The sequence below is a fragment of the Telmatherina bonti genome (genome assembly GCF_933228915.1).
Source record: "Telmatherina bonti genome assembly, chromosome: 23".
NCBI classification, from domain to species: domain Eukaryota; kingdom Metazoa; phylum Chordata; class Actinopteri; order Atheriniformes; family Telmatherinidae; genus Telmatherina; species Telmatherina bonti.
Window position 1 is genome coordinate 20533590 of NC_136632.1, and position 144179 is coordinate 20677768.

Sequence of the window (144179 nt, forward strand, 5' to 3'; positions counted from 1 at the left end):
CCTGCCTGCAAGCCAAATATGAAGGGTTTGACTGAGTTGCGAGCAGCCTGAACGCTAACGCTAGCTGCAGCAGCAGCCCTTCAGTTAACATATAAACCAAGGAATTGGGAAAACATTTTCATTTGGTCTTTGACTTGGTAAACAATACCATTAACTTCTGTTGCATGTATATGTAACATGAAATGCATCCTTTTTATGAAGACATCTTGGCACATAATAAAATGAGATGTAAAATAATTGTTTTATAGACGTTGGTGCTATTCACACCATTTGTTTGTTCAGTGTAAAAATACTTTTGTCTGCTTCTTCCTTTCTGCTTGATTTCCAGTCATTATAAATTGCTTCAGAACCTGCCGGCACTGACGCAGGTAATAATAAACATGGCAAAGTTCTCAAGGTTCCCAATGCCCTTTCACACCAAGGACAAAAAGGCACTTTGTCAGTTTGGATTATTTACGTTCTGCTGAGAATTACAGTCTTGTTTTCTCTTCGTTGCAACCTTTGGTTAACAGAATTTGAAACAGACTGAGTTACAGACATTTCACAGTGTCTTACCATTTTCAGGGACAGTGAAACATAAATCTTGACAATCCTAGTAGTCTCCACAGGTCGACTGAGCTCCTCCATGGCAGCGTTTCTCAGTCCTGGTCCTCAGAGACCCCTCCCTTGCATGCTTTCAACATGTTTGTACTTTACCACACCAGATTTTTATAAATGGCAGGCTTTCAAATAACCTGGTGAGCAGTTCAAGTAGTCGACATCAGGCATATTGGGGTTGAAAATAACTTATACATGCAGGAAGTGGTCCCCGAGGAGCAGAATTGAGAAACACTGCTCTGAGGTCACAGCTGAGGCCTTCAGCTACACACTTCTTCTTTGGTAAGAAATTGCAGAGAATCTTCATCATCCAAACTTCTCCAATAAACTGTCGACTGATCACATGCCCATGTAGGAGAAGCTTCATCTGATCAAAAAGGTAGTTTGACTAGGACCACAGACATGGAAACCATAAGCCCAGCCATGGCTTGGTACAGTAGTACTGTTGTAAACGTTCTGTGGCTGACTTTAAGATTCTTAATAGATTTGTAAATCTCTTGAGAAGCAAGTTGATCAATGCCAAACTTTGCCAAAAATAAATGACTTTGTCAGTGGTTATCATGAAATCATTCACCGCTTTTGTAATATCAGCGTGAAGACTTGGTCCTGGCACGTGCAAAGGAAACACAGAATAATATATTCATATTAACATTGTTAACATTGGTAACATTGTTGAACTCCATCAATTGTAGACTCACCAAATATTCTGATATTTTAGAAGATGCCTGGCAGGGAAATTTACCAAGTGCATTCATGGTTTTTATGTTCAGCGCTACATGAACTTACTTAAGACAAGTAATAATGAGAATAGTTTTGAAATTTGCTGAACACAACAAGCTGTTCCCCACATCACCACCTTAGTGCACTTTATTGTTTCATCCCGGACCACAATGTAAAGTTTAGACGTGATACTGCATTATCTATGTGGTCAGCCATGGGAAATCTACTTAGAGAGGATATACATTTCCATTTGTGGAAAGAGCTGCACTAAAATGGGTCCCACTACTGGGCAAGACAACATCACACCACTGGTGAAATTTAATGGCCATGTCATGTTTCAAAGCTAGAGAAGACCCAATCTTGGTCCAAAGAAGTTGCAGATTTTCTATTTTAGAGAGTTAATAATCATAACTGTCATAGGCTTCAATATCAGTTTTGGCATCAGGCATGTCTGGTTGGCTGTGGTGAAATTTGTAAAGTACAGTCAATCACTAAATGGATTAACAGTAAGGTCAAAGTCAAGTTTACAATTTTAAATGAAAATAAGTTATGTGTGTTATAAAGTAGTTGCTAAAAACATATTTAAATGTGACGTATTAACATCAGACTAGCAACTATAGCTAGTAAGTTGTTCTGCTCTCATTATGGAAATCCTCGATGCCAGGATTGGCTAAGTGTTGCTTGTCTACTTATCTTGCTGGGAATTGATAAAAACAAGATGTCAGAACTACTTTCAAGAGTAAAGATGACTTGACAACATAGCAACAGAAGCAGCAGCACACTGAGGAGGCTCGAGGGCAGCTCAGAAACAACGTTCGGTCAGCGGACACACTGTGTAGCGGCAATGAAAGAGAGCTGAGGATTACCACCAACTCCTGCCTCATTATTCTCCTCCTGCTTTTATAATAGATTACTAGATACAGCTGACTTTGATGCACATAACCATGACCTGCTGCAACCACCGTCACTCATCTTCTGTTGCGCTCATGCTGCACCAACTAAAACCTAAGAAGGTAGAACACACTCACAATGCGAATGTAAACTGAACAATTCAACAATGTCAGTACTTTAATACACAGCGTGACAACAACTGAGAAACTTATAATTTGACGAGTATATTTGGGATTTCACATCTAAGCAGTTTGCTCCTCTGTTGGCATTGTGAGTTTCATTTTAGCTGGTATGAAGCCGATCCATTAGGGTGTTGTGCATAGACACCCCCAGTATCTGAATACAGCACTGCTCATTTTTCTATGACTTTGAGACCCAATTTTATGTACTTGGTGAGTTTTATTTTTTATTAATGTCTTAATGGTTAGTAGGACTGCTTGACTATAACAAAATTTATAATCATGATTATTTTGGCTAAAATTGAGATCTCAATTATTTAACACATTTATCCAGTATTTTTAAACAGCGTGTCGTGGTGTTCTCGATTCTGTGTCGCGTATTATAACCGTCTAATGCACGGTTCCGAGTTGTTTAATCTGCTTTTACCGCTTATATAGGAACTATTTTATGTTGGCCTCGATGTACGTTTTATGCCAAACAACCGCTGTCAATATGTGCCTTCAAGTCAGTCGCCAAAACACCAGAAAAGTCTCTAATAACTCCAGTAAAAGTTGCTAGATTTGTCGCTAGTTGATTTTAACAAAAAAGTCGCCGGATTTAGCGAGAAAGTCGCCAAGTTGGCAACAGTGTCTGAATGGAACCAAAGCGGCTGTGGGAGGAGTTTACAGCACAGCACTGCAATGCCAGAGACGCTCGATTAGCAACTGAAGACGGCAGGAGAGGAAACTGCAAAGAGAAAAATAATCGCGCCCTTTTATTTTTATGATCGTTGAAAACCCAGATCGTAATTGAGATTAAAATCCGATTAATCGCCCAGCCCTAGTGGTTAGTACATTTATTTGTCTCTTAGGCACCTTTAAATAAGGTGCATTTGCTTGCTAACTTAAGGTTACAATACTGATAACGCCTACAATTTCTCTAATAATTTAACAGAGAATAAGATTTAGCGAACAAATTCATGCTCCCATAATACACCATTTCTAATTTGGCTATTGAATAAACTCTTTTATCTCCACTCTCAAACCACAGGGTCACTTTCGATCTCACAATCTATCATAAAACGTTGCATCTTATTGTATTTACAGAGCTTATTTATGCTTCCTTTTTCAAACGGACACAAGAAGCCAGTGGCAGCCTTTATTGATGGAAGATAATGAAAACGTCCATACCCGACAGCGAGAACACGCTGACCTGAATGGTAAAGTACCACAAATGGTGATTTAACAGTTTGAGGAAGGACAGGCTTTCTGCTTTCAGCTTTATTACATGTCAGCTGTCTGCAAAAAATACCCAGCACTCCACAATTCTGCAAAGCTGCAAGAAGATAGAGTCACATCCATAGCCGTTGCTGTGGCTACCACAGTAAAGCTAGTGTAAGTCAGCTCTGCTTTTAAAGCAAAAATACATAACTGAGAGCATCAGTTTTATCAGCCGAGTTGCTTCGATGATATGCATAATGATGCTCTTTTACCACATGATCAGTTCTTGGGTTGTGCATGTTTTCCATTAAAGGGGTCCTATTATGGTATTTGGAGTTTTCTGAGCTTTCTACAGTGTTACAGTGTTGAATCCTCATCAGACATGTGAACGGCACTGTTTTTATCCTAAACACATGTTTGAGTTTGAGTTCCAGCACGCTCTCCGTTCGGTTTTCATGGCGATGAAAAACACGTCGTTTTAGAGAGTTTTTTCTACTTGGAAATCCTTGTGACGTCCCGGGGGATAAGGTTTGGTGATTGGTTACCTTCTACTGGTTAACAAGGGCATGTACAAATACATCAGGCAGGTGAAAAACGTGGGATAAAGTTATTTCCAACGATGGCTGGTGAGTTTACCAAAGAGAGACATCCTGCTGCATTCGTTGCTGTGGGTTGCTGTTTTCCACTTCGTTTTCAGGCTCTGATTCAGGTTCCAACTTGTAGGGCTGTATGCTATGTGTTGACATTGTAGTTTGTTTTTTTATTGAGTTCATATTAGCCTAATCCTTCTGTTTATGAGATGTTACAATGACGGCGAAAGCAGTTGCAGTACGCACTCCTGATGTAGTGCAGTGGCGGGAGGCGGGGCTTAATGCGGAAGAGTCTCAATCCACTCGTTTTGCCCACAGGCTGATCTGACAGCCTACGGAGAGGGTCGGTCTGAAGTAAATAAAGCAATTTGTGGCATAACTCCATCAATCCCAGCCTTTCTGGGCTCAGAAATAAAAAATAAATTAGCCTGAAATGTACATAATAGTTCCACTTTAAATAACACTGTCCCACATCTTGAATTCAACATCCTGAAAAACAGTCAACATCTGATGCAATATGACCCAAAGACAGCGAGCTCCACTGAGTTTAAAACTCAATAAGTTTAACTCCAATCTTAAACTGAAACAAGTGGTTTATTTTTGGTGAATAGCCAAACACCCAACTTGTTAAGCAGTTTGTCTCTAGTAAGTGCAGAACATTGCAGACTCTTGGGAACACAAGTGTTTACGGTATTATATTAAAAAGCCACAGGAGAGACTACTTTCAGAGGTACTAATATCAGGCAGAGAAGGTGAGTACACTCTAAAGCTAATCGCTCCGCATACTGATATTTGGCAGATACTTCCCTCATCTCTTCTCTGAGATAATACATCCTGTCAGATGGCTCATTTGGCCTTTCACGGGCTGCTCTCAGAGCCCATCTTCCCATGTCCATTTTCCATCCCTTAGGAAGCGCACAGTTTGCTGAAGAAATATTTGAGGAGTGTCCATTATCTAAGTTGTTATGAAAGTCTTTTAACTGCCAAGAAAGTTCAAGTCTGCTCCGGTTCAAGGGGGGGGGGGGGGGGGTCGGCGGCAGCCGGCCAGAGAGATGATGAGGTCACTTTGAATAGCAACTAGGGAGGTTTGGCCCGTCGCTGGAACTGGCAAAGCCCTGGATAAACAAAAGCCTGTGTCACTACTTTTTTTTCAGAAATGGAAGGTAAACATATTTCATAATCAAACTACGCATGGCGTCGGACAAACAGAGTTGGTTTCGTCACATGTCTCCATTTGTTTACAGCCGATTTAGCGGCAGATGAGGAGTGGCGATCCCCTCTGTTACTAAGAAAGTGATCGCTCATTAGTTTTTTTGTTCCTGACTCGCTCTTTAATCTGTCTGTGGTTTTCCTGCCCCTTCCCCTTTTTCTTTCTCTCTCTCTCTCTCTCTCTCTCTCTCTCTTTCTCTCTGCAGCAGTGTCTGTCTGTTCCTCTCACCCCTCCTCTGCCTCCTGCGTCACTTCCCCTCCTGATCGGCAGTCATGTAAACACAAGCACACCCTTGCTCACAGGCGTGCTCTGACATACAAGCTCAAACACACACACACACACACACACGCACACACACGCACACACACACACACACACACACACGCATATACCAAGTCACATGGGAGCTGCTAATTATGACCACATAAACCCAGCGGAAACACAACTTTCACAGCTGTCTGTTTGAGCTTTGCTACCACTCAGGCACATAATTCACACATAAAAAAAGGAGAAAATGAGACCATTTCCTTCAATTATTCAGCAAATGCACACCGGAAGAAAAAATAAAAAAGTAGCGTGCTCATTTGTCAGATTAGCCTTCAATGCTGAGGCTGCAAATAGCTGTTTAAAATGTGCTCAGGAGGGGAGAAGGAGTCAGAGCCCGAGACCGAGATTTAGCTGGAAAGATGGAGGGGAGGATGGTCGGGCTGCATGGACTGCTTTTCACCGTCAACCATTCACACCAGCTAGCGGGAGAAATGTAGAAAAACAGCACACGGCTCAGTTCTATCCGAATGAAACGGATCTATTTGTTGAAAGAAAGCAAGCCCAAACAGTTGACAAACGTCATGCACACTCTGTGACGCAGACTGGAAAGTCTGTCTTCAGTAAGCGCATGTACACACCCACAGAGACAGATAAACCAGAACACACACACACACACACACACACACGAAAATCTGCTGGCCAAGTTGTCACCTCTGGAGTCCAATAACACACCCCAGCCTTTTCCAGCATTTCACTACTCTGAGGTTCAAGCTAATTCTTTTCATGAAGGGTTTTCCAAATAATGCTCTCAGGAGAGGAAATGACAGCTTAGGGCTGCTAAAGTTTGCTTCAAAAGCGGGATGGATTTTTGGTTGACTAATAAGGCCAAACACAGCAGGATTAACTCCGCTTGAGGGTTAATGCTGGGGAATTATTGTAAATTTTGATATCATACAAGCTTCCGGTCAATCACAATGCAGTTTTTAGTCATCCAGGAACGATGCAAATTAGATGCAAAATTCATAGGTGACACAAATGATAAGTTTCCACTGCAGCAAGCAGAGGCTGCTGATAACATAACATATCTGCATTTTCAGTGCGGCGTTCACGGATCACTCAGTGTAATCACTTTCTGGACGCCATGCGTTCTGAGGAAATATGATGTCACAGCTTTGCTATTTCTTCACGCTGCATTATAGCGCTTCTGTTTTGCTGTTATGTAACATCTGTCCTGGATCTTAAAGCTCTGATCACATATTTCACAGCATGAAATGCTTTCAGTAAAATACAAGCATTAGAAGTAGTTGTGGAATGGAAGGCTGCAGACTTTTCACTGTAAATGAGAGTAAAAGAAACAAAAAAAAAAGAAAACCAAACATATCCTTCGTGTATGCAGCTTACAACTCATAGTTTGGTTTTGTTCTCAAGTGGCCTCTCATAAACAACAATATTTACTTTCCAGTGACGGCACATTGAAATAGTTGAGCTAATTACAAAACCGTTAAAGTACAAAGAAATTTGACGCCATTGGATGCCAGGTTTGTGGGGTAGGGAGGAGGTGGGGTGGACCGACGGGTCAGCAGAATGTATAGTTTTACCGTTAACCGTGTTTTTTTCTAAGTTCTTGGAAAAGCTGAATCAAACATGTATTTTATATACCTGAAGCAAATCAATCTTTTTTTTTTAAATTTAAAGTATGTTGTTTAGAAAGTAAAGAATTGATAATTACAACTAAACTAGCATTTGTTGTCAAACAAATTAAACTTGTTAAAGCAAACAGTTAATGACATTTATTTTATTAACAACTGTTCATTTATGATGATGATGATCTAATGAAGTCTCTAATGAAAAGAGATGTCAGTATTTATTCATCATCATTGGCTGTTAGGTTTCGTCACATCCGGAGGTTATATGACTAACATCCTCTTCAACGAAATGTAAACAGTTTGGACAAACTAATATTACGTACGTAGACACTTTGCACGTCATGCGGTATAAATATTGGATTATGATACATAATGGCAATGAAGAATATTGTAACATGTACAAATAACTTACATTATGCTTTTACTTGCATCTGAAATTTACAAAGATAAAGGTTAAATAAAATATTTGTTAGAAGACGGATGTTTGGAGGGGGGGTGGGCTCCAGGCTACCCCTCTGGCAACGCCCCTGCTTGTTGACACTTTAATGTTATAAAACTATTTTATTCGTATTTCAATACAGAATCATATTAATTCTATTGCCTGAGTTGACATTATTCTACATTAATCCGATTTGGAAAAGCATTTATATCAACTGGTGTTTATCCCAGTTGCCCACAGCGCATTGCCTCCCCTTACTGGTCGACACTGCGTCCAGATTTAGAGGATGTTTGAACTCTCTCTGTCACACACACGCACAGATGTGACTACCGCTGTTATGAATCAGCAAAATTTTGGCCGGTGTGTGTGTGTGTGTGTGTGTGTGTGTGTGTGTTTTTTTGTGCGTGCGTGTGTGTGTGTGTGTGTGTTTTTTTTGCGCAATAGCCCAAAAGCAGGCAGGTGGTTCTCTTGTTTTCCTCACTGCGCGTGTATTTAAATATTGACGCGCTGACGACACCTCGCAGGCACGTTTCCGGACATCCAGCAGGAAAACTGGAGGACTAAATGAAACAAACAAGGCCGCTTGCTTAAAAGCTGCACAGCTGGAAGAGCGCCACAGGCAAGCTGAACATGTTTACAGAGTTAAAAAGGCGCAATTCCTCACTGCCTACCAAGTTGGAAAACTGTGAACTAATTAAGAATAATATTATTAAAGTTCTATAAATGGTGGAGATTAATAAAAACAAAATGACATGTCTGCCAGATGAGTCACTAGACTTGCCGTAAATATGATCTAATATTCAGACAACTTAATGAGTTGTTGGCATCTTGACGCAAAGCTTCAGTTTGGGCATGTATAGATGAAGGAGGTGGGATGTTTCCAGTCCAGCCTGAAGCGAGATGTAGTGAACACTTACACGAAAACGCAGTTCTGAGCTTCCCAGTCCAACCCCTTATATCTAGTTGTTTACTTCAACTTCAATTTCTATGTGCGCAACACCACCTGGAATGCGGACACTGGCGACCGTGGAGGGAGGGAGGGGGAGAACACACACATGGCCCATGATCAAGAATCTCACCCCCCGGAGGTTTACTGCGCTCTCTCCAGCAAACACACTTCCCCCCCCCCCCCCCCCCCCCCCCCCCCCCCCCCCCCCCCCCCCCCCCCCCCCCCCCCCCCCCCCCCCCCCCCCCCAGAGCCTGGAGAGATGCGGGTCCTCAGTAGAATATACAACAGGCTCGGCACAAGCGCGCAAACGCACCTGCGGCGGCAACACGCAGCCGACACACACATCAGCCCGGCGATGGGAAATAACTTCACTCACGCTTTAAGGCTGCTCCTCCTCCTCCTCCTCCTCCGCTGCTCTCAGATATGTGCTCCCACAGGCGACATTTTCCTCCTCTTTTTTAAAAATTGCGTGTCAGAGCTGGCAGGTGCAACTGCGAACACAGATGTCCCGTCCGATGAGGCGCAGTGAGTCCGGCTCGGCCCGCCCCGGTCAGGATCGGCCGAGCTCGGCATCCAGTCTCTCTCTCTCTCTCTCTCTCTCTCTCTCTCTCTCTCTCTCTCTCTCTCTTGACAGCAAAACGACTGCGTACATTTTCTTCTCCTTTCTCCATCAGCAAAGAACTCTGTGTACTCTGGCTCCGTGTTCCTGCCTTTTCATTATATCATGTCCATGTGACACGCAAAGGCCTCAGTCAATGGAAACTTAAAGGGACCTCCCATGTGATGGCGCTCCGTGCGCGCTCATAGGCGGCGCGCGCGCGCGTCGGGCACGAAATAAGATGCTGCGGCGCAGCAGCCGAAATACCCCAAGTTTTTACTGGAATGATGACGAGAGATGATGATCAAAGTGAAGCAAACTTAACACACTCTGGTAATGGTGATGAGAATGAAAGTTATTAGAAATGTATCGTTTTTGAATTTTGAATTATCTTATTGAATTATTTGAATTATAATATGACATAACTGTTGTTTATGTGTTAATGTGTTACAAATTAAGGTGCTAATTTAACAGACTTTTCTCTGCTTTAATCGTTTATTTTGACAGCCCTGATTAAAAAAAAACCAAAAAAACCAACAAAACATTCCAAAATGTCTTTGATAAATATTTTTTTATAATTATGTGGCGACTGCCTGACATGGTCTCATGACTCCCATGGGGGTCCCGACCCCCAGTTTGAGAACCATTGTCTTTGAGGATGTGATATTGGTGCTGATGATAGAGATAATCTTGGTAGTTCTTTCTTTCTTTTTCATTCTTTCTTTCTTGTTTTCTTTCTTTCTTTCTGTCTTTCTTTCTGTTGCGATGAGGTCATGCTGCATGTGACATCATTGCATGGTGACTAAGAACATGGGGGGAAATGCAGATGATCTCATATGAGGAACAGATCAACAAAACACATCATGTTTAATCTCCATTATCTTGCAGCAATTTATGTGTGTGTAATTCCTGTGCACACTGAATTTCTTCTCTAATGGTATTTACAATAAGAGTGCAGACCCAGCTCAGCTCTGCACCATTTCCATTTAAGACCCATCTGTTGCATCAGCATCGGTTCTGGTAGCAAGAACCTCCAGGGGCAGAGCAAAGGGGTGGCCAGCACTCACTTAACCCAAATGAAAATAAATAAAGAAACCCATGTCCCACAGTTTTGTCCCTGTATTTTATTTGTTTATTGTTATTTTCTCCATGTATTTATTGCAAAGTGACATTGAGTGACCTGAAAGGTGCTTTTTTTTCTTTTAAATAAAATTTATTATTATTATTATAATTATTGAGAATGAAAACTAGCTTAAATCTATTGATTAATAGACGTTAATAAACTCTTAACCCTAACTAAACTTATGTGGAGCAATGTCTGCCGTAATATAATGCAGCTTATTCAGAAAGTTTCTGATGTAATTTTATTAGTTCTGTATTATATGACATATTAACATAGCAGTCATTTCGGTGTATGTGACACAAACATAAAAAGTAATAGCAATTTTCTCCCAGTTTCTATCCCATCTGACAGCTTTGATGAACCATCAGATTTAGATATCATTGTGATTCTCCTCATGTGTTTATGTTTTGTGTTGTGGTTCATATGTTACTGCTCCCCTCATTAATTTAACTTTGAATCATATTCTTACTGCAACGTGCAGTCAGAATACCTGAAGACATCAACTAAGAATTTTAAAACCCCAGGTTAAAATGTTCATTATTTAACACAATAACAGTCACCAGTGTTGCATAACAATAAAACCATTTTCACTTGTATTTCCGTGTGTGAATGCACATCAAAAGGAAAGCTGACCGTGCTCTTTAATTTACAGGAAAAGGAAACAAAGCTGTGCCAAGTGCTGGACTTGCACTGAAAGGAAATGCCATTATCCTTCGCTTCACGTCATCAAGGCCGAAAGGAGTTTACTCACAGACAGTTCATCACAACTTGACACTTTCAGTAAAATTTTCCAAAAAATGATCAAGCCCAAAGCATTATTTGGTCATTCTGGGCAACGATTTAAGGCTGCTGGGAACTTTTACCGACATTAATAAGTTATTAAGTACTCCATTATATTGTAAAGCCCTTGTTCTTGTAAAGCCCTTGTTCTTGAGACATTTTACACATTATACATATATATATATATATATATATATATATATATATATATATATATATATATATATATATATATATATATATATATATACATATATATATATGTGTATATATACATATATATATATATATATGTGTATATATACATATATATATATATATATATATACATATATATATATACATATATATATATATATATATATGTATATATATATATATATATATATATGTATATATATATATATATATATATATATATATATATATATATATATATGTATATATATATATATATATATATATATATATATATATATATATATATATATATATATATATATATATATATATATATATATACATACTTTATTCATTGCCATTATTAATTCCTGAGCTTATTATTAAATGCATGCATTAAAAAACACTTTTGGTTTGGATAAAAAAGTTAAGATAGTTAAAAATTATAGTTAAAACCTTCTTTTTAATTGATACATAAAAGCAATAAAATGTCAACGTACCCAAAGAAGGTGTGGTCGGAGGGTCTCTGAGCCTGTAAGATCCCCCATTGTTTGACTTAGAGCCAAAACAAAAGATCATCCGTGTCTCTTTCCGCCTACTTTTTTTTGTGGTGAACACTCCTCTGCAAAATGGACTCGGCCAGCTAAAAGTGTCTCACTTTGATTGCAGCTAAATGAATACAGAAAATCCAAGACAGGCTTTCGGCGACTGCTTGCACCTTGCACATAATTTCCAACTGTGTGCAAAGTGCAGAACTCTGCTTTATTTATGGTAATTCACTGAGCCAAAATATGCCAAATATTAGAGATGTGCACCTGATTATTAGCCGATATACACACAAATTACACTACATTTTGTTAAAACAGAGGGCTTACTATTATTTTATGTTATCATTTCTGCTATAATTTTACTAAGTCTGCTTATATGTCATACTTACAATCACTGAACACATGAAACCTAAAGAAAAAACAAATTATTGTGCCAGCATGAAAACTGCATAAAAAAGTAATTTTTTCTCTCACATGGTCATATTTGACTCCAACTTGGACTGTGATGCACCACTAACTATAGTGCTACAGTAAAGTACTCAGAACGATAAGAAAAAAAAGAGCTATTACCTATTTAGATTTATGTATAAGACTAACCCTTCAGCTTTTTTCTGAGTAGCTTTTAGCTTTAGTTTACCTGTCAGTATACATTCCTTTTCTCCAAATTGAGAACTCTGACAATTGATAAACTATTCACAAGTGCCTATTATACCAACAGTTAAAAAAAATAGGGAAAGAAATGTATATGTAAAATATAAGCAACAAATAAAATAGCTGAATATCCTTTCAGTTGTCAGGAACAAAGCCCTGTTTACATTACTCACTAGATGATTCATCCACCCTGTAAGCACCTGATGACTCGATGTGAAGTGAAACACTGAGATCATCCTTAAAGGTGCTCTTGGAAACAGTACATAGTGGTGGTAAAACGCTGATTTCAGACAGAAAACCTAAAAGAGAAAATAGTCAACAGTATTTTAATAACAAAACAAGAGAGTGAAGTAAGATGAGCCCAAGGGTAATATTATCCAGCCCTTAAAAGTTGGCAAGCATTCACTTTTATTGTAATGTGAAAGACCTTGGAGAGTAAAGCCCAAAAATTTGGAGACATTAGAAGTCGCTCCTGTGGAAGAACACGCTTGATAATGAAGAGCAGAGATAGAAGAGAATGAGGGGTACAAGAGCATTAGAGATTGTTTTTCATTCATTTTCCTAACCACTTCATCCAATTCAGGGTTGCGGGGAAGCTGGAGCCTATCCCAGCAGTCTCTGGGTGAAAGGCAGGGTACACCCTGGACAGCTTGCAAGTCCATCACAGGGCCACACAGAGACAAACAAACACTCATGCTACTCATTTTTAGAGTACACAATTAATCTAACATGCATGTCTTTGGATGGTGGGAGGAAGCTGGAGTACCTGGAGAGAACCCATGCATACACAGGGAGAACATACAAACTCCACACAGAAAGGCCGCTGACCAAACCTTACCCCAGCCAAGGATTGAGCCAACAACCTTCTTGCTGTGAGGCCACAGTGCTAACCACCATCCAGCCCCTGAAGCAGTTTTGACTTAATAGTCTGATAAGATCTTTTCAGTGTATTTTAACCTCACCCATATTAATATATTTTCAGTTATTTGTATGCCAATAAATAAATAAATAAATAAAGTGAGCAACAAAAGTTTTCATAATCACAGATGATGAAAAATATGTGTAACAGTTCTTGTTCCGTTTTACGTCAGGAACAAATGAAAAAACATGTGTACTGTCTCTTTAAGGCTCCTCACTGCCCGCCCCTTGTTAGCCTCCTGCTACCTGTTATTTCTGCAACAAGATGGCTGTCGTTCCTGAGAGCAGAGTCCTCACTTTCAGCGTTTTTAAATGGAGCTCTTACTCCTCCACGTATTTACCTGAGTGAGTTTAATGCACATCTGTCGCTTTAATGTATGCACAAGTGTCAGTGGCTAGAAGTGATGTCTTTTAGCCTCAGTGTTGCATCCAGCCTGCCCGACTGGCCTAGCTCGTCTGCGATCGACCCGGCTAATGCTAGCTTTTTATTAGCACCAGTAGGAAGGTTTGCTTTGGATATGTGTCCATCTGAACGTGATTTTTATAGCATATTGAATGTGACATAGTTGAGCAACATCAGCGTTTAGTTACTTTTATAGCTCTTGTCCTAATCTTCCGCTGGCATTTAGTTAACTATGTGTAGATACATTAGTTAGAGCATTACCCTGTAACGAGAACAAAACATAACACAAGTTGTTTTCTTCTGAAAATAAAATATATTTATTCAGTTACCCCACTAAACATAGTCAGTTATGTTCTTTGCAACATTAAACTAACAATAGGCCCAAAGTATTGTTGTTTTTTCGTTTTTTTGTTTTTTTATAGTATGATTCAACTCGGCAGTGTGCACCCCGGTACCCTAGCATGTGAAAAACGAGCGTCCACGTTAACTCTAATCTCTCTGAGATAATGTTGGAAACTGCTGTTATCTTTTATGAGAAATGTACCTTTTCACACAGCTCTCTACCACTAATAGTGTCACTTTGTTTATACTTGTCTGTTTGTATCCTGACTTGTAGTACAATCTTTAATAGTTAAATAAATCATTAAAAAAAGAAAATGACTGACTCCCAGCAAACAGGGTCTGAAAGATAAAATTAGCAGAGATGCGTTTTCATTTCAAGCTCATATCTGCATTACTTGACTCATAAATAAAAGTAATAATGGATAAAAAAAAAAAAAACCCAAACAAACAAACAAAAAAAAACTGCTGTTATCTAACCAAATAGCTAAGCTTTAGCAGCTATGCTAATATGCTTTTCTATCTGCCACCAGACTGATGTTATACAGCGTTGCTCACTTAAACACTTTTACCATGTGTGACATGTTATGGCGTGTTATTATGAAGTCTCATATTCTTTGAAAGCATTTGCTTATTGTTATTTTAGAACTCCAAAATAGTTTAGCCACTGGCTAATAACAACATCAGTATGCTAGCTGCAACTAGCAGGCAGTAGTATGCTAATTGGAAGCATCTAGTAAAATGTTTTTCAACCTTTTTCAATCCAAGGTACATTATTTTTTCACAGGGCACACCACAAACCAACAATGTTTTTTTTTTTTTAAAAAGTCTGTATGAATAATAGGAGCGGTAAAATCAAATAAAAAAAATTGGAAATCAGGATTTTTTTTTCCTTTACAATTTTTAAATTTTTTGTTTTAAAAAAAAAAAAATCGAATCGGCACCCAAAAAAATCGGAATCGAATCGGGACAAAAGCAAATCATCACACCCCTAATAAATTATATAAAGTCCATCTTGTCAAGGTGTCTTGAATAAAAATCAGATAAACAAAAGAGAAAGAAATTTTATGATCTTTCAAAGGCCTGGGTGTGTTTGGGTGGACACAGAGGTTTGTTGTTTTTTTTTTTAGACAAATCTAGTGAAATTGGATCATTTTCATGGCACACCTGATGATCTCTCGGCACAGTGGTTGAAAAAACACGGATCCAGTACATTCCAATGTTAATTATTTGTGTTACATTGGTCTTTAGGGTTAATGATTAGATTATGTGTCTATGTAATCACACCAAAATATATGTTTTGTCTAACTTGTCTGTTTTTGTTGCCTCTATGATGGGCTAAGATTCTCAATAATTTCCACTCCTTCTGCTCCCTGTTTAGGAATATCTTGGTGGATAAACCTAATGACCAGTCTTCCAGGTGGTCTTCTGAGAGCAACTACCCTCCACAGGTACACTTTGCTCTTATTCACACAAATGAGTTAAAGTAGCTATTTTCTAAGATTAATACCTGCTTATCAATTTATATTAGCAATGCACAATATGGATTCTAGGTAATTGGATGATGATCATGGCAAAGTTTTGAATAGTTAAACCTACAATATTGTTTATTTCTCTAATAAACTTTTAATGACTTGATCTGTAAGATCTGAAATGCAATTTCCCAAAATTTAAAAATAAATATTCAGATTACCTGCTTTAAATAATCCAGCATCTATAATCTAAATCAGGGGTCACCAACTCCAGTCCTCGAGGGCTACCATCCTGCAGGTTTTAGTGTTTCCCTTGTACAACACATTTGATCAAAGTCAAAAGGTTCTCCAAGAACTTGTTGTCATCTTCTGCACCTGCCTGTTAATGAGCCATTGGTTTGGGTCAGGTGTGTTGTACCTGGAAAACACTAAAACCTGCAGGATGGTCGCCCTTCAGGACCGGAGTTGGTGACCCCTGATCTAAATAAAAACAGTGGTTTGTTTATAGCAAATATAAACTTTATATCAGCAGTTATGAAGTTTTATCTTGTGGTTTAACATCTGTGTGTGGTTGAAAAAAAAATCTCAAAATTGTACCTTTAGCTATCAATAAATCAAATGGATCTTTTTTTTGTTCAACTAATTGGAAAATTGTCACTTTGCATCTGGAGAGGATAATGAAGTTGAAAGGGACCCATGAGTTGATTTGGTAAAGAGCCAGGAAGAAGTACAACCCAATTGTTACTTTTCAGTTGCTGATGTGCATGAAGGGAAAAGAGTGCTGATCCAACATTTATTAAAAGAAAGAATTTGAAACTCACTGTAAACTTGTAAAACTTTCTGTTGAAGGAATTTGTCAAGTGGTGCTTTAATTTTTTTTTGTAAATGCTGGAAAACATTACAGCAAATGGAAAAGAGAGAGATCAAGCTTTTAATATTAATATCAACTGTCACTGTTGTTTAGGTTTTTGGGGTGCTCGCTGCTGTTTTATGAGAAGATTTGCTTTGTCAACGCTTAAGAATAGAAAGAAGTTGAAGTTGTTTATTTATTTTCACTGGCTCTTATTCTCTCTATATGCAAGATGCTTCCAATATCTCGTCAATCTTTTTCCAGTGCCGCCAAGTTAAGCACAGTGTCTGAGCTGTTTACCTTCGAAGAATGGAAAAAAACTACCTTTTTTCCTTGAACTCATTGACCGACTGCAGAAACACTGTGGTAAACGGCTCCAGTTTGAGGTTAAATCTGAAAGTTTGCATTGTACTGCGAGAGGAAACGAAACATTGCAAAACAATGGTTAACCACTTACCAGCTGGATCAAATGCAGCCGTCTCAAAATGTCAAGATGTTCGTGTTTAGTTGAGCAAGCAGGCAATGTAGAACGTAAGAGCTTTTGTATCATTATGCATACTTTTGGGTTATGCTTCTTTTTATACAGTGCAAACAGAAGACTTTAGTTCTTCTCTGGGTAACTGAATCTACTATAAACAACATATTCTGTTGGTTCTTGCTTCAAAATATCAAAAAAGATTTGAAACGTATTCGCTTTTAGCCAGTTTGTTACCTTGACCAACAAACTGAATTCTAAGGTGAACGAAAGTAAACACAGTCATTAAAAAAAAACACTTATATGTATCACTGTTTATAGGAAACGGTACATTATGAGGTTGGAACAAAGTCAGTAAATAGTGCAGACTACACAGATTTGTAGTTACATAATGGACACTTGTCTAGTATTGTGTAAGCCCTCATAGTTTTTTTGAGAAAGTCAACCAGGATCAGTCAGGATGTAGAAGAAGAACATATGAGGGAGTATGCATGTAAAACAGGTGCAGTGCAACTAATTTCCTACCACTCAAAAGAGCTGCTAACTTGCAGTGTTCCATTAAAAAAAACCCAAAAAAACTTTACTGTAAAATGTGATAATTAAAAACAGGGCTGGGTACAATGATACATTATTGGTTTTATGTATCAATTAATTGATTAATTAATTAAATGCCGACAGGTATTTGATCATGTATTAACACAGTTTAAAAAAAAAAAAAAAAAAAAAGTTGATCCCTGTCTGAAAACAAAAACAAACCAGGGATGAGTGGAAAGGGTTATTGGCTGGGAGTGGCCGTCCTCTCGTGTCTCGGACATGGAGATGATTTGTAGCTGAACTGCTGTAGAGACCACCTGACCAGGAGTCTGTTGATGCCCCCGCACAAGGAAGCAAGCATGCACTCATGAAGAAGCATCTGATCTCTATATTCATGTAGAGGTAGTTGTTATCTAAAAACCAGTTTTGAAATATCACAAAATTTTGTGCACAACATTGTCAGTCGTGATGTAAAATTTGCAATCCTTCCTCAGTGTTAATTAAAAAAACCAAACCAGACTAAAGTAACAAAAAAAAAAAACAAAACCACATCACTACAACATAGTTTATGCCATTGTCAGTGACAACTGGCTGTATTATTTTTGTGTAAACACACTAATATCCTTCTGTTACAGGGTGTTACCATAGCAACGCGTTAATCAGCTGGTTCAAATCAGCTGTCTTTTAACAGGTGAATAAGAGAAACTCGCTGTAGTCTGACAGCGGTTGTTTGGCATGAAACGTACATCGAGGCCAACGTAAAATAGTTCCTATATAAGCTGTAAAAGCGGATTAAACAACTTAGACGGTTATAATGCGCGACACGGAGTCGAGAACACCACGCACAGCGTTGTTTAAAAATACTGTTAAATAATCAAGATCTCACTTTCAGTCAAAATAATCGTGATTAGAAATTTTGTCATGATCGAGCAGCTCTATGTGTCAGACATGGTTGAACATTAAAACTATGCAAAAAATTTTTTTTTTCTCATCCATGTAATGTAGCGTTCAGGGAATTCTGTTTAATTTTTCATTTTTGGCTGCAAGGCTAACCTAAGTAGAGCACAATGACCTTAAATATTTTGATACGATTATTGTTGTTTGACCTTGTTACTGTGCATTTATTTACAGCTGCTTTAACAGGTTTCTTTGCAGCCTTTGATGACATTATGCCTCATCCACAATGACTCTTAAGGATTTTTGTTTTGCTATAAACAATGAAATCAGACACGGATGACTTTATCCTTTTGTTAAAGGGGTGCTATTATGGTATTTGGAGTTTTCTGAGCACTGTTTTTTTATCACCTAAACACGTGTTTGAGTTTGAGTTCCAGCACGCTCTCCGTTTGGTTTCCATGGCGATGAAAAACGCGTCGTTTTAGAGAGTTTTTTCTACTTGGAAATCCTTGTGACATCCCGGGGGATAAGGTTCGGTGATTGGTTACCTTCTACTGGTTAACAAGGGCATGTACAAATACATCAGTCGGGTGGAAAATGTGGGATAAAGTTATTTCGAACGATGGCTGGTGAGTTTACCAAAGAGAGACATCCTGCTGCATTCGTTGCTGTGGGTTGCTGTTTTCCACTTCGTTTTCAGGGTCTGATTCAGGTTCCAACATGTAGGGCTGTATGCTATGTGTTGACTTTGTATTTTTTTTTTTTTTTTATTGAGTTCATATTAGCCTAATCCCTCTGTTTATGTGACGTTACAATGACGGCGAAAGCAGTTGCGGTGCGCGCTCCCGATGTAGTGCAGTGGCAGCTGACCAATCAGTGGCAACTTATATCTGGTGGGAGGCGGGGCTTAATGCAGAAGAGTCTCAATCCACTCGTTTTGCCCACAGGCTGATCTGACAGCGTACGGAGAGGGTCGGTCTGAAGTAAATAAAGCGGTTTGTGACAATAACTCGATCAATCCTAGCCCTTCTGGTCTCAGAAATAAAAATAAATTAGCCTGAAAAGCACATAATAGTTCCACTTTAACTATTTGTCTGTCTACTCCAGCATGCCGCTTCTGCAACTCTCATGGAACAAAACAAAGCAACACAAGCAGCAACACACAAATTGTGTTTAACTTTGTTTTCATGGCATTAGGGGTGGAAAAATTAAATCTAAAAGTCAGAATTTTTTGCTTTATGATTTTAAAATAGTTTTTTTTTTGTTTTAAAAAAAAAAGGAGATTTTTTTCAAAATAAATAAAAATAATCCATTATAAAATTTGTTTGTCATTCTTTTTGTTTTTATTGTTATTTACTTGTCTTCTTGGGCATCATAGCAGCAAAATGATAGTTTTGCTACTGTGTTGTTTTTTCCTAATTGTAATCAAGAAAAATGACGAGCAAAAAAAATGTTTTATGCTTTTTTTTTAATCTACAAAAATCAGCAATATCAAAGAATTGTGAGAATTGCGATTTAAATCGAATTGACACCCAAAAAATCAGAATCAAATTGGGACAAAAGCGTATCGCCACAGCCATACATGCCATGCATGAGTCTTACTGATGTGGTTCAGACATAACTCCTGCATAAAAAGTGATGACATTAAAGAATCCTTATAATTTATTAGCTGCGGCATTTAGGATCCCAACGAATTTCAACACCTATATGGAGAGTGTAGCGAGTGTGAATGGGACAACCATGTGAATGTCTGGCTGCAGGTTTTCCCAGTAGAACATGGCACTGTACCAATAAATGTATTACTCACATTACCTGTCAGGGTTTTTTTTTTTTTATCATTATGACTCATTCATATAGTTGGTGCTCTTCTCATCAACCAGTACTGCAAAGCGTGGTCCAGATTACCAGCAGGGGATCTGTAAATTATGTCCTTGAACTCGTAAGTCCTGAAAAAGGCTTTGAAGGGAGGAGCAAGCCGTTTTATTACACGTTGTCTCATTACAGCAAGAATCAATGCCTGACAGAGTCAAAGGTCAAATTTAATATCAATATTGACATTCTTTCAGCACATGAATTGATGGAATATTCACATGTTCTACCAGTGGATGAGAAGATGGCGGTCTCTGGGGTTTAAGTGCTGGCTTTCCAGTGGCACATTAATCAATCCACAGGCCTGTGGCCTCCACTCACTCAGACATAATGGCTGCAGGTGATTTGTCATCTGTTGTCCTGGTTTGCTAAAGCATTAGTGACATGCAGACGCTGGTTATAGATTCTATGTAACACCACTCACATAATGCCGTAGTTTGACCCTGCCGTGGTCATTAAAATAACAAGCAGAGGCTTTATCGGATGTTCTGCAATAAAGACAGGCAATTTTCTTTAGTCCCTCCAAACACACTAAATAGACCACAGCCTTACTTACCTTACCTGCTTGACGTCTCCTTTCCTTTTTCTTTTTCACTAGTTTTTAATCTTGAAGTTGGAAAGGCCGGCGATCGTTCAGAGCATGACCTTTGGGAAGTATGAGAAGACTCATGTCTGCAACCTGAAGAAGTTCAAAGTGTTTGGTGGGATGAGTGAAGAGAACATGACAGAGCTTTTGTCCAGGTGAGAGATCCCTTTTCTTTTGTCTTTTTACACAAAACTTGGGCTTGTTTGAATCCTGATGATGCTCAGCATGGCAGTGGACTTTCTGTGGACATGCAGTCCACAGAAAGTCCAGTATCTAGAAGGGAAGGTTGATTATTGATGCGTTAACCTGCTGAACTGATGTAATAAATCTGTTTCTAAGTCAAGCCAATCTTTAATGATGTCTATGCAATTGTAGTTGTCGCATTTTTCCCCCTCAAGCGCCGAACTACCCGACAACTCCTGAGTCCCTGTAGGATGTTTGCTGTTGGTTTTGCCTTGTTTTTCCGTAAATCAGCACACAGGCAGCACTGGGAAATGGCGCGGGTCAATTGATTTTCTTTCATGGCTTAACTGACGTTGTAAGTAATTCAACGGAATAACGGAAACTGTCAGAAAAGGTCAACTGAAAAGGTCAAAGAAAAAAATATCCAAACTTTGGGTCCTTATCCCATTTGTAAATGGTTGCATCCTTATTTCTTCTCACGAGGAAGCAGAAGCAAGGAGACAGTTGTCAAGGTAACGATCTCAAACCAGTATTAAGTATGATGTATGAAACACTTACATCATTTTTTGCTGCGGTCTACTGCTGCATTTAGTTATTTGTCAAACAATCAAGTGTGACTGGTGTGAATATATATCATATATTTACTTTATAATCAGTTTATAATGTAAGTAGGTAAGTTAGATATGTAATGGCACCTTTAGATGTCCAGGAGATATTACTTAAAATCCTTTTTTAAAGTTTTAACCAGGCATTACCTTTCCTGCATCCTTACTTTAGGTTTGTTATGGTAAAGCAGCTTTACACCTTCATTTGTATTAGTTACAGGAGGCACCACTTGGTTTTGTCTTTGAATTCTTCAGCTGAGCCTGTAATAACTCAATGCTACGGTAGCGCACAGAGATCCTTCCCGTCAGAGATCAATCCTTCTTAGACAACATTACAATGAACATCAGTTGTGTTCGTAGGAGCCCAGTTTCAGGCTTGTTCAAGGTTAAACTGGGGGGTTGTTTCAGAAGGATATATGCAAAATAAAACAAGAATCCAGAATACCAATGGGAGTATTATATCTATAAAGCTCCCCTTTGCAAAGTAAATTTGCTCATCAGAATACAGCATCCAGATAATCATTCTGCTTGCTTAAATGCTGGACAAGACCAAAAAAAAAGGCTATCTGTCAAATTGTCCAGGCGATGAACTCGCCAGAGCTCGCTGCATTACAGACTTGCTCTTTTTTTACTTTATTAGCTTGTTTAGGCGCATCAATATTACTGTCATCCATGTTTAGAGAGATTCCTTCCCTCTTATGGGCCTGTCTGAATGTGGTCTGACTAACATCCACAGTTGGATTACTAACCAAAATATACCAGTTTATTGGTTCAATTCAATTCAGCTTTATTTATATAGCGTCAAATCACGGCAATACCATCTCAAGACGCTTTACAGACAGAGAAGAAAACATCATGAAAGCCAATTCATAATAGCCTACATAAGGAAACCAACAGATTGAGTTGGAGGGTCCAATTCAATCTCCCATCCACTGGCGACAGTGGGAAGGAAAAAACTCCCTTCAGTTTTCAGTTGGGGTCTTACATTCATGGTTTTATAGTAAATCACTGTTTCTCAAATAGGGGTAACGTGTACCCCTGGGGGTACTTCAAGGCATTCCAGTGGGTACTTGGAATTATTTGGAAACATCTTTTATGTTTTCTTTAAAACATCCTTAAATAAAATAATATAAATATAATATTATATAAATATTTAGTATATTTCAATGTCAATGTAAATTTACATTTATAAACTGAATTTACATTTAGATTTACACCATTTCATTCCTCCTAAAATCCCACATTCTGACTTGAATTGAACCCTAGCTGTTATGAGCCAAATCATGTCCGTCAGTCACTGTCGCCATGACAATGCAATCAATAGTTTGATGAACCAAACACAAATGACAAAGTGCTGTATTTCATGTGTTTTCTTAACTAGAAATACTTTGCAGTGGTTAGGGGGGGTTACGTGGCTGAAAAAATATTTTCCAAGGGGTTCTGTGTTGCAAAAAGGTTGAGAACCGCTGGTCTAAATGATCCTTCTTTTCATCCAACAGTGGCCTTAAGAATGACTACAACAAGGAGACGTTCACGTTAAAGCACAAGATCGACGAGCAGATGTTTCCCTGCAGATTTGTTAAAATAGGTAAAAAGCTGTCCATGTTTTCACTGTTGTCTCTCTGATTTGTTTACAGCTGTGATTTATCGATCCGTCCTCCGTTTTTCTTTCTTTTCTCACTTTTTTTTGCTTTATAGTGCCTCTGATGTCTTGGGGTCCAAGTTTTAACTTCAGCATCTGGTACGTTGAACTGCATGGTATTGAAGACCCCGATGTGGTGCAGCCCTGCCTTAACTGGTACAGCAAGGTAAGAACTGCGTCCTGGAGAGACGAATCTGCAGAAAGGACCATCTGAGATGTCAGCAAGAGCGACTAAAGAGCCAGTTCTGCTTCTAGATGCTTCACTTCTTTTACTTTATCAGGAAAAACATTGGATTTGATAATTTTTTTTTTTTTTTTTAATTGTAGCTTATTTACAGCCTTTTTAAAAAAAAAAAAAAAAAAAAAAAAAAAGTTTAAGTAGGAGAATGTTTGTTTATTGTTTTTGCTGACTGTTAATAACAGAAAGCTTTGCATTAAAGGTGGAGTATGTAAGAGTTTCAATATTTTCTAAATAAATTAACTAAAAAAATAACTACAATCATAATTAGTTTTTTTTTTAAACATGTAGGTTCCAGTATATCCATATTTGATGTGTTATTAAATTACAAGTTTAATTAATGACAAAGACCCTTCTTAAATGTTTGCCTACCAGTAAAAACAGTGCTTTTTTTTGTCATTTGTCATTAATTAAACTTGTAATTTAATAGCGCATCAAATATGGACAGACTGGAACCTACATGTTCAAAAAACTATCTAATTATGATTGTAGTTATTTTATTAATTTATTTTGAAAATATTGAAAATCTTACATACTCCACCTTTAAAGAATAAACAGCAAATATTTTTCCATGTGCATGTCTGCATGGAGTTCAGCATAATTCTTAGTTTAAGTTTAAAGAAACATCAGCCACAGGTTTATTTAAAAATGTCAACAAATGACTGTTGTTGTGGACTTATGACTAAAATAAGTTCTAAACAAAGGTTGTAAGGGATCATCTACACCTGGAGGCTTAAGCCCTCCACCTGTGGTATGGATGAGCTGACATGCTTTGGTCAAAATAATAGAAAGAGAGCATGCAAAAAAGATAGAATGGGTCATATTCAAGCATGATATGACTGATTACTCCACTCTGCCCTACTTTTCTGTGGTGTATGCCTCTTTTGGATCATGTATTAATGGTATGGAAATGCGGTATATTATGTGAGAGCTCAGACAGCGACATTGACTGGCAGCTTCATTCTCACTCGCTTACATTTGGCTGATCTGCAGCTGCACCAGTGGGTGGGCGACACATCTCTCTTTTAACTACAGTTTCATAGCAAGTTGTGTGTTGAACTGGTTCAAGATGTTAAAATCCACATCGCAGACCATAACAGCTGTTAGCTGGTTAATAACACCACTGGGAGTTTGTTGTAATCTTGCTTTCACATAGCGGTTCCATAAACTCTTTATTTCTTTTCCCTCCATTACTCTATTTTATTCAGGTCTTTAGTGGCTAACATTAAGGTTGTTATGTGACCAGTATTTCACTGATATTTGTTGTTTGTAGCTCTATTTGGTGCTAAATGATTCATAAGGAAGCGAGAACTTTAAATGTGCGCCAGAAGTCATATTTCTTTTTAGGGATATTCAACATTAAGCGAAGTAAAGCCTTGTTAGCTCATTTAGCTCTTTAGTTAGGTGAACTAAGCAGCTGCATTTAAGGTGGAACGAATGCAGCATCATCGGAAGTAAAAGTTGGGCAGAAATATGGAGGCAGGCGGCGGGAATACTTTGCCCTGTAAATCTGATTTAAGATTCTTTATAGTCATTTTTATCTTAAGCCATAAAAACAATACAAAGCTTATGTATTTTTTAAGACAGTTTAAAAAAGTGCAGCTTAGAAAACAGAACAAAACTTGAATGTAATTAAAATAAACCCAAAGTTGCATTTAATTACACTATTATAATAAGACATGAATATGTGAATATATGAATATAATGAATATGATGAATATAAGTAACCAAAGTGGCCGAAGCTGGGGCTTGTTGTCCATGTAGCAATCTGATCGCGGCTGGGATGAATCTATTTCTTGAATGATCCTGTCCTTCTATCTTAAGTCCACCAGAGAGAAGAGACTGTAAGGAGGACGAGGACATAGCGTCCTCTGCATATGTATCTGCAGTTGTAGATGTCCAGCAATGAAGACGACAGGACACCAATTATCTATACTGCTGTTCTGATGAGTCTAAATCACTGAATCTCACTGAACTAGTAATTTCAGACACTCATTCACAGAGATGGGTTAAAAATAAAAACTATCTATTTAAATGGAATGAATCCATTGATTCATAAAAAGGCAGAGATGGACTTTTCTTCTGATAAGTTTCTTTTTCCTGTGACAAAATTGGCTCCTGCTGCTGAGATAACTCAAAATGTAAGGCTGGGAAATGATCAGAAACATCGTAAATAAGACGTATCGATCATCTTCACAGCTGTAACAAGACACTTCTCTGTCCAAAATCAGTCTGTTTCGCCAAGTTCAGATTTTTCCCATCAACCTTTTGATTACCTACACCTGTAAAGTATTAAGGAGCTTATGAGCTCGGACTTTAGCTGCTATCGCTGAGACTGCAGTGGAATGACCACACACGTACTTACTCCAAATAAATCCGATAATGGACTGATAAATGTAGGCGACCTTTCTAATATTAGATTTCAGAAGTGCATGTTGACATGTCATATAGATTATCACAGTAATCTAATTACGCCCAGATATCTGATTTTGCTGGTGATGTAAACAGACTTGGTGTTTTATATAAATAGTTATGAGATTTTTTTTTTTTTTTTTTAATGTTCCAGAAAAATTGGCGACGTTAGATAAGTATCTGTAATTACGACCAGATTTGGGGTGATACCCAGCCCTACTCTGGTACACGATGTGTCTCTTTGTCTATATGTGTCTATATGACAGAGTAGCATAAAAAAAAAAAAAAAAAAGACGTTGCAGAAGTTTGGAAACTTGATCATTTGCTTTTTTTTTTTCTTTTTTAGAGTTTCTTTGCTGTGCTATTGGCTATGTGATTTGATACGGAGCTACAGAAAACACAGATACTTACATGTAATATCACCCAGGCTCGAAATAGAAGTTTCGACTGACAAATTGTGTTTCTGTGAAAAGATTTGACGCTCATCGATTTCCGTCTCCACTGTGTCATATCAGTACAGAGAACAGGAGGCCATCCGCCTCTGCCTCAAGCACTTCCGGCAACACAACTACACAGAGGCCTTCGAGTCGCTGCAGAAGAAGACTCGGATAGCGCTGGAGCACCCCATGCTCACCCACCTTCACGACCGGCTGGTGCTGCAGGGAGACTTCGACGCCTGTGAGGAGCTCATTGACAAAGCTGTGAGAGGTATCACTCGGCTTCATCCTGAGTGTTTTCCTTCTCTTTGCAGATGAATACATGATTTTTCATTGCTCCTTCATTTCCCTCTTCCCTTTGCTAGATGGTTTGTTTAACCAGTATATCAGCCAGCAGGAGTACAAGCCCAGGTGGAGTCAGATCATCCCGAAATGCAACAAAGGTACAAGCAGCCAAGAAATCAGCCGAGAGGACACAAACAGTGAGACGATCTATTTAAATGGGAGATCTTCCCAATATTATCACTAAAGAAAAACCATCTGTACACTGCAAGCTTTTTGGACGTGAATCTAAAGCAGCGCTGTCTTTCCTTCCCACCCTCCTTGTGTTTTTATTTAATCCACTCCCTCATTTTCCTTCCCGTCATCCCCCTTCCATTCCATGCTCATACGCCACCCCTCTCTGCTCCCTTCTCTCCTCTTCCCAGGTGACGGCGATGACAACAGGCCGGGGATGAGGGGAGGACATCAAATGGTCATTGACGTCCAGACTGGTGAGAGCTGCGCAGACAGTGTCATGACTTTGCTATGACTCACTTCCTCCTCCACAATCTGAAAATGCAAAGCTCTGATGCGGTTTAATCAAATGAACCCTCCCTCCTCGCTCTGCTCCACCTCCAGCTTTTCTCCTTCAAAATCATTTTGAGGTCATTTTCATTTAAAAAAAAAAAAAAAACGAACCACAAACTAAATCTGCTGTTTGGGTGAAAACTTTGTTTTTTTTTCTCCTAGATTTTAATTCAGCTTGTTTGTTTACTTCCCTATTGGCTGTGTGTGACACAAAAGCAGCGTTGTGTGTGTGTGTGTGTGTGTGTGTGTGTGTGTGTGTGTGTGTGTGTGTGTGTGTGTGTGTGTGTGTGTGTGTGTGTGTGTGTGTGTGTGTGTGTGTGTGTGTGTGTGTGTGTGTGTGTGTGTGTGTGTGTGTGTGTGTGTGTGTGTGTGTGTGTGTGTGTTGAAGTGAGAGTGATGCAGTGTGTGCAGCTTAGAGCTGAGGGAAAGCTTTGCATCCCTCTGGTCTGCGTTTCAGACTGCACACTGACCGCTCTGTGTCGTTGGTGTAGTCAATAGAAGAAGTCGATACGGGACATCCCAAATGATTCATTTGTCACGGACCAACCATGTTCTGCATTGTTTCTTCTCTCAAAATGCTTTGCTTTATTTGGATTTTTAGGAATTTTTTTTTATTTTTATCGTTGTTTCATTTTTAATTTGTGTGTCTAAACCAGTGTTTGTCAAATCCGGTCCTCAGGCCCCCTGCCCTGCCTGTTCCAGACATGATCCTCCTCCAAAGCACCTGAGTCAGATTATTGAACTTCTTTGCAGCCTGTTAACGAGCCTTTATTTCATTCATGTGTGTTAAAGAAGGGTTGCCTATAAAACATGCAGCGCAGGGGGTCTTAAGGACCAGAATTGAGAAACACTGGTCTAAACCAAGCGGCGGTAAAAGGTGAAGCCTTTGCGCAAGTCCATAAAACTGCAGTTCCCCCTTCATCCACTAGGGGCTGGCTGCAAAACAGAGCGAATCCCCATAGGATGTTAAAAAGGCACGACTGCTTGAATCACCTGAAAACTAAAGAAAACAGGCCGTAATCACATAAATGGACTTATTTGCTGAAGATTGACAGACTTGTAAAAGATCCAGGTCAGAGCTGCAAACTGTGCTCTAAGATTCGTAGATGTTACAGTTTTAGATCTTCATCAGGCAACATAGCAGCTTGCAGCTGTGCCAGATGTTGCACAATACCACTTGCCAGAATTCCACCCAGCTTGTGTCCAGCTAGAGTGGAAAAAAATCCAGTCAATCAAACAAGTCGTGTACAGTGACCACAGACCCGCTTCCTTCCGAACCAAAAGGAGGTCAGTGGATTGTTCTCGTCACCATTGTGACTCCAAAGACTCAAGACTGATTCAAAAACACCCCAAACAGCTTCCTTGGCTTTTAGTGGCACTCTGCTGTTATCCAGTACAGACAAAGAGGTTAACATAAGGCCTGAACTTCCTGGAACTAGACTTCCTACCAGGAACCTACCTACCAGGACAGCTCAGTCTAGTTTCAACATGAAGTCTCAGGGTACGACATAGTTAATAACCTACCAGCTCATCCTTTGACCCTCTTTTGGTTCCATTTCAATACTCTAACAGTGGACAGAATGCAGAATTTAATGTTTGCAACCTTCAGCTAAACAAATGTAATTCTGAGATATTTTCCTAATCCAGTCTTTTCCGACTCTTTTTGACTCCTACTTGGAAACTGTAAGGCTGTTTTGCCGTCATGCTTGTATTTATGACACTCATAGACATGAAACATATAGAAGAATCTCCTCTGAAGAGATAATAGTGTCGTAACCAGTTGCTGATAATTAGTGATAATCTCCCAACACCATCCTATTGGCCTGCACTGTTTTGAAGTTGTGGCATAACTTCATTTCTGTTTGACACAATCGCAGCATGTCAGTTCTGCAGGAGCTGCAGGGGCCTGTATCTGGATCTTACAATCCCCCCCCCTTTTTTTTTAAAATTTTTTATAAGTGATTAAATATACTGTACATCACGTCTTGTTTGTGTTGCTGCTGGCCTACAGTGCTTTCCCAAAAACCTAACCTGAACAAGTCCTGAAGGTTTTTTTATTATTATTATTATTGTTGTTGTAAGTTGTCATATAATAGAAAAGTTTTTTTCCCCCCATTTAAATCTTCTGCTTTTTTAAAAAAAAAAAGCATAAACCAACTACAATTGAATCTTCGTTTTTGGGCTGTTGTTGGTCCACTTCCTCCTTTATTTACAGAGATACTTGGTTTTTCTCTTTGTACTCAGCATGTATTCCTGTTGTCTGCTTATAGAGCATGCAGTTTTATATATATTATGAAATCTATGTGTGTTTATGTTTAATCTCAGTTAAGGCTTTTCCTGCTTTCTGCAACCTAAAGGTTCCAATGAAGAGTCACAACATGCAAAACATGCACATGGCTATGCAGGGCACCCTGGATAATTTCAGTATTTTGTCACACAACAAGCAGTGAACGTGGCTTCATCCATGTTCGACATCTATTGTCTGATCTAAGTTCCAAACATGGACTCCCACATCCTCACCAGCACTTTTTTCCCCCTCTTGTTCAGGATTCAAGCAGGCAGAAAGATTTTGTGGATGCTGTGTTCTGCTGGACAAATTTACTTTGCCAAGAGACACAATGCTCCCCTTGATATTCTGGATTCTTACTTTATTTTTCTATTTATTTTGCATCATTGTTTGTATTACAACGTTTGTACTGCTGGACCGGAGAGGACAGAAAGAGAATCGAGAAGAAGAGAAAACAGAAATAGACCTTGTAGAGAGAAAAAGAGAGAAGAAGGAGAAAAGGCAAAAAAGAGAGAATGAGAAAGAGAACAACCTACAAACATATGCATGTACATAAGCACACATACACACAGGCCTATATATACACACACATACATACGCCTCTACTCACCGGCACTTTCTATCCTTCCTGCCTTACCTTCCAGCATTTTGTACCTCTGACAGGGTGTTGAGATTTACCGTATTTATTGATAATATCGACTGTTAGTGTAACATGGTGGCGTAGCAGTTAACATTGCAGCCTCATAGCAAGAAGGTCGATGGTTCGAGCCTCGGCTGGAGGAGAATCTGGGGAATTTTGAGAAGTTATTTGGTTTAGTTTGTGTTCAGACTGCTGCTTTGGTATCATCCAATAATTCAAACAGTTGCTGGGTGAAATTCCCACAAATAGTTTATCAAGTTAAAATGACACATTAGGCCAGTGGTTCCCAGTGGGGACCCAGAGTTGTCACAGGGGGGGTGCGGCAAGGCTAAATAAAACTTGGGAGTTTTTACACTGGATGAATTTGTAAAAGTACTCATCAGAAAAGATGACAAATCAACAAGAGAGACTTCAAGTAGTAAAAAAAAAAAGAGAACAAACTAAGATGGAACATATCTGTCCCTGCTTGACCAGTAATAATAATGATGATCAGTGGTGGGCAATAATGAGAATGCATTCTTTTGCATGTACCAAAATATTATCATCTCATATAATGAAGTATGAAGCCAAACAAGTTACAACACCACTTGGGTACATTTCATCCTGAACACAAAGAAAAGCCTGCAGGTTACTTTAGAAATAAACTATCATTTATAGAAAAGATGTTTTACTAAAGCAGCATTGCCTCATAATAAACTTCACTCACCTAAAGTCGTTTGTAGAGATTCCTGGTTTAAAGTGTTTTATACTTACGCAGAAGAATGGATAATAGTACTGACACGATTTTAATTATAGATACCTACAATACAGCCACTAAAACTAAAGAGGCGTTTCTTAGTATGTATCTGTGGTCCATGTGATGGGTGGGGGGGGCTCGACATTATTGTCGTTGATGAAAAGGGGGCCCTGCAGAAAAAGTTTGGGAACCACTGCATTAGGCAAATATTTCTGTATGTATTGCTGGTCATGGACTGTTTTGTAAAATATCTCCTTATTTTTTTTTTTTTTTTTTGCTAATTTTTGTGGACATGATTATTTATTTATTTATTTATTTATTTATTTATTTATTTATTTATTTATTTATTTATTTATTTTTTAAATAAACTGATAGATGCCGAGATCACCTGCAGGAGTATTTCCAAACTTTGTACTTCTTCCAGGGACAGGTCTCCTGAAAAAACAAACAAACAAACAAACAAAAAAAAAAAAAAATATATATATATATATATAAATATATATCTTAAGATCAAATTCAGCTTAAAATAAAGCTTTACATAGACTGTATTTGCTGTTGTTGTTTTTCCTTTTTTTTAAAAAATTTATTGTAAATAAAAATGACAGAACAACATGAATCACATTAGATATAAGAGCAAATAAATAAAAGTAACATAATGAAGGTGATAATGGGAGGATTTACATCAGGGGTCACCAACTCTGGTCCTGAAGGGCGACCATCCTGCAGGTTTTAGTGTTTTCCAGGTACAACACACCTGACCCAAACCAATGGCTCATTAACTGGCAGGTGCAGAAGATGACAACAAGTTCTTGGAGAACCTTTTGACTTGGATCAAATGTGTTGTACAAGGGAAACACTAAAACCTGCAGGATGGTAGCCCTCGAGGACTGGAGTTGGCGACCCCTGATTTACATGTACATAATGTGTAAACGAGATTCGAACCCACACAAGACTCTGGTCCTGGAGTTGAACTATCTGAACTAATGCCGCTGGTTTTGCTTTTTCCTCCAACCCAAACAATAATCTGCGTCACATCTTTCCCTTTCTTGATGCCTTATAGCAGTTGGTAGGCGTCCCTTTCTGTTAGGTCTCTGGATAGTCTATGCACAAGCGAACCGAGACCCCCAGCTTTCACATGGTGAGAGTTGGCTTCTTTGGTCTGGTTGGTGTTCGTACTGTGCCAAACGAATCAGACTGTGCTGAGTGAGATACCATAGAAGAGGTGGATCTACCATATAAGAGGTCTTATCAAGCCTGCTACTTGGATACATAGAAGCAAAACAAAGTGTGTTCCTCAATGTGTTCATGAGGAGGTGTGGGAACGGTTTGCAGACATGCTGACAGCTTCATTTGCCCTGCAGAGACTGTGTATCTGTTTGGGGGCTGGGACGGCACGCAGGATCTGGCGGACTTCTGGGCGTACAGCGTCCAGGAGAACCAGTGGGCCTGCATCTCCAGAGACACAGAGAAAGAGGTGAGAGTGGGCTTTAAGAGTAGAAATCGTAAATAAAAACAAAAATGTGAGCAAAGTTGGTTTCATATTGGCTGTTAATACGTGTGCCAAGCAGAGCGGGCCGAGTGCCCGATCGTGCCACAAGATGTGCATCGACTCGCAGCGACGGCAGATCTACACGCTGGGCCGTTACCTGGACTCCAGCGTGAGGAACAGCAAGTCTCTGAAAAGCGACTTCTACCGGTATGATATTGACGCCAACACCTGGACGCTACTCAGCGAAGACACGTCGGCTGATGGAGGACCAAAGTTGGTGTTCGACCACCAGGTAGTTGCAGCGCCGGCTCCTGCTGCGCGGGAGCAGGATTTTACATCTGCATGGGGGAAAAATCAGTCCTGTACTTTCCTCGCACTCTTATTGACCTTTTCTCACTTCCTGTTTTCCCTTTTCCTGGCTCTTCCTGCAGATGTGCATGGACTCAGAAAAGCACATGATCTACACGTTTGGCGGTCGCATCCTGACATGTAACGGCAGCGTGGAGGACAGCCGGACGTCTGAACCACAGTTCAGTGGTCTGTACGCGTACCACTGCCAAGCAGGGACGTGGAGCCTCCTGCGGGAGGATTCGTGCAACGCCGGACCGGAGGATGTTCAGTCCCGGATCGGACATTGCATGCTGTTCCACACCGTGAGTCCGGCTGCAGATGTTGGTGTTGTTTATTAGGCTGAGGGTAATTTAATCTTTCTAATTTCTTTATTTTGTTTTCCACCATCAGAGAAACCGCTGTCTGTACGTGTTTGGGGGTCAGAGGTCAAAAACGTATCTCAACGATTTCTTCAGTTATGATGTGGATGGAGACCACGTAGAGATCATATCTGACGGCACCAAGAAGGACTCCGGGATGGGTGAGAATGAGCACTGAAAAACTTACACATGTCCAAGTCTCGTCTAGGTGTGTCCATTTATCACGCCAGCACACAACACGGAGATGCTGGGAAATTTCCTTTTCAGGAAAATTTTTCTTGTTTTGTTAGTTTTTCCACAACAATTTAAATTATTGTGGCAACATTTAAGATCTTAAGACATGCTAAATTATTCAAATTTATTATAATGATAATGCCAAAAATAATTATTGGCAAAGTTACTTTGGTTTTAATTTAATTTAATTTAATTTAATTTTTTTTCATTTTATTTTATTTTGTTTTATTTTGTTTAATTTGATTTTATTTTATTCACAAGCCTTAACAAGTGGAAACTAGTATGATTTTAATTTAAAATGTTTTAATTGCACTAGGCAATTTATTTTTTTGTTTTGTTTTTAGTAACCATTTAGCTCATTTTCTGTTTTCTGGATGTTTATGTATATTTCAGTATTTACTACTTGTCAATGTTTAAAAACAAGCTGTTTTTGTTGTTTGTTCTCCTGCATTGTCAAACACTCTTATTTTTATGGCATCACATGACCTTTTTTTTTAAAGTTAGGTTTGTTTGGGTTTTTGTTCTGTAGCCTCTTCAGTGTTATTTTACTTAACCATTAGTTTATGAAGCAGTGGAAATAATTCATAATCTCTCCTTCTAAATGCTGAGGCTTGCGCGCGTTTCTTGGCTTTTTAATAAATGAGAGCGGACGAATTGTCTGATTTAAGAGCTTCAGCAGCAGTCAGCCACTTCCTGCCAGATTGAGTGAATGAAATCGCTGCTGCAGTCTCGGCCCTATTTCACCCTCACTGTTCTGTAAATATACTTTGATCCGCTCTCCGCTTCGTCTTCCCCCTGCCAGAACCAGACAGGAGGGTGAGAGAGTCTGGACACAGTTATAATACAGGGATGAGAAACTGAAAGAAACAAATTGGTGTGGATGTAAAACAGCTAGAAAGAACAAAATGTGTTTTGATAACGAGGAAGTTCGAACAGTTCTCTCCTCTCGGCTTCTTAATCAGTTCCAGGTGTAGATATGTGCTGAGGTGCAGAGTTCATCACTGTGGTAGCAGCCCCTCCGGCTGGTGCTGATGTGCTGACCGAGGACCTGGTCTGCACTTTGACTGCCTGGTTTTTACCAAACGTTTTAAAGCATAAGCATCTTCCTAACAAGAGAGGGTAGCATCAGATACATGCACTACATCCTTACACGTGCTAGGAAGCAGCAAACACAACCGGTAGCAGCCCAAAATGACGAGGAAACCTTCAGCTAAACGACTTTAGAAAGCCTTGCTGCCTGAACAAAATGCAACCCAAACCTCCAAGCCATTAAATGGGGATGTAAGAAAAACATGTCGTCTTTTCCACGTCTGTTCATTGCTCCACTTGCAGATCATATGAATAAGGTGTCATAAGGAAGCAGAGACAGCTGATTTCAGCAATGTGTCTGATTACAGTGTCTGATCACTGAGGGACAAAAAAGCTACGTGCCAGAATCAAATATTTGTCTTACGTTTGTAGTTTTGTGGTCAAGAGTTTCATTCCAGCTAAGGCTGCAATAATCGACGGGAAATGTCATTGTCGATGCGTCGCATTATAAACGATCGTAACAGCTTTGCTAATAAAACGCTGCGTCAGGGACATAGACTGCATATAGAGAGATGGACGGAGCCTCCGTGACGTCACCCATAGGTTTCTAAAGAGCTGAATTGAAGCTCGGTGTGCGGTTCCTACCATCACCATCTTGGCAGGGGCATGCATGTCGTCTCTCCCAGAAAATACAAATATGGGTAAAGAGGGGGGCTGTGAGCGTCATGGTGGATGATTGACATTGAGCTAACTCCAAGATGCCTGTAGCTAAGAGCTAACCAAGCTAACCCAGAGCTAACAGGAGCTAACCAGCTAATGGAGGTCAGCAGGCTAAAGCTAAGTCCTGTTGTTAACTGGCTAAAAACCATGGTTGTTCCATGTTCTTATTTGAAGCGAGAGATCAGTACCTGTCAATCAAAAGGACACGCCCCTAAATATGCCGAACTTCGAGATTAAATCACTTTTAAACAGACGAGTTAGGAAAAAAAATTCACTCCCCCCACAGTTGTCATGAAGGTAAACCTGACCTATTAAACTAAAAATGGATTTTTGAACCAGGCTGTAAACATGTTTATTTCTGCTGTGAAGTTGGTCTTTTTAACATGGGAGTCTATGGAGATTTGCTCTGTTTTGCAGCCCCTGGTGGATGAAGGGGGAACTGCAGTTTTATGCACTTCTGCATAGGCTTCACTTTTGACTGCCGGAGGTTGCCGCTTGGTCAGGCAACTTAACGCCATTTACCAACCACGGCTTTTCAGACAGTATAAGAACTCTAAGCACCAAATGATGCAAAGCACCACAGGAAGTGCTGGAGGCAGTGTTGTCATTTTGTGCAGCGTCTTTGTTTAAACAACGAAGAACAAACTGACTTATTACAACCCTAACCCTCAAACTGATTAAGCTTTAAAATAATGTTTTCAATGCAGTTTTAACTTGAAGTATTGTGACAACCCCATGAGAGTTGGACCTCAAACACACTAACAATGGCTTTTTTTTTGCAGCAGTGGCTGCTACATCTGCACCTCTGCCAATACAAAGTCAGAACCAGTTCTCTGATGTCTGTCTCTCTTCAGTAAAAGTGGGATGAAAAGTGACATTGGGTCACTTTGAAAAAGATCAGATCCTTATCTGATTTAATATTACGTGTGAAAGTGGCCTGGCTTTGAACCGGGCTGTTCAGACTGTCAGAAGATCAGATCAGATCAGATATGATTCACCTTATCAAACCAGTCAGATTTGACTCACTTGTGTTTGCAGTGAACAGAACCAAAGGTGAATTTAGGGGGACTATCCATTGATTCACCTGACTGACCATTCATTCAGCTAATGGCTTCTTGACATTTACTGGTTTACATATAATGCTATTTGTTATATATTATCGTCACTAATTTAAGAGTTTTTTTTAATCTGCCTGAACCGAATGAAGCATAAAAGCTGGATTAGAAGTGAAGGTGTTTTGTCATCCTGTCTGTCCTACATCACCTACACTGACCAGGAGCAAGTCTCCTCCAGAGGTCCAGCGATGGCTTGGTTTATTTTTTTAAAAAAAAAAGGCTTCCAACACTACGCAGCTCTAGAGAATCTGAAAGAGCCGGATCTGTTTCTGGTGAAGCATTGGAGGGAGAACATACAGGCAGCCTCCATGAAAGTCGCCGTGTGTTTGAGCTGCATCCGGAGGCGTCTCTGAGATGATTTGTAGAAAATAAATCAGCTTATCATTGTAATTGACAAAACTAATAATATGAGCGGCAAAGAAAAACAAAATGGAGAAAACAGAATATATGCGTCTATATAATAAAGCCAAAGTAGATCATTATTGGGAGAAAGGATAAATGTAAATTAGCCAGAAGCTTCTCAACCTCAGGAGTCGTTTCACTTTGAAACCTTCAGCTACATTCAGCACGGTGAAGCCGCCTCTTTAAATGTGTTTTTTTTTTTTTACTAGTCTGTCACAATAACTTAAATAAAGATTAATGTGTGTTTAATAATCAAAAGACAGTCTTTAAAATTGATTTAAATGAACTGCTGAATAAGTATCTAGAAATGTGGGTCTGCCCCAGTTTGCTGCTGGAGCACCTGAATGGAAAAGCTGCAGGCATCAGTCTGGAGCTCTGCTCAAACCTGCACAAACTGGGCTGCTTCTTGTCAAGCCTTCCTTGTCTTGTTGCTATTGTAGTAGTGAAAATAAACTTAATTTATTTTGGATACGTTCATTCAGATAGAAGGCAAAAAAAAAAAAACTATTTATGTTGTTTTAAAACTTGTTTGTGGTCTTATTTTTTCTTTTCTTGTTGCTATGGTGTCCTGTTACTATGCTATCTAGTAGGTTTTTTTTTTTTTTGTTTTTTTTTGTTTTACAGCTTTCAGTTCTGGTTCTCACTGTTTCCTGCTTTACTTCTTTCCATCACTTCCTAATTCTTTGAATGCAAACACAGTTTCAGCTCCAACATTGAAATAATGTCAATCAATGCTGGAAATAAAACTGATTCCCATCTGTGATCTAACTTCCCTGTTTTGTTTTGTTACTCTTGCTGGCACAGTTCCAATGACGGGCTTCACCCAGAGAGCCACCATCGACCCTGAGCTCAACGAGATCCACGTCCTGTCGGGCCTCAGCAAAGACAAGGACAAGCGCGAGGAGAACGTGCGAAACTCCTTCTGGATCTACGACATCGCCCGCAATAACTGGTAGGACTCCAACGTAAACACTTCTTTGTACTTTTTGAGATGTTCCTGTGATCATAACCACAGCTACAGTCACAGGAAGTACTCTCACAAACACACACACACACACACACACACACACACCAGCGCTTTGTGGCCAAGATCTTTTCCACAACAAATAACATGCGAGCAGCACTCTTCACACTGCCTGTTTATACAAATGTCAGCACTGCAAAGAATCACTTGACATGGCATTCCACGAGCTCGCCACACACAGCAGGTAATCCCTGATCGCTTCAGCAGGGAACTGCATGTTCAGTGTGTGTGTGTGTGCGTGTGCGTGTGTGTGTGCGTGTGCGTGTGCATGTGTGTGTGTGTGTGTGTGTGTGTGTGTGTGTGCGTGTGTGCGTGCGTGTGCGCGTGTGTGTGTTTGGATGGGTTTAAAAGAACAAGCTGCCAGGCTGCAGACCTCCCTGTTCCAGCACACGGATTGCAGGAAGTGTTCTCGTACTGCGTGTCCACTGTTACACATGAGTGATGGCACGATTTTATTACTTCAGAATCCAGTCCGACCCATTTTTGCCCAAACTGGTCCCAGTTCTGGTTGGGAAGATGAATCTTGGTTGTGTTTTCTCAGGTCATGTGTTTATAAGAACGACCAGGCTGTGAAAGAAAACCCGAGCAAGACTCTGCAGGAGGAGGAGCCATGTCCACGCTTCGCACACCAACTGGTCTATGACGAGATGCACAAAGTAACACGCGCGCACACACACACACACACACACACACACACACACCTTCTGTACTCCATACTCCGACATGTCACACAGTTTTCATGTCATACAGAAGCGTTTCAGAGTGACACCATTTATTTTTTTGTTGGGTTTTCTCAGATTTTCCTTCATGTTAACCCATCTCATACACACACACACACACACACACGCCTGTTTAGCACTTACAATACATGCGGCCCCTCATCTCTCTGGTAGGATCAGAGGAATATCAGTGTTGGGTTAACATCTCTGGGCTTATTAGCGCTTCCGCACAAAATAAAGACACTTTATTGATCAGTATTTACAATCATAAATACCTTTTATGTACAATATGAAGCTGCACATGGGGACGTAATATTAATGATACATTTCTGTTGGATGTTACCAGGTGCATTACCTGTTTGGTGGAAACCCCGGGAAGTCGTGTTCTCCTAAGATGCGACTCGATGACTTCTGGTCCCTCAAACTGTGCCGACCCTCCAAGGAGTACCTGCTGCGTCACTGCAGATACCTCATCAGGAAATACAGGTACGCTGCTTGTGATTGGTGCGGCTGCTTCCCACACTTTGTCATCCACTGGCGACTGAATGACTTCATGCTGTAGATGAGGGATCCTCAGTCCTGGAAAACCTGCAGGACACCAGCCCTCGGGGACCCGGATTGTGGATCCCAGCTGTAGATTTATAATGATGAAATGATTTAATGTCTCCAACTGATATTTTACTGTTGCATATTTATTTAATCAATATTCAGGTAATTTACTGGTGAAACTACTAGAAGGTAAATGCATATTAAGTGGATCGGACTATAATGGAGGTTTTTTTTTTTTTTTGGTTTTTTTTTAAATATTACAATATTTGGATATTCTGTAGCATTTCAATAGAAAAGTGTCAACTTTGCTTGCATAAAACGTGTGTGTGCTTGTGTGTGTGATCCAGTGGCAGTGCTGCACCCTAGAGTCTGTTCTCGTAACAAAACGGGCTGATTTAAAGCAGCAAACTGAAGCAGGAAGAAAGGAAGACACCAGACTTAGCTGGCGATATGTCTGAGTGCAACGACACATAAACAACGGTTTCCATATAATACAAACTAAACTGGCCGTGAAACATCAAAGTGTGTTAACGGACGGTAAAACAGGAAAAGGTTGCAGTGGTTCAGTCTCAAAGGGTGAAACAGCCATCTGAACTTCACTTTAGTCTTTGTCTAGACATTTAATAATAGCAACACTGGTTAAAGAATCCGAGGAGCTCCTATGATTTTTATTTTCGTCTCCCTGAGGAGAAAGTTTGAACTGCTTACGATGTTTGCGCCAAGTTTATGCTGCATTATGCGAATCTTCATGCAGCCTTCTGCTTCAGAGGACCAAACGAAGGATTCGACTGTTTTTCGAGGTTTAAGCTGCGATAAAATTCACACAAGTTGAACTTTATAACGTGGCACATTTAACAGAACCTGAAGCCGCCGCCGGCAGGAATCGTGTCAACATCTCGCAGCTTTTCAGCATATTTGGTTCATAATTATTTTGTTGTGACTTTATAGTGTAATTCTGAACTGTCGATATGATGGATTCATGAAAGATGTGTTATTGAAGCGTGCGGATGTTGAGATATTTTTTAGGGGTGGGAAAATCGAATAAAAAAAAATCAAATATCGGGATTTTTTTTGCTCTAAAATTTTAAAATAGATTTTTTTGTTAATCTTTTTATTTTCAATGAATAAAAATAATCCATTATAAAAAATGTTTTTGTTTTGATCTTTTTACATGTCTTCTTGAGCATTAGCGCAGCAGAATTAGTCTGGCTACTGTGTTGTTTTTTCCTAATTGAAATCAAGAAGGAAAAAAACAAGCAAAAAAAGTTTTGTACATTTTTCTTTTTTTGTTTTTAATCTACAAAAATCATCAATATCAAAGAACTGGGAAAATCCCAATTTAAATCCAGTCAGCACCCAAAAAATCGGAATCGAATCGGGGCGAAAGCATATCATCACAGCCATAGGATTTTCTCTCATCATCAAGGCAGCAATGACCTTATGATGCTGTTTTATTGTGGCTTTGACTTGACACATCAGCTGAGCAGAACTTTTATTTTAATCCCCCTGTAGTGTGTGTGGACTATTTTCTTGTCAGCCAGAAATCTGAAGTGGGTATGATTATCTGGAAAAGTGTGAGGAAGCCCTGAAACTGTATATCAAATCAAACTTTACTATATAGCACTATATTATAAAGCACTTTTTCTACAATAAAATGCAACACAAAGTGCTTTACATAATATAAAAACACAACAAAGAAAATTCATCAGCCCCTTCCTTCTCACATTCAGACGCATACACACTCATACACACACCCAAACAGTGTATATGAAACTAGAAAAGCACTCCGAGTGCAAACCTCCATAAAGCACAATGTGAAAGAATCCTTTAAGAAAATCCTAGATTCCAAACGGTGATCCGGATCGCCACTAAAATGAAATCAGTTCTTCCTTTTCACATTTCCAACAAGTCCTGAAAAGTTCATGAAAATCATTCGTAAACTTTTTGAATGATAAACACAAACAGATAAACGCAGATAAAAACATATCTCCTTGGCGGCGGTGAAAACCTTTTACATGTATATGAACACCACCCTGGAGAAATCCCTGACTCGGCACATATCGGGCTCCGTGTGAAGTATGAAATGACTGGGCCAAAACAAACTTCGTTCCTGTTCTTGCCACCTGGAGAACAAGGAAAACCTCCTTTCTTGTGGAAAGTTTTAGGATGTAATTCGACAGAGCTGCAGCCACATTTCAAGTTGCACGTCCTGATTCGCACCACGGAGAGTGTGTGAGAGGCTGCTGCTGTGTTTTACACCGTGGCTGTGTTTGAGACTCGCAGGACATCAGTCCTTTGAAGTTGGAAGGGTTTCCATCTCTCTGGCGACTGGTAAAGTTAACTGGTTTATCGTCTCTGATCAGGAGCTCAGCTCTGCCAAACGAAGCGAGGCGGTGCTTTCTGTCCGGTCGCTGTGCTCATGTTGCAGTCGGTTGTTTGTTGTCTTTATTTAATTTGCTTTTGTGCATTCTCATTCTCAGTTTTTTTTCTTTATTTTTGTAAGAAACGACTGAAATTTTTGCTTGAGTCGTTTCAACGCCATGAAAGCCAGTTAACAGGAAGTCAGGGTGTGCTCATTCAGGAGGCGGTGTCTGCTTGTCATTGCCTCGCTTTAGTCGCCACCTAGTGGTTATTTATTATAACAGCAGTGTTTTTGTGTGTGTGTGTGTGTGTGTGTGTGTGTGTGTGTGTGTGTGTGTGTGTGTGTTCTTGCATTCTTATTTTCAGGTTCGAGGAGAAAGCCCAGTCCGAGCCACTGAGTGCACTGAAGTACCTGCAGAACGACCTGTCTCTTACTGTGGACCACACAGACCCCGATGAGACCAAAGAGGTACTGGTTTCCTCTCAAAATAGCTGAAATATATTTACATTCAATTACTGATCCAAAGAATAAAATAGGAGAAGCAGAGAGAGGGATTTAGAAGTGACAAGAGCAGTGAATTATAAGTCAGTGAGTCGGAGAAGACTGCCGTGAATGCTGAAAAATGGTGAGTTGGTGAATAATGTATTAGTTCTTATTACGTTAGAGCAGCGGCTGTAGTTGGTAATTTCCATCCGTCCAGACGGATGTGTGGTGAGAGATGGATACGGTCCTCATCTGTATTCAGAAGCGGGAGCTTCATCCGTCTGGGTCGTGTGTTTGCTCTGTGCTGTTGAATGTTGCAGTGACTCAGATGCTTTTGCTGTGTTTCAGTTCCAGCTGCTGCCGTCGGCGCTCTTTAAGTCCAGCTCTGACTTCATCCCTCTGGGTAAGAACCTGCTCTCTGTCGGCCGTTTAGGCCGGATCAATGTTTCACTGTGCCTACATGTATGACTTCTACATGTTAATTACATGTTTATATGTAAGCTGCTTGTCAGGCAGTGTTTTTTTTCATCAGTTTTTAAGATGCAAGTCTCTGCTGAGGAGTTTAATTACGTATAAAAATACTTCATAATAATCTGCAAACACAGAAGTTTACCTTCTAAATTTGGCGCTGAAAGTTTTACCGTAAGTTTTCGTCTGCTGGTTTTACTGATGGTGAGAAATGAGAACAGAGTAAAGAAAGAAATGCAACTCTTTACAGTCAAAGTGACTCATTAGACTTTCAGTTCTTGTGATTATTTCTTTTGGCCTATTTGGGGCCAAGATTTGCCCCCCTTTCACAACCTTTTAACCCACCACTGCGCCAGCTTGTGAGGTGAGGTCAGAGGAGAAGCAGAAAGCCTAATTTAGGTTCTCAAATTATGTTTTTGTTCTTTTTTCCAAAGCAATCAGTGGAAGTCAAAATATTTTAACTGTCAAAAAATTATAGTCTTATTGGTTTATTGAACAAAATTAAAAATTTTTTGGCAGTCACTCAAACTCCGGTGATTTCACATTATTCTGCAAGTCTGAAAACATGAAATTGCTCGTAAAGAAGTAAAACAGCCGATTTGTTTATATTTAGATTATTTTTCCTCATAAAATTTTTACATAGGTGAAGGGACCCTCACCTATGGTCATGAGCTGTGGGTCAAAACCTGAAAGAAGGAGATCTCGTATACAGGCTGCTGAATTGAGTTTCCTCCGCAGGGTGGTCGGGTTCTCCCTTAGAGATAGGGTGAGGAGCTCGGTCATCCAGGAGGGGCTCAGAGTAGAGCTGCTGCTCCTTCACATCGAGAGGAACCAGTTGAGGTGGCTCGGGCATCTGGTCAGGATGCCTCCTGGACGGCTCCCTGGTGAGGTGTTACAGGCATGTCCCTCTGGGAGGAGACCCCGGGGAAGACCCAGGACACCCTGGAGGGATTATATCTCTCGGCTGGCCTGGGAACGCCTTGGGATCCCCCCCGCAGAGTTGGCAAATGTGGCTGGGGAGAGGGAAGTCTGGGCTTCCCTGCTTAGGCTGCTGCCCCCGCGACCCGACCTCAGAAAAGCAGCTAAAGATGGATGGATAAAGCATTTACCATCTCACTCTTCATTGTATCAATCCTACACATAACTTCACTGACTCCTTGCTGACTTCTAAGTCTTAATGTGACGTGATGACCATCCACAACTCCATCCATCTGGACCATCCGTTGTAGCGGAGTCCTCATCAGTGAATGAGTCTTGCACATATCAGAACCCGCTGCAAGTGTTTCTTTATAAGAACATTAGGTTAGGGTAGCTGGAATACAGCTTAATGCACAAATGCAAACCTCCGGAGCATCTTGCATGACCTCCACACCAGAAGCAGTGCCTGCACAGTCTGCAGGTTGTTACCATGGTGATTACGCTTGTTTGGATCAGAGGAGGTCCTGCTCTGCAGCCCTGTGGCTGTGATGTGGATGTTGCCTTGTCCTATTCTGGGCGGTTCTTTTCACGTGGTTAACACATGTATGAAACAGACTAGAATTAGGTGTGTGTTCTACAATTATGTTATATACTTTGCATGTGTGTGTAGGATTGTTTTATGGTTTTGTTTTTATTGTGTAAAGCACTTTGTGTTGCTTTTTTGTGAAAAGAACTTTGTAAGTAATAATTTATTTGAACTCTGGGAAAACACTGATGTAAACAGGCCAGAAAAACAACACAAGCAAAAATGTTTAATGGGCTGCAGTCCCACATGGATGATCATGTGGAACGAAGTGCAGCAGTGTGACGTGATGTCTGCAACAGCCATGTTGCTGTTTTTAATCAATCGGCACTGAATCATACATACAACCACACAATGAGTCTAAATATTTTAACACGGTGAGGTCATGGTTCCTCCGGTCCCACAACGACTTAATGGTTCATGAAAAGACACACTGGTGTGGTGTACGGTTGGCCTGATTGGTTGAAGCGTGAGTGGACCATCGTTGCTGTTGGATGCCTGTCCGTATGAAGTCATTGTGAAGGTCTGCTCCGAGATGTTCAGCTGATGGACTTCAGCTTGTTCTGGTGATCCAGAAGGATAAAGAAGCCATTAGTCAGTCTGAACTCTTATAAATCCCCCCTAACAGAGTCAGGTTGGTGATAAAATGCAGCTGTTTATTTATTTATTAACAGATTAGGGGACTCAATATATATTTTTTTATACTTATTTGTCCCCATTGTGGCAAACCGTGCTTGGTTTTGCTCAGACGTCCGTCTGTTAAGCTGATTCTAGTTTTTATGAGTCCTGCTGTGGAAAAGAGTCGCTCTTCCGGGACGAATAAAGTTGTCTGAATCCCAACAATAACAACATCATACAGCGTCTGCATGCAGACAACAGCAGCTAACAGCTGCGTCATTAATGTGCTCTTGTGGTTTGGTGTATAAAAACAGAAAACCTAGAAGTGCATTTTGAGCAACAAAAGATGTTTTGCATCAAATGTTCAAATGAAATTTTAACCTTCATGGTTGAACTGGAGGAAATGCTCATCGGCTTCATTCTCAACACTAAACATTTCTGTTTGGTTTCAGCTTTTCTGTTTTTATTTGTTTAAACGTTGTGAAATAGAAGTTAATGTTTTCTTTGAATTCACGGATATCTTGTCTTTGCTGTGTCGTGTGTGTGTGTGGTTTCCTGCGGTAGAAGTACTGCTGTGGTGTAGTTTGAAAGTTGAACATGAATATTAGACCTCAGGTGGCAGAGACCGAAGCTAAAAACTGATCAGAAATGATCTGTTAGCTCCACCATGAAGTACTTCCTCACTACGAGGAACATTTTGGGGGGTTTACTTTTCTGCTTTGTCAACATGTGTAACCATGGTTACAGTGGTGTGGAAGCAGAGCCCGGAGTTGCCAGAATGACACATCAGTGGCTTCACTGTAGCAGATCTCATCATAAATATGTCAGAAATGAAGTTTAAATTAATAGAAAAACCAACGTTTCTCCCCAAAAACTCCCAAAGATAAAAGTAGTTACTGGTTTTACACAAACAGTATTTACAGGACAACTTCCTGGTTCTGTCCCTTCTTTCAGGCTTTTTTTTTTTATGTGATTGTTACAACCTAATATATTTTATTTTTGCAGGAGCTTTTGTAGAAATTTATTTTATTTGAAGTATTTATAATCTTCAAACATTGCTAGAAATAATCACATTAAAAGAGTTCATGTGAAAAACGGCAACATATTGTTTAAACAAGAAACTGGACAATAATATGATCCGTATACTAATTTTTCCCTAAAACGCATCATGTTTTAGGAAAAAATACAATTTTGTATTAAATGTTCTCTTCTCAGATGTTCCATGATTTACAGCATATTTTCTGTTTTACACCATGCATTCATACATATGTTGTAGGAAACCGTTTACTTCTACTTCCAAAGTTGACACTGGGAATGTAGTTTATACCGTTTGGGGTGTTTATAAGAAAGTGAGTTTTAGCTGGAGGTTAAGGGTGTAGATGCAGCATACACCATTATAGGACTGGAACCTGGACAGGCCGCTGGTAGAAGCTGTAGTCTCTGTATGTGAAGTAGCCATTCAGCCAGTTAAACTCTGAACTCTCGGGGAGGTTTTTTGTGGGGATTTTAGACGGCAGTGGACGGACCAGCTGCTGCTTTAAAAAGCTTTTTACCTTCTTCAAGCTTTTAGGACCCAAACTTTGCTGTTTACTGCGGTTTGTCTATAGTAGGGCTGTCCAGCTCTGGTCCTTGAGGGCCACAATCCTGCAGGTTTTCCATGTATACCTGCTCCAACACACCTGACTCAAACTAAGCAGACATTGTGCAGAACTTTATTGGCTGTTGGATCCATTTAATGAAAGCCAGATGTGTTGGAACCATAGACTATCTAAAAAGATGGACGGAGCCTCCGTGATGTCACCCATAGGTTTGAAATATACAAATATGGGTAAAGAGGTGGAGCTGAGAGGGGGGCTGTGAGCGTCATGGTGGATGATTGACGTGCGAACTCTGAGCTGCCTGTAGCTAAGAGCTAACCCGGAGATAACGGGAACTAACCAGCTAACGGAGGTAAGCGGGCTAAAGCTAAGTCACGTTGTTAACCGGCTAAAAACTGCGGTTGTTCTACGTTCTTCTTACTTGAAGCGGGAGATCGGGTGCCTGTCAATCAAAAGGACACGCCCCTAAATATGTCGAACTTCGAGATTAAATTAATTTTAAATGGGCGAGTTAGAAAAAAATTCACTCCCCCCACAGTTGTCATGAAGGTAAACCTGACCTATTAAACCTAAAATGGATTTTTGAACCAGGTTGTAAACATGTTTATTTCTGCTGTGAAGTTGGTCTTTTTAACATGGGAGTCTATGGAGATTCACTCTGTTTTGCAGCCCCTAGTGGAAGAAGGGGGGAACTGCAGTTTTATGCACTTCCGCATAGGCTTCACTTTTAACCGCAGGCTGCTCCGTTCATCTTTCATATACGGTCTATGGTTGGAACAGGGATACATGGAAAAACTCCAGGACCGACTTGGGGCTTCCCTGATCTCTAGCCCTGTTCTGCTACCGCTGAATAGTGGCAGCTGTTGTCCACGATGTGTCCACCACCAGGCAGCCGACGATGCAGGTGGGCTGAAATATTAACCGTCCTTTCTGTGCTCCTTCGGCAGGTTTCTCTGATGTCGACCAGACGTACGCTCAGCGGACGCAGCTCTTCGACACACTCGTCAACTTCTTCCCGGACAACATGACCCCGCCCAAGGGCAACTTGGTAGACCTCATCACCCTCTAGCCCCTCCACCCACAGACACCTCGCCCCCCTCCTGGGCTGGTTGAACACCCACCTTGCACACACAATGTGAGACAGAGACCAGCTAATTTTCTAATCTTAAATCCCGCTTGTTGGATTACGACTTCACCCACCTCCACCACACTGACCCACCCATTGCTGGCTATGTCACCGTGGCGTTCGAGGGTCACGTGGAAAAAGCAGCGCTGTTTGAGATGGACACAAAATCACTCTTGCTCCTGATTTGTCAGCACATAAACCCTTCCCCACTAAACTCTGCCAAAAATAGCTTGTTTTTCATCTGAACTTGATTTTTCTTCTCTGAAAAGTCGAAGCCAAAAAAAAAAAGAGGATGTTGCACTTTTTTTTTCCCTTTGACCTCTACGGTGTTTTTTTAAAGAAGTGTTGGATTTTTGCACAGAGTTTATGACAGGCATCTATCTGCATGCTTATGAGCCGATCAGCTGAGTTTACTAATGTTGAGGCCAGTTGTTGACAGTTCAGATTTATTTATTTATTTGAAGACGTTTGTCCAGCTCTTCTTCCTTTTCTTTCAAGGCAACCCAACAGAAAGCTCACTGGACATTTCCAGCTCTTCCTTTTGTTTTTTTTGTTGTGATGATTTGGTTCGCTTGCTACTCTGCAACACGCACACCCTGTTGGCGGTCTTGACGGCTGCACAGATGCAAAAGAGAGAGAAAAAAAAAAAGAAGAAATCTAAAATTTTAGTAGTACTAGAGAGTGATATGAGACAAAGTTTAATATATCTACAGATAAATTTGTACTTGTTTTAGTTCGTATCCCTGTTGGACTGGCGACTACAAGGTGAAGTTAAATTTTCCTCAGTAATTATTGGACTGTACTTCAATTCTAAGTGATTAAATTGTGTACAGATTATGTAAATATACATATAGGAATTTTTTCCCCCCTAAGTTTCCTGGATTGATGGCGTTCTGTGCTGGAACGGGCTCTTTCCCATCCTGCTTTTATAAAAACTTCCTGACTACACACATCCATTGTGAAGATGAATTTAAATCAGTCGTGTTGGTCCGTCAGCGGCTCGTGCAGTGCGATGAATTACGCTACGATGTCTTTAATTCTCCTCAAAATACCCACCTGGATACCTTGTGAATTAGGCAGCAACTCCGAAGATTCACACTTTTTATCACTACCAACAAAATCGTCAATTTAGAAAGGAGGCTGCTTCTAAATGCGGCTTTTATTTTTAAATCTCACTTTCCTAAATTTGAATATGTTTAACTAGGGCAAAAACTACAAATATATCATTTGAAACACTCTGTCACACAGTCTCAGTCTGCTCCTAAATATCTTTCCAAAGGCAAAATTTCTCAACTTGTTGGAAGATTTTTCCTTCAAACAGCTGCAAACTTGTAAACACAAGTTTTTGCTTCATATCTAAGAGTTTTATGAAATAACCATCTTATTTTCTGTTACCTGACTCTGTTCCGGTTGAATTCTGGGTCATTTTTGCCGTTCTTTAGGACATTGACAGAACATGAAATAATTGCCCATATAGCTGGATTAATTCCACTTAACTAACCTCTGAAGAGATGTAACAACTGCAAATCCTGCGGCAGCCACATTTATTCTGTCCGATTAGTTAGAACTCATTTCCACATCTGTGTTTGTGAGACCTGTTGCTTTACTGTTGTCGCTGATAGACATGCTAAACTCTTCACGAGTTCAGTTTTCCCACAACGAATTAGCCCCCAGTACGTTGAAATCCAACATTTTAGCAGTAGATTTCCCAGAGAGGCCACACTTTGCACCATAAAGCGAATATCATGTCGGCCTGACTGGTATCGAGCTAGCCGCAGCTTTTGAGCACATTGCAGTCAGGACTTGAGTTGGGTTTTGCCATCACAGTCGTTGCGACACAGAAGCTGCATGACTGATACTATATGCTTATACACCTTTGTTTTAACCTCTTTGACAGTATTTTAGGTATAAACAGAGATTTAAACAGAAGTTTGATCTGTGTTGAACTCTAGGGGGCATAGGTTGTGTTTATGGACCAAACACACAAGTGGAAATGAGATGTTCTAGTAAAACTACAGCTTCAGGCTCATCAGGATGAAACTGTTGTCAAGCATCATGGTTTAAATCCACTTGGCGGAAATGGCTAGCTCAGTAAGTACAAGTACATGCTATCAGTTGTGAGTTCGTCATAGTGTAAGAAAATCATTTGCACATCTCAGCACTATAGCCCACAAACAGGAAGCCAGATCACTGTCTGTGTTTGCATATTGGATCACTTTGGCTTCTCCTCCTGGAGAATCAGCTGGTTGAAATCCAAAATATTCAAGTTGAAATCATCATCAAGTTAAAATAATGATGGCTAACCAGTCTGGAGGATGTTAATTGGTCTGGTTTGGCTGCTTGACTGACTCCATTCTTACATTTTGAGTTCTTCTTTTTTAATTTAAAGCTTTCAGGCAATATGTTTTACCCCAGTCCTCACCAAATCATGAGACCATTCAAACCCTCTCTAAATCCCACACTGAAGGCTTTTGTATCGTCTCCGTTCTGTCAGGATCAACCTGATGCTCTTACATGGTATCATTGGCTTTACCTTTTAATTTTCACCCCATTGTGATTTGACTTTATAGATTTTTATTATAGGTTTTTATTAATTATTAATACCATTTCTACCCAAAGGGATTAATGAATTTGACAAGAACAGAGAGAGAAATAGCCTTGTTAATTGTGTGACTTGTTTTAAAAATTGCGTCCCTGATATTAAGTACTCTGACTAGGTTGGCTTTATAGACATTTAATTACTAGTAGTCCATTTTAAATGCAGGGTTAAATTGGTGTTGGAGCTTTAAACCATGAAAATGGCCTCTACATCCATCAAACTGAAAGCAAGGTCTAACTTTTAACCATCTAAGACACAAACCTTGTTCGTGTTTTTATCTGTTTATTCAGCCCTTTGTTTTCAAATATGACTACGCATTTGACAAGAATATTCAAATTAGCTGATGTATTCGTCTTCATTCATAAGTTTGAGCCTGCTCTTTTATCTGCTACCATTGTGGTATTACTTATCAGCATGATTGGAATTTTTCCAGCAGATCTGGACATAAACACCGAAGGATAAATGTAGAAGAAAAGCACGATGAAAGGAGCCGAGACCAAACAGATTCACATACATAACAAGAGTCCGTCGCGTCGTTATGCAACCGCTTTAATAATGTCTTGCTAAAGTTTGTGTCGTTTGCAGATTGTTGGAAGAATTTTCAAAATGCTGTGAAATCATAAGACGACTTGTTTTCTATGAAAAGTAACCTGGAGATTAAACAGGATCCATGTAGCACTAACAATGTGTTTAGACTGAGACTGAACTGGTTCAGCTTGGCTAGCATTAGCCGTCCTTAGCTACTGAGCAAAAAGCAGGGTTCCTAAAACGACCACCAACTGTTGATATTGTCAATGTTTTCTGTGGAACTCAGTTTTTTTGCTTGAGTTTTGCTGAGAAAGTCGACGCCACACGCTGAAAGTTTACCACTAGCAGGTTGTCAGTGAGGACTAGCTAGCTTAGCTTAGCCTAGCCTAGCCCAGAGGGAACAAAATCCAACTAGTTGCATGAGTAAACTAGCTACTCGTTGAAAGCTCAAGCGCTTGCCTGCCTGGTGCAGTTGGTCATCACTTCCTTTGGTGTTTGCACATGAGCCTTTTAGAAGAGGCTCCCCGCGATCCCCCACAATCCAATTCTTCATATGTAGCAGACAAAGGACATCACATGGTTTGTAGCAAATAGGCTGAAATGAGCAAAACAAGACAAAACCAAACAGAATCTGGATCTGATAAATTCAGCCTCCCCTTCAGGAAAATGATTAGATTTAATTTCCATTTACTGCGCAGGTGCGTGAAATGTAACACTCTTTCAGAATGTTTTACTGTGAAGACTTTAAAGAGTAGAATCCATCACTATGTTCATAAATATTACCGAAAGATGAGGCCAGAGCAAAGGTGCTTCCAGACATTTAATTCCATAAAGTTTTTCTTTGGTCATTGTGTTGGAAGATGGCGGCAGCATGTATCTGTTTATATACAAACACACACCCCATATTTCTCTAATAATTATTAAATATAAATTAAAATAAAAAATCACTCAAAAAAAGTTTCATGGCAATCTGATGTTTATAACTTGCCACATTTGCCAGAGAAGAAGAAAACTGTTGGAAGATTTCCAAGCACCTTTTGTAGAAATCTAATAAAAAATAATAATAAAAAAGAAAGGGGGGGGGGGGGGGGGGGGGGGAATAGACACACAATGCCAAATACTACTTTTCTTTTCATGATATTAGAGCAAACATTCTCCACATGCCGTTTGCTGTGTGGCAAGTTATTTCTCTGTCTCTTTATTTTCATCTCGACCTTCTCTCAAGTCCCTGTGTGGGTCTCAGGAGTTTTAAAGGCTGGTACTCTCAGATCAATGAGCACTACTCTGGATACAGTGAATGTGTAGAAAGCCTTGTAGTATTGCATTGTATGTAATGTACATAATGAATAAAGATTGTATTTTGTTCAAGTTTTCCTAACTCTTGTGTGTTTCTGACCCCTAGTGGCCACATAGATGTATTACAACAGAGCCAATGGAATAAAAATACTGATTGTTGTATGACTAAGGAATTGATCTGATGGATCATTCCTTTAATATATACTTATGTTATATATATATATATATATATATATATATATATATATATATATATATATATATATATATATATATATATATATATATATAAAATCTTTGGGTTATTTCTAGGTTTTATTTACATATATTGTATGTCTGTTTATTCACATTTATTTATTTTGTTGGTCACTTGGTGTGATGGCACACAAATAATGTAAGTTCTTTGTAAATGTGTCTGAATAATCACAGAAGGGTGTTGGACAGCCAGACATGAAAATACAAATATTCATTTAGTCAAAAAAAAAAAAAAAAAATCATTCATTCCTTTATTTGCAAAATTGAGGAGTTACAATAATACAGACCACATTTGTCAACAATTTACAGCTTCCAGTGTGTCAGACCCCTGTTGTTTGCCTTTTAAACTGCAAACAAACCATAAATACATAAAATACTGCTAACATACTTTGGTGAAAATGGCACAACTATAATATAAGTGAAAATTTATACACACACATAAAATGCAAGAGGAAAAATGAAACAAATTTAGAATTGAAGTGCTCAAGGTGAGGATTTCGGTTTATATTTGTAGAAGTGAAAGTAAGTATTAAACTGTTAACTGGTTTAACTGGAAGGAATTCACTTAAAGCGAAGTTTTTTCAGTTCCATCCTGAATATTTACGTCGAGCGTCTCACAATGGCAAAATAAACATTATTTTTAACAGTAAAAACAAATAAGTTGTTTTTTTGTGTTTTTTTGTTTTAACAAGTTGGCATGTAATAACTGGTAATATTCATAAGCCCAGTGTTATTCCAGTCACAAACTGGTTTCAGGAAATAATTCCAGCGCTTCAGGCTGTTTATTGGTTCTGATGGTGACCTCATGCGACCAACGGAGGTAAAACAAACACTACTCACATCACGGTGGGGATATTTAAACATAAAATCAATTGTAACTTTTTATAAGTGAACCTAATTTAACCCTTTCTAAACTTTACATGCTCTTACTATCCGTATTGTCTATAAGCTGCTCTCTGACAAGACCAGTAACCTTTAAAAAAAAAAAAAAAGTCTAAAACAATTTCCTTAACTTATTGCAAGTAGTTTAAGTTCGCTGTTAATAAGCAGATGGCTGTTAATAACTTCCATCACAATGTCATGTAACTACACTAAATCTGCAGCTTAAACCTTTTTTTCCAACAACATTGAGTCAATTGTTTTAAAGCCAGGTTCTTTATCGTTTGTACAACAATAACTGGGACTTTGAGGCGTTCACACAATGAATCATTAAAATTCCCTTTATTTCCTTTTCGCTGCACTGAAGCGTATCAGGTCTCCAGCTAGTTACTAGTTTACATAATCTGTCATTTATTTCTCAAATGAATAAACTATTAAAGTAAAAGTTTAATTCTAAAACATTCCTAGTCTTGTACAGTGTTTAAAACCAACACGTTTTATCTGATATCTGCTCATTTAAAAGGATGAACAGTACAGATGCATCAGTTTATCATGGCTGCCACTGGGATTAAATTCACCATGTGAGCTGCACGTGCTCCAGCGTTGTCCAGATGATGGTTTTGTTGCGCGCTACCACAACATCTGGCTTGCATCCTAACATTATGGCATGCTAGCCACTCTCTACAGTTTCTGTCCTGGTGGTCTCTTGTAATATTGCTGCAGAGAATCAGTCAAACTACTAGCAGAACACCTGTGGCTGAAACTATGCAGTGACTTCATGGTGGCCGTGAAACCGCTGGTCAATTTACAAGAGTAGCTTTTATCTCCGTAATGTCTTCAGGGTGACTTAACGTAAGCGGTGCCCCAGATAGGCAGATTGTCCAGTGCAGCTGTTACTGTTTGGTTTTTCATTCTTTCTTTTTATGTAGGATTTTTATGTTGCTTTGTCCTTTATTTTAAGAATTTCTCTTGACTTTAACCACTTCAAGCTAACTTTTAATCAACAAATCGGTGCCTTGTAAATGCTAAAAACATAACAAAAGGATGCAAAACTGTACAGAGGATCACTTTTTGGCTACTGCACCGAGTGGAGCGGTTGTCATTTAAAGGCTTTCAAAAATAACCACTGGACAACCTGACAGAGCAAAACCACATTTTGCCCTCAGCTTTCAGGCTGCTTAAATTCAATCTAAAAATAGTGCAAGTAGAGGAGAAATTTGTGCCAGCTAAGCAGCTCTATGCTTACAAACACTATGTGAGGAATGGGTCTGAATTTAACTTGAACATGAAACATGATGCATACTTTTCTGTACACCGTGATCCTGTAAAGTGTAGTATTGTTAGCAATTTTAGCTTTTGATTTGCTAATAACCTGTTGGTTCTGTTGGACTTTGATTTGAAAAGAGCCAATCGATAACAAACCCCAATTATCCTTTAATATATAGATATATATATAAAAGATCTAAAAGAAAAAGGAAACTGGATCTTCCAAAAAGTTGTGGTCCATTTGTGTTTTAAGAGTAAAGTTGGTCGTTCTTGTCTGCGTGGGCCAAAGATGCCAGAAAAACCCTTCTAGATGAATGCTAACATATAAAGCATCAGATGGACTCTAAACATGTTTAAAAGAGCATGAAAAATGTGCCAGTTTGGATAAAGTGTTGTATGACTCTGAACCTGCCAGTCAGTGGTAAGTGCCCAGTTGTCTCAATGCAGCTGCTCTTAAATCACCAGGATCCTTTAAAGTATCCTGAAGTCCGCCTGTCTAAATGAGTCATTTCCAAGGCAAACTAGTGATGCAAAAGGATCATTTTGCAAGATTACCTTGTTCCTCCTTTAAATGCACTTGGAATAACACATATAAACACTATTTACATGCAACTCTGTTGTGAAATCTAAAAGATTCGAACAAATAGGTGCACACGTCTTTTCGCACTTTTTTTTAAGAATTATTAGGTGCCTCGAAGAAAAATCATGAGAGAATCAAATGTCTGTATAAAAACTGCAGCATAAACACATCAGTAAGTGACTTGGTGGTTTATATCTGAACATGTGTTTGATCGTATCCCGCGACAACAGAAATAAATCAAACGCATGCCGTCATAAATTTGGCAGCTTGTCTGTTTTTATGTCTTGTATTTTTTTTGTCTGATAAAGTCTTGTGTGTTTGAAGGGACACGAGTCAGGAACACGAGGTGATTGTGGAGATTCTTTCGTTGGTTTTGGTCGGCGCGATCCCATTGGGCGGTCCCGTTTCCTCCTCACAGGTGGGTGTCCTCCTCGTCTGGGATGTCTTCTTTGATCAGGTTGTCGATGGGGACGATCCAGTTGTCGTTAAACTCGCCATTCAGCGCCACCTTCTTTTCCTGCATCTCCGGCTGCACCTCCATCACCTCCAGAGTAGGGTTGTCATGGTAACCGTTCTCCACTGTGTTTAGCTCTTCTGTCAGGTGTTGCTGTGGAAATCAAGATGTTGTAAAACAATAAGCTCCAACTCTGGCACCAAAGCTTTGACCATTCATTTGACAAAAAGACAAATTGTTCTGATATTCATGTCCATAATGGATGTGCACATTTTATTTCAGGAGATGTTTTTATGAAATGCAGCTTAAACGGACATCTCTGATTAGTTTAGTTTGACCCAATGTTAGGAACTGAGGATACTGACCTGCAGTTTTTTTTTTTTTTTTTTTTTTTTTGGAGGAATCTGGGTCCAGTAGAAGATTTTAGCCACCTTAAGTTTGGACTTTATTACATTTAATAGTCAGGAAACTGACATATAATGCAGGTTTAAGTAAGGATTAAACAACGAGGAGTCGTGCATTAAATGGTTATAAAGCATGACGTGAAGCATTTGCTTTTCTTTTAGACTGACCCTTTTATACCCATATTATGGAAACTGCCACATTTTACCACTTTTCTTTTTATAACGGTGTCTCTGAATGGACAAACAACTCTGTGTGTGAAGGAAAAACCCTATGAGCTTTAAACTGTAGTGCTGACAGTGTTTTACAAGTCTTAGAGCCGTGGTTCCTCGCCTATTGTCTCTAAGGACCCCCTTCCCACTCTGTTTTATAATCATGCTTCGTTTTATGCATTTATTAGCTTCATGCCACAAATGATTCTTTAGATAAACCAAAGTTAGGATTATCACTAACATATAGTTTTACTTTTTTCTTTATTTTTCCCAAAAAAGGACAAATTTGCATTAATGTTCCTCATGAACAGTGGTGTAGTCCAGGGTATACGCAGGTATACGGAGTATACCCACTTCTTTTTTAATCAGGATTGAGTATACCCACTTCTAAACCCCCTCTGATGCTGCTTTTACAATTACAAAGGTCTCTATACATGTACCTACATTGCTCAGCTAAGGTTTCCTAGATGCTACACTGGTTAGCCATGAGCTGCGTTAGCTTTAGCCTGAACATAGTCCTTTCATAACTGTTCCTCCCTAAAACAAAAGAAATAATGTGACAAATATGCAGATATACAGAAAAATTGAGAGTATACCCACTTATCGAGGGACCACTACATCACTACTCCTGAACATAAAGTATGAACAATACCAAACACTGTACTGTCTTATAGTTGCAATACCTCTTTGCTGCTAACCACTACGATCAACTTTTTATCTTTTACTGCAACTGTTTAAAAAAAAAAAAGAAACTGCTGCAAACTCACAGAGGTAGAAGGTCCACATTACATCCAGCCATTAAACCCATTGTTCTGTATTTATACACACTTAGAAACATAAGGTGAAATCAGTACATTCCCAAAATAAATATCCCTTGTAGGGAAACATTTGCAGTTTGTTTCAGTAGGAAACAAACATTTTCGTACCTGGTTCTCATTGTATGGTTTGCGATGATGGGAGGCGCAGACGGCGAGGATGACGATCATGATGAGGAGGGCTCCACAGGAGGCCAGGATGGCTATCAGGGTTTTGTTATCTGTTGGTTCCTTCACACAGACAAAACAAGAGAATGATTCTCAGCTCTGAGGCATGAACCAGAACAATGTTTATAAGCTGTGGTAATCCTCACCTTGATGGACTCTTCATAATACTTGTCCGCAACATCGTTCCTCACTGTCAGTTAAAATAGAATAAATGAGTATTTTAATCCCAGACATGCCAGCGTTATAATGGTGGCGGCTGCTTTATGTACCTGTTCCCGATATCTTCACACTCTCAAACTTTATTCTGTTGTGCTCTGAGTACCTCAGGGTGCAGGTTCCACTCTCCCAGTTTAACATTAGCCACTTGCACAGATCCACCAAGTGTTTGTCTTTCTTCGGCTGAAGGCAAAATGACACATCTGTAAACCTTTTTGTTCAAAATGATTTGTTTTCATGAGCCAACAAGGTTCCCAAAGCGAGGACGGAGAGGAACTGAGCTGGGGGGTTTATTTTTAAGGTAATATGAAAGGGAACAGCAGTGTAGGCAGTCATCGGGGGAGAGTTTATTTAGAGAAAAAAAAAGGTGTGGGAACAAAGGAAACTAGTGAAAGGCAGGAAAAGATCCTACTAAGACAGTTTTCCACCCTGTGACTGGAGTCCTTGATTGTTTTATTATTTAATTATTATTATAACAGGCTTCTTTACTTCCTGTCTTAATGGAAAGTCCAAAAAGATCAGCGTCCAGTGGAGGGAACTGTCACTTTAAGACTTTATGCTCCAAGTTGACTATACAGGACTGTGCAGAAGTGTTGATGCACCATTGGTTACTTAACATTTTGTTCTCATGCAGCCAGTGGGTTTGGTAATCTTTTAAAACTAAACAATGGTTCTAAAACTTTTCTGAAGGTCTGTAAAGTTGAGTTCTTATGCTTGACCGCTGTGGCTGCTTCCGCCCCTTGTCTTGTATAAAAGGGACCTTACTTAGGAGACGAAACGTGGCCGAGAACTGATTTTAAAATGTATCTATGATCAGTTTACATGCTATTTCTTCAGTTGCATTTACACGACAAAGATGAAGCAGGTTGACTGATACCTATAGAGCTAATAGTTGGAAAAATAAGTTGTTGGCCTTAAAAAACTTCTTTGCAGTAGATGAGAAATATCTGAAAGTGATGTCCGTAGGAAATAGGAAAAAAATGATCGTGACACAGGGATCCTAAGGGATGATCCATCCACTGTTTACCGAAGAAGCATCAGAAAGGGTCTCCATGGTAACTATCAATAAGTCATGCTTTGGAAGGGAAACGGTGAGGAAAAGGCTGAGACATGTCAAATGTCGCAAAACTGGACTGGAAACAAGTTAAACAGCTCTTATGGTGTGACGTACCCTCCCCAACATTAAGTAGCGATAGAAGACCATTGATAGAGAATGCAACAGAAGTCGGCCAACATCCATTGAAGAGCTTTGCAAATTCCATCAAGAAGCCTGGAGAACTATTCCTAAAGAAAACTTTTAAATTACAATAAAAGTTTGTACTGGGACTGTGAGGAAGAACAAAGGGACTCCTGGCATATTCTGACTTTCAAGCTTGTTTGAGTTGTGCAAAGGTCTTTTTTTTTTATTTTCAATACTACATTTATGCAGCATTTTTCCAAAGGTTATCGCATCTGTTTCCTGTTTTTCTTCCAATGAATAAAGAAATGAGATGCTGGTATGAGACTTTGCACAGTTCTGTATGTGAGGGCAGTAATACCTTGTGACTGACACTAAAATACCTGATGAGTGCGCCCAGTTTCGCTTCATTCAAATGCAACACATCCAGTTTCAATGCCGCAGTATTGGCTGTAATGGTAATGTAACATACTTAAATACTATTTCCCTCTTCAGATGTTGTTTCCTTCTTGTTCTCTCTGAACAATATTGCTTAATTCCAGCATGAAAATACTCAGCGTCTGGCGAAAGTTGCAAATGAATGTACAAAGCGTCACTGTAAAAAAGGTGGGGGCAGGGATTTCTTTGGTGAGACAAACAGAAGCTTGATGGGTGTTAGAACAAGCTTTGTGTTTATTGTTGCTTATCTTTTACCTCATTGTGTGTGTAAATGAAAAGCATGTACAGGAGAAATATGTAAAGATAAAACACTCATAATGAGATGAACTCTTACCGTATCTTCTGCTTCGTTCTGTAAAGAATACTGCAAAAGAAAACAAAGCATGTCAGTTGTAGTTTTCGCTCATTGTTCCTGCAAAGTAAGGCCAGCAAATTTTCTGTTCGAGTATCGCTTACGGTGAAGTCTTTTAGCTTAGCTGATGGGGTGGTGGTTATGGCGGTGGTGGCTGGCAGGTGAGGGTTTCCAACATCAGCATCTGTGGTGGTCAATACTGCAGTGACCTGGCTGGGAGTGGGTTGGGTGACCCCTGGGGTTTCAGATGTCCTTCTGTCTTGAGATTGTGTTGGCACATGGGCTGTTGTGGAAACTATTACGCTACCTTAAACAAAAATGACAGTTATTTGTTTATACAGTGTAAATTACTCTGCCATCTAGAGGTGAAAAGGGGAACTACAACTTGTATGATTATACCTATAACAGAAAGCAAAGCTTCCTTTAACAACAAAATCCTCATAAGGGGGTCGTAGAGACAGCTGGATGACAACAGCTTGCATTGCCATGCAATAGCTATTCCTTAGGATGTGATTTGACTGGTTGCCACAGCCTATTATGATAAATTGACTTTTAGTTGGGCTTAGCCTAAAACTTCACTTGCTTAAGGTTGGAAATGAAAGCTACTTAGTCAGCGTTACCAGTCATGCTGATAGAAAATATATGAATCTATAGCAACAAATTCTTAAAACGGGGCGGTTAAGTCATGGCCGTGTGCTAGTTAAGCATTGGAAACAGTGGCCGCAGCATTATGGGTGAGCTTCCTTATGGCTACAGCACGTATCATTTTGATTTGGGATGAATAATCTAAAGTCATAAGACACTGATTAATCACAAAGAAGAGACATTTATTTTGGGTGCACAGGGCACATGGTCTAAAACAAAAGTAATACATGAACATTGGGTAGATTTCTAACTGATGACCGGAATAACATTTTTTCTTCTATGTCAACAAACAATCCATAGAAATTAATGATCAGAACTGGAGTAGATCCCATTTTTGCCTCCGTTGTTACCTTTGTGGATACCATTTTTACAGTTTACCTGAAGTTGCGTTTATGACCACTACAGGTCACATTTAAAAAAAACGTCAAAACCATTTTGACCTGCATAAACAAATGTCGCGTGGCGACTCATTTAAGACGTATTTAAACGTATTTTAAAATGTCATTCATTTACACATCCTTCTGTGCCAATTGACCCTACATGGACCATCGCTTCACTTCTTTACATGTTTGGATATTTGCATTATTAATCAGTCAGCAAGAACATTTTTCAATTAAACTCAAGAACATGAACCCTTTCATGCATAGTGGCCCTGTAGTTGACACTTATTTACAAGCTTTTTTCTTGCATATTGATAAAGGAGGATGGTATTTTTTGTAAATAAAGCACTTCAGTGGATGTTAGTCAGTCATCCAATACGTTTTCACTCACTGGAGAATAAATAAATATGATATAATTGAACATAATGTAATTACACAAGCTTGCCTTTGTGATAAATTAAAAAAGAAAATGATACAGCTATATTTTATTGAAGATTTACATATTATAACTATATATTTTTATCTTAATATTTTCTATAATACATTAAAATAAATATTAAATCATGATATATTCTAAATATAACAAACAAAAAGTATCATTGCATATGTCTGTAGAGGTAAAATACTAAAAAAAAATTGCATTGTTTTTTATTAATTCATGTATGAAAAGATTATGGTTGTGCTCAACTAAAATTGTAGACATTAGAATGCGGACCAGTTCACCATTTTCTATTTAATGCAGCAAAAACTGTAAGCAAAGCGCTATGCAATCCAACATTTTAGTTCCGCAAGTCCTCCCACTTTGGTTTCAGTTAAACTGGAGTGAACATAAGCTAGTTCACCAAAAAGCACCATAATTCTGAGACCTCAGTACGGAGCCAAAGCCAAAACCAGAACAGCGTCTACCTGGAAGCTCTATAAGACTGGCAACCCAGTGATAGCTTGAAAATGTTGTATGTAGTTCCCATGTTGGAAGCAAAAGCATTTTCCACAGACTTTACCGTTCCTGCTGCAGTCTGAACCCTCGAGAACCACTTTTTATGACGTAAAATACATCATCATCATCATCTTCTGCCGCTTATCCGGGGTCGGATCGCGGGGGCAGCAGCCTAAGCAGGGAAGCCCAGACTTCCCTCTCCCCAGCCACATTTGCCAACTCTGCGGGGGGGATCCCGAGGCATTCCCAGGACAGCCGAGAGATATAATCCCTCCAGCGTGTCCTGGGTCTTCCCCGGGGTCTCCTGACCAGATGCCCGAGCCACCTCAACTGGTTCCTCTCGATGCGGAGGAGCAGTGGCTCTACTCTGAGCCCTTCCTGGATGACCGAGTTCCTCACCCTATCTCTAAGGGTGAGCCCGGCCACCCTGCGGGTTTACGAGATCTCGTTCTTTCGGTCATGACCCACAGCTCATGACCGTAGGTGAGGGTAGGAACGTAGATCGACTGGTAAATCGAGAGCTTCGCCTTCTGGCTCAGCTCCTTCTTCACCACGACAGACCGGCGCAGAGTCCGCATTACTGCAGACGCCGCACCGATCCGACTGTCGATCTCGCGCTCCATCCTTCCCTCACTCTTGAACAAGACCCCAAGATATTTAAACTCCTCCACTTGAGGCAGGACCTCACTCCCGACCCGGAGAGGGCAATCCACCCTATTACGGCTGAGGACCATGGTCTCAGATTTGGAGGTGCTGATTCTCATCCCAGCCGCTTCACACTCGGCCGCGAATCGCTCAAGCGAGAGCTGGAGATCACGACCAGATGAAGCCAACAGGACCACGTCATCTGCAAAAAGCAGGGACCCAATCCTGAGGCCACCAAGTCGGATCCCCTCAACACCTCGACTGCGCCTAGAAATTCTGTCCATATAAGTTATGAACAGAATCGGTGATAAAGGGCAGCCTTGGCGGAGTCCAACCCTCACCGGAAACGAATCCGACTTACTACCGGCAATGCGGACCAAGCTCTGACACCTGTCGTACAGGGACCGGACAGCTCGTACAAGGGGGTCCGGTACCCCATACTCCCGGAGTACCCCCCACAGGAGTCCCCGGGGGACACGGTCGAATGCCTTCTCCAGGTCCACAAAGCACATGTAGACTGGTTGGGCAAACTCCCATGTCCCCTCCAGGACCCCAGAGAGGGTATAGAGCTGGTCCACTGTTCCACGACCAGGACGAAAACCACACTGCTCCTCCTCAATCCGGGATTATGAGCCGTACTTGGTCTGGTCCCTCCCCTAGACACCTGTTTGCCATGGGTGACCATACCAGGGGCATAAAGCCCCAGACAACATAGCTGCTAGGATCTTTGTGATGTAAAATACATGGAAAACAATTGCGTATGTTTTTTTTTTTTCTTCAAATTCAAGTTATCAAACTTATAATGAAACCTCTGTTATTCAGTTCACCTGACAGTTATCAGAGTGTCCAAATTTCCATTGCAACAAAATGAAATAAAATGGATTAAAAACCAGCCTTTACCTTTGTTGCTGCCCTCTTGGCTTGTCACGGCAGCGGTGGAAGTGAGACTCGTTGAAGTTTGCTCTAAGGGTGCTGGAGTCATGGTGGTGTTGTGGTGCCCTGCACCTCCTGGCGGGTTAACAGGCCCGTCAGTGATTTTACTGGCTACAGAGGTACTAAGCATCCGTACTGTGGCATCCCTGATGGCTACTGGGGTGGTTTTGGCACCAGTGGTTGCAGCTTGGGCTGTGATTGTGGATATACTGGTGATAGAAGCAACAGTAGTAGGACCTGGGGGGTTAGGACTCTTTGTGGGGTTATTCTTGTCAGTGACTACTTGCAGTGTGGTTGGTTCTGGTTTAGTGGTCGCAGCTCTTGTAGATGGTGGAGCAGTGCTGGTGGCGGCAGTAGTTGGCTTTGTTGGTGCCTGTGTAGGCTTGGTTGGCACAGTTACAGCAGGTGGTGCCACAGTTGTGCCACTGGTTGCTTTGGCTGGACTGGGAGTAGTTATTGTACTGGCAATAGTTGCCACAACAGTTGGTGCACTTGAAGGTAGACCAGTTGGTATTTTCGTTGTCACTGTGGGACCAGTGGAATAGATGCTGGGAGACAGGCAGCCTAAAGAAAAAGACAAAAACAAATACAATCAGGATATTGCTGCAATTTTATTCAACTAAATATACAAGAACATGTTTCTTAACACTAAAATATTGTTGGATTGAACCTGCCAAAATAAAAAAGGTAATTACAGAATTATTAACAAACTATATAAAAAATTATACAAAAGAAAAAAAACAGTTTCCCATGAAGAAACCTATTAAATGTAACATGAATGTATATTTTCTGCTGTCATTTTCAACTGTTTTCATTTGACTTTTATTAAAACTCCTTTATTTTATACCAGTATTTGTTTCTGTATTTTTTTTCCCCCTTGATTCATGATTTATTCATATTTATGACCAATGATTTATTTCTGTATTTTATTTTCATCTGAAAATTTATTCATTCATTCATTTATTGACACTTTTTCATTCAGTCATATTTACATCCTTTTTATTTCCAGTCTTGCATTTTCTTCCTCTCTTTATTTCTCCAAGTGAGATTATTTCTGTGTTTCCTTTTCACATTTCTGAATGCATTTCTGCCTCATTATGTGAATGTGGGGGAGGGGAGGGGGGGTCTTCCAAGGCACATCTTGGGAGCAGATCCTCACCTGCTGGTCAAACAACACGTCGACGATGGAGATGGAGGCTTAGAGTGGGTGAACCTCTGCAGAAATGTCTGACATCCAGCATCAAAAGGTCTTTGGTATGTTGCTCTTTTAGCTGATATTTACTCAGTTACTGATAACCGTTTGGTGTGTATGCAGTGACTGAGATGATGTTTCAGCTGTAGAAAGGGTTAAATTTGGGCATTGTGGGTACTGAGTGGGGATCGACTTGAACTGGGCAAACTTTGCATGTCCCATGTGGTTTCAGTTACATGGACCCCATATGTGAAGCCCATAGGCTGGCTGGAAGAGTCCCATAAGGGATGTAGGTTGGTTAACTGGGTATCGGGAGTCCATGTTGGGCCCCAGTCAGAAACCCATCTGGGCATAGACAGGTGAGGGGAGCAGACCTGCAGATTGTAGATCTTATCCGGTCCGTTTTTAATTTTTTTCTAATTCAAGGTTTCCTCTATTAAAAGGACGAATATATAGGAAATATAAATAAATTTAATGGCTTAGTGGGTATTTTATCTGACCAATCAATTCTCACTGCCAAGCACCAGTTGTCACAACACGGCTGACTGACCAAATTCAGTGATCATTTTCTGGTGGAGTGGGTTCTTCGGAGACCTTGTCCACTATATGGGTGCTTGCTTTATCACATCCAATTAAATGAATTAAAATTAATTATTAAAAAAAAAACATCACAGGGTGTGTTGCATGGCTCTGTAATGCAGGCAATGTCCATGAAAAAGTTGTAAAATCGCCCTTTATACATCTTTAAAGTTGTGTAGTACTTAGTGTAGTACATGTAACCTGAATCCTTGTATTTTGCAGGTGTTCAAGTGATTTTTACAGAGACGCCTCCAGATTCTCTCCAGGGGTTTTATGCACTATAGATGAGACACTCCAGGTTTTTACTACTGTACAATAAAAAACTATATTCTAAAATAGCTATTTCTTCTTGTAGTTGTGAAAAATGTGTCCGTCTTCACTGCTTAAAGAGACTCTGCCTCTCTAAGGTGTTCTTTAATTATCATACCTCCAACTTTTCTACTCCTGCTACCCTCAATTTCAAGAAGAGCCAATATTTTTCACAAAGTAGTAAATGTTTTTCATGTTTTTAATATTTTAATGTCTATTGTGAATAAAATATTGCTTTTAAAGTTTGAAGAACTTTGCAAATTTTACACGACATGCTATTTCTTTTGGAGCAGTGTTGTATTTCATGCGCCACAGGAATTCCTATGCAGCCTCTGCACCTGGATTTCCTGCTGTTTGGCCATGTGTAAGCCCAACTCCCAACTCTCCATCTTCTGCTGTTTTTCTATTTATAACAAGCAGGACAGGATGCTGCACACAATATACTTGGAGGCACCACACCCATGACCAAGGTCTGTTTTGAGTGCACCATGAACAATCCTCGCCAAACGGCACAGCCTGAAAACAATAGCCTCACTGCCCCCCCCACACGTACAGCATATCCACTGAAAACCTATGCATTTTCAGGCTCCTGTACATGTGTGGTGATGCATCACACACACACACAGACCAACACCCAGTCATCCTGAATGCCTTTTTTTATTATGTAACGCTTCCGCATGAGCAGTTCTCCCATCTCCACTATTTCCCTGAATAATGATTGATTTATTAGTTGTCTGAGTGTATCACACATCATAACATTCCAGTCTATTCTTACCCATCTATTGTCTATGATTACATATACATGGGGTGCACATATGGTGCATGTGGTGATGGTTTTAGTCTTTGAGGGATTTGCTCTCTAACTAAACCTAATCTACTTTTTCAGACATTCGATTCATAAACACCCACATAAAAATCCTCTCATCAGGACTATTTTCCAACTACCCTGAGTCTACTTGGAGGAATCCCTGCAGTGTCAGAGCAGAGGCTGTCAGATTTCTACTTCACTCTGCATGTGAACGCATCACCAGCAGATAAGATTTCTGTTCTGGTCAAGTGGAGGCTGGTGGAGCCATGCCTGCGCTATCTCTGGTTAGTACAGACTTCACTTATCAGCTGCTAACCTGCTGTCCCAACAACATTACCACGAGAGGAAGAGTGTCAAAGTTCTTCACTCAGAAAAGCCCCTTTGATAAAGCAAAGTGTCCAAATGCCTCCGGCTGTTCTGAAGCTCAACGAAGGCAGATGTTCTTATAGCCGTTTGTCCATCCAGCGAGCACTATGGTTGCTATTTGCACAATAAGTATTTATCCAGACCTAACAACAAGGCGACAGTTTTTTTTTTTTTGGTTTTCTGTGAATGCTGCATGTCAGTAATCAGATTTTTAAGCTTGTTTTTTTCAGTGATAAATGCATCTTAAATCAATATTTCTGCTTCTATGTTCACTTATTCACACACGGCTTGAAGAATCTCGTTCTGCAAGGTGTGCCGTCTTGTTTGACGTGACCTCCGCTGACCCGAGCTGTCACTGATGTATCTGTTTCATAGCGGTGGACAGCACCCGCTGATCCTGCTGCTATCAGCACTTAGCTGTTTTTACCTCGCCCCCGCATTCCTCACCACACAGCTTCCAGAAAAACAGACAAAAGAAACACACACGTACTACCTGTTGTGTTAAATCCACTCATAGTACACCATGTTCTTATACTCATATACTATATACTTGAAGATGATTATTATTGATATATATATGTATATTTTCCTTGAACAATCGGACTGCAGTACAGAATAAATGATTTCACCACTATAGACACACCCACATGAAGTTGTCTCGTCGACTCTGCATCCATCATGTGGCTGAACTGATTAAGCTTCCATCTCTTGTTGGAGTTTTACAGTTTTAGATAATTTCTAAGCCCTTTATGAATCCTGCCGGTAGAGCAGCTGCTGTCACAAAGAAACGGTAAAAGAAAGGATGAATTCTTCTGTCTCTGCCAACCCAACGTGTAAGAACAGACACAAGACTCAGGGCTTGTATGAGTTTGGATCAATACGTCTTTCAGTGGGATTGATGTCAGTATTTACGTTAGTTTTCTTTAACAACCGGATGCTCAAATGACGACTTTGACAGTCTGGTGATCTGAATTAGCTCAGCTTTAAAGCATTTTATAATCAGGTCAATGTGAACAAGTTTCATAGTTTGCAGGACTGCAACACTGCTCCACCATCAGAGAGATGGATTGACGGTAAAAGAGCAATACAACAGATTTTTTTAAATTTTTTTATAAGAGAGGTCCAAGGTCACATTTAGAGGATATTGAAACACCAAATAAGTTATGTGGAGTTTAAAGTATCCTGGTGCCACAACCAGAAATCTGTCAGAATAAGAGAGATAATAATAACTTGATGTGTGTGTTAATGGTTGCTATGGTTACATTGAGTTAATCTACGCAGCTTTGCTTTCAATTAAATACATTACTAACCCATCAGATGCTGAACGGGGGTTTGGAAAATGCTTGGCTGAGAGATGGATCAATGCAGAGCTGCTTGCATGACGTTGATGAATATCTGGAAACGTGGGTTATGGTAGGGCGGAGGGTAAGTGTGTGAAGCCGGGTTTTTATTGGTTATTTACACCACAAATTTTTCAACACACTCACCGCCCACTGGTGGAATTGTGCTCGCCACTACAGCACAATGACTTTAATTCATTCAAACACACATTCACACATGGATAACAGTAGGCTGGTATTCAGATTGCTGGTGGGATCATTTACATTTCAGTCGAACTAAAGAAACTCGGACAGAACTCAATGTGCTTCACAAGCCATGACTGCAAAAGCTTGCTTTTATTTGAGCTAAAATTGAATAAATGTATTTTTATGTTTGTATAAAAGCAGGTTATCCTCGCTGAACTCATGTTTTACTGCTTAAAATGAGATGTTTTCACGTGGGAAGACATGATTGTCAAGTCTATTAGCGAGTCACAAAGTCCCCATCAAGACGAAATGAGGGGTTGGCTGGAAGGTGCAGCATCAATGTCAGGCATCAATGTCATCACTGAGGTAGAAACATTGTATGTAACGCGACAGAAGCTGCATCACATAAGACTGAGAAAGAAATCTCAAAGCATTTAAGGTGAAATTTCTACACATTTCTTTTTTATAAACCAAAATACAAATTTTACTATCTGGCAGGAGATTGATTTGATGTATTATTAAAACTCTTTTCAACTCCTTTCTGATGTCTAGGGTCAGCCTTTTCATGCCATGGTTACATGTAAACAAATAAAGTTAAGTTATTTCCAACTGGAATTTAAACATCTTTGGGGTTAAAAAAAAAAAATCCTCATATTAAAGTTTTAAGTTAAAATAAATTCATATGGACCCAATTTTTTTTAACTTTTGACATGCAGTTATTCTCTGCCAACCAGAGGCTGTTTGAAAATGCTTATTGCATATACCTGCATGTACACATGCCACATTTTATAGAGGAAAACTGTCTCAACAGAGCAGAAATAAATTAAATTGCTACTTCATTAATGATAAATAAAAAAGTTCTAATATAGTGTAAAATTATGACAACAGCAAATAACATGAAGAAATAAGAAGAGAATGAAAGAATCTTCTAATCCAAGCACAAAAGACCCACCAGAAGAATCCCAACTTGTCTGAGAAACATATTAAAGCAGAACCAGTTTCACTAACAGAATTTCCAGTATAAGGTGTTATGTGCATCTCAAAATCAAAACCAGTGCCTCTGTGTGTGTAAATATTTCCTGTTTTGTGAGAACGTCTTGGCTTAATCTTCAGCTGCCTGAACTCTCTGACCTCAGTCTGCTTTCTGAGTCCTGCAGTCTGAATATGTGTGTCTCATTCCTGCATGTCACAGCTGAGCGTGGACACTGTGACGCTCCAGTATACTCCGGCTGCAGAGGACGTGAGAACCAGCTGGCTGTCCTTTCCCTGGCTCCTCTTCTTACCTCTTGGATTCAGAGACAGGAAACAGCTCAGTTGATTAAGGGGTTTGTATGACTTCTAACTTTGATCAACTGTAAAAATTTCAGGCGGAGACGAAAGCAAACAAACCAGAACTCACTGGAGCAACAAATGCTGCATTTTATGTCGATCGCCCAACACGCACGGGACGATTTTCTTTCTTTGAATTCATCAGTTAATCTTTTTTTTTTTACCTCTCTGTTTTCATTTTATGAGAAAAAAAAAAGATTTATCATTTTGTTCCAGCACATAAACATGTATTTGAGCATTTAATGCTGAAAAACACTCCAGATGACGTAAATACAACATAAATATCAGCTCTTCCGTCGTTTGTCCCAAAGCAATCAGACATGTGCAAACACATTACTTCCTGTGCAAAAGAAGTTTTCCCTGAGAACAAATGCAGACTTCACAATGTGCTTCTCATCCAGACACACACTCATTCAACACTTCTGACACCACACATGGAGTACTTTCTCTGTCTTACATGCAACATGACTCAGATGGACAAATCATGTGGGTTTTAGCGTGTTATTAAACCCATCGTGGTTTAATGGCAGGAAAATCTGTGTAAAAAGGGGACATAATTGTCATTGGAAAGGCATTAACCTACCTATAATGCTTTTTTTTTTGGCTGAAAATGGATAAGGAAGGAGTGGGAGTGCGGCCTTTGTGATGGTTTAGGTGGGACTAATCACCCCTTACAGAGCAGAGCTCACAGCATTAATGCAGAACGGACCGTTTCACTTTCACTAAAGAGACAAAAAAAATCCCTCAGAAGAGACCTGATCTGACTTTGAAGTTGGTCCTTAAGGGAGCCTGTGAAGTGTGATGGAGTTAAGAATTAATCTACTGACACTAAATGAAGCGCTGGAGGGGGTCAGGCGGTGTGCTCAGTCTTCCGGCTCTACCTGTAGGGGTCCCACTGTCTGAGCAGTCAGCGTATTCATGTCGGTTCTGAGAGCCACAAATCAACAGCGGTGCTGCCAGAGAGTGGAGACGGCTCGGATTGTCCTCCCTGTGTCTGCTGCGCTGAGGAACATGTTCCCACAAAGAGGAAGATGGAGAAGGGAGGGGAAAAGGTGAAGCAGTGGCTGTGTTTTTAACATTTTCTGGTTGAGTTTTGTGATTTTCCTTCATTTTTCTTTGTCTGGTTTTATTTTGTGCACTAATTTCTTGTCTCATTTTGCTTCCTGTCCTCCTGCATCAGCCCCTCCCTCGTCCCAATGTGCTCCACCCGTTCCTCATTGCCTTCCCGTTATACGTGTATGTATATATACAGTTGTGCTCATATGTATTCATACCCTTTCATTAAAGAAGGAAAAAACAGTTGCCTGTAAAATAAGCTGAAATTGACTAAAGTAATAATAAATAAAAAATTTATGAAAATCATGACATTATTTTCTAATTCTGCTTCAATAGAATTTTTTTTTTTTTACAAAAGCAAACAAATAAGATAATTTATTACATATTACATCGCTCATAAAATAATCCTTTAATGTTTCTGCTCCAGTCAGGTGTTTTCTGTTCCTCTCAGTCAGACTTCTGCACCTGTTGACAGGTATTTTGTCCCACTGTTCAACAGAAAAGTGCTCTAATTTGTCCAGGACCAATTTCTTTGTTTGTTTTTTTTTTTCTTTCTTCAACTCAATTAAATAAAAAAAACAGTGTCTTATATTACTAAATTATATTTTTGCAAATTTTTAGTTATTGTTCCTTTTTTTAAAGTCTCCAGTTATTTGAGTGACTGTTGTAAATTCTGCCTTTTCTTTTATGAAAGGGGATGAATACATATGAGCACATCTGTACTTCCTCACGTGTCCAATGCCCCAGCATTTTTCCTCCTGTTGGTCTGGTATTATATCCGTAAAGGAATGTCTGACTGAGGCTTTTTTGTGACACTTGACTCACAGTTTAATAAGTTATTTTAAGGCATCAATGCTTGAGTCGGACGTCTAGTGGTGTGACTGAGAAGTGTTTTTCTTCAGTCAACTCCCAGCTATTTTTATATTACAGCATCCTTATTTGGCATGTCAGATTGTAAACTTCACCTAAATTTTGTGTTATGACATTTAAATGGTGCTGTATAAAAACAGACTACTACTCTGTCCATGATGCACTCATTCATTCCTATAAGGTAAAAAACAAACAAAGAAAACAAAACTTGTTTAGTCAGGCAGGGTCATCTGCTTCAGGCGTCAGTCAGCGGTTTCACACATCAGTGGTCACATGACCAGACCGCGCTGCAGTAGACTGGTTTGACATGTTTCCTTTGTGAGTTATGGTGCATACATGCTTCATGTTATTTGCCATTAAAACACATTATATTTAATGGTCTTTAGGTCAGGACTCTGGTGAGGTCATTCCTATTTTTTATGCAGGTTGTTAACAAAAACAATTAGATCTGGTGGAACTTTTTTTTCTTTAGACTGGCTCCCTGTTACAGCTCACTGTACTGAAGGTCAAACACCTAGGATGCCAAATAATGAAGGAACTCACAACTGATCTGAGTCTCATTTCAGCTGTTTTATTGGGTTTTATTTCCATCATCTTGTTTTTTCTTTTTTATCATTTTCTTAAAGGGGACATATTGTGTAAAATTTTCCACAAGCTGAAACATTTTAATTCACGTCTGCTGGAATGAAATGTTGGAGACAGCTTTGGTCTTAGCGGCTCTACTGTATGTACAGTAGCGGCTCTCTGAAACAGACCTCTGGAGATCAGATCGTTTCAGGAGGCAGAGATGTGTCTGAGCAGCTGATTTCTTTGCTTGTTAATCCACTCCTCCTTCACAGAGGTGGGTATTTCCTCCAGACTGGTGGCAGGACTTTGTGCTCCCATTGTAACTGCTAACAATGGAAAAGAAAAAATCCCACCTGTAGCTTTGGAACCATATATGTCTGACCTGGAGTCAGATTCCAACCAAAACAACAGTCCTTGTGTAAATTATTAACCATCAATTTCTTGCTTCTTTGTGCACATTTTAGACCTCTTGAAACTAATCTGCCTTTCATGCTAAAGATGCTCAACATGTTTTATTGAACATGTGAGGTTACAGCGTTAAGAAGCTTTTTTTTGTTAAAAATAACTTGCAGAAATAAATACTTTTTCAATTCAATTCAATTCAACTTTATTTTTATAGCGTCAAATCACAGCACTGCCATCTCAAGATGCTTTACAGACAGAGAAAAACCAAAACATAATGAAAGCCAAGTCATAGTAGCCTACATAAGGAAACCAACAGATTGAGTTGAAGGTCCAACTCAATCCTCCATCCTGAGCAAGCACACTGGCGACAGTGGGAAGGAAAAAACTCCCAACAGGAAGGAAACAGCAATAGAAATGATATGATTATATACTTTCCCTTCAGTGCTCTGGGACTGACAAACCACATTTCACATCTTTGTGTTCATGCCTGGAGCATCATGTGACAGCTGTGTTTGGCTTGATGTAACCACGTCACATGCCAGCAACTGGATATCAACACACTGGCTGTTTCAGATGGCTGCGAAACAGTGTCAGAGGAGGTGAGGAACAGACAGAGAGGAAGTGAGAAAGCAAGAGACAAAACACGAGTCAAAGTTGGGTCGACTATTTCTGGCTGGAAAGAACTCAGAAAAGAGACAGGATGCAAAACGGATGATGTAAAAATGTGTCACCTATAGGGGGCGCCAAATAACAAAAATCTGTCAAAAGCAGCAGTGCTGCTTTAAAAGCATGTAAATGTACCAGCCGCAATCCTTATAGATGAGGCGTAACTACAGTCATAGCTGTTTTAGTAATATGATAATTATTATTTATGACTTTTCCTAAACTCCTGGAGTAATCAGCAATATCTGTTGCAAATACATATTGTCAAATACATCCATGATGTCATTTAAGGACATCATGGATGTGTGGTTGTCCTAGTTATCCAGCTCAACTGAAACCCTGAATTGATGCACATCAGAACATGAGCGTGCACTCTGCGTGCCAAATGGAGGAGAGTAAATAAATAAATGTAGCTGCCACATTGCACTGTTGGAACAAAGCTGCCCAGTTAGCTTGGTGTCAATCCACACAAAGGCATCTCTGGTCCCACGTGTGGCCATGCAAGGATGCGCCACCCCTTCAATGTAGACCCCCACAGTAGCTGGGGCCTTTTGAGGGGTTCAGCTGCCTCCAAGTCTCTTTCAGAGAGAGGTATTTCATCTCTCTGTGGTGGGCTGCTGGGGGTGGGTGGCTGAGGAAGGGAAGGGACGCGGCTTTGCTTTACAATCAGTGAAGGGAGGTGAGGAGCTGTGAATGTAAAAACACTCAGCTGAAATAAAAGCAAGGCAAGTGAAAGGGAGGAGATTGCGGGACGGAGGGGGGTGGAAAGTGAAGAGGGGTTTGAGATGCTGTAAATCTAACGGCCACATGGAAATGACTGACCTCACACACACACACCAAGACATTATCTACAAACAACACACTCCCTGTCCTTGGAAACCAGCCTGGTATGTATGTTTAAACATGCTGTAAGTCACCCTGATGGTAAAAGTTCAATGTTAAAGCACCGTCAACCCCGATCCCACACCTAACCCATCAGTTTGCAGCGATACGTAAGTAAGGATAAAGCAAGCAGGCCGTTCTCTGAATTAAAAGTGCACTTATCAGTTATCAGTTTCAGGACATAAATCCACATAATTCAGTGAAACCTGCTCTTGAAAGTTGAAGACAACATTTGAGACAAGCCACTTGTCTCTGAGTTATTAGAGACAGGTTGGCAGAGATCTTTGCACGCTGAAATTTTGAATTTAGCAAACCACTCCATAACTATAATGAGATGGGCTCACAGTTGATTTATGGTCTTATATGCTGCTAAATAAGCCAAGGAAAATGATTTAACAGATAGTACGTAAGAGTATGAGTTGTCTGCATTTATCACAGTTCTACACTCATTCCTCAAAAGACAACTCCAAGACAACAGCGAGAGTTTTTAAAGATGACTTAACCAAATAGGTGTGTAAAATCAAGAGTTTTCAGTTGTTTGTGAACAGAGTCAAACTCCAGTCCACCAGGGCCAGTATCCTGCTGGTTTTTGTGGTCTCCATGCTCCAACACACCTGACCGAAACAAATCAATAGGATCCAATGGATCCAGATCATTTTGAATCAGATGTGTTAGTGAAGGGAAACCACTAATACCTGCTGGATGCCGGCCCTTGAGGACTAACCCTAACCCTAAAAGCATAAATATGTCATTGTAAAATATGATTTAAAGAAAGCACTCGGAGAGCGCAAACCTCCGCCTTTAAAAGGTTCCTGAATCCAAGTGGTGATCTGGATCCCACCTAAATTAAATTAGTTCTTCCTTTTCACATTTCCAACAAGTCTATGAGTTATCTTGAACACAAAAAAACAGAAAAACAGATAAATGCCGGTGAAAACATAACCTCCTTGGCAGAGACAATAACTTCCAAAGAAACAAACAACTGTGAGGGGCAGTGATGGTGCAAAAAATGTGAAAAGTTCAACACTTCATCTCCTTTTCTAATATCTTAAAACTTAAAATAACTGTATAAACATAAAGAATACACCAATGATGTCTAATGTGTAGCAGTAGCAATAATGTGAAAAACACAAGAACTCCTGCTGTCATATCTTAATAACTAATCATTTCTATATAAACATAAAACACAAAAAGTCAACATGAGAGCATCTGTGGTCATACATGCAAAACTAAAACCTTCTAAATAAACGTTACAAAAAAGAACACTGGAACTCCTGTGGCCACATCTTAATCTATATAATAACCATTAATAATCATTTCAAAATAAACAGATATAAAACACACAAACCTGTGGCCACACCTTGAGAACTCATTTCTAAATAAACAAAACAAACTCACTAGAAATATCAATGTGTAGCAGTAGCAATGAGCAATATGAAGTACTGAACATCCTGTTACAATATCCTAATAATAAACAGCGGTAGTAAAGAATATACACCACTCGGCCGGTACGCGCAACAGCGACAACACTTTCTCAGGAACCACACAACACAACTTAATGGGGAGGATTGCTATCACAAGCACACTCTTTGGGTGATCTATCGTGAGCTTGGGACTATTCTAGTCGTTCAAGAAGGTTTTCAATCCAGCTGTTAAGTACAGCGGTTTTTTTTTCCCGTAAACTTCGTATGTGAATTCCACCGCGTTACGTTCATGTTTTATTACATTTTGTGATTAAAAACGTGTAAATTACGTTAGAGGAGTTCCATATTGAAGTGTGTTGTAAACAGTGATGACTTCCTGTTGGTGTCTTGACCAATAAGATGCTGACATCCAATCCCAGCAGCTGAAGGTCAACGTGAGTTAAAATAGTTATCTTCCAGTATCCAAAACAAAGTAATAAAAAAAAGTGATACAAAAACAGAATCACCACCAAAATTAAACCAGTTCTTCATGTTCACATTTCCAATGACTCCTGGAAGTTTCATGAAAGTCCGTCCATAACTTTTTGAGTTATCTTGAACACAAACAGATAAATGGTAGGTAAAACACAGGTAAAAATATACAAAAACTTCCAAAGAAAAAGTCCCACTAATATCTGTCATGGCAGTGAGAATCGCCTCTAAAGAACATAAAGGAAACCAAGTCTATTGATGAGGGTTGCAGAGTATCTTCAGGAAACCAGATCATTGTCTGTTTAGAGGATTTAACACATGGTTTAGTTGCTGCGATGGACTGGTGACCTGTCCAGTGGAGACCCTACCTCTGGCCCAATGATTACTGGGAGAGGCTCCCAGTTTCCTGTGGACCCTTAACTGGACTAAGCAGTTAAGAAAATGGATGAAACGGGATGATTTAGATGGGAGGAGGGTAGAGAACAAGTTGTTACAACTGGTTTAAATAGAAATACCATATTTATATACTTTTACGAGTATATTAACTGAGTTTTGTTTGCAGAGAGTTTTTGAGCTGCCAATGATAAAACTGGAAAAGTATTTGAAGAGGCATGTTATGACCCCAGTGGTGTCTAGGGGAAAAAGGGGGTTGCAACACAAAAAAAAGAGTGGCAACTAAAAGTTCCAATAAAAGGGTGGGATTTTATTTACAATGATTCAAACCAAGGAAACTAAAGGGTACAACTTAAAACATCCTGTGACAGGAGCAAAACCCACTATTTAACAAAACTCCAAAAGGGATAACTCAAAACTTCCCAATACGAAAGAGATAACTTAATACAATAACACAAAACCCAAACAACTCTGTAATCACAGACAAAAATACTACAAGTTCTGTAACTCTACAGCAAGTCAAAAGTCCCAGAAGGCAAAATCTCAGCAAAACCCACAAACAGTACAACAGTGGCAAACTGTGTCACACTCAAACACAGCTGCCCTGAATGAGGCTGATGATGTCCCTTAAATAGGAGAGTGGCGGAGGAGGTAGCCAATGAGCCTTGGTCCTGAAAAGTCCTCCACCAATCCTAAAGCACCAAGGGTAGAGGCTGAGATGCAGAAGGCTGGCCAATCCTAGTCTTGTGCGGGTGTTGGGACATCTTCCTCCACATTCCAGCAGGCTTGGGCCGTAACAGGCAGACCTCTGCCAAGAAACTCATTTTCATCATTATTATTGTGAAGAAACTTTTAAAAGGTTCCTGCCCACAATTCCTTCCCGAATCTTCCCAAAATTTCCCACAAAAATCCTGTAGGCTTTGCAAAAATTTACTAACAAACAGATGAATGTGAGCAAAAACACAATGCGCTATCCTGATCTTATAGGCAAGGACTACATTGCAGCAAAGTTGGTTTTTACTTACAAATTGACGAGCAATGTAACTAAACTGAATGTAACTCAGTAGAACGCAGATGAAAATGACATTAGCTGAGTCCAGGGGGGCCAGATGTCACGCTTTGTGTGGGATCGTCCCGCATTTCTATTACTTTTCACACGTCCCACAGAACAGGGCCGCTGTCCCGCATTGTGACAACCAGTCTTCACTTTTGTGAAGGAAAAAAAAACCCAAAACAAAACTGGATTTCATTAATTGTGTGTTGCAAAATATTTGACTGCTGTCACATCACACCGCCTGCTGATTTGAGTTACACTCATGTCAGTCAAACTAGGAGGCGGGACTTAATGCACATCTAGGATGCACCCACTAACGAAAATAGATAAATAAATACACTGATCGATCATGGAGGACATGGAGGCGACTGCAGCAAAGAAGAAAAGAAAGTGTTACAACAACGACTGGGAAAGCAGATATTCCTGGGTTAAACCTGTTCGAGGAGACTGTGAGGGTTTGTCGAAGTCATTTTTCTGTGTCACACGGCGGAGAATATGTCGTAAAGTCACCAAAAACGCGCTGCTCAGAGGAAGTCTTTATAATAACAGATTTGTTATGTTTGGTTTGTCATTTTATTACCAAAGAGCAGAATAGAAAGTTTATTTTTTCTAAAACTTTGTCATGGCAGAGTGGAACTGTCCAACATTGTCCCACATTTTCAGTCTTTGTCCCACATTTGGTGAGAGAAGATCTGGTCACCCTAGCTGAGTCCTGCAGACAGCAGGCCATCCAGCTTATCAGTGCTCACCCCCATGGCATGAGTTTGTAGCAGAAGAGTCCAGATGCTGGACTGACCCAAGTGAAAACACTCGACACATCGTGAAACACTAAATATGACTGTTTAGCAACAATATTCAAGAACAGGACAATATTCTGCTCCCATTTAATCCAGCAAACCAGTTACCTTAGTTTCAACATGTTGACAGGAAGCAGTTAAAAGAAGAGGATGTGCCAACACCAACCTGCCGTGTGTTTTTAAGATTTTTAGCTTCGATTTATTTCCTATATTTATACCGGATGTCCTAAACGTTGCTGGAAACTATTTTCATCTGTTTTACAAACAACTGAAGCAAATATTGACCGTCTGTGTTCATGTGTGTGTTGCATACCTTTAAAGGAGGATGTGTTTTTGTGTCTTTAGATGAGCACAAACACACACACACACACACACACGCAGCAGTTTTGTGTTTTTCCTAAAAGCTGAGAAGTGAGTGGGCAGATGAACGGAGTGCTGAGACAGGAGGAAAAGTTGAGGCAAAGAAGGGGTGGGGGGTGGGGGGGGGGGGGGGGTGGGGGGGGGGGAGTGTTTGTCCATGACGGTACCAGCCACAGGGCTGATTAACACACCTGGGTGTGTTACATGGCATGCCGGGGGGAGTACGGGGTTACAGCAGAGGTGAAGGCAAGTGGCTCCATCTGGACAAAGATGGAGGAGGGAGCTTTACGGATAGCAGAGGTTCCTCCCTGAAGGAATGTCGTGTCTCTGTGCCAACCAGGCATAACTTTTAAAGACATGATGCATCTTAACAGTAAACACAAGGTGTGTCTCAGATCTTTAAGTCATGAAAGGGGGGGTGGAATAAACATTCTGCTCTCTAATCCCCCAAGTCTTTGTATAAATAACTCAAAACAACATCTGTAGCTCTTCTTCAGGCCGATCGTGTTATTTTTAACAAATAAATTTAAAACAAACAGGTTTAAAAACTGCTAAATTACCCAGCAGGTTATTCTAACTTTACTGGAGACTAAATATTTCAATTTAAAATGATTTAAGATTCCCAAAAACACAACCATCCAAACTGAACAGTAACACAGACAAAAAAACACCCTATAGGGAAAAATCCTAGAAAATGATGCAGTTCAGAACTGGGTCTTTACTACACTGATACACTCATCATTATGTGACTTTGTAATGCAAATAGCTAATCAGCCAATCACATGGCAGCAGCTATATGGATTTAGACATATTGGTAGGGTCAAGACGACCTGCTGAAGATCAAACTGAATATCAGAATGAGGAAGAAATGAAGGATTATTGGTCTCAGCATTTCAGAAACAACTTGATCTGCTGGGATTTTCACACACAACCACCTGTAGGGTTTACAGAGGGTTTAGTTTAGTTTAGTTTACTAAGGATCCCCATTAGCTGTAGCAAGCTACAGCTATTCTTCCTGGGGTCCGGCACAATTATAATATCAAAACAAAAACTTATCAATATTTCAGTTCAATCCTGAAATTCAAGGTATTTACATCTTCAAAATCTTCTCTTTACATCCATTTTTACATAAGTAAATGCATGCACGAAATGTTCATTCATATTACATCCTATCATGTAAACTATTCATTTACAAAAAATACGCTTACTTATAATTGGATATCAACCTATATATTTAATTATCTGTAATACAAATCTTCTAGTACACCTCTATCCACATTATCAATTAGTTTACTCTATTACACATTCATTTGTATTTATTATACTTATCAACAATCCCCTTATAATTATGATTTATATAGATACATGTACTTTTGAAAAATAGTCTTTTAATAATATTTAAAAGTTTGTAAGGTCAGTGGTTAACTTAATGTTCTTCGGTAGAGAATTCCATATTTTCATGGCTCTGTACATAACTGTTCTTTTTATGGCATCTGATTTTGCTTTAGGCAAGCTACAATTTCCATCTTTTGCATGTCTTGTGGTGGTCTGAAAATAAAAAAAATACCCAGTGAGCCACACTTATGGTGAAAAAAAAAAAACAAAAACCTAGCTAACAGTCACTGCAGTAACCATTTGCTACCGTCTCTGAGCATAAAATACATGGAAGCATGAAGCAGATGTAGCAGACAGTCGTAGGAAACCACACCGGGCGATTCAGCTGCGACATTCAGATGATGAGGTGGGAATTAGGTGTGAACAGCATGACAGCTTGGGCTAATGGAGGTGAAATGGTCAGAGGGGTTACTCCTCACACTTTAGACACCTTAGTACTAACTGCACATCATCTAAGCGCCTCAGCCTATCCGAGTATCGCTGCTATCTCTTTATGACCACAATGCAGCATCTTCTGATGGAAAATTTCCAGCAGGATGATGCACCATGTCACAACAAATCACCTCCAACTGCTTTCATGAACATGACGATGAGTTCACTGCTCCAACGGCCTCCACAGTCACCAGGTCTCCGCTTTGGGATGTGGTGGAACGGGAGATTCTCATCATGGATGTGCAGCAAATGTGTGATGCTTCATGTCGATATGGAGCAAAATCCCTCAGGAATGTTTCCAACACCTTGCTGAAGTCAGTTCTGAAGTCTAAACGGGGTAAAAATCTCCTTCATTCTGGCTGATGAGTGTAAAAACCTTCTTGTACTTTGTCCTTTTCATCGTGGGAAGGTAGCATATGTCAGCGGCGTTATCAAAAATAGCAAACCGTATTGTCAACACTTTGTGAGTGAAAAGAGGAAACTGGTTACAGAATTTTCTCACTAGCTAATGACTCAGCTAAAGTCTGTAGATCATCAGGACGTCGGGGCTCAGCTTCAGCTGCGCAGTGAGACTAACTGAAGATGCGAAGTCATGACAGTATCTGCGTTTCATCATGTTGGATCCCCATCAGAATGGTTTGGAAATCACAGTCCACAGCAGCCTGCGTCTAAAATAAAATAATGAATATGGAGGGGGGGGGGGGGACTCAAGGCCGTCTCCTACCGCCACACCCTGGTTGGGAGCCAGGATGTTGATAAAGTCTTTTTTCTTTTCCCCTCCTCTATTGTTTCTCCTTTCTCTTTCATGCGGAGGCCGGTGCAGGCGTGGTGTGCGCCAAGCAGCGTCTCCTCCAGCCGCCGATGTTCGGACAGGACAGGAACCCCAACTGCCTGTTATCTTGTAGGAAACGGACAGGCTGTGAACCAGCAGGCAAGTAAGAAAGACGGGGTGTGTGCAGGGGTTAGGAAGTCCTGGAGGGTACTGATAAGTGATGACACTGCCTCCTTCCTAAACCCCAGCCGCATCTGATTTATTTAAAGCAGTGACGTCTCCGTCGTCACTTTGCGCCTTTGATTTAAGAAGGTCGTTTTGACCTCTTTAAATCCGAGACTGTCATCTTAATTCTTTTCTCATTTGCCTACGTCCTGATTTGAGAAAGCTAGCTGAAGAAAATGAGACTGAATTTGTGCACTTTGTGTAACTTTCCTTGTTTAGTCTAACTCAGAGGTTTCCAAAGTTTTTCTGCAGGCTCTCTTTTTATCAGCGACAATAATGTCGAGCCCCCCCTCCCGTCTCATGAACCAAAGAAACACACGAAGAAATGTGTCTTTAGTTTTAGTGGCTGGATTGTAGGTGACTATAACTGAAATGCTGTCAGTATTATTATTCATTCTTCTGCTTCAGAGTGAAACATTTGAAACCAGGAATCTCTGCAAACTACTTTAGGCGAGTTTTCTATGAGGCGATGCTGCTTTAGTAAAACAACTTTGCTATATCTGATAGTTGGATAGTTTATTTCTAAAGTAACCTGCAGGCTTTTTTATGTGTTCAGGATAAAAAGTCCCGACGTGGTGGTGTAACTTGTTTGGTTTTATACTTCATTATATTAGATAATATTTTGGTTCATGCGTTCTCATTCTTACCCACCACTGATTACTACTATAACTGGTCAAGCAGAGACCGATATGCTCCATCATGGTTTGTTCTCTTTTTATATTAAAGTCTCTTTTGTTGATTTATCATCATTTCCTATGAGTACTTTTATAAATTTATCCAGTGCCAAAATTCCCAAGTTTTATTTAGCCTTGCTGTGCCCCGCCCCTGTGATAACTCTGGGGCCCCCCTGGGGGTCCCGCCCCCCGGTTTGGGAACCACTGGTCTAACTAAACAAAACAAGAAGAAATGCCATAATCCTGTCATACTTTGAGCTTTGATAGGAGCTCTTACAAATAATAAATCCTCTCACTGCACCCTCCTGATCTGTGGAAAGGAAAAACAATCCTAAACTGAATCCTTCATTTATTCAGCTCATCCTTCCAAAGCAACTTACAAGTGAATCGACACCTTTTAAGCCTCCGTTCAGTCACACACCCAGATCTATAGCTTGATTGCTAAATCAATGTAAAATCCGACAAGTGCATTAGTTCAAGTCAGGAGTGTGTTAGTTGTGTGTGGGGATGAGGTGTTCTCTCCACAGATGAGACTTTTGTCGCTCTACCAGCAGCAGATAAAACTCCTGAGAGAAACAAACTGGTTTGAATGAAGCATAAATCTGGCAGAAACTGAACTGTGTGCAGAACTGCATGATGTCTTTGTAGTTCAACGATGAAATGTTTTGTTTGCTGGTTGAAGAGCAAAGCCTTTACCTGAACTGGTGATATACTGAGACACATGTCCTGGTTATTTCCTTGTTGTAGAGTTAAATTCAATACAACAGAGATTATTGTGTATTGTGTTAAATGGATTGATTAATAAATAGATTCAATTAGGAGCAATGTAGGGTTCAGACAGCAAGTAAATTGGCATTTTGATTGCAGGGTGGCTACTCATGTTATTCCCTTGGTTTAACTCCAAACAAGATTTCCTCAAATGTTCAACCGATAAAACATATCTTGTTTTCCACGATTTAATAGCTCAAAACTCTTATTCAGTTATTTGCTTTTAGCTGAAATGAAAACAAAAAAAAAGTCTGGTGTTTAATTATTTGAAGTTTCAGAGAAACAACCTGGAGCTTACATGTGGTTGTTTAACAGATTAACCACTAGGGGTGGGAAAAATCTAATTGAAAAATCAAAAATTGGGGTATTTTTGATTCACAATTTTAAAATCGATTTTTTGTTGTTGTTGTTGTTAAAAAAAATCTTTTTTTTTTCAAGTAAATAAAAATAATCCACTATAAAAAAAAAAAAAAAAATTGTCAGAATGATGATCTGGCTACTGTGTTTCAATTCCTCATTGAAAAAAATAAAAAATAAAAAAAAATAACAAGCAAAAAAAAAAGTTTTATACATTTTTTTTGTTTTTTATCTACAGAAATCAGCAATATTGAAAAATTGTGAAAATCACAATTTAAATCGAATCGACAGCCAAAAAAATCTAAATCGAATTGGGACAAAAGCATCCCGTCACAGCCCTATTAACCACACACTTCAAATGTCATCTCAGGTTGTTAGAAAAATATAAAACAAGAAACACCGCACCAACCCTTTAGATTTATCTGAACAAAACAACTTTACGTGTGATAAAACTGTTGGACAAACAGACACAGATGTAGATTCACACGAGCGAATCGGCTCTAGAAGAAAAGTGCTGACTGCCTTTGAATAAAGCTTGCAGGGCTGCGTCAGCCATGTTTTTTCACACGCTCAAACAGGAGAGGAGCGGCAGGTGCATAATTAAAGAAAAACACTTTCTTTGCCTTTCAAGCAGGGAGGGGGGTCGGGGGTGCGCTTCATTATTCAGGCTGCTTCTGTCTCTGGGCAAAGCTCTCAGTTGGCTCTGTGTGAGTGTGTCAATGTGCTTTTTGGAGGGATGGAAGACGAAAAGAAGGGGGGGTGCAGGCATTTGGGGAGTCCTCAACTATGGGATGATGTGGAGTGGAGGGGGGTGGATGTTTGAGCTCTGAATCTTAAAACTATTTGGCCTGATTATAGTGTCTTTCTGAAGGGATTTTATCCAAAAGCAGCAGGATGAACAGAGCCGAGCTGCAGCTCAGAGAAAAGACTCAAAGCTGTAAACAGATTTTTACTGTTTAAAACACTAAAAAGAAAAGGATGAAAACAGGCCTCAGCGTTCTGCGTTGGATTGCTTTTGCTCAGGATCTTTTAACTTCTCATTATGCATTTCAAGTCACCAGTAAAATAGTTTGCAGTGAATGTTGAATAATGTTTAAGTCTGTTGTAGTTCTGCTTTTGTTAAACTGTATTATTTCATTTTAACTGCAAGGATTTCCTGTTGTTTTCAGTGCAAAACAAATCTGATACAAACACATCATGTGAACATCCTGCACTGCCTGAAACTGCAGCATAACAATTCAAATGAATACTTTTCCCCACACTTTGTGGTATAAACTTAAAGTCAAAGTAATGTCTTCAGTACATTTTCACTGTATTTTCAACTTGAGTTTTGATAAAAGGTGGAAAACTAGTGTTGAAAAATTCCCATATTTCCATATAACACCACCTAATCAAGCATTTTTACACCATACTAGAACATTTTTGCATCAATTTGCATGAATTTTGCTTTATTGTTGCTTCTAAAAAAAATTATGTAGTTTCTGTAGTATTTTTTAAAAAATCTTTTATTCACATGCAGAGAAAGTTGAACTACTTTAAAATTGGTATTTCTAGTTTAATCACAGTTTGCACTTTGTTTGTGAACCTGTTTGAGCTTTACATCACACTTCTTTATGATAAATAAAAATAAAGCTTTTAAAACTCGAGGCTGAGAGCAAACGGTGCCAAATGGGGAACTGCTTCACTTATCAGAGCAGATCTTTGCAGAAATGGCTTTACACACATTTAGAGCTACATCATTCCAAAGGGATATTCAGATACAATCTAAAAGTTTTTTTTTTCTCCGATAAACCTGATTTTATTTTCATCGGTGCCATCTACATTTATTATTCCAATTTAACTAAACTACAAGTTCTTATAATAATAAAAAAAACAAACATCCAGTTTAGTCTGAAAAATGAGACCAAATGCATCCAGGACATCCTGAGATGTGTGTTCACCTGTTGCTTCATCTCACATTGCTGCATCTCAGAACTGATGCGATCTCCACACACACCTGTTTCATCCTCAAGCCGACAGGTTAATGCTGTTTCTCATCGCAGATGTTTGACATGAAAAAATACTCACTTAGTGAAAGTAGCAGCCACGTGGTCCTCATCGCTCTCATCCTGTTTCTGCTGGTTGTTCTTCCCAGATGGATTTATCCTTCATGCAGCGCAGCACTACAATCCCTCACTTTGTGTTTCAATTTCACTGATTTCACTGATTTCACACTTTCTCCTTGAATTTGAGTCTATGAAAAAACAATCTTGCCCAATGTTTTTTTTTTTTTTTTGGACTGAAAGCAAAGAATGCTTTTGTTGGTCTTGCGCCTTCTTTCTCTCCTCTCTCTGTGCAGAGTTTGGGATTTGGGGGAAGAGTGTTTCTGCGGTCTCCTTGGCTGCACCGTTGTTCCTCAGTCTCTCTCCCACAGCGGCTCCGTGCTGTATTGTGTTCAATCAGTCGCCGCTCTCCTGCAAAGTGTTCAGCTGTTTGCAGAGCACCAGCACTGCCCTGCCTCCCTTATCATGAGAAAGCAGGGGCAGACCCAGACCAGTCCAATCCCATAGCTCTGGACTCGCTGCTGCTGGGACACTTTGAATAACAAAGGAAGCAGTGAGACAATGTCTTCCCTTAGTTTTGATTCATTTCTAAAATGGTCCATGACTCAAGGCCGGAGGGTGAAGTCACATCAGCAATGATGGGGTTTGATCTCAGGAAGGGATTGCTTTGATTCCCAGTCAGCGTGTCTTTAAGCCAGCTTCATGTCCAGCTGCAGTTCAGCAGTTTATGGCTAAATGAGCTGCTGAGTGTCAGCTTGGGTTTAGAAGTCTGATTTGTTTCCAAAATTTCACTCTTAAAATTCCAATCTCATCAATCTTTTTATAAAATCAAGGGTTTGACTTCATTTTTTGGTTATATCTTGTAGTGGGATCCGTCATCTCTAGTTTAGACTTGGCTTAGTCTTTACTGTCTTTCATTCACCTCTCTGATTGCTTGTTCAGGCTCCCCACTCCACATCAAAGCGATTTTATTACCAGCTTTGGTCCATGCTTGGGATGGCATTGATGGATGCCACTCTGGACTAAACCAGTGCCTTGGTTTTAAAAGCTGGTTTGATAGTAAATATTTAGGATCAATATGATGTGTAGCTGACGAGCTGTCCAGGGTGTACCCTGCCTTTCGCCCAAAGACTGCTGGGATAGGCTCCAGTTCAATTCAATTCAACTTTATTTATAGCATCAAATCACGGCAATGCCATCTCAAGATGCTTTATAGACAGAGAAAAACACAATGAAAGACAATCCATAACAGCCTATATAAGGAAACCAACAGATTGAGTTGAGTCCAATTCAATCTCCCATCCTGAGCAAGCACACGGCAACAGTGGGAAGGAAAAAACTCCCTTTTAACAGGAAGGAAATCTCCGGCAGAACCCGGCTCAAGGACAGGCAGCCATCTGCCTCTGCTGTGTGGGGGGGAAGAGGACAGAAAGACAACAGACAGCTCCAGCTGCCCCATGACCCTTCAATGGACTAAGTAGTTAGGATAATGAATGAATGAATGGATGAATGAATGATGTGTAGCTGTGATTATGTGAAACCAACAAAATGATATTCATGAAGATAATTAGTGCTTAGTTTTTACATTCTAACACTAAGTTTCCGACACTAAGTTATGTTAGTAATATAATAATGTGTCGTTGTCTTATTTACAAAGAGCTAAGACTGAAGCACTTGTTGTGTTTGCTGTAAATATGCATCCGCTGGTGAAAAAGCACATTGTTCAAAGCCATGCATATACCTGATTTTGTAGCTTAATAAAGAAAATTTGGTAGAAAATGTCTAAAATGGGGAAACATGCATGAGTCGTATTTTAGGAGTGGGCAAATCGAATGTTTGCTTTCACATTATTGTTTAACAGAATAACCACTAGTGGTCGGAAAATCGGATTGAAAAATCAAAAACTGGGATTTTTTTGATTCACAATTTTAAAATCGATTTTTTTTTGTTAAATAATTTTTTTTAAATAAATAAAAATAATCAACTATTAAATTTTTGTCATTTTTTATTGTTTTTATTGATCTTTTTACTTGTATTCTTGGGCATTATAGCAGCAGAATGATGGTCTGGCTACTGTGTTGTTTTTTCCTAATTGAAAAAAAAATGTCAAGCAAAAAAAAAATTTGCACTTTTATTTTGTTTTTAACCTACAAAATTCAGCAGTATCAAATTGTGAGAATCGCAATTTAAATTGAATTGGCACCTAATAAATCGGAATTGAATCAGGACAAAAGCATATCGTCACAGCCCTACTGTATTTACTTCCTGCTTGCTGGAGAGGTTACTCTTTACTAAATACTCTTATGGGTTGTACACACAAATCATCAATTTTGTTGTTAAAATGTGAACCTTTATTGTATTTGTTGTCAACGGTTAGCAGCTTTTATGTTGGGCAAGAAATGTGGAATGACAGCAATGTGAAACCTGTATTTCCGCAGTCCCAGTGGATGATGGGTTGTCATGTTTCACTAACAGATTTATCATCATTCAGATTTATTCATCTTCAGCGTCCAATGAACTTTTCAAATCCAATGCATTGACATCAACATTACTAGACTATTCTGGCAGGACCTTAATGCAAATTTTAAATCAAAAGAAGGTTTTTAAAAAGGGAAGAGTAAGATGTGCTCACTCTCGCAGTTCTGACTGCAGCATCCTCACGAGAATAACCGGTGTTATGTTATCGATGATGTGCTAAGCTGGAGCCAAGTGTGATCCTATGATTAATAAATGCATGTTAAATACTTCAAACTCAGATTTTAGTAGGTATTAGTTTTTGTCTGTTTAACTGAGAGCGTAGATGTGCATTAATCCGTGAAAACTTCAAATGAATCAATGGTTAATATGATCGTATGAGAAACTACAGTAAACAATCACTTAAAGTCTTTGGTTTTTCTTATTTTTTCCTTGGTAAGAAGCAAATTATGTCTCAAGTGATGCTTCACATCCAAACTAGATATATATTCTTTTAATTGAGAGTTTACATCTTTATTATATTATAGTACAGAGACTGTATTTGTGGGCATTAAAGTGATAAATATTCATTAGTCAAGTGACAGTTTTATGTACTGTTGAATCAGGCGCATGGCGTCGAGTGTCACTCTGGTTTAGTATTGGGCCACTCTGCGGGAATCACAGCGTTGACTCAGTTACTTGTAGCCATGACAACGGATATTCACAAATGCTCCAGGAATTAGTTTCAGGGCACTTTTTTAAACCCAGGTTCCATTCATCAGGCTCCAAATCTCTCCTGTGAGTGATGGGACAAATGGATCTCTTCCAGATCCTTCTGTAAACGCTCAACACAACAGCTAATGTACTGACACGTCTACTTTTTAAAGGAAGATTTTGTGAACGTCAAACTGCCGTTGTGCATTTATGGACTTAATTCAAGCTCTGCTGGCTGTTGGGAAATCTGGAGAAAAATAGTCAGAAGAGATAAGATCAGGGGTGTGGAAGTTTTCATGGGTGTTTCCTGCTACTGGAACAGTTAGGAGTCATTATTTAAAAAGCTTTGGAGACTGAGCTTCAAAGACGTGATCATGAAATCAGGAGTCATGCATGGAAGACGGGCCATTGATCTCAGGATTACAGCCATTTGGTGTTTACATGTTCTTCTGAATCATTCATGCTAATGTTGAGGGTGGATCCATACAGAGTAGACATCTGTCTCACTGTTACTAAAACCCCATGTTATATTAACTTTACTCATAGTTCCTAATTACATGTGTATACCTACAACTAATAAAGATGACATTAAGTTGTTCATGCTGACAAAAAGCTGCTTTTTTACTGGGTTTTTTACATTTTACAGGCTTTTATCTGTATTCACTTTACTTAGGTATCAATTCGGGCCTTAACCTTCCTGTCTGACATATTTTTCATGTTTTTCTCATGGTTATTTTGTGTTCTTGTTACTATTCATGCAATCTGACTTAATTGGTCCAATCTTGTAAAGCACGTTGTAACACTTTTAGAGGAATTATAAAATAAATGGACTTTTATATTGTGGTTTTCCATCAAACACTTTCACTTTGCCTGATATGTCTGATTATGCTACAGCAGTTTGCTATTTAAACCAAGGGATTCTGCACCTCAAGCCAGCTGGATCCAGGACTGACAGGGATTATGTTTCATTAACAGTTCAGTGAACTGATATTACTGAGAAAATGACAGATAGATGGAGGGAGGGATGAAAGGAAGGATGTGTCACAGCAGTTCCTGAATGTGAGCTTTTTTCCCCTCTTGTCAGTGGTCGACTTGTCAGCTATAGGATCTGTGAAAAGGAAGGATGTTCTCCATCCACTTTGAAGTTAACTTTAGCTCCATAGACTGCTGATCAGTCGCAAACGCAACATTCTGTTTGCAAAATGACAAACTGCAGTGCAGAAATGTTAAAAAAAGATATTTTTTTAATTGTAAATGCTGAGGCCTCGGGAATAGAGATTAATAGTTATTTTAAAAAAAAACAACAAACTACAGATCTACAAAATATTTTGCAGTAATAAAAAAATTATCATTTTTACTTTATGAAAGCAGTGGGTTTCCATCATTTCTTCAGAAGTCACAGCACTAATCAAGTGTGTCTTGCCAAAAATGAGGGAAAAAACATGCATTATATGACTTGTCATCAAATCCAGCAGATCGTTCCAGTAAAGCAGCAGAGACTCGGTACATAAACAAAACACAGAGGAGTAATTGTTTCTTATTCACAAATGATTGAATTAGCGTTCTCCATTATAGAAGTTTAAGACAGATTGGTATTTTAAAGATCTAAAAGTCATTAATCTTTTTGTTTTATGCCAGTATTTTCATTTCCCAGCAGCAATACTTTGCTTCATGTAAATTTAACTTTTCTGGCATTTCTATTCAAGTGTGTTTATACATCCTAAATGAAAATACTCAAAGTACCCAAAGCTCTCAGTATTTCCTGCACTTTCTCTGTGAGGTCTCAGGTGTCTATGGAAGACCTATACTGCTCTATCACAGCCAGTTCGGTAAACCCAGCTAAACATTAGGTTTTATTTTTCCAGGGCAGAGAGAAGTTTCCATCCTGTCAACGGTGGGAGGAAGAACTGGCTTCTAGCTGACTTTTCACACCAGCCCAGCTTGGGTCAACCCGGCGTAGACGTGTGTGTTTACAGTGACAGAAGTGCTGGCATTGTGCCGTTCTCTCTCATGTCCGGCATTTGAAATTCCTCAGCCGTGAGCTCAGCAGCTCCACGCTTGTCCTCTTTCTGGGCTCGGGGCAACAGCACTCACTCCCGCCCTGCCTCATTAGCCTGCTACAAAGAGGTGGGCATGCGAGGAATGTGAGAGAGCATTCTTCTCCGTTCTCCCCCTCCAGTATCCTCTTCAGTACCTTATGAGTCTTTAAACACTCACCCCAGCCCCTTCTCTCCGCTCTCACACACTCCTCCACACCTTGCATAGCATCCTCTTTACACATCTTTGTGGTGCCATCCCTCACTGGGATCAAAACTCCCACTTTAATGCTCTTTGCTGCTTTGCACATGGACTAGGACATAGTATTCTGACATTCCTTTTAGATATAGTACCAAGAAGATAAGGTACTGATCCTCCCTGTAACAAAGAGCATCATTTGGCACAGTTTCAAGATTTATAATCATGCACTCTCAGACTCTCAAATTCTTAGTTTATTCTTCTCCATTTAGCAAAGCTCTGTGAATCCCAACTTTCTGGATGCGTCACTCATTGTTTCTTCCAGCTCAGACAAACAGACTCTGCATAATTTAAAAAAGAAAGCTTCATTCTTGTCTTGAATCCTGTCTCTTTTCTGAACGTTCTCCAGTGAGTAAAAGTCTGCTGTCAATTATCTTATTTTTTGTTCTGTCGCTTTTCCCTGCTTGAAAATGCTTGAAGATGTGGTTGAGTAAGGACTGCTGACAGCTCAAACATGTCCTAGTTATTCCAAACATCTGTATTTATAATATAAATATAAATTACGATGTAAAAGTAAAGTGTGATTTAATATTTGTTACCTATACAGTCTGATAACTTGTGGCCCCATTTTTTCCTCATTAAATTGATTTATTGTTAGTATACAAAATCAACATACATTTATAAAGTAAATTAGGAAAGAACCAGAATGTTTTTTTTTCTTTCCTTAGAAGATTCATTTGTTTTTCTTTACAAACATGGATAAAATAATCTTTTTCTGCTTTTGGTGCAACCCCCTGTCCCCCTTCTATGAATGAAAGTGGAATCTTCCACTTCCTGTTTGTTGCCATAATTAATGTTTTTGATAATCCCAAATTCCCTTTTCAGCAGGTGGAAAGCCCAGTGACTCCATGCATGGTTGTCATACAGTTGATCCTGCTACATGCTCTCCAGTCCTAAATAAAGAATTGGAAATTAACTACTTGTTGTGTTTTGTATGAGTTCATAGAAATTTCAAATTAAGTAAAATGTAACTTGCTTGTCAATATTTATTGGTGTCAAGTTTGAACTCTTCTGTCACAACTAGTACTATGACAGCGGATAAATAGCTTACTTGCCTTCTCCACATGTGGTACATGACGGTTCACTTCCAAAACAATCATGATGCCATGACTTTTTATGAAACATACTATACTATGACATTTGTTAAAACATACTATAATTACGCTTTTTTTGACACATACTCTACGATTGAATTTATTGACATTCTGCAATGAGACTATACACACTATAATATATTTCTTGACACATAATATGCTCTGTTGCAAAAATCAATTTACTATGACATTATTGACTCATACAATAATGAAATTTTTTTACACATACTATACGATGACCTTTTATGACACATACTGTACTATGTCATTACACAAATTGTACTATGACATTTTTTGACACACGCTATACTATTACATTTTTTGACACATACTATATTTTGACATTTTTTAAAACAATTTTATGACAGATACTATTCTGTGTTGAAACACATACTGTGACCTTTATTTTGACACTTTGTAAAACATTATTTAATTAATTTAATTACACATAATTTAATATTACATGTTTTGACACATCCTTTACCATGTCGTGACATATACTTTCACTTATACTTTTTTTGACAAAAATTATACAATGACATATTATGACACATACTATACTATAACATGTTTTGACACATACTTTCCTATGCCGTGACACATACTATACAGACGTTTTTGACATATACCATACTATTACATTTTTTGACACGTCATGATACATACTATACAGACTGACATATACCATACTATTACATTTTTTTCAACAAACTATACTATGACATTTTTTGACACATAACACACTATTAGTTTCTTTTAAACATACTGTAATATGGCATTTTTGACATATACTATACAATGATAGTTTTTGACAAAAAAGTATACCATGACATATTATGACACATACTATACTATTACATATTTTTGACAAATACCTCACTATATCGTGATACATACTATGACATTTTTTGACCAAAATTATACAATGACATATTATGACACATACTATACTATTACTTGTTTTGACACATACTTTACAATGTCGTGACACATACTTTGACATTTCTTTTACAAAAATTTTACCATGACATATTATGACACGAACTTTACAATTACGTTTTCACAGATAATTTACTATGTCGGGACACATACGACGATATTTAAAAAAGAAAAAAATTATACCATGACGTATTATGACACATACTATACTATTACATGTTTTGACACATACTTTACAATGTCGTAAAACATACTTTGACATTTTTTTTTAGAAAAATTATACCATGACATATTATCACACATACTATACTATTATATGCTTTGATACATACTTTACTATGTCTTGACACATACGTTGACATCTTTTGACAAAAATTATACCATGACATTATATGACACGGACTTTACAATTACGTTTTTACAAATAATTTACTATGTCGGGACACATACGACGATATTTAAAAAAGAAAAAAATTATACCATGACGTATTATGACACATACTATACTATTACATGTTTTGACACATACTTTACAATGTCGTAAAACATACTTTGACATTTTTTTTACAAAGATTATACCATGACATATTATGACACGAACTTTACAATTACGTTTTAACAAATAATTTACTATGTTGTGACACATACTACGACATTTTAAAAAAAAAATTATACCATGAGATATTATGGCACATACAATACTATTACATGTTTTGACACATAATTTAAAATGCCGTGACACATACTATGACACTTTTTGACAAAAATTATACAATGACATATTATGACACATACTATACTATGACATGTTTTGACACATACTTTACAATGTCGTAAAACATACTTTGACATATTTTTTTACAAAGATTATACCATGACATATTAGCACACATACTATACTATTATATGCTTTGATACATACTTTACTATGTCGTGACATATACTGTGATATTTTTTGACAAATATTATAACATAATATACTATCACACATACTATACTATTACATGTTTTGACACATACTTCACTATGTCGTGATACATACTATGACATTTTTTGACAAAAATTATGCAATGACATATTATGACACATACTATACTATTATATGCTTTGATACATACTTTACTATGTCGTGACACATACTATGACATTTTTTGACAAAAATTATACAATGACATATTATGACACATACTTGACACATACTTTACAATGTCGTGACACATACGTTGACATTTTTTTTTACAAATATTATACCATAACATATTATCACACATACTATAATATTACATGTTTTGACACATACTTTACTATGTTGAGACACATATATGACGTTTTTTGAAAAAAATCATATATTATACTATTACATGTTTTGACACATACTTTACCATGTCGTGACACATACGATGAAATTTTTGACAAAAATCATACACTGACATATTATGACACATACTATACTATTACATGTTTTGACACATACTTTACAATGTCGTAAAACATACTTTGACATTTTTTTTTTACAAAGATTATACCATGACATATTATGACACGAACTTTACAATTACGTTTTAACAAATAATTTACTATGTTGTGACACATACTACGACATTTTTAAAAAAAAATTATACCATGAGATATTATGGCACATACAATACTATTACATGTTTTGACACATAATTTAAAATGCCGTGACACATACTATGACACTTTTTGACAAAAATTATACAATGACATATTATGACACATACTATACTATGACATGTTTTGACACATACTTTACAATGTCGTAAAACATACTTTGACATATTTTTTTACAAAGATTATACCATGACATATTAGCACACATACTATACTATTATATGCTTTGATACATACTTTACTATGTCGTGACATATACTGTGATATTTTTTGACAAATATTATAACATAATATACTATCACACATACTATACTATTACATGTTTTGACACATACTTCACTATGTCGTGATACATACTATGACATTTTTTGACAAAAATTATGCAATGACATATTATGACACATACTATACTATTAGATGTTTTGACACATACTTTACAATGTCGTGACACATATATGACGTTTTTTGACAAAAAATATACCGTGACATATTATGACACATACTATGCTATTACAAGTTTTGACACATACTTTACTTAGTGGTGATGCATACTATTACATTTTTTGTCAAAAATTATAACATATTACCAAACATACTATACGATTACAGGTTTTGATGCATACTTTACTATGTTGTGACATATAAATGACGTTTTTTGACAAAAAATATACCATGACATAATATGACAAATATTATACTATTACATGTTTTGACACATACTTTACTATGTCGTGACACATACTATAAAATATTTTGACAAAAATTATTCCGTGACATATTATGACATGAACTTTACAATTACGTTTTCACAAATAATTTACTATGTTGTGACATACTACGATACGTTTAAAAAAAATAATTATACCATGACATATTATCACACATACTATATTACGTGTTTTGACAAATACTTTACGATGTCATGACACATACTATGACATTCTTTTACAAAAATTATACCATGACATAATATGACAAATATTATACTATTACATGTTTTGACACATACTTTATTATGTCGTGACACATACTATAAAATATTTTGACAAAAATTATTCCGTGACATATTATGACACATACTATACAATTACATGTTTTAAAACATACTTTACAATGTCGTAAAACATATTTTGACATTTTTTATTATAAAAATTATAACATAACATGTTATCACAAATACTATAACATGTTTTGAAACATACTTTACTATGTTGTGACATATATATGTAGTTATTTGACACATATTGTACTAATACATGTTTTGACACATACTTTAAAATGTTGTGAAACATACTTTGACATTTTTTTACAAAAATGATACCATGACATATTATCACACATACTATACTATTACATGTTTTGACAAATACTGTACAATGCCGGCGCACACACTATGACATTTTTTTACAAAAATTATACCATGACATATTATGACACATACTATAAAATGGTTTGACACATACTTTACTATGTTGTGACACATATATGATGTTTTTGACAAAAAAAAATGTACCATGACATAATATGAAACATATTATACGATTACGTGTTGGCACATACTTTACTTAGTCGTGACACATGCTATGACATTTTTTTTTTTTTTAATTACACCATGACATATTATGACACATACTATACTATTATATGCCTTGACACATACTTTACTATGTCGTGACACATACTTTGACATTTTTTTTTCAAAAATTGTACCATGACATATTATGACACGAACTTTACAATTACGTTTTCACAAATAATTTACTATCTTGTGACACATACTATGACATTTGAAAAAAAAAAAAAATTATACCATGACATATTATCACACATACTATACTATTATATGCTTTGATACATACTTTACTATGTTGTGACACATTGTAAAGTATTTGTCAAAACATGTAATAGTATATTATTTGTGATAATATGTCATGGTATAATTAAAAAAAAAAAAAAAGTCATAGTATGTGTCACAAGATAGTAAATTATTTGTGAAAACGTAATTGTAAAGTTCGTGTCATAATATCTCATGGTACAATTTTTGAAAAAAAAAATGTCAAAGTATGCGTCACGGCATAGTAAACTGTGTCAAAGCATATAATAGTATAGTATGTCTCATAATATGTCATGGTGTAATATTTGTAAAAAAAAATGTCATAGTATGTGTCACCACTAAGTAAAGTATGTGTCAAAACATGTAATAGTATAGTATGTCATAATACTATACTATAACATGTTTTGACACATACTTTACTATGTTGTGACATATATATGACGTTATTTGACAAAAAATATACCATGACATATTATGACACATATTATACTATTACATGTTTTGACACATACTTTACAATGTCGTAAAACATACTTTGACATTTTTTTACAAAAATTATACCATGACATTTTATCACCCATATTATACTATTACATGTTTTGACACATACTTTACAATGTCGTAAAACATACTTTGACATTTTTTTACAAAAATTATACCATGACATATTATGACACATATTATACTATTACATGTTTTGACACATACTTTACTTAGTGGTGATGCATACTATGACATTTTTTGACAAAAACGATATGACATATTATCACACATAGTATACTACTACATGTTTTGACACATACTTTACAATGTCGTAAAACATACTTTGACATTTTTTTACAAAAATTATACCATGACATTTTATCACACATATTCTACTATTACATGTTTTGACACATACTGTACTATGTTGTGACACATATATGACATTGTTTAGACAAAAAAATATACCATGACATATTATGACACATATTATACTATTACATGTTTTGACACATACTTTACTATGTCGTGATACATACTATGAAATTTTTTTACATAAATTATTCCGTGACATATTATGACACATACTAAACTATTACGCTTTGACACATACTTTACAATGTCGTGAAACATACTTTGACATTTTTTTACAAAAATTATACCATGACATTTTATCACACATATTCTACTATTACATGTTTTGACACATACTGTACTATGTTGTGACACATATATGATATTGTTTAGACAAAAAATATACCATGACATATTATGACACATATTATACTATTACATGTTTTGACACATACTTTACTTAGTGGTGATGCATACTATGACATTTTTTGAAAAAAAATTACATTATGACATATTATCATGCATACTATACTAATGCATGTTTTGACAAATACTTTACCATGTTGTGATACATATATGATGTTTTTTGACAAAAATTATACAATGACATATTATGACACATACTAAACTATTACATGTTTTGACACATACTTTACAATGTCATAAAACATACTTTGACAATTTCTTACAAAAATTATACCATGACATATTATCACACATAATATACTATTACATGTTTTGACAAATACTTTACAATGCCATGACACATACTATGACATTTTTTGACAAAAATTATACCATGACATATTATGACACATACTATACTATTACATGTTTTGACACATACTTTACAATGTCGTGACACATACGTTGACATTTTTTGACAAAAATTATACCATGACATATTATCACACATACTATACTATTACATGTTTTGACACATACTTTACTATGTTGCGACACATATATGACGTTTTTTGACAAAAATTACACAATAACATATGACACATACTCTATTACATGTTTTGACACATACTTTACAATGTTGTGACACATAAATGACATTGTTTAGACAAAAAATATACCATGACATATTATGACACATAATATACTATTACATGTTTTGACACATACTTTACTTAGTGGTGATGCATACTATGACATTTTTTGAAAAAAATTATATTATGACATATTATCACACATACTATACTATTACATGTTTTGACACATACTTTACAAGACATTGACAATTTCTTACAAAAATTATACCATGACATATTATCACACATAATATACTATTACATGTTTTGACAAATACTTTACAATGCCATGACACATACTATGACATTTTTTGACAAAAATTATACCATGACATATTATGACACATACTATACTATTATATGACACATACTTTACTATGTCGTGACACATACTTTGCCATTTTTTTTTACAAAAAGTATACCATGACATATTATGACACATACTATACTATTATATGCTTTGACACATACTTTACAATGTCGTGACACATACTACGACATTTAAAAAAAAAAAAATTATACCATGACATATTATGACACATATTATACTATTACATGCTTTGACACATACTTTACTATGTCGTGACACATACTCTGACATTTTCTTTTACAAAAATTATACCATGGCATATTATGACACGTACTTTACAATTACGTTTTCACAAATAATTTACTATGTTGTGCCACATACTACGATACGTTTAAAAAAAATAATTATACCATGACATATTATCACACATACTATATTACGTGTTTTGACAAATACTTTACGATGTCGTGACACATACTATGACATTCTTTTACAAAAATTATACCATGACATATTATGACACATACTATACTATTGCATGTTTTGACACATACTTTACAATGTTGTAAAACATACTTTGCCATTTTTGTACAAAAAATTATACCATGACATATTATCACACATACTACACTAATGCATGTTTTGACAGATACTTTGCCATGTTGTGATACATATATGATGTTTTTTGACAAAAATTATACAATGACATATTATGACACATACTATACTATTACATGTTTTGACACATACTTTATAATGTCGTTACACATACATTGACATTTTTTGAAAACATTTATACCGGTACATTATATGAAACATACTATACTATTACATGTTTTCAAACATATTTCACTATGTCGTGACACATACTATGACTTTTTTTTTTACAAAAATGATACCATGACATATTATTACACATACTATACCTACATGCTTTGACACATACTTTATTATGTTGTGACACATACTTTCACTTTTTTTTTTCAAAAACTGTACCATGACATATTATGACACGAAGTTTACAATTACGTTTTCACAAATAATTTACTATGTTGTGACACATACAATGATATTTTAAAAAAAAAAAATTATACCATGACATAATATTACATACTATACTATTACATGTTTTGACACATACTTGACTATGTCGTTACACATACTTTGCCATTTTTGTACAAAAAAATTATACCATGACATATTATCACACATACTATACTATTACATGTTTTGACACATACTTTACTATGTTGTGACACATACATGACATTTTTTGACAAAAATTATACAATGACATATGACACATACTCTACTATTACATGTTTTGACACATACTTTACAATGTCGTGACACATACGTTGACATTTTTTGACAAAAATTATACCATGACATATTATCACACATACTATACTACTACATGTTTTGACACATACTTTACTATGTTGTGACATATATATGACATTTTTTGATAAAAAATATACCATGACATATTATGACACATAATATACTATTACATGTTTTGACACATACTTTACTTAGTGGTGATGCATACTATGACATTTTTTGAAAAAAATTATATTATGACATATTATCACACATAATATACTATAACATGTTTTGACAAATACTTTACAATGCCATGACACATACTATGACATTTCTTGACAAAAATTATACCATGACATATTATGACAAATAATATACTATTACGTGTTTTGACACATACTTTACAATGTCGTTACACATACGTTGACATTTTTTGAAAAAATTTATACCGTGACATTATATGAAACATACTATACTATTACATGTTTTCAAACATATTTTACTATGTCGTGACACATACTATGACATTTAAAAAAAAAAATTATACCATGACATATTATGACACATATTATACTATTACATGTTTTGAGACATACTTTACAATGCCGGCGCACACACTATGACATTTTTTTTACAAAAATTATACCATGACATATTATGACACATACTATAAAATGTTTTGACACATACTTTACTATGTTGTGACACATATATGATGTTTTTGACAAAAAAAATGTACCATGACATAATATGAAACATATTATACGATTATATGTGTTGGCACATACTTTACTTAGTCGTGACACATGCTATGACATTTTTTTTTTTTTTTAAATTACACCATGACATATTATGACACATACTATACTACTATATGCCTTGACACATACTTTACTATGTCGTGACACATACTTTGACATTTTTTTTTCAAAAATTGTACCATGACATATTATGACATGAACTTTACAATTACGTTTTCACAAATAATTTACTATCTTGTGACACATACTACGATACGTTTAAAAAAAATAATTATACCATGACATATTATCACACATACTATATTACGTGTTTTGACAAATACTTTACGATGTCGTGACACATACTATGACATTCTTTTACAAAAATTATACCATGACATATTATGACACATACTATACTATTGCATGTTTTGACACATACTTTACAATGTTGTAAAACATACTTTGCCATTTTTGTACAAAAAATTATACCATGACATATTATCACACATACTACACTAATGCATGTTTTGACAGATACTTTGCCATGTTGTGATACATATATGATGTTTTTTGACAAAAATTATACAATGACATATTATGACACATACTATACTATTACATGTTTTGACACATACTTTATAATGTCGTTACACATACGTTGACATTTTTTGAAAACATTTATACCGGTACATTATATGAAACATACTATACTATTACATGTTTTCAAACATATTTCACTATGTCGTGACACATACTATGACTTTTTTTTTTACAAAAATGATACCATGACATATTATTACACATACTATACCTACATGCTTTGACACATACTTTATTATGTTGTGACACATACTTTCACTTTTTTTTTTCAAAAACTGTACCATGACATATTATGACACGAAGTTTACAATTACGTTTTCACAAATAATTTACTATGTTGTGACACATACAATGATATTTAAAAAAAAAAAATTATACCATGACATAATATTACATACTATACTATTACATGTTTTGACACATACTTGACTATGTCGTTACACATACTTTGCCATTTTTGTACAAAAAAATTATACCATGACATATTATCACACATACTATACTATTACATGTTTTGACACATACTTTACTATGTTGTGACACATACATGACATTTTTTGACAAAAATTATACAATGACATATGACACATACTCTACTATTACATGTTTTGACACATACTTTACAATGTCGTGACACATACGTTGACATTTTTTGACAAAAATTATACCATGACATATTATCACACATACTATACTACTACATGTTTTGACACATACTTTACTATGTTGTGACATATATATGACATTTTTTGATAAAAAATATACCATGACATATTATGACACATAATATACTATTACATGTTTTGACACATACTTTACTTAGTGGTGATGCATACTATGACATTTTTTGAAAAAAATTATATTATGACATATTATCACACATAATATACTATAACATGTTTTGACAAATACTCTACAATGCCATGACACATACTATGACATTTCTTGACAAAAATTATACCATGACATATTATGACACATACTATACTATTACATGTTTTGACACATACTTTACAATGTCGTGACACATACGTTGACATTTTTTGACAAAAATTATACCATGACATATTATCACACATACTATACTATTACATGTTTTGACACATACTTTACTATGTTGCGACACATATATGACGTTTTTTGACAAAAATTACACAATAACATATGACACATACTCTATTACATGTTTTGACACATACTTTACAATGTTGTGACACATACTATGACATTCTTTTACAAAAATTATACCATGACATATTATGACACATACTATACTATTGCATGTTTTGACACATACTTTACAATGTTGTAAAACATACTTTGCCATTTTTGTACAAATAATTATACCATGACATATTATCACACATACTATATTACGTGTTTTGACAAATACTTTACGATGTCGTGACACATACTATGACATTCTTTTACAAAAATTATACCATGACATATTATGACACATACTATACTATTGCATGTTTTGACACATACTTTACAATGTTGTAAAACATACTTTGCCATTTTTGTACAAAAAATTATACCATGACATATTATCACACATACTACACTAATGCATGTTTTGACAGATACTTTGCCATGTTGTGATACATATATGATGTTTTTTGACAAAAATTATACAATGACATATTATGACACATACTATACTATTACATGTTTTGACACATACTTTATAATGTCGTTACACATACGTTGACATTTTTTGAAAACATTTATACCGGTACATTATATGAAACATACTATACTATTACATGTTTTCAAACATATTTCACTATGTCGTGACACATACTATGACTTTTTTTTTTACAAAAATGATACCATGACATATTATTACACATACTATACCTACATGCTTTGACACATACTTTATTATGTTGTGACACATACTTTCACTTTTTTTTTTCAAAAACTGTACCATGACATATTATGACACGAAGTTTACAATTACGTTTTCACAAATAATTTACTATGTTGTGACACATACAATGATATTTAAAAAAAAAAAATTATACCATGACATAATATTACATACTATACTATTACATGTTTTGACACATACTTGACTATGTCGTTACACATACTTTGCCATTTTTGTACAAAAAAATTATACCATGACATATTATCACACATACTATACTATTACATGTTTTGACACATACTTTACTATGTTGTGACACATACATGACATTTTTTGACAAAAATTATACAATGACATATGACACATACTCTACTATTACATGTTTTGACACATACTTTACAATGTCGTGACACATACGTTGACATTTTTTGACAAAAATTATACCATGACATATTATCACACATACTATACTACTACATGTTTTGACACATACTTTACTATGTTGTGACATATATATGACATTTTTTGATAAAAAATATACCATGACATATTATGACACATAATATACTATTACATGTTTTGACACATACTTTACTTAGTGGTGATGCATACTATGACATTTTTTGAAAAAAATTATATTATGACATATTATCACACATAATATACTATAACATGTTTTGACAAATACTCTACAATGCCATGACACATACTATGACATTTCTTGACAAAAATTATACCATGACATATTATGACACATACTATACTATTACATGTTTTGACACATACTTTACAATGTCGTGACACATATGTTGACATTTTTTGACAAAAATTATACCATGACATATTATCACACATACTATACTATTACATGTTTTGACACATACTTTACTATGTTGCGACACATATATGACGTTTTTTGACAAAAATTACACAATAACATATGACACATACTCTATTACATGTTTTGACACATACTTTACAATGTTGTGACACATACTATGACATTCTTTTACAAAAATTATACCATGACATATTATGACACATACTATACTATTGCATGTTTTGACACATACTTTACAATGTTGTAAAACATACTTTGCCATTTTTGTACAAATAATTATACCATGACATATTATCACACATACTATATTACGTGTTTTGACAAATACTTTACGATGTCGTGACACATACTATGACATTCTTTTACAAAAATTATACCATGACATATTATGACACATACTATACTATTGCATGTTTTGACACATACTTTACAATGTTGTAAAACATACTTTGCCATTTTTGTACAAAAAATTATACCATGACATATTATCACACATACTACACTAATGCATGTTTTGACAGATACTTTGCCATGTTGTGATACATATATGATGTTTTTTGACAAAAATTATACAATGACATATTATGACACATACTATACTATTACATGTTTTGACACATACTTTATAATGTCGTTACACATACGTTGACATTTTTTGAAAACATTTATACCGGTACATTATATGAAACATACTATACTATTACATGTTTTCAAACATATTTCACTATGTCGTGACACATACTATGACTTTTTTTTTTACAAAAATGATACCATGACATATTATTACACATACTATACCTACATGCTTTGACACATACTTTATTATGTTGTGACACATACTTTCACTTTTTTTTTTCAAAAACTGTACCATGACATATTATGACACGAAGTTTACAATTACGTTTTCACAAATAATTTACTATGTTGTGACACATACAATGATATTTAAAAAAAAAAAATTATACCATGACATAATATTACATACTATACTATTACATGTTTTGACACATACTTGACTATGTCGTTACACATACTTTGCCATTTTTGTACAAAAAAATTATACCATGACATATTATCACACATACTATACTATTACATGTTTTGACACATACTTTACTATGTTGTGACACATACATGACATTTTTTGACAAAAATTATACAATGACATATGACACATACTCTACTATTACATGTTTTGACACATACTTTACAATGTCGTGACACATACGTTGACATTTTTTGACAAAAATTATACCATGACATATTATCACACATACTATACTACTACATGTTTTGACACATACTTTACTATGTTGTGACATATATATGACATTTTTTGATAAAAAATATACCATGACATATTATGACACATAATATACTATTACATGTTTTGACACATACTTTACTTAGTGGTGATGCATACTATGACATTTTTTGAAAAAAATTATATTATGACATATTATCACACATAATATACTATAACATGTTTTGACAAATACTCTACAATGCCATGACACATACTATGACATTTCTTGACAAAAATTATACCATGACATATTATGACACATACTATACTATTACATGTTTTGACACATACTTTACAATGTCGTGACACATACGTTGACATTTTTTGACAAAAATTATACCATGACATATTATCACACATACTATACTATTACATGTTTTGACACATACTTTACTATGTTGCGACACATATATGACGTTTTTTGACAAAAATTACACAATAACATATGACACATACTCTATTACATGTTTTGACACATACTTTACAATGTTGTGACACATAAATGACATTGTTTAGACAAAAAATATACCATGACATATTATGACACATAATATACTATTACATGTTTTGACACATACTTTACTTAGTGGTGATGCATACTATGACATTTTTTGAAAAAAATTATATTATGACATATTATCACACATACTATACTATTACATGTTTTGACACATACTTTACAATGTCATAAAACATACTTTGACAATTTCTTACAAAAATTATACCATGACATATTATCACACATAATATACTATTACATGTTTTGACAAATACTTTACAATGCCATGACACATACTATGACATTTTTTGACAAAAATTATACCATGACATATTATGACACATACTATACTATTATATGACACATACTTTACTATGTCGTGACACATACTTTGCCATTTTTTTTTACAAAAAGTATACCATGACATATTATGACACATACTATACTATTATATGCTTTGACACATACTTTACAATGTCGTGACACATACTACGACATTTAAAAAAAAAAAAATTATACCATGACATATTATGACACATATTATACTATTACATGCTTTGACACATACTTTACTATGTCGTGACACATACTCTGACATTTTCTTTTACAAAAATTATACCATGGCATATTATGACACGTACTTTACAATTACGTTTTCACAAATAATTTACTATGTTGTGCCACATACTACGATACGTTTAAAAAAAATAATTATACCATGACATATTATCACACATACTATATTACGTGTTTTGACAAATACTTTACGATGTCGTGACACATACTATGACATTCTTTTACAAAAATTATACCATGACATATTATGACACATACTATACTATTGCATGTTTTGACACATACTTTACAATGTTGTAAAACATACTTTGCCATTTTTGTACAAATAATTATACCATGACATATTATCACACATACTACACTAATGCATGTTTTGACAGATACTTTGCCATGTTGTGATACATATATGATGTTTTTTGACAAAAATTATACAATGACATATTATGACACATACTATACTATTACATGTTTTGACACATACTTTATAATGTCGTTACACATACGTTGACATTTTTTGAAAACATTTATACCGGTACATTATATGAAACATACTATACTATTACATGTTTTCAAACATATTTCACTATGTCGTGACACATACTATGACTTTTTTTTTTACAAAAATGATACCATGACATATTATTACACATACTATACCTACATGCTTTGACACATACTTTATTATGTTGTGACACATACTTTCACTTTTTTTTTTCAAAAACTGTACCATGACATATTATGACACGAAGTTTACAATTACGTTTTCACAAATAATTTACTATGTTGTGACACATACAATGATATTTAAAAAAAAAAAAATTATACCATGACATAATATTACATACTATACTATTACATGTTTTGACACATACTTGACTATGTCGTTACACATACTTTGCCATTTTTGTACAAAAAAATTATACCATGACATATTATCACACATACTATACTATTACATGTTTTGACACATACTTTACTATGTTGTGACACATACATGACATTTTTTGACAAAAATTATACAATGACATATGACACATACTCTACTATTACATGTTTTGACACATACTTTACAATGTCGTGACACATACGTTGACATTTTTTGACAAAAATTATACCATGACATATTATCACACATACTATACTACTACATGTTTTGACACATACTTTACTATGTTGTGACATATATATGACATTTTTTGATAAAAAATATACCATGACATATCATGACACATAATATACTATTACATGTTTTGACACATACTTTACTTAGTGGTGATGCATACTATGACATTTTTTGAAAAAAATTATATTATGACATATTATCACACATAATATACTATAACATGTTTTGACAAATACTTTACAATGCCATGACACATACTATGACATTTCTTGACAAAAATTATACCATGACATATTATGACAAATAATATACTATTACGTGTTTTGACACATACTTTACAATGTCGTTACACATACGTTGACATTTTTTGAAAAAATTTATACCGTGACATTATATGAAACATACTATACTATTACATGTTTTCAAACATATTTTACTATGTCGTGACACATACTATGACATTTAAAAAAAAAAATTATACCATGACATATTATGACACATATTATACTATTACATGTTTTGAGACATACTTTACAATGCCGGCGCACACACTATGACATTTTTTTTACAAAAATTATACCATGACATATTATGACACATACTATAAAATGTTTTGACACATACTTTACTATGTTGTGACACATATATGATGTTTTTGACAAAAAAAATGTACCATGACATAATATGAAACATATTATACGATTATATGTGTTGGCACATACTTTACTTAGTCGTGACACATGCTATGACATTTTTTTTTTTTTTTTAATTACACCATGACATATTATGACACATACTATACTACTATATGCCTTGACACATACTTTACTATGTCGTGACACATACTTTGACATTTTTTTTTCAAAAATTGTACCATGACATATTATGACATGAACTTTACAATTACGTTTTCACAAATAATTTACTATCTTGTGACACATACTACGATACGTTTAAAAAAAATAATTATACCATGACATATTATCACACATACTATATTACGTGTTTTGACAAATACTTTACGATGTCGTGACACATACTATGACATTCTTTTACAAAAATTATACCATGACATATTATGACACATACTATACTATTGCATGTTTTGACACATACTTTACAATGTTGTAAAACATACTTTGCCATTTTTGTACAAAAAATTATACCATGACATATTATCACACATACTACACTAATGCATGTTTTGACAGATACTTTGCCATGTTGTGATACATATATGATGTTTTTTGACAAAAATTATACAATGACATATTATGACACATACTATACTATTACATGTTTTGACACATACTTTATAATGTCGTTACACATACGTTGACATTTTTTGAAAACATTTATACCGGTACATTATATGAAACATACTATACTATTACATGTTTTCAAACATATTTCACTATGTCGTGACACATACTATGACTTTTTTTTTTACAAAAATGATACCATGACATATTATTACACATACTATACCTACATGCTTTGACACATACTTTATTATGTTGTGACACATACTTTCACTTTTTTTTTTCAAAAACTGTACCATGACATATTATGACACGAAGTTTACAATTACGTTTTCACAAATAATTTACTATGTTGTGACACATACAATGATATTTAAAAAAAAAAAAATTATACCATGACATAATATTACATACTATACTATTACATGTTTTGACACATACTTGACTATGTCGTTACACATACTTTGCCATTTTTGTACAAAAAAATTATACCATGACATATTATCACACATACTATACTATTACATGTTTTGACACATACTTTACTATGTTGTGACACATACATGACATTTTTTGACAAAAATTATACAATGACATATGACACATACTCTACTATTACATGTTTTGACACATACTTTACAATGTCGTGACACATACGTTGACATTTTTTGACAAAAATTATACCATGACATATTATCACACATACTATACTACTACATGTTTTGACACATACTTTACTATGTTGTGACATATATATGACATTTTTTGATAAAAAATATACCATGACATATTATGACACATAATATACTATTACATGTTTTGACACATACTTTACTTAGTGGTGATGCATACTATGACATTTTTTGAAAAAAATTATATTATGACATATTATCACACATAATATACTATAACATGTTTTGACAAATACTTTACAATGCCATGACACATACTATGACATTTCTTGACAAAAATTATACCATGACATATTATGACAAATAATATACTATTACGTGTTTTGACACATACTTTACAATGTCGTTACACATACGTTGACATTTTTTGAAAAAATTTATACCGTGACATTATATGAAACATACTATACTATTACATGTTTTCAAACATATTTTACTATGTCGTGACACATACTATGACATTTAAAAAAAAAAATTATACCATGACATATTATGACACATATTATACTATTACATGTTTTGAGACATACTTTACAATGCCGGCGCACACACTATGACATTTTTTTTACAAAAATTATACCATGACATATTATGACACATACTATAAAATGTTTTGACACATACTTTACTATGTTGTGACACATATATGATGTTTTTGACAAAAAAAATGTACCATGACATAATATGAAACATATTATACGATTATATGTGTTGGCACATACTTTACTTAGTCGTGACACATGCTATGACATTTTTTTTTTTTTTTTAATTACACCATGACATATTATGACACATACTATACTACTATATGCCTTGACACATACTTTACTATGTCGTGACACATACTTTGACATTTTTTTTTCAAAAATTGTACCATGACATATTATGACATGAACTTTACAATTACGTTTTCACAAATAATTTACTATCTTGTGACACATACTATGACATTTAAAAAAAAAAAAAAAAAATATACCATGACATATTATCACACATACTATACTATTATATGCTTTGATACATACTTTACTATGTTGTGACACATTGTAAAGTATTTGTCAAAACATGTAATAGTATATTATTTGTGATAATATGTCATGGTATAATTTTTAAAAAAAAAAGTCATATTATGTGTCACAAGATAGTAAATTATTTGTGAAAACGTAATTGTAAAGTTCGTGTCATAATATCTCATGGTACAATTTTTGAAAAAAAAATGTCAAAAGTATGCGTCACGGCATAGTAAACTGTGTCAAAGCATATAATAGTATAGTATGTCTCATAATATGTCATGGTGTAATATTTGTAAAAAAAAATGTCATAGTATGTGTCACCACTAAGTAAAGTATGTGTCAAAACATGTAATAGTATAGTATGTCATAATACTATACTATAACATGTTTTGACACATACTTTACTATGTTGTGACATATATATGACGTTATTTGACAAAAAATATACCATGACATATTATGACACATATTATACTATTACATGTTTTGACACATACTTTACAATGTCGTAAAACAAACTTTGACATTTTTTTTACAAAAATTATACCATGACATTTTATCACCCATATTATACTATTACATGTTTTGACACATACTTTACAATGTCGTAAAACATACTTTGACATTTTTTTACAAAAATTATACCATGACATTTTATCACACATATTCTACTATTACATGTTTTGACACATACTGTACTATGTTGTGACACATATATGACATTGTTTAGACAAAAAATATACCATGACATATTATGACACATATTATACTATTACATGTTTTGACACATACTTTACTATGTCGTGATACATACTATGAAATTTTTTTACATAAATTATTCCGTGACATATTATGACACATACTAAACTATTACGTTTTGACACATACTTTACAATGTCGTGAAACATACTTTGACATTTTTTTACAAAAATTATACCATGACATTTTATCACACATATTCTACTATTACATGTTTTGACACATACTGTACTATGTTGTGACACATATATGACATTGTTTAGACAAAAAATATACCATGACATATTATGACACATATTATACTATTACATGTTTTGACACATACTTTACTTAGTGGTGATGCATACTATGACATTTTTTGAAAAAAATTACATTATGACATATTATCACACATACTATACTAATGCATGTTTTGACAAATACTTTACCATGTTGTGATACATATATGATGTTTTTTGACAAAAATTATACAATGACATATTATGACACATACTAAACTATTACATGTTTTGAGACATACTTTACAATGTCATAAAACATACTTTGACAATTTCTTACAAAAATTATACCATGACATATTATCACACATAATATACTATTACATGTTTTGACAAATACTTTACAATGCCATGACACATACTATGACATTTTTTGACAAAAGTTATACCATGACATATTATGAGACATACTATACTATTATATGACACATACTTTACTATGTCGTGACACATACTTTGCCATTTTTTTTTACAAAAAGTATACCATGACATATTATGACACATACTATACTATTATATGCTTTGACACATACTTTACAATGTCGTGACACATACTACGACATTTTAAAAAAAAAAAAATTATACCATGACATATTATGACACATATTATACTATTACATGCTTTGACACATACTTTACTATGTCGTGACACATACTCTGACATTTTCTTTTACAAAAATTATACAATGGCATATTATGACACGTACTTTACAATTACGTTTTCACAAATAATTTACTATGTTGTGCCACATACTACGATACGTTTAAAAAAAAAAATTATACCATGACATATTATGACACATACTAAACTATTATGTTTTGACACATACTTTACTATGTTGTGACACATACATGACATTTTTTGACAAAAATTATACAATGACATATGACACATACTCTACTATTACATGTTTTGACACATACTTTACAATGTCGTGACACATACGTTGACATTTTTTGACAAAAATTATACCATGACATATTATCACACATACTATACTACTACATGTTTTGACACATACTTTACTATGTTGTGACATATATATGACATTTTTTGATAAAAAATATACCATGACATATTATGACACATAATATACTATTACATGTTTTGACACATACTTTACTTAGTGGTGATGCATACTATGACATTTTTTGAAAAAAAATATATTATGACATATTATCAACATACTATACTATTACATGTTTTGACACATACTTTACAATGTCATAAAACATACTTTGAAAATTTCTTACAAAAATTATACCATAACATATTATCACACATAATATACTATAACATGTTTTGACAAATACTTTACAATGCCATGACACATACTATGACATTTCTTGACAAAAATTATACCATGACATATTATGACAAATAATATACTATTACGTGTTTTGACACATACTTTACAATGTCGTTACACATACGTTGACATTTTTTGAAAAAATTTATACCGTGACATTATATGAAACATACTATACTATTACATGTTTTCAAACATATTTTACTATGTCGTGACACATACTATGACATTTAAAAAAAAAAATTATACCATGACATATTATGACACATATTATACTATTACATGTTTTGAGACATACTTTACAATGCCGGCGCACACACTATGACATTTTTTTTTACAAAAATTATACCATGACATATTATGACACATACTATAAAATGTTTTGACACATACTTTACTATGTTGTGACACATATATGATGTTTTTGACAAAAAAAATGTACCATGACATAATATGAAACATATTATACGATTACATGTGTTGGCACATACTTTACTTAGTCGTGACACATGCTATGACATTTTTTTTTTTTTTTAAATTACACCATGACATATTATGACACATACTATACTACTATATGCCTTGACACATACTTTACTATGTCGTGACACATACTTTGACATTTTTTTTTCCAAAAATTGTACCATGACATATTATGACATGAACTTTACAATTACGTTTTCACAAATAATTTACTATCTTGTGACACATACTATGACATTTAAAAAAAAAAAAAAATTATACCATGACATATTATCAAACATACTATACTATTATATGCTTTGATACATACTTTACTATGTTGTGACACATTGTAAAGTATTTGTCAAAACATGTAATAGTATATTATTTGTGATAATATGTCATGGTATAATTTAAAAAAAAAAAAAAGTCATATGTGTCACAAGATAGTAAATTATTTGTGAAAACGTAATTGTAAAGTTCGTGTCATAATATCTCATGGTACAATTTTTGAAAAAAAAATGTCAAAAGTATGCGTCACGGCATAGTAAACTGTGTCAAAGCATATAATAGTATAGTATGTCTCATAATATGTCATGGTGTAATATTTGTAAAAAAAAATGTCATAGTATGTGTCACCACTAAGTAAAGTATGTGTCAAAACATGTAATAGTATAGTATGTCATAATACTATACTATAACATGTTTTGACACATACTTTACTATGTTGTGACATATATATGACGTTATTTGACAAAAAATATACCATGACATTTTATCACCCATATTATACTATTACATGTTTTGACACATACTGTACTATGTTGGGACACATATATGACATTGTTTAGACAAAAAATATACCATGACATATTATGACACATATTATACTATTACATGTTTTGACACATACTTTACTTAGTGGTGATGCATACTATGACATTTTTTGAAAAAAATTACATTATGACATATTATCACACATACTATACTAATGCATGTTTTGACAAATACTTTACCATGTTGTGATACATATATGATGTTTTTTGACAAAAATTATACAATGACATATTATGACACATACTAAACTATTACATGTTTTGAGACATACTTTACAATGTCATAAAACATACTTTGACAATTTCTTACAAAAATTATACCATGACATATTATCACACATAATATACTATTACATGTTTTGACAAATACTTTACAATGCCATGACACATACTATGACATTTTTTTTACAAAAATTATACCATGAAATATTACACATACTATACCATTACATGTTTTGACAAATACTTTATTATGTTGTGACACATACTTTCACATTTTTTTTTCAAAAATTGTACCATGACATATTATGACACGAAGTTTACAATTACATTTTCACAAATAATTTACTATGTTGTGACACATACAATGACATTTTTTAAAAAAAAAAATTATACCATGACATATTGTCACATTCTATACTATTACATGTTTTGACACATACTTTACTATGTCGTGACACATACTTTGCCATTTTTTTACAAAAATTATACCATGACATATTATGACACATACTATACTATTATATGCTTTGACACATACTTTACTATGTTGTGACACATACTTTGCCATTTTTTTTTACAAAAAGTATACCATGACATATTATGACACGTACTTTACAATTACGTTTTCACAAATACTTTACAATGTCGTGACACATACTACGACATTTTTTTTAAAAAAAAATTACACCATGACATATTATGACACATATTATACTATTACATGTTTTGACACATACTTTACTTAGTGGTGATGCGTACCGTGACATTTTTGACAAAAATTACATCATGACATTTTATGACACATACTATACTATTACATGTTTTGACACATACTTTACAATGTCGTTACACATAAATGACATTGTTTAGACAAAAAATATACCATGACATATTATGACACATAATATACTATTACATGTTTTGACACATACTTTACTTAGTGGTGATGCATACTATGACATTTTTTGACAAAAATTATACAATGACATATGACACATACTCTACTATTACATGTTTTGACACATACGTTACAATGTCATAAAACATACTTTGACAATTTCTTACAAAAATTATACCATGACATATTATCACACATAATATACTATTACATGTTTTGACACATACTTTACAATGTCGTTACACATACGTTGACATTTGTTGAAAATATTTATACCGTGACATTATATGAAACATACTATACTATTACATGTTTTCAAACATATTTTACTATGTCGTGACACATACTATGACTTTTCTTATAAAAATGATACCATGACATATTATGACACATACTATACTATTATATGTTTTGACACATACTTTACAATGTCGTGACAAACACGTTGACATTTTTTGACAAAAATTATACCATGACATATTATCACACATACTATACTACTACATGTTTTGACATATACTTTACTATGTTGTGACATATATATGACATTTTTTGAAAAAATTTATACCGTGACATATTATGACACATACTATACTATTTCATGTTTTGACACATACTTTACTTAGTGGTGATGCATCCTATGACATTTTTTGACAAAAATTATATCATGTTATATCACACATACTATACTACTACATGTTTTCACACATACTTTACAATGTCGTGACACATATATGACATTATTTAGGCAAAAAATATACCATGACATATTATGACACATAATATACTATTACATGTTTTGACACATACTTTACTTAGTGGTGATGCATACTATGACATTTTTTGACAAAAATTATATCATGACATATTATCACACATACTATACTATTACATGTTTTGACACATGTCGTTACACATACGTTGACATTTTTTGAAAAAATTTATACCGTGACATTATATGAAACATACTATACTATTACATGTTTTCAAACATACTTTACCATGTTGTGATACATATATGACATTTTTTGACAAAAATTATACCATGACATATTATCACACATACTATACTACTACATGTTTTGACATATACTTTACTATGTTGTGACATATATATGACATTTTTTGAAAAAATTTATACCGTGACATATTATGATACATACTATACTATTTCATGTTTTGACACATACTTTACTTAGTGGTGATGCATCCTATGACATTTTTTGACAAAAATTATATCATGTTATATCACACATACTATACTACTACATGTTTTCACACATACTTTACAATGTCGTGACACATATATGACATTATTTAGACAAAAAATATACCATGACATATTATGACACATAATATACTATTACATGTTTTGACACATACTTTACTTAGTGGTGATGCATACTATGACATTTTTTGACAAAAATTATATCATGACATATTATCACACATACTATACTATTACATGTTTTGACGCATGTCGTTACACATACGTTGACATTTTTTGAAAAAATTTATACCGTGACATTATATGAAACATACTATACTATTACATGTTTTCAAACATATTTTACTATGTTGTGACACATACTATGACATTTTTTTACAAAAATTATACAATGGCATATTATGACACGTACTTTACAATTATGTTTTCACAAATAATTTACTATGTTGCGACACATACTAAGACACGTTTAAAAAAAAAAATTATACCATGACATATTATGACACATATTATACTATTACATGCTTTGACACATACTTTACTATGTCGTGACACATATTTTGCCATTTTTTTACAAAAATTATACCATGACATATTATGACACATACTATGCTATTATATGCTTTGACACATACTTTACTATGTCGTGAAACATACTACGACATTTTTAAAAAAAAATTATACCATGACATATTATGACACATATTATACTATTACATGTTTTGACACATACTTTACTTAGTGGTGATGCGTACCATGACATTTTTTGACAAAAATTATACCATGACATATTATGACACGTACTTTACAATTACGTTTTCACAAATAATTTACGATGTTGTGACACATACTATGACATTTTTTTTACAAAAATTATACCATGAAATATTACACATACTATACCATTACATGTTTTGACACATACTTTATTATGTTGTGACACATACTTTCACATTTTTTTTTCAAAAATTGTACCATGACATATTATGACACGAAGTTTACAATTACATTTTCACAAATAATTTACTATGTTGTGACACATACAATGACATTTTTTTAAAAAAAAAATTATACCATGACATATTATCACATTCTATACTATTACATGTTTTGACACATACTTTACTATGTCGTGACACATACTTTGCATTTTTTTTACAAAAATTATACCATGACATATTATGACACATACTATACTATTATATGCTTTGACACATACTTTACTATGTTGTGACACATACTTTGCCATTTTTTTTTACAAAAATTATACCATGACATATTATGACACGTACTTTACAATTATGTTTTCACAAATACTTTACAATGTCGTGACACATACTACGACATTTTTTTAAAAAAAAATTACACCATGACATATTATGACACATATTATACTATTACATGTTTTGACACATACTTTACTTAGTGGTGATGCGTACCGTGACATTTTTGACAAAAATTACATCATGACATTTTATCACACATACTATACTATTACATGTTTTGACACATACTTTACAATGTCGTTACACATAAATGACATTGTTTAGACAAAAAATATACCATGACATATTATGACACATAATATACTATTACATGTTTTGACACATACTTTACTTAGTGGTGATGCATACTATGACATTTTTTGACAAAAATTATACAATGACATATGACACATACTCTACTATTACATGTTTTGACACATACGTTACAATGTCATAAAACATACTTTGACAATTTCTTACAAAAATTATACCATGACATATTATCACACATAATGTACTATTACATGTTTTGACACATACTTTACAATGTCGTTACACATACGTTGACATTTGTTGAAAATATTTATACCGTGACATTATATGAAACATACTATACTATTACATGTTTTCAAACATATTTTACTATGTCGTGACACATACTATGACTTTTTTTTATAAAAATGATACCATGACATATTATGACACATACTATACTATTATATGTTTTGACACATACTTTACAATGTCGTGACAAACACGTTGACATTTTTTGACAAAAATTATACCATGACATATTATCACACATACTATACTACTACATGTTTTGACATATACTTTACTATGTTGTGACATATATATGACATTTTTTGAAAAAATTTATACCGTGACATATTATGACACATACTATACTATTTCATGTTTTGACACATACTTTACTTAGTGGTGATGCATCCTATGACATTTTTTGACAAAAATTATATCATGTTATATCACACATACTATACTACTACATGTTTTCACACATACTTTACAATGTCGTGACACATATATGACATTATTTAGACAAAAAATATACCATGACATATTATGACACATAATATACTATTACATGTTTTGACACATACTTTACTTAGTGGTGATGCATACTATGACATTTTTTGACAAAAATTATATCATGACATATTATCACACATACTATACTATTACATGTTTTGACACATGTCGTTACACATACGTTGACATTTTTTGAAAAAATTTATACCGTGACATTATATGAAACATACTATACTATTACATGTTTTCAAACATACTTTACCATGTTGTGATACATATATGACATTTTTTTGACAAAAATTATACCATGACATATTATCACACATACTATACTACTACATGTTTTGACATATACTTTACTATGTTGTGACATATATATGACATTTTTTGAAAAAATTTATACCGTGACATATGACACATACTATACTATTTCATGTTTTGACACATACTTTACTTAGTGGTGATGCATCCTATGACATTTTTTGACAAAAATTATATCATGTTATATCACACATACTATACTACTACATGTTTTCACACATACTTTACAATGTCGTGACACATATATGACATTATTTAGACAAAAAATATACCATGACATATTATGACACATAATATACTATTACATGTTTTGACACATACTTTACTTAGTGGTGATGCATACTATGACATTTTTTGACAAAAATTATATCATGACATATTATCACACATACTATACTATTACATGTTTTGACACATGTCATTACACATACGTTGACATTTTTTGAAAAAATTTATACCGTGACATTATATGAAACATACTATACTATTACATGTTTTCAAACATATTTTACTATGTTGTGACACATACTATGACATTTTTTTACAAAAATTATACAATGGCATATTATGACACGTACTTTACAATTATGTTTTCACAAATAATTTACTATGTTGCGACACATACTAAGACACGTTTAAAAAAAAATAATTATACCATGACATATTATCACACATACTATATTACGTGTTTTGACAAATACTTTACGATGTCGTGACACATACTATGACATTCTTTTACAAAAAATTATACTGTGACATATTATGACACATACTATACTATTGGATGTTTTGACACATACTTTACAATGTTGTAAAACATACTTAGGCCATTTTTGTACAAAAAATTATACCATGACATATTATCACACATACTATACCATTACATGTTTATACACATACTTTATTATGTTGTGACACATACTTTCACATTTTTTTTTCAAAAATTGTACAATGACATATTATGACACAAAGTTTACAATTACGTTTTCACAAATAATTTACGATGTTGTGACACATACTATGACATTTTTTTTACAAAAATTATACCATGACTAATTATTACACATACCATACCATTACATGTTTTGACACATACTTTATGTTGTGACACATACTTTCACATTTTTTTTTCAAAAATTGTACCATGACATATTATGACACGAAGTTTACAATTACGTTTTCACAAATAATTTACTATGTTGTGACACATACAATGACATTTAAAAAAAAAAAAATTATACCATGACATATTATCACACATACTATACTATTACATGTTTTGACACATACTTTACTATGTCGTGACACATACTTTGCCATTTTTTTTTTACAAAAATTATACCATGACATATTATGACACATACTATACTATTATATGCTTTGACACATACTTTACTATGTTGTGACACATACTTTGCCATTTTTTTTTACAAAAATTATACCATGACATATTATGACACGTGCTTTACAATTACGTTTTCACAAATACTTTACAATGTAGTGACACATACTACTACATTTTTTTAAAAAAAATTACACCATGACATATTATGACACATATTATACTATTACATGTTTTGACACATACTTTACTTAGTGGTGATGCGTACCATGACATTTTTTGAAAAAAATTATATCATGACATATTATCACACATACTATACTATTACATGTTTTGACACATACTTTACAATGTCGTTACACATACGTTGACATTTCTTGAAAAAACTTATACCGTGACATTATATGAAACATACTATACTATTACATGTTTTCAAACATATTTTACTATGTTGTGACACATACTATGACATTTTTTTACAAAAATTATACAATGGCATATTATGACACGTACTTTACAATTACGTTTTCACAAATAATTTACTATGTTGCGACACATACTAAGACACGTTTAAAAAAAATAATTATACCATGACCTATTATCACACATACTATATTACATGTTTTGACAAATACTTTACGATGTCGTGACACATACTATGACATTTTTGTACAAAAAATTATACCATGACATATTATCACACATACTATACTATTACATGTTTTGACACATACTTTACTATGTTGTGACACATATGACATTTTTTGACAAAAATTATACAATGACATATGACACATACTCTATTATTACATGTTTTGACACATACTTTACAATGTTGTGACACATACGTTGACATTTTTTGACAAAAATTATACCATGACATATTATCACACATACTATACTACTACATGTTTTGACACATACTTTACTATGTTGTGACATATATATGACATTTTTTGACAAAAAATATACCGTGACATATTATGACACATACTATACTATTTCATGTTTTGACACATACTTTACTTAGTGGTGATACATCCTATGACATTTTTTGACAAAAATTATACCGTGACATATTATGACACATTATACTATTACATGTTTTAACATATACTTTACTTAGTGGTGATGCATACTATGACATTTTTTGACAAAAATTATATCATGTTATATCACACATACTATACTACTACATGTTTTGACACATACTTTACTATGTCGTGACACATACTCTGACATTTTTTTACAAAAATTATGCCATGACATATTATGACACGTACTTTACAATTACGTTTTTACAAATAATTTACTATGTTGTGACACATACTACATGTTAAAAAAAATTATACCATGACATATCACACATACTATATTACGTGTTTTGACAAATACTTTACGATGTCGTGACACATACTATGACATTCTTTTACAAAAATTATACCGTGACATATTATGACACATACTATACTATTGCATGTTTTGACACATACTTTACAATGTTGTAAAACATACATTGCCATTTTTGTACAAAAAATTATACCATGACATATTATCACACATACTATACTATTACATGTTTTGACACATACTTTACTATGTTGTGACACATATATGACGTTTTTTGACAAAAATTATACAATAACATATGAGACATACTCTACTATTACATGTTTTGACACATACTTTACAATGTCGTGACACATAAATGACATTGTTTAGACAAAAAATATACCATGACATATTATGACACATAATATACTATTACATGTTTTGACACATACTTTACTTAGTGGTGATGCATAGTATGACATTTTTTGAAAAAAATTATATTATGACATTATCACACATACTATACTATTACATGTTTTGACACATACGTTACAATGTCATAAAACATACTTTGACAATTTCTTACAAAAATTATACCATGACATATTATCACACATAATATACTATTACATGTTTTGACAAATACTTTACAATGCCATGACACATACTATGACATTTTTTGACAAAAATTACACCATGACATATTATGACAAATACTATACTATTACATGTTTTGACACATACTTTACAATGTCGTTACACATACGTTGACATTTGTTGAAAATATTTATACCGTGACATTATATGAAACATACTATACTATTACATGTTTTCAAACATATTTTACAATGTCGTGACACATACTATGACTTTTTTTTTATAAAAATGATACCATGACATATTATGACACATACTATACTATTATATGTTTTGACACATACTTTACAATGTCGTGACAAACACGTTGACATTTTTTGACAAAAATTATACCATGACATATTATCACACATACTATACTACTACATGTTTTGACATATACTTTACTATGTTGTGACATATATATGACATTTTTTGATAAAACATATACCGTGACATATTATGACACATACTATACTATTTCATGTCTTGACACATACTTTACTTAGTGGTGATGCATCCTATGACATTTTTTGACAAAAATTATATCATGTTATATCACACATACTATACTACTACATGTTTTCACACATACTTTACAATGTCGTGACACATATATGACATTGTTTAGACAAAAAATATACCATGACATATTATGACACATAATATACTATTACATGTTTTGACACATACTTTACTTAGTGGTGATGCATACTATGACATTTTTTGAAAAAAATTATATTATGACATATTTTCACACATACTATACTATTACATGTTTTGACACATACTTTACAATGTCATAAAACATACTTTGACAATTTCTTACAAAAATTATACCATGACATATTATCACACATAATATACTATTACATGTTTTGACAAATACTTTACAATGCCATGACACATACTATGACATTTTTTGACAAAAATGATACCATGACATATTATGACACGAAGTTTACAATTACGTTTTCACAAATAATTTACTATGTTGTGACACATAAAATGACATTTTTAAAAAAAAAATTATACCATGACATAATATTACATACTATACTATCACATGTTTTGACACATACTTTACAATGTCGTGACACATACGTTGACATTTTTTGACAAAAATTATACCATGACATATTATCACACATACTATACTACTACATGTTTTGACACATACTTTCCTATGTTGTGACATATATATGACATTTTTTGACAAAAAATATACCGTGACATATTATGACACATACTATACTATTTCATGTTTTGACACATACTTTACTTAGTGGTGATGCATCCTATGACATTTTTTGACAAAAATTATACCGTGACATATTATGACACATTATACTATTACATGTTTTAACATATACTTTACTTAGTGGTGATGCATACTATGACATTTTTTGACAAAAATGATATGTTATATCACACATACTATACTACTACATGTTTTGACACATACTTTACTATGTCGTGACACATACTCTGACATTTTTTTACAAAAATTATGCCATGACATATTATGACACGTACTTTACAATTACGTTTTTACAAATAATTTACTATGTTGTGACACATACTACATGTTAAAAAAAATTATACCATGACATATCACACATACTATATTACGTGTTTTGACAAATACTTTAGTATGTCGTGACACATACTTTACCATTTTTTTACAAAAATGATACCATGACATATTATGACACATACTATACTATTATATGCTTTGACACATACTTTACTATGTCGTGACACATACTTTGCCATTTTTTTTTTACAAAAATTATACCATGACATATTATGACACATACTATACTATTATATGTTTTGACACATACTTTACTTAGTGGTGATGCATACTATGACATTTTTTGAAAAAAATTATATTATGACATATTTTCACACATACTATACTATTACATGTTTTGACACATACTTTACAATGTCATAAAACATACTTTGACAATTTCTTACAAAAATTATACCATGACATATTATCACACATAATATACTATTACATGTTTTGACAAATACTTTACAATGCCATGACACATACTATGACATTTTTTGACAAAAATGATACCATGACATATTATGACACGAAGTTTACAATTACGTTTTCACAAATAATTTACTATGTTGTGACACATAAAATGACATTTTTAAAAAAAAAATTATACCATGACATAATATTACATACTATACTATTACATGTTTTGACACATACTTTACAATGTCGTGACACATACGTTGACATTTTTTGACAAAAATTATACCATGACATATTATCACACATACTATACTACTACATGTTTTGACACATACTTTCCTATGTTGTGACATATATATGACATTTTTTGACAAAAAATATACCGTGACATATTATGACACATACTATACTATTTCATGTTTTGACACATACTTTACTTAGTGGTGATGCATCCTATGACATTTTTTGACAAAAATTATATCATGTTATATCACACATACTATACTACTACATGTTTTCACACATACTTTACAATGTCGTGACACATATATGACATTATTTAGACAAAAAATATACCATGACATATTATTACACATACTACACTATTACATGTTTTGACACATACTTTACAATGTCGTTACACATACGTTGACATTTCTTGAAAAAAATTATACCGGTACATTATATGAAACATACTATACTATTACATGTTTTCAAACATATTTTACTATGTTGTGACACATAATATGACATTTTTTTACAAAAATTATACAATGGCATATTATGACACGTACTTTACAATTACGTTTTCACAAATAATTTACTATGTTGAGACACATACTAAGACACGTTTAAAAAAAATAATTATACCATGACATATTATCACACATACTATATTACGTATTTTGACAAATACTTTACTATGTCGTGACACATACTTTGCCATTTTTTTACAAAAATTATACCATGACATATTATGACACATACTATACTATTATATGCTTTGACACATACTTTACTATGTCGTGACACATACTTTGCCATTTCTTTTTACAAAAATTATACCATGACATATTATGACACGTACTTTACAATTACGTTTTCACAAAGACTTTACAATGTCGTGACACATACTACGACATTTTTTTAAAAAAAATTACACCATGACATATTATGACACATAATATACTATTACATGTTTTGACACATACTTTACTTAGTGGTGATGCGTACCATGACATTTTTTTACAAAAATTATACCATGACTAATTATTACACATACTATACCATTACATGTTTTGACACATACTTTATTATGTTGTGACACATACTTTCACATTTTTTTTTCAAATATTGTACCATGACATATTATGACTCGAAGTTTACAATTACGTTTTCACAAATAATTTACTATGTTGTGACACATACTATGACATTTAAAAAAAAAAAAAAATTATACCATGACATATTATCACACATACTATACTATTACATGTTTTGACACATACTTTACTATGTCGTGACACATACTTTGCCATTTTTTTACAAAAATTATACCATGACATATTATCACACATACTATACTATTACATGTTTTGACACATACTTTACAATGTCGTTACACATACGTTGACATTTTTTGAAAAAATTTATACCGTGACATTATATGAAACATACTATACTATTACATGTTTTCAAACATATTTTACTATGTTGTGACACATACTATGACATTTTTTTACAAAAATTATACAATGGCATATTATGACACATACTTTACAATTACGTTTTCACAAATAATTTACTATGTTGCGACACATACTAAGACACGTTTAAAAAAAAAAAATTATACCATGACATATTATCACACATACTATATTACGTGTTTTGACAAATACTTTACGATGTCGTGACACATACTATGACATTCTTTTACAAAAAATTATACCGTGACATATTATGACACATACTATACTATTGCATGTTTTGACACATACTTTACAATGTTGTAAAACATACTTTGCCATTTTGGTACAAAAAATTATACCATGACATATTATCACACATACTATACTACTACATGTTTTGACACAAACTTTACTATGTTGTGACACATATATGACATTTTTTGACAAAAATTATATAATGACATATGACACATACTCTACTATTACATGTTTTGACACATAATTTACAATGTCGTGACACATAAATGACATTGTTTAGACAAAAAATATACCATGACATATTATGACACATAATATACTATTACATGTTTTGACACATACTTTACTTAGTGGTGATGCATACTGTGACATTTTTTGAAAAAAATTATATTATGACATATTATCACACATACTATACTATTACATGTTTTGACACATACGTTACAATGCCATGACACATACTATGACTTTTTTTTTTACAAAAATGATACCATGACATATTATTACACATACTATACCATTACATGTTTTGACACATACTTTATGTTGTGACACATACTTTCACATTTTTTTTTCAAAAACTGTACCATGACATATTATGACACGAAGTTTACAATTACGTTTTCACAAAAAATTTACTATGTTGTGACACATACAATGACATTTTTTTTAAAAAAAATTATACCATGACATAATATTACATACTATACTATTACATGTTTTGACACATACTTTACTATGTCGTGACACATACTTTGCCATTTTTTTACAAAAATTATACCATGACATATTATGACACATACTATACTATTATATGCTTTGACACATACTTTACTATGTCGTGACACATACTACGACATTTTTTAAAAAAAAATTACACCATGACATATTATGACACATATACTATTACATGTTTTGACACATACTTTACTTAGTGGTGATGCGTACCATGACATTTTTTGACAAAAATTATATCATGACATATTATCACACATACTATACTATTACATGTTTTGACACATACTTTACAATGTCGTTACACATACGTTGACATTTTTTGAAAAAAATTATACCGTGACATTATATGAAACATACTATACTATTACATGTTTTCAAACATATTTCACTATGTCGTGACACATACTATGACATTTTTTTACAAAAATTATACCATGACTAATTATTACACATACTATACCATTACATGTTTTGACACATACTTTATGTTGTGACACATACTTTCACTTTTTTTTTTCAAAAATTGTACCATGACATATGACACGAAGTTTACAATTACGTTTTCACAAATAATTTACTATGTTGTGACACATACAATGACATTCTTTTACAAAAATTATACCGTGACATATTATGACACATACTATACTATTATATGCTTTGACACATACTTTACTATGTCGTGACACATACTACGACATTTTTTTAAAAAAAATTACACCATGACATATTATGACACATATACTATTACATGTTTTGACACATACTTTACTTAGTGGTGATGCGTACCATGACATTTTTTGACAAAAATTATATCATGACATATTATCACACATACTATACTATTACATGTTTTGACACATACTTTACAATGTCGTTACACATACGTTGACATTTTTTGAAAAAAATTATACCGTGACATTATATGAAACATACTATACTATTACATGTTTTCAAACATATTTTACTATGTCGTGACACATACTATGACATTTTTTTACAAAAATTATACCATGACTAATTATTACACATACTATACCATTACATGTTTTGACACATACTTTATGTTGTGACACATACTTTCACATTTTTTTTTTCAAAAATTGTACCATGACATATTATGACACGAAGTTTACAATTACGTTTTCACAAATAATTTACTATGTTGTGACACATACAATGACATTCTTTTACAAAAATTATACCGTGACATATTATGACACATACTATACTATTATATGCTTTGACACATACTTTACTATGTCGTGACACATACTTTGCCATTTCTTTTTACAAAAAGTATACCATGACATATTATCACACGTACTTTACAATTACGTTTTCACAAAGACTTTACAATGTCGTGACACATACTACGACATTTTTTAAAAAAAATTACACCATGACATATTATGACACATATTATACTATTACATGTTTTGACACATACTTTACTTAGTGGTGATGCGTACCATGACATTTTTTTACAAAAATTATACCATGACTAATTATTACACATACTATACCATTACATGTTTTGACACATACTTTATTATGTTGTGACACATACTTTCACATTTTTTTTTTTCAAATATTGTACCATGACATATTATGACTCGAAGTTTACAATTACGTTTTCACAAATAATTTACTATGTTGTGACACATACTATGACATTTAAAAAAAAAAAAAATTATACCATGACATATTATCACACATACTATACTATCACGTTTTGACACATACTTGACTATGTCGTTACACATACTTTGCCATTTTTTTACAAAAATTATACTATGACATATTATCACACATACTATACTATTACATGTTTTGACACATACTTTACAATGTCGTTACACATACGTTGACATTTTTTGAAAAAATTTATACCGTGACATTATATGAAACATACTATACTATTACATGTTTTCAAACATATTTTACTATGTTGTGACACATACTATGACATTTTTTTACAAAAATTATACAATGGCATATTATGACACGTACTTTACAATTACGTTTTCACAAATAATTTACTATGTTGCGACACATACTAAGACACGTTTAAAAAAAAATAATTATACCATGACATATTATCACACATACTATATTACGTGTTTTGACAAATACTTTACGATGTCGTGACACATACTATGACATTCTTTTACAAAAAATTATACCGTGACATATTATGACACATACTATACTATTGCATGTTTTGACACATACTTTACAATGTTGTGACACATATATGACATTTTTTGACAAAAATTATAAAATGACATATGACACATACTCTACTATTACATGTTTTGACACATAACTTACAATGTCGTGACACATAAATGACATTGTTTAGACAAAAAATATACCATGACATATTATGACACATAATATACTATTACATGTTTTGACACATACTTTACTTAGTGGTGATGCATACTGTGACATTTTTTGAAAAAAATTATATTATGACATATTATCACACATACTATACTATTACATGTTTTGACACATACGTTACAATGCCATGACACATACTATGACATTTTTTTTTTACAAAAATGATACCATGACATATTATTACACATACTATACCATTACATGTTTTGACACATACTTTATGTTGTGACACATACTTTCACATTTTTTTTTCAAAAACTGTACCATGACATATTATGACACGAAGTTTACAATTACGTTTTCACAAAAAATTTACTATGTTGTGACACATACAATGACATTTTTTTTTAAAAAATTATACCATGACATAATATTACATACTATACTATTACATGTTTTGACACATACTTTACTATGTCGTGACACATACTTTGCCATTTTTTTACAAAAATTATACCATGACATATTATGACACATATACTATTACATGTTTTGACACATACTTTACTTAGTGGTGATGCGTACCATGACATTTTTTGACAAAAATTATATCATGACATATTATCACACATACTATACTATTACATGTTTTGACACATACTTTACAATGTCGTTACACATACGTTGACATTTTTTGAAAAAAATTATACCGTGACATTATATGAAACATACTATACTATTACATGTTTTCAAACTTATTTCACTATGTCGTGACACATACTATGACATTTTTTTACAAAAATTATACCATGACTAATTATTACACATACTATACCATTACATGTTTTGACACATACTTTATGTTGTGACACATACTTTCACTTTTTTTTTTTTCAAAAATTGTACCATGACATATTATGACACGAAGTTTACAATTACGTTTTCACAAATAATTTACTATGTTGTGACACATACAATGACATTCTTTTACAAAAATTATACCGTGACATATTATGACACATACTATACTATTGCATGTTTTGACACATACTTTACAATGTTGTAAAACATACTTTGCCATTTTTGTACAAAAAATTATACCATGACATATTATCACACATACTATACTATTACATGTTTTGACACATACTTTACAATGTCGTGACACATATATGACATTGTTTAGACAAAAAATATACCATGACATATTATGACACATAATATACTATTACATGTTTTGACACATACTTAGTGGTGATGCATACTATGACATTTTTTGACAAAAATTATACCATGACATATTATGACACATTATACTATTACATGTTTTGACATATACTTTACTTAGTGGTGATGCATATTATGACATTTTTTGACAAGAATTATATCATGTTATATCACACATACTATACTACTACATGTTTTGACACATACTTTACTATGTCGTGACACATACTCTGACATTTTTTTACAAAAATTATGCCATGACATATTATGACACGTACTTTACAATTACGTTTTTAGAAATAATTTACTATGTTGTGACACATACTACAACATGTTAAAAAAAAAAATTATACCATGACATATCACACATACTATACTATTACATGTTTTGACACATACTTTACAATGTCGTGACACATATATGACATTGTTTAGACAAAAAATATACCATGACATATTATGACACATAATATACTATTACATGTTTTGACACATACTTAGTGGTGATGCATCCTATGACATTTTTTGACAAAAATTATACCGTGACATACTATGACACATATTATACTATTACCTGTTTTGACATATACTTTACTTAGTGGTGATGCATACTATGACATTTTTTAACAAAAATTATATCATGATATATCACACATACTATACTACTACATGTTTTGACACATACTTTACTATGTCGTGACACATACTCTGACATATTTTTTACAAAAATTATACCATGACATATTATGACACGTACTTTACAATTACGTTTTTACAAATAATTTACTATGTTGTGACACATACTACAACATGTTTAAAAAAAAACTATACCATGACATATTATCACACATACTATACTATTATATGCTTTGACACATACTTTACTATGTCGTGACACCAACAATACTTTGCGCACTATGTTTCAGTGCGTAGTGCGTTTACACTGACTTTTGTGCAAAAAACTCAGTGCACTGAAAGTACCCGGATGCTGCCCTAAACCCGCCCATAAATGCAGTGTACAACGATGGACACTTCGCGCACTAAATTGACGCCATTTTGCTGACGTTGCGGAAGAGGATGGACTTTCCATCAGTTTCCCAGGTAAATAATGGCGGAGTTTCACGCTGGTCCAGGCGGGTATTCATTTGTGTACATGTAAGTATTAAATTATTCCTTTATGATTGTGATGTATACTGCAACCTGCTAATCTATCCCTGACGACAGTTATGGATCTGACCATTTGTCAGACTCGATAGTTAGCACCGTAGGTTAGCACACTGTTAGCTGTTTTTATCCGCTTTCGTGGACGTATACAGGTTATATGTGTTTTAAGTGATGAATGTTATAGGTTCTGTATGTTCATTCATCCTTGTTGAACGTCCAGATGAAGCATTGTGGTGTTTATAACGTAAACTATTAATACCGATATAGCGCCAGTTTTTAAGAGAGCGGTCCGTTACTATGGTTACCACTGATGCCATAAATCTGCATCGTATCGTCAGATCTGAACTGCTGAGACTGAACGAGAAAATATAGATATAAAATAAACATAGTAGTGAATTTAGTTGGTATGATTGTTAGAGTGCAAAGTGTGAGGTGTGTAACTTTCTTCTGCATGGCTCCACCTCGTCTGTCTCTGATTGAAAATCGATCGTGTGTGTGTGTGTGTGTGTGTGTGTTTAGTTTACGTTGTAGTTGGTGTCATGTAATATTTACTGAATGTTTTGTGTGTTTTTTGTATGGTAATAAATTAATCATTACAAAATATTTAATTATATTAGGGGGCTGCACGGTGGCGCAGTGGTTAGCACTGTGGCCTCACAGCAAGAAGGTCGCTGGTTCAATCCTTGGCTGGTTTGGTCAGTGGCCTTTCTGTGTGGAGTTTGCATGTTCTCCCCGTGTATGCGTGGGTTCTCTCCAGGTACTCCGGCTTCCTCCCACCATCCAAAGACATGCATGATAGGTTAATTGGTCACTCTAAATTGCCCCTAGGCGTGAGTGTGGTTGTTCGTCTCTCTGTGTGTGTGGCCCTGCAATGGACTGGCAAGCTGTCCAGGGTGTACCCTGCCTGTCGCCCAAAGCCGGCTGGGATAGGCTCCAGCTTCCCCGCGACCCTGCGGTTCGGAAAATGAATGAATGGATAATTATATTAGAAAAATGTAAAGAGAAGTTCATTGTAGATCTTCATCATATAGAGACACACAATTTGTTTCCCATTCGCCAAATTATTTATTGTTTAGATATAAATGCAATCATGATCTGGGGAGTAACACATCATTGCCATCCTCTGCCTCTCATCAGCCTCACAGACAGTTCCTGGAGATGCTGCTGGTTCTCCTGCTGGTTGTTTCCTAGCTGCCCTCCTGACATCTTCATCATCATCGTCATCATCTGGCTCCAGAAGGTCACCGCTGCTCAAGCAGATGTTGTGGGGGACGGTGGACGTACTTCACATCCTTCCAGAGCCTTTAGGAAGACGGACCTCCACCTGGTTTCTAGGATCCTGAAAGACCTCTCCACACACACCTGGCTTCTAACAGGCAGCATATGAAGCGAGCTTCCAGGTGGATTCAGACAGGCTGCCTGAGGAGCGTCATGAGGAAGATGGACTGCTACAAGCAGGGGGAGATTCAATAAAGGATTCAATAAAATGTTTCAAGAGCAACTTTGCTCATCCCTGTGTCTGAGCATCTTCTTTACAGCATTACATTCCCTACATTATCATTTATAATCCGTTTCCTGTTGCCAAATGTGCACAGCATCAGAGGAAACACCAGTTAAAACACATGTGCTTAATGTAAAGGACATTTTTTCCACTGAAAATATCTTTGCATATTTAAAAGCTGTTTTATTAGTGTTTTGATTTGCACTTTATTATACTAATAAGCATGTGGGAGACATGCAGAGACACATGACAGTCTGATGTTGATTTGTACAGTTAACAACTGAGATAGATCACTATAGTGTAGGCCATAATATATGATGATATGATACAAAAAGTTGTGTTTGCTGGATTTGTTCATTTATTTTTTACAAATTCCTAAAAAGAATTTAGTGGGACGAACTGTCTCTAAAACGATAAGCCAACAATGAAGCAAGCCTGGCAACAGGTACGCACTCTGGGTATGTATGCAGGCAGGTCATACACTTTACAAGTAAATAAATATACGTACCAACTCATGTTCAGCCAATCAAAGGAGGATCCTTCGTCACCTTTAATGCTATGTAGTTTCATGAGAGAAGCAAATTCATTCTCATAATTTTGCGCTTTGTTTTACTTTTTGCGGCAGAATAATTGTGGTCAAATGTGAGTTCGTCACTACCGGTTAGTGCACTACGTCCAGTGTTCCATTTGGGACAGCACTTGCCCACCGTAGTGCGCACTACAGAGAAAAGTGCGTAGTGCACACTATGCACTATGCACTAACGAATTGAGACACACCCACATACTTTGACATTTTTTTTACAAAAATTATACCATCACACATTATGACACATACTATAACATGTTTTGACACATACTTTACTATGTTGTGACATATATATGACGTTATTTGACAAAAAATATACCATGACATATTATGACACATATTATACTATTACATGTTTTGAGACATACTTTACAATGTCGTAAAACATACTTTGACTTTTTTTTTTACAAAAATTATACCATGACATTTTATCACACATACTATACTATTACATGTGTTGACACATACTTTACAATGTCGTGACACATACTTTGACATTTTATTACAAAAATTACACCATGACATATTATAACATGAACCTTACAATTACGTTTTCACAAATAATTTACTATGTTGTGACACATACTACGACATTTAAAAAAAAACAAAATTATACCATGACATATTATCACACATACTATACTATTACATGTTTTGAAACATACTTTACTACGTTGTGACACATATATGACATTTTTTGACAAAAATATACCATAACATAATATGAAACATATTATACTATTACATGTTTTGACACATATTTTACTATGTCGTGATACATACTATGAAATTTTTTGACAAAAATTATACCGTGACATATTATGACACATAGTATACTATTACATGTTTTGACACATACTTGACAATGTCGTAAAACATGCTTTGACATTTTTTTTACAAAAATTATACCATGACATTTTATCACACATACTATATATACTATTACATGTTTTGACACATGCTTCACTATGTTGTGACACATATATGACATTTTTTGACAAAAAATATACCGTGACATATTTGACATACTATACTATTACATGTTTTGACACATACTTTACAATATCGTAAAACTTAATATGACATTTTTTTACAAAAATTATACCATGACATACTATCACACATACTATACTATTATATGCTTTGATACATACTTTACTATGTCATGACACATTCTTTGATATTTTATTACAAAAATTATACCATGACATAATATGAAACATATTATACTATTACATGTTTTGACATATACTTTACTATGTCGTGATACATACTATGACATTTTTTTACATGAATTATACCTTTACATATTATGACAAAAACTGTACTATTACATGTTTTGACACATATTTCACTATGTCGTGACACATACTATGACATTTTTTGACAAAAATTATAACATGACATTTCACACATACTATACTATTACATGTTTTGACACATACTTTACAATGTCATGACGGATACTTTGACATTTTTTTACAACAATTATACCACAACATATTATCACACATACTATACTATTACATGTTTTGACACATACTGTACCATGTTGTGACACATATATGATGTTTTTTGACAAAAAAATATACCATGACATTTTATGACACATATTATACTATTACATGTTTTGACACATACTTTACTATGTCATGATACATACTATGACATCTTTTTGACAAAAATTATAACATGACATATTATCACACATACTATACTATTACATGTTTTGACACATACTTTACTATGTTGTGACACAAATATGACGGTTTTTGACAAAAAACAATACCATGACATAATATGACACATATTCTACTATTACATGTTTTGACACATACTTTCTTGTGTTGTGACATATATATGACGTTTTCTAACAAAAATGATACCATGACAAATTATGAAACATATTATACTATTACCGGTTTTGACACATACTTCACTATGTTGTGATACATACTTTGACATTTTTTAACAAAAAATATGCCATGACATATTATGACACATACTTTACTATGTTGTGACACATACTATGACATTTTTCACAAAAATTATAACATGGCATAGTATGACACATACTATACTATTACATGTTTTGACACATACTTTACTATGTTGTGACACATGCTATCACATTTTTTACTAAAATTATACCATGACATATTATGACACATACTATACTATTACATGTTTTGACACATACTTTACTATGTTGTGACACATACTATGACATTTTTTTACAAAAATTATACCATGACATATTATTACACATACTATACTATTACATGTTTTGACACATACTTTACTATGTCGTGACACATACTATGACATTTTTTTTACAAAAATCATACCATGACACATACTATACTATTACATTGTTTGAGACATACTATGCTATGTTGTGAGCCATACTGTACTATTACATGTTTTGACACACACTTTACTATGTCGCGACACACTATACTATTACATTGTTGACTCATACAATTATGACACTTTTTACACATACAACACTATTACCTTTTATGACACATACTTTACTACGTCATTACACTTATTATATGCTATTTTGTGACATACTATACTGACTTTTTTGACACTATATTAATACATTTTTTTGTACACATACTGTTTTATGACATATTTGACACATAACATGTTGTGACACATACTATAATGGTACATGTTTTGACACATACCATACTATGACATATACTGTAATTAACAATAACCACCCTCCCCTACTGACCTCAGTGGGACGGTTCTCGCTCCAGGTACCAGCAAAAGTCTGGATTTTAACCACTGCAGCTTTGGCTACTCATGGTTCACAGCTTATCACACCACTAAGGACCCTTCTCTCGGTATTTCTATCTTCTTCATCTGGCTGCCAGAACTGAAAACTGACGTGCTGATTGTAAGGCTTGATCCTAGGTCATCCACACCACAGTGTGCCCTCCTACTAGCCTAACCTGTTCTTCCAGCCATATTAGGCCCTCACTATGAACTCTTTCACTCTATTTTTAATTCGAGGAATATTTGAAAACAAGCATCCTTCACACAAGGAACACTCCATAACTGAGAATTGAACCTGCAAGTTGTAGAACTTCAGCCCATTGTTAATTAACTTGAGCTATGTCTTTACGCAGGGATGTGGCCTTTGGAATGTCTCTTATTCTTTCATTTGCCATCAAACATTTAAAAGTGTTACTATGAGATCTCATGTCCACACAAAAGTAATTGTTCTAACCTCTCAGCTACTCATTCTGACATTTGATCCCAGGTCATCCACAAAAAAGAGCATCCTCCTACCAGCCTAATCTACCCCTTCTGGTGTGGAGAACTTTCACCATGAACAATTTCACTCTTCATTTCTAATGAATGACTCTATAAACAATGAAGAAAGTTCCTTTGAAATCCCAAACAGTGATTTAAACTTGCAACTAGTAGATCTTAAATCAGTTTTCCATCAACCTGAGCTATCCTCCCACAGAGCACCTCAATCTTTGAAACATCTCTTATTCTTTCATTTACCAGTTGGTATCAATGCAGATATTTTTTGTTTTCCTCTTTGAATTTACAACATGGTTATATTGTGGTGGAGGGGCTGGATATAATTTGTCTTGCTGGCAAAGCCAGTTATATGTATTTGGAAAACTTTGATAGTTTCAGTAAAGTTTCAGCCTCCCCTAGCCACCTCAGTGGGAAGCCATTGTGATCCAGGTACAAGCAACAGCCAGGATTTGATCTGCTACTCCACCATCCACTTGTGGCTCATTGTTAATCCTACCACACCACCAAGGACCGTTCACACTTCTCAACTTTCTCCTGGTGCTTTTGTCTTTTATATTTTAGCTGCTGGAGCTAAAACCTGATGTGCTGAGCATAAGATTTGGTCCGAAAGTGGCCACACAATTTATCCTACTAGCTTGAGCTATTATTCTTGACATGTTGCACCTTCACTATGAACACTTTCACTTGAAGTTGAACCTGCAGCTTTCAGAGCTTGTGTCTGTTCTCCATCAGCCTGAGCGATCCTCTGGAGTGGTGTGGGCATCTTTGGAGCATCTCTTAGTCTTTCAATTGCCATCCACGGTTATAAAATCTCCCTGCTGGAAGATTTGATCTCATGTCCACATACACACACACTCCAGTTGTGTATCCTCAGTCTTCTGAATGCTGACCTACTCATTCAGACATGCCTGTCAATCTACCATATACTACACTGTGACATGTACTCAAGCATGCATGTATAGTATATGTGATAGGTAAAAAACACATGCATTTTATGAATGATAGGATGAGCATGTATCAATATTTATTCATTTATTAATTCATTATCTGAACCGCTTAATCCAATCAAGGGTTGCAGGGCAGCTTCAGCCTAACCCAGCCTTCAGGCGAGAGGCAGGGTACAATGATGGATAAGTTGCCTATCCATCGTAGGACCATGTGTCAACATACGACGAGAAAAAGGCTCAGTAAATACAGTCCATCTACCATTTCACATAATAAAAAAAAAAAACAAAATAGTTTTACATTTTTTGACACAGACTATACTATGACATTTATTGAATCATACTATAATAAGAACTTTTTTGACACATACTATACTATGACAGTTTTTGACACATCATACATAAACATTTCTTGACACATACTATACTCTGTCGTGACACACACACTATACTATGACATTTTTTACTCATACGATAACAGTTTTTTACACATACTATACTGACCTTTTATAACACATACTGTAGCCACTATGTCATTCATTTTCATTTTCCTAACCGCTTAATCCAATTCAGGGTCGCGGGGAAGCTGGAGCCTATCCCAGCAGTCATAGGGCAAAAGGCAGAGTACACCCTGGACAGCTTGCCAGTCCATCTCAGAGAGCTACTATGTCACTACAAATATTATACTATGACATTTTTTTAAACAAACTATAGTATTACATTTTTTGACACATACTATACTGTGACATTTTATGACACATACTATAATAAGACATTTTTTGTAAGATACTATACAATGAGATTTCTTGACACATACTCTAAAGACTTTTTTATACATTCTTTACTATGACATTTGTTGACATATCCTATACTATGACAGTTTTTGACACATCATACAATAACATTTCTTGACACATACTATACTCTGTCGCAAAAAACACTATACGATATTTTTTACACATACAATGATGACATTTTTACACATACTATACTATGACCTCTTATGACACATATTGTACTATGTTATTACACATATAATACTATAACATATACTATTACATATGCTATGTTGTGACATATACTATACTGACTTATTTGACACATACCATACTACATTTTTTTACATACTATACTATGACAGTTTTTGACACATACAATACTATTATACTTTTTGACACATACGGTAATATGATGGTATGTTATGGCACATACTATACCATGTTGCAACACACGGTTTTACACAGTATAGTGTGTAAAAATGTAATAGTATGGCATGTGTAAAAAAAAGTCTTATTGTAAAAAAAAAAGTCTTATAGAGTCAAAAATGTCATAGTATAGTGTGTGTCGCGACAGAGTATAGTATGTGTCAAAAAATAGTGTGTGTCATATGTGTCAAAAATGTCAGTATAGAATAGTAGTAAGTATATAAAACAGTATAAATTTATTACATAAACAGTATATATATATATATTGCATAAAACAGTAGTAATAGTATATAAAATGCATCCTATTAAAAAATATGATGGTATAGTATTTTTCAAAAAATGTCATAGTATAATTTGTGTAATAACATAGTATGTGTCATAAAATGTAATAGTATAGTAGTGTAAAAAGATGTCATCATTGTATTAGTCAAAATTATCCTAGTATCGTGTCTGTGTTGCAACATAGTATGGTATGTGTCACAAAATGTCTCATTATAGTATGTGTCAAAAATGTAATAGTATACACTTATCACGACATAGTGTAGTTTTTGTAAAAAATGTCATAGTATGTGTAACAAATGTCATAAATGTCATAGTATAGTATATGTCACATAGTATAGCGTGTGTCAAAAAATAACATGGTACACTATTTTTCAAAAAATGTTGCAGTATGTGTCACGGCATACTGTAATAAATAAAAATCTCATAGTACAGTATATGTAAAAAATTCTTAGTATGTGTCATGTCATAGTATGTCAAAAAATGTCTTTGTACAGTATATGTAAAAAAATTGTCATAGTATGTGTCACAGCAAAGTATAGTATGCGTTTGTTAAAACGCATCCTATTAAAAAATATGGTGGTATAGTATTTTTCAAAAAAATGTTGTAGTATGTGTCCCGGCATACTGTACAATGCCATAGTACAGCATGTGTAAAAATTGTCATAGTATGTTTCATGTCATAGTATAGTATGTGTCATAATATGTAATAGTATATATCTTTGTCAAAAAATGTCATAGTATGTGTCACGACATAGCAAAGTATGTGTCAAAATGTCATATTTTAGTATGTGCCACAACATAGTATGTTATACATAAAAAATGTCATAGTTCAGTATGGGTCAAAAAATGTCTCATACTATGTCTCATTCAATGTCATCATATAGTATGTGCAAAAAAATGTGTTGTGGTATGTGTCAACAAATGTCATAGTATACTATGTCTCATAAAATGTCATAGTATAGTATGTGTCACAACATAGTATAGTATGTGTAAAAAAAATATCATGGTATAGTATTTTCCAAAAAGGGTTATAGTATGTGTCACGGCATACTGTATAATATCAAAAAAATGTCATAGTATAGTATGTGTCAAAAATGTCATCATTGTATTAGTCAAAAAATTCCTAGTATACTGTGTGTGTGTTGAGGCATAGTATAGTATGTGTGACAAAATGTCATTGTATGATGTGTCAAAAATGTCTTATGATAGTATCTGTCAATAAATGTCATCGTATAGTCTGTGTCATAAAATGTTGTACATTGTTTAAAAAATGTCATAGTATAGTCTATGTAAAAAATGTCTTATCGTATTTGTCAATAAATGTCATTGTATCGTATGTGTCAGAAATGTATTTTTATAGTGTGTGTCATAAAATGTCATAGTATAGTATGTGACACGACATAGTATAGTATGTGTCCAAAAATGTGTTATAGTATGTGTTAACAAATGTCATGGTATAGTTTGTGTCATAAAATGTCATAGTACAGTATGTGTCACAACATTGTATAGTATGTGTAAGAAATATCATGGTATAGTATTTGTCCAAAAAGTATCATAGTATAACATTTTATTTTGTACAGTATGTGTAAAAATGGTGTATGTCATGTCATAGTATAGTATGTGTTAAAACGTGTAATATTATAGTATGCGTCACAACATCGTGTGTTATGCGTCCAAAAATGTCAATTTATTATGTGTCAAAAAACATAATGGTGAAGTATTTGTCAAAAAAATATTATAGTATGTGTCATGGCATATTGTACAATGCATAAAAAAGTCATTGTTTAGTTTGTGTCAATAAATATCATGGTATAGTATTATTCAAAAAATGTATTATGTGTCAAAAAATGTTAGTTTAGTATGTGTCAAAAATAATCATGGTGAAGTATTTGTCAAAAATGTTATAGTATGTGTCCCCGCATATTGTACAATGTCAAAAGATACAGTATAGTTTACGTCAATAAATGTCAAAGTATGTGTAAATACATAGGATATAGTATATGTAAAAAATTACATACTACAGTGTGTGTAAAAATTCTTCATTGTTTGTGTCATGTCATAGTATAGTATAGTATGTGTCAAAATTATAGTATATATATAGTATATATATATATAGTATATATATATATATATATATAGTATTATATTATAGTATTTGTCACAACATAGTGAATTATGTGTCAAAAAAATATGGTGAAGTATTTGTCAAAAATCTTATAGTATGTGTCGGTATATTGTACAAAGTCAAAAAATGTCATTGTACAGTATATGTAAAAAAAAATGTCATAGTATGTGTCACAACATAGTATAGTACGCTCAAAAAAGTCATCATTTAGTTTGTGTCAATAAATATCATGGTATAGTATTATTCAAAAAATGTTATAGTATGTGTCCCTGCATACTGTACAATGTCAAAGAACAGTACAGTACAGTATGTGTAAAAAAATGTCATATTACAGTATGTGCCAAAAAATGTAATCATATTGTAGGAGTCAAAAAAATTCATTGTATAGTATGTGTCACAACTTGTATATAATGCATCTTTTTAAATTTTTTCTCCCGATTCAATTTTTCTCTGAACAAGTTTCACTTTTTCTCATATTTAATTTCTATGATTGTGACTTTATTTATCATATTATATCAATCAATCCTAAACACAGATTCTACAGATACAGATGTTACATTAGTTAAAAAAAAAAAAAAAGAGCTATGACTTTATCACATTATAACATGATCAGTTTTATTGCAAAAACATGAAACATATTACATTATAAAGCAATCTGTTTTATTGTAAAATTTTCAAGCCAAATCCAATTTATGGAAGTTATCCTCATCAAGCAGAGACATTTCAGTTCTTTTCGTCGAAGTTTATTTCCTCTCTAATTTGCTGTTGCACATACATGAATTTGGGACAGGTAAGAGCAACAGACATTCTGCACGCAGTGAGGTGGGGCACGCTGGTCTGGGTGTGTGTGTGTGTGTGTGTGTGTGTTGCTTTTGGTTAACATGTACCAGTGGTTATGCTTAAGACCTTAATATCTTCTGAAAACTAAAATAAAAATAATGAAGAGTGTATGCAGCGCTGCGACTGGGAGAATAAAGTTGTTGACAGGGAGACGTGTCTCCACCTCCACAATCTCACCTGTGGAACACAACTTAATCATTTCATAACTTCCTCATTCAAAGACGAATATGGTTTATATTTCACGTTTTCACTACAGAATCATGTAACGACGTAATTAATTTTACATTTTTAAAATCAAACTTCATAACATATCAAAGTTTTTAATTTAGCTGGCAGCTCGACATGTTACATGAAGGGTTTGATATGGCTATAAAGTTACTTAAATATGCCTATATCATCACTCTAAATGAATATTATCTTATGAAGAAGAAATTTTCTCTACCTGGATCTGCTTAAATTGTAATTACCTACCCATAGTGGTTTTCAGGGGTTTGTAAATACTTGCATCAGATTTTTATTTGCATCTTTTTCAAGTTACCACACCATTCCTTCTGGTTTTTTATTCATTAATCCTCCGACCCCCAGTAAATATGTGCATTTTTGTATCAGATTCTAACATGTGACAGCAAATATTTCATCGGTGAAAAGTACGACTCTGTTTGCCTCCGTGTTCTGGACAGCATATCTTGTGTGGGAGGAAGCCTGACGTGAGAGTAATGATAGGTCACAGAACACCTCACACCTTGTTATCAGAAGCCTGGTACCGAGTGGAGCTGCATCCATGTGTGCAGAAGCGAGAGAGAAAAAAACAAAAAGTTTTGGAAGTGGTTCAGACATGGAGGGAGGGGGATTCTGTTGCATGCAAATTCCTCTTCTCCGCTTTGTGAATAGCTTTGTTGACCCCCTTTCCTTTATTTCACACAACACCATGCAGAGAAGAAGGAGATGTCAAAGGGAGGAAGGAGGTGATGGTGGATAAGTTAAGGAAGGATTGGCTAGATGGAGGTTGCTGGGTGTGAGTCTCCCGGCACGACATTCTCCAGACGCGAGACCTGAGAGGAAGTTATCAGCCTTTAGGATCCTCAGGAGGATCAGCAACAGCAGGGGTCGAGCTAATGGACAGATAACTCTATCTGCCAGCGATAGACATGATCCGGAGGTGCTGCTACGAGGATACATCTCTGACTGACACCACAAACTATCAGGCTGATGCGCTGTAGACACAAACTGCTTTGTCTCTCCAACATCTCAGCTTTGGTCTGGCAACAGTAAATTTATTTTAAACATGTACTGATTTCAGAGTTTCTTATCCATTTAGCTTCTCATTTTCCACACAGATATTTCAGAAGCTTACTTCAGCTTTGGGTTTGATTTAGACAAAAGTCTCTTTTAGGTGGTTTGTGATGGACTGGAGACCTTACCTTTTGCCTCATAGCAGCTGGGTTTGGTTCCAGCCAACTGCACCTCTGACTTGGATCAAGCTGGTATAGAAAATGGATGGATGCTCCACCCAAACATTGTTTCATTTTAAACATTATTTAAGGTCAAACACACAGTAGCTTCCTGAAGCAGGATGTTGACTCAATCTGCCCTGGATGTACAGAACATCCCTCCGTAATGCTGGACAGACCAATGTGGGAACCAAAAAAATGAATTAAATGTACAGCACATCTTAACTTGAGTCGTGATTTAAATATGTGCAATGCAGTTTGGAGGCATATATAGCAGGGGTGTCCAGACCTGGTCCTCGAGAGCCTGCAGGTTTGTCATGTCTCCCTGCTTCAAAACAGCGGACTAAAATAAGTCATTCATTGTGCAGAACTTCATTGGTTCCATTTAACAGAAGTCAGGTGTGTTGAAACATGGGTACATCAAAACCCTCAGGACAGCGGCCCCTGAGGACCAACTTTGGACACCCCTGATACATAGCCTGATTTTAATTAATCATCTCAGAGGACTAAACTACATCTAAAGGCAGGTAAAAAAGAATTAATTTTAAGATGTATATCATGAGACGCCATAAAGTTTTTAACAAACTGGATTAAATGTTTTCCATTTTTGACTATAACTTTTATTTGATCAGGTTTTTTGTTGTTGGTTTTTTTTTTTTTTTTAATGATCAGAATAATATGACTGGGTACACCTTTTCCCTTTATTTCTGGCACTTTAAGTTAGGCATAATAACAGCGGCCAGTCTACATTGATTAGCACAAGCTAATTAGCATCACAGCATAAAAAGACATCATGAAGTTTATTTCTTGCTGTCACTGATGTTATGTGTGTATGTACAGTATTTATTTGCTTAATTAAAACATCTGCAGTCACAAATATCACACATCACAGAGGTTGGAGTTTCAGGAACCTAATTTTTGTTCTCAAATGTTTAATTAATCTCAATGCACTACGAGTGTGTAATTTGCTGCTCTGCAGTTAAATATCTGTTTCTTTGGGGGAATTCTGCTTGAAAATGACTTCCACGCAAAAAAATGGGATATTTCTTCAGAATTATAAACTCATTGCAAACCTACGGAAGCGTAGAGCTGTCATCCTCATAAAAAAAAAGTTTGGGCCTTATTACGTTATAACGTGATAATTTTATTGTAAAAACGTGAAACGTATCACGTTATAACTTGATAGTTTATTGTAAAAACGTGAAACGTATCACGTTATAACGTGATAATTTTATTGTAAAAACGTGAAACGTATCACGTTATAACGTGATAAGTTTATTGTAAAAACGTGAAACGTATCACGTTATAACGTGATAATTTTATTGTAAAAACGTGAAACGTATCACGTTATAACGTGATAAGTTTATTGTAAAAACGTGAAACGTATCACGTTATAACGTGATAAGTTTATTGTAAAAACGTGAAACGTATCACGTTATAACGTGATAAGTTTATTGTAAAAACGTGAAACGTATCACGTTATAACGTGATAAGTTTATTGTAAAAACGTGAAACGTATCACGTTATAACGTGATAATTTTATTGTAAAAACGTGAAACGTATCACGTTATAACGTGATAAGTTTATTGTAAAAACGTGAAACGTA

At 35.4% G+C, this 144179-nt stretch overlaps 2 protein-coding genes across 5 annotated transcripts; one reads left to right on the top strand and one right to left on the bottom strand.

Moving 5' to 3' along the window:
* The first annotated feature begins 13736 nt into the window (after window positions 1-13736).
* mkln1 (muskelin 1, intracellular mediator containing kelch motifs) lies at window positions 13737-51243 on the top strand. 4 transcript variants are annotated; one of them, XM_079262831.1, is made up of 18 exons: window positions 13737-13831; window positions 15610-15679; window positions 20924-21066; window positions 23199-23287; window positions 23398-23507; window positions 26507-26699; window positions 26794-26910; window positions 27136-27201; window positions 32302-32414; window positions 32506-32721; window positions 32861-33082; window positions 33171-33300; window positions 37444-37591; window positions 38205-38319; window positions 38729-38868; window positions 41659-41761; window positions 42125-42179; window positions 46909-51243. In XM_079262831.1, exons 1-18 carry the CDS (start codon window positions 13752-13754, stop codon window positions 47028-47030), a joined length of 2232 nt encoding a protein of 743 aa, XP_079118957.1. In that variant the 5' UTR covers window positions 13737-13751; the 3' UTR covers window positions 47031-51243. The 4 variants fall into 4 exon arrangements, with proteins under 4 accessions (XP_079118957.1, XP_079118958.1, XP_079118959.1 ...); XM_079262832.1 differs by having other exon boundaries at window positions 32509-32721; XM_079262833.1 differs by having other exon boundaries at window positions 26794-26871.
* Window positions 51244-52686: 1443 nt separating this feature from the next.
* On the bottom strand, window positions 52687-84424 carry podxl (podocalyxin-like). Its single transcript, XM_079263458.1, has 8 exons — window positions 84006-84424; window positions 62232-62828; window positions 58829-59031; window positions 58707-58736; window positions 56811-56940; window positions 56688-56731; window positions 56485-56604; window positions 52687-55097 (listed from the first exon to the last, which is right to left on the bottom strand). Exons 1-8 carry the CDS (start codon window positions 84043-84045, stop codon window positions 54903-54905), a joined length of 1359 nt encoding a protein of 452 aa, XP_079119584.1. The 5' UTR covers window positions 84046-84424; the 3' UTR covers window positions 52687-54902.
* Window positions 84425-144179: the final 59755 nt, after the last annotated feature.

What these genes read in the sequence shown, in the direction of transcription:
- mkln1 (XM_079262831.1), top strand. Translation starts at nt 13,752, where the DNA reads ATGGCTGTCGTTCCTGAGAGCAGAGTCCTCACTTTCAGCGTTTTTAAA. An exon ending in CATTGACAAAGCTGTGAGAG is followed by an intron (nt 26,700 to 26,793) that starts GTATCACTCGGC and finishes TCCCTTTGCTAG; the next exon opens with ATGGTTTGTTTAACCAGTAT. An exon ending in CAGCCGAGAGGACACAAACA is followed by an intron (nt 26,911 to 27,135) that starts GTGAGACGATCT and finishes TCCTCTTCCCAG; the next exon opens with GTGACGGCGATGACAACAGG.
- podxl (XM_079263458.1), bottom strand. Translation starts at nt 84,045, where the DNA reads ATGAGAGCGATGAGGACCACGTGGCTGCTACTTTCACTAA. An exon ending in CCAAGAGGGCAGCAACAAAG is followed by an intron (nt 59,032 to 62,231) that starts GTAAAGGCTGGT and finishes TTTTTGTTTAAG; the next exon opens with GTAGCGTAATAGTTTCCACA. An exon ending in CTAAGCTAAAAGACTTCACC is followed by an intron (nt 58,737 to 58,828) that starts GTAAGCGATACT and finishes TTTCTTTTGCAG; the next exon opens with TATTCTTTACAGAACGAAGC.